Source organism: Panthera pardus, unplaced genomic scaffold (genome assembly GCF_024362965.1).
Source record: "Panthera pardus isolate Hobbes unplaced genomic scaffold, ASM2436296v1 HiC_scaffold_13, whole genome shotgun sequence".
In the NCBI taxonomy this organism is placed as follows: domain Eukaryota; kingdom Metazoa; phylum Chordata; class Mammalia; order Carnivora; family Felidae; genus Panthera; species Panthera pardus.
In genome coordinates this window covers 104,860,506-104,974,084 of record NW_026526688.1, presented here as the reverse complement: position 1 = coordinate 104,974,084, position 113,579 = coordinate 104,860,506, and the positions used below count along the sequence as shown (strand labels likewise).

The 113,579-nt window shown below is 37.7% G+C and overlaps 1 protein-coding gene and 1 long non-coding RNA gene across 5 annotated transcripts; one reads left to right on the top strand and one right to left on the bottom strand.

The window, feature by feature from the left end:
- Positions 1–3,264: 3,264 nt before the first annotated feature.
- On the bottom strand, positions 3,265–109,210 carry SEC24D (SEC24 homolog D, COPII coat complex component). 4 transcript variants are annotated; one of them, XM_019418468.2, is made up of 23 exons: positions 109,102–109,210; positions 106,782–106,940; positions 95,349–95,478; positions 89,157–89,305; positions 87,644–87,919; positions 87,272–87,402; positions 78,397–78,508; positions 72,166–72,293; positions 48,619–48,757; positions 45,191–45,306; positions 37,868–37,992; positions 33,006–33,197; positions 32,329–32,422; positions 24,777–24,893; positions 23,801–23,971; positions 22,447–22,543; positions 22,172–22,317; positions 21,066–21,204; positions 20,128–20,246; positions 15,440–15,619; positions 12,936–13,127; positions 10,102–10,191; positions 3,265–4,102 (listed from the first exon to the last, which is right to left on the bottom strand). In XM_019418468.2, exons 2-23 carry the CDS (start codon positions 106,897–106,899, stop codon positions 3,962–3,964), a joined length of 3,102 nt encoding a protein of 1,033 aa, XP_019274013.2. In that variant the 5' UTR covers positions 106,900–106,940; positions 109,102–109,210; the 3' UTR covers positions 3,265–3,961. The 4 variants fall into 4 exon arrangements, with proteins under 4 accessions (XP_019274013.2, XP_019274005.2, XP_019274022.2 ...); XM_019418460.2 differs by having other exon boundaries at positions 87,272–87,399; XM_019418477.2 differs by lacking the exon at positions 109,102–109,210 and adding an exon at positions 108,354–108,459.
- Positions 4,037–9,576, top strand: LOC128776556 (uncharacterized). The gene is made up of 3 exons (XR_008421712.1): positions 4,037–4,119; positions 5,184–5,368; positions 8,932–9,576. It is a non-coding gene; the product is annotated as an uncharacterized LOC128776556 (long non-coding RNA).
- Positions 109,211–113,579: the final 4,369 nt, after the last annotated feature.

The window sequence follows — 113,579 nt, the reverse complement described above, 5'->3', positions numbered from 1 at the left end:
CCTGTTATCCGGTTACTTCCAGGAACTGAAGGTAATGCCATTTAGTAACTTCCTCAAAGATATGCTTTCTTGAGGGAGTAAACTCTTATTTTTCATAATAGTTCCTCAAAACACAAAATACAAATTCTTGTCTTTGGTTTATATTTTACAAGTTTGGGTTTTTAACACTTAAAGCAGCTTAAGTAGTTTTCTCATTGATAAATTTATTTTAACTTCTGAAACCGTCATTTAATTGGACATTTCTACAGCATTTAAAGATAGCTTGATTTCGAGGATACCAGTTAATATACTCATGGCATCAAGAGCAAATACAATTAGGAATCAGAGTAGTCCTAGTTTTCGTGATCCTTAGCAGGTTTAACAAAAATAAAAAATACTAATAAAATAACAGCAATGAACACTTAAATAGCATTGTGTATCAGGGACTATTCTAAACCTTTAACACTTATTAACAAATGAGTAGGAAACCAAGGCAGAAAGGTTTCTAACATGCCCTGACGTTCAATTTCAGGGTGGGGTTGGTATGGAAACCTATGTCATTGGTTCCAGAAACCATGATGCTCTATTGCAGAACACCTTAGAACAGCACTCAACATTTTTGGCAAGTTGTCCTTCAGGATTTATTGGAGCACCTCCATTATGTATTGGGTTTCTCTTCCCATTGAAAGCTAATCTGTTTGTACTCTGCATTATATTTTCTTCTGCCTTCTAAGAATCTTGTTCTTTTAAACCTTTTTTTGTCTTTAGTCTTCAACATTTTTCGAACTGTTGATGAAACAGTACTGCCGCTATTCACTTTTCCAACATAATACTGGCTTCTTTCCACCAGCATTTAAATGTCAAATCCCTGTCTTAAAATAAAAAAATCCTGTCCTTCCTCTGTGACTCTCTCATCTCTTTCTTGAGTTGCCTCCACTCTGACTCCCATTGTTCAACATATTCCAATGTAGCATTCAAGTTCACTGACCCTGTAAAACTGCTCTCACCAAACTCAGCCATGACCTTTTTTTTTTTTTTTTTTTTTTTTTTTACTAATTCCAACAACCGTTTTAGTCTTTAAGTTCCCTCTAGGAAGGCTGTTAATTTGGCTGCCCCACTCTCTGCATGCACCCCTCTTACCTTAGCTTTGTAACATCCTCTTGCCAAGTTTTCCTTTTTACCTCTCTGGCCCTTCTCCCAGTCTTGTCAGAGGTTTTTTCATCTTGTGCCATTTCTTTTCCTCTGTACGTAGATGATTTGCAAATTTCCAGCCCAGAGTTTTTGCTTGAGCTTCAGGCCTTTACTTTTAGGTATAGTTTATCCCACCTGCATAGGTTGCAAGCTACCTCAGCATAGACAGCTGTAAACTACTGCCTCTTGTACAAACAGAGACTCACACATACATACAGTCCGCATCTACTCCGGTGTTTCCTTTCTGAGGGAAACACTTCTCCTTCACTAACTTCATCTCCTTATCTCCCTCTGTCAAAACCCTCTGTTATTTTAGTGCAGGCCGCCATATACTCCAGTAGACTACTCAACCTCCTAAGTGGTGTTTCTGCTTCTAGTTCTACCACTTTACAACCCCAGAGTGATCTTCCTAAAGAGAGTCCTGTCACTTACTGAAATCAGTTTGAATGTCTTCATTTTGCCTTTAGGATTAAATCTAAACTCCCCCTTGAATAGGACTCACTCTTACTATCCCTTGGGCTTTATCTTTTGCCACTTTGTCTCTCCCTAGTAAGTTCCAGCTAAGTTTAAGTTCTGCAAGTTTCTTGAAAGGGTGATACGTGCTCTCTCCCGCTCTGAGCCTTCATACATATTTACCAATACTCTCATTTACCTGGCTAATGTCTACTAATTCTTTCAGGTCCCAGCTTTAATATAACTAATGGGAAATCTTTACTGACTATACGTGCCCGCTAGCTAGACTAGGTCATATCACATATACCTGATTTTATTTCTATGTTACATATGTAAATATATATTATAAATATATATATATATATATATATACACATAAAATGTATAATATAAAATTTATATATGAAATAACAAAATACTATGGCATGTCACAGCATTTATGAAAACTACTGTAATTATAGAGATGGAGAGGATTTTGTTTGTGCTGCTCACTGTTGTCTGTCTCTCCAGTAGAGGGCATAGCATCTGGCACATAGAAGATGTGCAAAAATAAATATGTAGAACACACTACCTCCCAGAATGGCACACTCTTTGAGCATCTAATTACTTAGTAGGTTCTTCTTTCAACTGAGTGGCACCTTGTCACTTCTACATATTGTTTCTGGTCTTCTACCCTAGGGAACATACAGAGCAATAAGAGACTTATCTTCGAGTGAATCAAAGAATGTGCTCTGGGCTTCTAGTTCACATGGAGCACGGTGCCTAGAACTGAACACGCATCTCAATGTGGTTTCACCTCAGAGTAGCTCTACTCATCTGAGAGGTTATTCTGGTAATAGAGTAACTTGAGATCACATTTGCTTTCATCTCACTACAGATTCATGCTGACAAACTCCCTCGGTTCTGTTTTAAATACCGTTGTTTCCAAGGAGCATCTGCATGTTCATTTTTCTGGACACAAGTTCAGGATCATACATTTCTTCTTGTTAAACTCATCCAAGTCAGTCTGAAACATCATGCCGGTTAACATGGGAAGAGATTTTAATTCTGTCAGTGTATTTGTTATCCTACTCAATTTCATGACATCTACTGATTTATAAATAAACCTTACTAGCCATGCAATCGTAGACAAGGTCCTGATTTATTCACTTCAAGTCTATGTCTTCATCTGTGAATGGGGCTGGTAATAAGATTAGGGTTGCTGTGAGGAATAAATGTTCTCAAAACATATAGTGCACTTCTTACAACATTATATGTACTCAGTATACTTAACTCATTATTTATTCATATCACTAGTATCAGAGTTGAATTAGGGCGGATACAGGACAGATGCCTGTGTCATACCACTCAAAACCACTCTCCTAGGTTTATATTTATTTATTAATAATGATCTCATATAACCCATTTCTATTATTTGCCCATAAGGACATAATGGAGAATTTTTAAAAATGCAATTCTCAAGTACATGGTCTCTGATATTTCCTAGACTGATTTATTCACTTAACACTTCCCAACCCTCAAAAAAAAAAAAAATAGTTTTCCCCATTTTTTCTTAGTGAGCCTTGTAAACAACTTTTATCCAAGACACAGTATGACCCTTATTTTAAAATCTCAAAATACCTAAAAAATGATCTCTACCTGTTAAGAGCATATGAAGTGATTTATTGGTACTGGTTAAGATCCATTATATACAGGTAGAAACCCTCAAAATTGTACAGAGAACCATTAAGAATATAGATAAAGACAGTTTTATAGACAAAACAACAACTGGAAAATAGTTTTAACATACACAACATATAATTATGAAAAAAAAATGTAGAACACAAATTGTTCTACCAAATAGATTCCAAGGTTATTAAAAGTCTGCTATGCAAACCTTAAGTTGAAAAACATGTTCAAGGGGTGTTACATGGTTTTAAAAAATTAGGTATAATGTAAAAATTGTTTTTTTTTCCCTCACTGCAAATGGGAGAGCCAAGACAACTTTTTACCCCAAATCTATACATTTTGAAAAATAATTTATATGTCTAGCACAAAGAAAGAAAATTAAGAATGTTTACAGTTCTGTAAACTATGCCTTTCATGAAATGCAAACTGTATCGATTTTAACAGTTAAAAATTGTGCAATCAGAAATAGACTGTTCCCTTTAAAAGGTACCACTGTACCTTCATTGACTTTATACCTGAGCACCAAAGCTGAAGTCCTAAATGTCCTCTTGGAAAGCTATTTTGAAAATGAGCAAGAAATCAAAACTAGCCTGTTATCATCTGAAGAATTAGGCACCAAGAAGGAGATGATCTCCTTAAAAATGCAACATCAACAACAGAGAAGATTCAATTAATTAAGCAGCTGGCAGATCTCTTTGTGAACACAACAAAGGAAATCCACATAAGATGATCCTCCATAAAGTCCTTTGTCTTCTACCAGGTACTGTCGGAAAACCATTTCTGGCTGCTCTCGCTGCTTTACTATTGTCAGCTAGGAAAAATAACAAGGTAGGTGATTTATAAACATTCCCTGAATGTGGCTCAATTATACATGCTTCAATTTCACCCAAATTACATAATGTCCACTGTGTGTAAGGCCTTATAAAATGATGGGACAGTGCTTATTATCTAGAGTGGAGGGAGGCACTGACCCCAAAACCATAAAAACCCAAGACATACAACTGTAAGTTCCAACAATGAAACATGAAAAACCATTATGTGAAAGGCTTCACAGTGGTAGTTAACTATCGCTTGAGCCTTAAAGAATAAGGTAGGATTTCCTTAAGGATGGGGGTGGGGTAGGGTTTAAAGAGCATTCCATAACGGGGTGCCATGTACCATGTGCCAAAGACAGACATGGCTAGATGTGAGTTAACAGTCTTACAGTCAGTGGAAGGTTAGGGACAAACTACCTTAATGAGTCTAAGCTTTTGTAGGGGTTGTGATCCAGTGAAAGTGCTGCAGAACAAAATGAGACAGTGAACTGGTAGCATATAGAATGCATTAGGAGATGAGGGAAGCTAGGTAGGAAGCAGTTGGGAGGTGTCTAGGTGGGAGATGGTCAGGATCTGAATTACAGAGCAGTGATGGTGGAAAGGGAGGAGATCTGAGAGGCACCACCGAGGTGGATCGCACAGGGGACTCTTGTTCCCTGCTTATAGAAATTATCTAGGGCCATGCTGTCCAGTACTGTAGACACCAGCTATGTGTGATTATTGAACACTTGAAACATGGCTAGTCTGAACTGGGTTGTACTATAAATGTAAAATACACGATGGATTTCTAAGACATAGTAGGAAAAAGAAAATGCAAAACTCAGTAACTGCTTATACACGTGGAAATGATATTTTGGATATACTGGATTAATAATATATTATTAAAATGACTTTTTTTTTTTTTACATTTTTAACATGGCTTCTAGAAAATTTAGAATTACATCTGCAGCTTGCATTATTTGGACAGTGCTGCTCTAGGGGAAGAAGCGCAGGGGAAAGAAGCCCAGAAGGGGGTAGCTTTGTCATGAACACTTGGAGCCCTTCTATCAAGCTGGTCCCTACTCACTCCTGTTTCAGGAAGTCAGAGATGATGGTCTGATGATCTGATTGAGCTATGAGTGGAGTTAATGGAGCCACACATGCAAAACAATGTCCCCCTGCCTGCTTCCTGTATAATTTGGAGGAGCCATGGTATCCCCTCACTTCCTCTCACCAGGTGAAACCACCAGAAAGGTCTGCAGTTACCAGCTGCAGCAAGGAAGGTATCTGCCATTTTGACTAGGAGGGCCTGACCCTTCCCACTTTTGCTTTAGTTATCAAGCAGGATAATTTTGTCAACACAGTTTGCTTTTTTCCTTTATGTTATTTTGGCCTGGGCCCTAGGCTGATAAGCTTTAAACCACCCTGACCTGATTAAAATACAAAACTGCTGCTGCTGCTACCACACAACTCAGCTAATTCTATGTGGATATGGACACGTGTGATGTCTTGGCTTTCAGGTGTCAGTGCCTGGCACGGGGAGGCAGCACGGGAACAGCTATGTTGGACAGGTGTGCTCCACCCCAACATGGGGGAGCAAAACTAACCTTCGAGGGAAACTTCTCCAAAGGAGTTTAAGACTTGCATCCTGGTGAGCCTGAAGCCAAGGCCCTTTTCTTTTTCACTGGTGGTATCCACTTTTTCCCACATGCCACTTGGATTCTACTATTGGCCGTGATGGGCAACAGCAATGTGTTTGGCCTCAGTGAAACAGCCCAGGCTGAGGCTGGGCAGAATGAGACATTATGAAGAGAAGAATTTGAGGATCCAATTTCTTTAGAATTTAATTTCTCTATGGAAATTAATGGGAAGAAGTTCATACTACACATCTGAGGGGTATTCTCTGTTGCTGCCATTTTCCCATGATGCTCACTGTAAAACCTCCTTTGATGAAGTGTGTTTGGCTATGATCTGAGGTGGGAAATAGAATAGGAAATGCATTTCAGCCTTGGGAGAAACTGAGCTTTAAGTAACAAATATCCTGCTGTACCATTTGAGTCTCTACGAAGTTGAGCCAGCCACCACTCATTCCTTCATGGCACAGAAACTATAGTGGATGGTCTCAGGAAGCAGATTCATGGAAGTATGGCAAACTGTCTTAGCTGTCTTGACATGTTGGCGGTCTTAGATCACACAAAGATGAGGAAAAAAATACTGGGGTGGGTTGGGGAATCCATATTTTATAATCCTTCTCCCTTTACATTTCCAAAGGGAGGGACATAGCTTTGTAGAATAGGAAGAGAATATCAAAATGATCATTGCTGGTGTCCCTCCCAACCTCTTAGGTACCCTCTTCATGGAAGTACTATTTCAAGTGGTCCCAGTTTATATTTTCCAGGTCACAGTACCAGTGGCCTTAAGGAATCATTGTCCTTCAGGGGCACTTGGGTGGCTCAGTCAGTTAAGCGTCTGACTTCGGCTCAGGTCATGATCTCACAGTCCGTGAGTTCGAGCCCCGTGTCGGACTCTGTGCTGACAGCTCAGAGCCTGCAGCCTGCTTCAGATTCTGTGTCTCCCTCTCTCTCTGACCCTCCCCCATTTATGCTGTGTCTCTCTCTGTCTCAAAAATAATCATTAAAAAATTTTTTTTTAAAAATTAAAAAATTTTTAAAAAAGGAATCATTGTCCTTCAAAGCCATTCTCATTTCTCATTGCCTGCCTCATAAGAAATAGATAAATGATGAGAGTGATTAGGGTGGCCCCCAAAGAATGAACTGAATGGGAAGAGAGCCACAAACACAACTAAGGGGAACACCAGCTCTTCTTAAGGGGCAGATAAATGAAAGGAAGCCAAAGAAAAAGTTCAGTGAGAAAGGAGCATCATAAGAATATGATGTTCTAAAAGCTGACAGAAGAGAACATTTGAGAAAACAGGTAGCATTTGATTTTGTAAATGCTGTAAAGGGACTGAGAATCAATTTCTTGGCAGTTTGGCCATTTTCAGATAACTGGAGACATGGGAATAAGGAAATAGAAGCAGTTAACAGATGACTTTTTCAAGAAACATGCAATGCCTGGTACATTGCTAGCATTTGATACAAATTTGTAGAATGAAATAAAAGGAAAGGGAAACAGAATCTTGGAGAAAGAAGATTCAATGAAAGTAGATTTGAATAGCTTATAAACTAGAAAGAAGCCAGTGGGAGGGGAGTTATGTAGAAAACACACGAAGAAGAGAATGGCAAACACTTGGAGCACAGAGAACTTTGAGCAGGGCAGGACTAGACTTTATCAGTGAGACGTTTGATTGAGGTAATATTCCCAGATATACTGTGAGAGAAATCTTTTTTTGCTCCTCCACAAAGTAAGACTATGCAGACAATGATGAGGTCTAAAAGAGTCGATGGTCTGAAAAGCTAATTAGCATAGCCTAGAAGGTAGCAGTGGCTTCTGGATTTGATTTTGTGTTCTTGACCCTTCCAGTCCTATTCAACCTTGACTCTTTAGAAGAGATTTAAAGATTCTATAAATATGTTTTTATTTCCTTTATGTAGTCTACTTTCAAATGTCAGAGACAAAGGTATCAATGCTGAGTGCATTGGAGTTAGGCCTTCATCTGCCCTGATCTAGCTCTGAGAGAGTAACCAAGTGAGTGAGCTCCTCTGAGTCTCACTTTACTATCTGTTAGATGGTGTTAGAGGGAGCTGAAAGGCAGCAGGTGAATGAGGTATCTTCTAGCTTCCTTTCAACTCTAACATCTGTAGATCAAATTTGTTACACAGATAATAAACCTCTTGAAGAAGCTAAAGAAATCTTATAAACAACAGATACATTTGCAAGTGGCACATAAAAAAATCTGATTTAAGTATTCAAGCCAAAATTATTTAACATGCAACTGCTTTTATCTTATTCACATATATTCAGAGCTTATCCCAGATTGATTGATTGACTGATTGATTAAGTAGGCTTCATGCCCAGTACAGAGCCCAATGCAGGGCTTGAAATCATGACCCGGAGATAAAACACCTGAGCTGAGATCAGGAGTAGGAAGCTTAACCCACTGAGCAATCCAGGTGCCCCCCAGGTATTTTTATAATTAAAGCTAACATGACCTCCCACTATTGGAGCAGGTGGGAGAAAGCAGAGAGACAAGTTTTATCTTTCCTAGACGGAGAGGCTCTTGGGCACATGATCTCTATGTTTAGTCTAGACTCTTCTCTGCAAATGAGGCAGGTTGTGGGGATGTAGCTGCTGCAGCTAGGATAAAGGTATACGGATCATCACTGCTATGTATTCAATACCAGTGCTTTTCAATGTTTGTTTCATGAGACCTTAGGTTTCATTACATGCCTCGAGGGTGTTCAGTGTCATGTGAAGAATGTGTTTAGTTTGAGCCTTCTCTGCCATCTCTAGGTCTTTCCCTAAAACTGAACCCAAGTAGGGGCACCTGGGTGGCTCAGTTGGTTAAGCGTCCGACTTCACCCAGGTCATGACCTCACAGTTCATGGTTTCGAGCCCCACATCAGGCTCTCTGTTGTTAGTGCAGAGCCTGCTTGGGATCCTCTGTGCCTCTCTCTCTCTCTCTTTCTCTGCCCCTCCTGCAAACATTCTCTCCTCCCCACCCCCTCCTCTCTCCCTCAAAAATAAACATGAAAAAAATTTAAAACTGTGTGTGGTGTGAAAATAGTTCTGGAAAGGTTCTGTGCTCACCGAGGCACCCTAGAAGTTATAAAGCTCTTCATTAGTTCAATTTACCTAAGCTCTGCCTAAAGTTGATGTTTGCATGCATGAGTATCTTTCACAGTCAAGGATACTGACTTAGATTACTATCATATTTATGTTTCAGGGGAAAATGGCCCATAATATCCTGAATGTTGTAAAGGCCTGCATCTAGGTGAATGTCTTACACTTCAGGGAATAGCACCATAATAAACCACCATCATCTGTACATTTCAAATTCTAGGAGACTTTAATATTGAATCTTCTCAATATTAACTTGAGAAGGAAGATGGGTGAGTAGCTGGGACTTGGTAATAAGGCATAATTTTCCTGAATTATAGATATTTTATATTCTTTTACCCAAACTTGAGGCCTTGAAGGGCTTAGAAGGGCTAGGATAACAAAACTCAGAGATCACAATTCTGAAGTTATAAAAAAATTTTAAAAATGTTCTGAATGATACTTCTGTAATTAAGTAGTTTTAAGCACTGAAGCAGTCATTCCACAGTCTGTTAATGAAATCAGTTGCTATTAAGCCATGAAGATCTGCATGATTACTAAGTTAGTACTTACTAAAATAATCCATGGTTAACCTGTGGTGATATCTATTTTTTTTTATGTTTGTATCTGTTAAGTAGGTAGATTTTTAAGGTCAGTGTGAGTTTTCTATCAAAGATCATGTTATAAAAATATAGGACATGCATTTTAAAAGACTGTAATGAAATTAAAAAAAAAAAAAACATGAATAGCCAAATTATGGAAACAGCCCAAATGTCCATTGACTGATGAATGGATAAAGAAGATGTGGTATATATACACGATGGAATATTACTTGGTGATCAAAAAGAATGAAATCTTGCCATTTGCAATAACATGGATGGAACTAGAGTGTATTATGCTAAGCAAAATAAGGTAGTCAGAAAAAGAAAAATATAATATGATTTCACTCAGATGTGGCATTTAAGAAACAAAACAGATGAACACAGGGAAGGGAAGGAAAAAGAAGATAAAAACAGAGGAGGCAAACCATAAGAGACTCTTAAATATAGAGAACAAAGTGTTGTGTTGCTGGAGGGGAGGTGGGGGGATGGGCTAAATGGGTGATGGGCATCAAGGAGGGCACTTGTTAGGATGAGCATTGGGTGTTATATGTAAGCAATGAATTACTGGGTTCTATTCCTGAAATCAGTATTACACTGTATGTTAACTAACTTGAATATAAATAAATTAATTAAAAAATAATAGTAAAATCTTTTTAAAAATTTGAATAAAGGAAAAAATAAAATCTCATTCTTACCTTCATTGAATATGGCCTCTTTTGTTGGATAATACTCATTATCATTCTGAGTGTTTGAGAGTACGGGTTTCCAATCTCAGGCAGTAATGTCTAAATTTGAGAAAATCAAAGTTTAAGCTTCAGTGTAATTGGCAATGAGATTATTAGAATGTTAAAGTTAAAAAAAAATCCTTCTAGACCATATATTTGATTTTTGGCTTAGTCTGTTTACCTAAAAACCAAAAATTGTGAAAAAATGCACTGAAAATTATTCATTCTTATTGGCATACATTTCCACCAATTTACTCTCCATCATTTGAAAATAAATATTGTCTGAAATTTGACACATGTACATCACTTAAATGACACAACGGGTATATGTTTTATGCAAAGGATATCTTTGGATCATACACCATGACGTTTAATCCCTCTGTAAGATGTCTCTTTCAAGGCTTTGTCACAGGAGAAAAGGATGTACTTTATTCCTTCAGTGGATCAGTTGCAGGACCGTGAATCATGACCATGTTTAGAAAACACCATCCAAATTCTACTGTTCCAAGATTAAAACAAACCACCAAATGCTGATTTCTCAAGGGGAATGTGCCCCCTGAGATGTTTCTGAAATCTGGCTAATAGTTTATAAAAGATAACTACTGCACATGGCCTTCAGGGGACATGAAGAATCTGAATTTCATTTCTTCCAGTAAGACAGTAAAATTCAGGGCACCTGGGTGGCTCAGTTAGTTAAGTGACTTCGGCTCAGATCATGATCTTGCAACTCGTGAGTTTGAGCCCTGTGTCGGGCTCTGTGCTGACAGCTCAGAGCCTGAAGCCTGCTTCAGATTCTGTCTCCCTCTTTCTCTGACCCTCCCTCGCTCATGTTCTCCCTCTCTCAAAAATAAATAAACATTAAAAAAAATTGTTTTAATAAAATAAATGGGGAAAACTTAAAAAAAAATGTAGAACATTTTACCACAAAGTCTCAAGCCTCAGGAAAAGATCATGGACGGTATTTTTCACAGGAATTGTAAAAAAAAGAAAGAAAGAAAAAGGCAGAAAATTCATTATTTATATTTACATTCCATCCCCTATGTGTATTTTTTGACATTAAGGTAGATCTTTTTATGTAACAAACAACATAAGTATACGTCACATACATATTTCGAAGTGCCAACTGTCTCTAAAATCAAAGTGACATTTGCTTTTTCTTTTATTTTTTTGAAGAAGGTCGAAGGAGGCACACTGGTATAAGCACAAACCTACTAATCTGCTGCTCTGTGGTAAACAGACTGGTGATTTCATATGTACATTCAGCAAATTCAGCAAATACGCATTTAACACTTACTCTAACAATACATTGTGACAGATGAGGAGGCTTCCTTAAATTTTATATAAACATTCTTCAGATTCACAGTCCTTTGTCTATTGAACTTGAACTTTTTTATTTTTTAAAAATTGCATTTCTAATCATTCCTTAATTTTAACCACATGCAAAGATCTTACTATTTCTAAGTCTTTAGAAATAGTCTCTTAATGGGATATGGACACCTTTAATTCTTTTAAAATATAAATATATATATGTACACACACACATACACATATATATATACATGTACACACACACACACACACACACACACACACACACACATATATATATATTTTTTTTTTTTTTTTTGAGAGGGAGCGAATGAGAGTGTGTGTGGGGGGAGAAGGGCAGAGGGAGAAGTAAAGAGAGAATCTTAAGCAGGCTCCACATCCAGTACGGAACCCAACTCGAGACTCAAGATCACAACGGTGAGATCATGACCTGACCTGAAGTCACGAGTCAGATGCTTAACCAACTAAGCCACCCAGGCGTCCCCAAAATATATTTTTGACATTCATAACAGATATGCAGCTCCCTAAACGGACCACCTACAGAGGTGGAATTTTGATCCTGCTCGTTCCTCCAGGATATTATGTATTTACCTTCATAACAGAAATTGGGGAATTAACTAGACTTAATTCATCTTGCCATCATACAAGTGAGGCCTCAGGGAACAAACTATCTGCTGAGTTCTACATGTGAATTCGTAAGAAATGCACCATGAAGTACAATAAGACAATAACCTTCATAGCAATGGTGCTCATGCAACAATGGTCTACAAATAAGATTTACAATAAATACTCTCAAACAAATTACAACTGCTGGTTTTTCCTAGGATACTTTAAAAATAAAGTCATTTGTATTCATTTTACAACAAATCCACAATCTCTTTTGTAATGAGTGGAGTATATAACTTATTTAAAACAAAGGGGAATAAAACCTGTTTTTGTGAGATTGTTATTCTGCAACTCATTAATCTGACACAGTTTTAGTCTGTAGCTAAATATGGATGCAAGATTTCTGCTTTCTTTTGAATATTGAGTTCAACACCAGAGAAGAGTACTGAGTGTAAGAACTGAATTCGCTTTCTACCTCTGTTACTTGCTACCTGAAAGAACTTGTCTCCAAAGCTCAATCGATTCATGCACAAAATGTTGATGATGATGTCTGTCTCACTGATTTGTGAAAGAATTAAATGCAATGGTGTATTTAAAGTATTTAGAGCACAGTGACTAACACATAGCAAATGATCTGGAAGTTCTGGCAATCCCTATTTCAAGTCATATATTTTGGTTATTTGATAATACTTTATACAAATAACTTTATACCAGCTCATTGTTATTCATTAAAACATGAAATTCTCTTTCTTATAAAGAACTGCATGCCATTATCGTTTCCTCTACTTTGTATTATATGGTTGCACATGAGCACAAAACATTCAAGAGTTTGTGTGTTACCACAAAAATAATGAAAAAAAAATACTCACCATATCTGTGTTGACATGTGCAAAAGATGGCACGTTAAATATTCCTTGGATCAGTTCTGGTGGGCTACTAACTCCTAACCATAAGAACATGTTTAGACCATTAGCCAATAAGAATATCCCTTCTTCTGAAAGACGGGCCTCAGAGCAACGAATAGCAGCAGGTAGTGTAGTACTCTTGATATCTAACGTGTGCTGTGCAGGCAAAGGCAAGAGAGTTAGTAAGTGTGTTCTCCTTCCCTTCCTTTCTTCCCCTCTCCCCCCTTTTCCTTTCACCTCCCTCCTCCCTTCTTTCCATCCAGGGCATATTTAAGAAATGCCCACCATGTGCCAGGCATTATTCTAGCTATTAGACAGTCACTGTTTAAGCTGCCTTGAACAGTTAATAATTTTTTTTTGGAAGAAATAAGAAGCAACAAATAAGAGAAGTAAAATACATCGAATTTTAAGTGGTTTTAAGTGCTGTGAAAAAAAGAAGCAGCAAAGTGGGATAGGGCATGTCAGTGCTAGTGCTGGTGGTTACAATTTTAAATAGGGTAATCCAAGAAGGCTTGTTGGGAAGGTAACTTTTTTGAGTAGACCTAAAGAGGTGAGAGAAGGAGCCATAGGGATAACTGAGGAAGAGCATTCCAGATGGAGGGGACAGGTGGTGCAAAGGTCCAAAGCAAGAGTCTGTCTCCGATGTTTCAGGATCAAAAGATGAGGTCAGATAGAAAGGAGGGGAAGATAGTATAGATGACACTTGGCAAAGGCAGTAGGAGATTTGGTGTTTACTGAAATGGGAAATCCAGAGTGTTCTGAGTAGTGGAGGGATGGCCAGTTATTTTAAGAGAATCACTCTAACTTTTACGCCAAACACAGACTGAAGAAGCAAAGGTGCACACATGAAGGCTTGTTAGGAGAGTACTGCAGCAGTCCATGGGAGAGATGATTGTGCTTGAACCTGGATATGACAGACGAGGTGGAGAGAAAGTGGTCAGAATCTGAATATTCTTGGAAAGGAGAACTGACATGTTTGCTGGTAAATGAGATGTGATGGATGCGGGAATGAAAGCAGTCAAGAGTGACCGCAAGTTTTGGCCTAAAGAATTGGCATGAGAGAGTAGTGGTAAATGGGGATGGAGAAGACTGCCGGAGAGCAGGCTTAGAGAGGTAATCAGGGCTTGGTTTAAGGTGCCCATTGCACACCCAGAGAGAGATGCTCAATAGGCTGCAGGATAGACACATCTAGAGTTCAGGACCCATATGGTATGGATGGACATATAAACATGGGTATCATTAGTATATAAACAGCATTGAAAGGTCAGATGAGGCCTACACGGGATTGAGTGTAGATAGACAAGAGAAGCTTCCCAAGGACTGAACCCCAGGGTAGCCTGACAGAAAGAAGAGGACAAGCTAGCAAAGGCAGAAAGGAGAAGTGGCTGGGTAAGCAGAGAAGCTAGGTGAAGAAAGTGTTTCTGGAGGGAGAAATAAACTGTGTCAGATGCTGCTGACAATAAGAAGAGAGAAGGACTGAGAACTGCCCTTTGGATTTAGCAACATGTCAGCCACTGGTGACCTTGGTAAGAGGATTTTAGTGGAGTGGTGATGTTCTTATCCCTCAGAGTTCTAGTTTCTCTGGCATACAGATTGTTGCCAATCCAACTTTATCTGAAAATCAATCATTTTGTAATAATTTATACCTAACATTCATATTGATTGAAAGAATTATAGCTTTCAATTCCCAACCTAATTTAAGTCTTTCTAATACTGACTGCATTGTTACTGAGAGCCTGAATATGAGTTTCAATATAAGAATTTGAAATAAGCCATCAGTCTTCCTCTCTTTTATCTCTCAATTATAAGTTGAACTTGTTAGGTCTCGAGGGGGAAGGGCTTAGTCTAGATTACAGGGGCATTCAAGACATTAACGACTGACTTCAAATAAGTAGAATACATTGCAAAGTAAATTCTCTGAGGGCAAGTGAAGTTGGTCCCTTATACAATGCAGGTGCCCTCAAATATATGCTGATTTGTAAATCCTTAATTGTATTTGGTCAAGGCTAATCACAGCCATTCTAATGAAATGTTGTGACTCTTAGACATTCATACATTGTATAGAAACAAATACATGTGTGCACATGAGATCCCATACACAGATACAAATCAGTTGCCTTTAATGCTGTAAGGTAGATTTCTTGAACAATTGAAGCTTGGCCTGCTCCAACTTGTTACTGACTTTTCAATCTGCCAATGTGGGAATGAGGAAAATAAAAGCAATCATCTGAGCAATTCACTGAAGTAGGAACACCTCAAATCCCCCACCGTCACCATCACCATCACCATACTGAGCACATGTTGACGCATGTACACAACTTGCTCAAAGAGCCCACATATACATTCTGAAGGCATTTGTGACTTTAAACTTCTTCTTAAGAAAATATTCCAGACATAACATATGGAAAGGACAAAATACGATTCCCTTCCAGACTCCTCTAGGAAATGCACCACCACAGTGTACTTACGATTGGCAAAAGCTGTGGGTAGAAGAAAAGCTGAGAGTCGGCCACATCCATGGTCATGACCAGCTGCCTCTGGTACGCCCGCTCATCTGTTGAGATCTCTGGTCTGCTAAGCAGCACACAGTTTTTTAACAAACAGTTCATGTACACTGGTAATACTTTCATGGAATCTGGTAAAATAAGCTGAAAAAGAAAGTCATTTGTTTCATGTGCTTGACCTTTATGAGAAAGAACCCCTGAGCTTGTATCCTTAAGACGGAAACATCAATTGTTTTTGAGGTGATTTTGAGGATTAAATGATAGATCATACAAAGCACCTGGACCATATAAACTGGCACACAGTAGGTACTCACAGAACGGCACTTAGTTTTATCTAGCACTTTGGCAGCTTGGCATGGTGGCTGTCAGCACACTCTGCCTAGAATGCAATCTCAACTCTGCCTTTTACCAGATGTGTGACCCTGGGCAAATCATTCTCTTTTCCTAGGTTTTCTCATCTAAAAATGGAATAGCCATGATCAACAGCATGATCATGGGATTAAATGATTATTAATTTGTGAAGCACATGTAATGGTACTTAGCATATAGTAAGTATCACACACGTTTATTAGATAAAGTTAAATAAATGATTCCTAATCAATTTTACCACCTTCTACCTCTTCAGTTCAAAAACAGTGTTTTTTTCGACTGCCTGTGAGATATCTCTTCCTTTATGCTCTTCATGCATCTTAAACTCACACAGTCATAAACTCATCAAACACTTATTGAATGCCACTGTGTCACGTGTTCTATAGAGCAAAGTGTCAACGATATTCAGAGGAACGAGGGATAGTCTACATGACAAGATGCCTGAAATCAAATAAAGATGACAGACATATAAATAGATAAAACCTAACAAGAAGATTGCAATACTACAGATACAAACTAAAATAGGAAATGCTTCCTGGATTTAGGTATGTCACTACTGAATGGTAACAAGCAAAATCAAACTCCCACAATTCCACAAATATGTTCTTCCTCTTACGTTTCCTATTTGAGATATTTAACTACCAGATGAACCCTAATTTCATTTTTTCTTTACCTTCAATTAGTAAATGAATTATTTTAATTTTATCTTTATAATCCACCTGTACCCTCCTCTCCATCCCCACTTTAGCTTATGTGACCTCATTCTACTTCAAAATACATATTGTAATGTGATGCTGCAAATAACAACACAATGCACCACTTGTAGAAACATAACTTGGGTAAAAAAATTACAAATAATCTGTCTGTGTTGTTTAACCTTCTCTCAACTCAATTTTATAAAAATAGGTAAGAATCAAGATTGATCTGAGTGTCACTTCCTTCTATTTAACAGTAGGTCAATGGAAAGGATATACTCAAAAGAAAAGGAATACATAGGGAGATAATGACAATTTACAAATAGAAACATCTGGTCTATAAATTCACGATTTATTTTTTAGTGTTCTATCTTAATGATGAAAAAGAATATACACTTATCAGAATCCACCCTGAAAAGAAAATTTCCTTTGGGGCTCTGTTAGGATTTACTCCTCAACTTAAACCTTTACATCCTAAGTTTCTTCTCATGATCTACTAAGTAAGGAATGTGCAAGACAGTTTTCCAACTGGTTTAGTAAAACATTTCAGGACAATTCTACTTTGCAGTTTGTTCCTCCTCTTCTAATCTCTTCAGAGAATCAAAGACAGTTAAATGCATGTTTCCTCATACTCTTCTTCTAATTTTTTTTTCTCTAGTATAAAAGATTTTTATTTGACAACACTTGCTACCACTTTTTCAACCAAGGAAAAATATGATCAAATATGTAGGAACCAGATCATAATCATATCCCAGAGCCATCCAGCCTTACATATTATGGATTAAGAATATTCTTAGAAAAACACATGGTTTTTCAAATTTTATCTTGTAATTTCACTGGTTGCTTCTCATTAATCAGGCCATATTAAGACAGTTTAGAAATCTGTTGACCTAAATGCCACCGAGGGATGAGCCTGGCTCATGATGACCCTACAGGACTAAAAGTCTGATCAGAGGAGCCTGGATGAGAAGGGGTAGAAAGAAGAAAACTGAGGAGGTAAAAAAGGAGGAAAATTGATATAGAAGAATGGAATTAGGGTGAAAGAAAACAAGGAGATAGCGGGAAGGAAATGTGGCAACAGATGGACACTATTCTTGGGGAAAAAAGGTACCGGTGAGGAAGGAGTAAAAATGAGGAGTGCGTGGGTGGATCAGTTGGTTGAACGTCTGACTCTTGATTTTGGCTCAAGTCATGATCTCACAGTTTGTGAATTCGAGCCCCACATGGGGCTCTGAGCTGAGAGGTCAGAGCCTGCTTGGGATTCATTCTCTCTCCCTCATTCTCTCTCTGCCCCACCCCCACACTCTCTCTCTCAAAATAAACAAATAAACTTAAAAAAAAAATTCACGTAAGTCCAGTTTGCTTGAATTGGGAGAATTCTTCTGTAGTTTTGAAATGACAGAAGTAGTAGTGAATTAAAAAAAAACTATTACATTGCAGTTAAGTCCATTTGACTTTCCTTTTGAAGTCACTGTACTCCCATATGATGTAACATACTTAAGTTCAGAACAGTGAGTTATTAGATTTAAGAATCTACCTTGCTTATGTAAGCTTAACAAATTGCTTTAATGTTGTTTGTAGTTATAGGTGTTAAACCAGCATCTATAATATGACCTCCAGAGTAGGGGCCTCCTTAAACTTTGCACACTAAGTGCCTCTCTTGCCTCAAGCTAGTCCTGGCCCTGGAGATTCAGTAAAAGCAGATCTTCCGAGATCCAGTGTCATATAATCCAAGTATCCAGATCCCTAATAGTCCTGCTTGGATCAAAGAAACTTTGGACTCTACAGTAAAGGAGTGGAATTCCTTAGGAATGTCTCCCCAGATATTATTTCTTACAAAGGAACTCTGGAAGGGCAGCACATTTGAAGTTACATTCTCTGAAGAGAACCCCAAGTCCAGCCATTTCATGTATTTAAAATAATGCTATATTTTAATATACTATTGTTACTAAGTTTTATAAGCCCTACATTTTCCCCACTCCAAGCTGGATAATCATATCTAAATTATGTCATTTCTTAAAGCACATCATTGGTTGAAATGTACCTTTTACATATGCTCATGGAGAAAGTAAAATCTCATCATAAGAAAAATAATCTCTATCAACTTTTTCAGAGAAAATTTGGCATCATAGTATTTTTCCTGCAGAAATAACTAAACTGCATGAACAGATGATCTAGTAGTAGAGACAAAGCTTTTAACTTTTAAATCAGAAGGAACGGACAGATTTCATTTCTTTTCTTAAATAGGCAACAGATTTGTTTTTAACTTAAGGTCTTTGAATCCAATTGCTTTAACGTTAGCAAATAAACTTTCTGAGGACACTAACCGTACCTGTTCTTCTTCAACTAATCCTTCTGAAGCGTGAGACACTCCAGAGACAGACTAATGTTTCCAGAGCCATAAAACAAATAGTAAAACCGGGGGTGTAAAGTGCTCATGATTGGACTGTATCCAGGTACATCTGATGGGCTCTGTATAAATTGAACAAGTACACTGTGAAATAGTACTGGTATTGAAGTTTAGTTACTAAAGTTCCAAATCTCCTGGATAATAAACAAGATCGACACTCACATATAGATCAAGAGTTGCTTATGCGACTGTCAACACCAGGAGACAGAAGAAGAGATGGCTAATTTAATCACTCAGAACAGCACAGAAAGGAATTTTTGTGAAAGGTCCAAGATAATAACTGTGTTTTATTTTCCTTCTTTACTAAGATTATGAAAGTTGGCCCCCAATTTTATCTACATGATCTCTGTTGCTAAGGGCTTACTTTTGAGTGGGGTTTCAGATGTCCTCTCAGCACCCACTTTTGACAATGAGCTAACCAGAAAGTTTCCCCATCTGTTGCTCCCTGTCTTCTCTTTCAATCCAAATTCTATATTCGGATATTCAACATAAAATTATGAAAAGTGGCATCTAGCTTTGACTGACATAGGGAAAAATGTGAATAAGAGAACAGATGCAAAAATAAATGGGAACATGAGGTTCTGCTTTTTCTTTTACAGGAAAGAGTCTAAATGAGATTTATGTAAAGGATCTTCTAAAATTTTCATATTAGTAGATGGTACCCAGAGACATTTCCTTTAAAACTCTTCATACCTATTATTAACCTTTAAATATAAAAAATTCTAATATTTATAACTTATATTCATGTTTATAAAATATAAAGAGGTCCTTCCTGCCATTTGCTCATGTCAACTATGATTGTTAATATGCCAAAATATATTTATGCATACACATTTCTCAACTAAATATCCCTCTTTATAAGCAAAAGAGAATCCCATTTATATTATGACATTTCTTACATATAACATTCTGTTATTTATATATAATGTAGTGACTGTCAACCCAAAATGCACACATATTTTTTGGTTCATGCATCTTGTAAAGCCACCGAGTTTTTTAATGTTGGCTATGAAAAGACGATAGCCTCTCCAAATAGCAGACTCAGTCTTCTTAGTTGTGCAGTTTACTACGTATAGCATCCAAGTGCCTGGAACAGCATAAGCCTTCGGGAGCTAAATGCTGAAAGAACACCTAATCACTTGTAACGCTTTAGAATCTAAGTACAACAGGTGGCTTACCTGGCTTGCTGCAGATGGACTTGCACAATTCTTCCGGTAACATGCCAACATGTGGGCAGTCTGATTAACCAGAATTTCCCGGATGACCTTCAAGGGCTGGTATAGAACTGCTTTGAATGCTAGTTGCATAAAACAATGAAAAGAGCATGAAAGCTCTGGCTCAGAAATCAGTCCCTTCAAATGGTAATAATAATAACAATAAAAAAAATGCTCTTATCTTCAGACCATCCAGCAAGGAATAACAGTGTTTAAAAGGTTAAAGTCATCTGCTAATGTTCTCCATTTTACTAAGTATGACAACATACCCAATGGAGAACAACGGCCAACCTCTAACAGAAGGTAGGTCATTAGTTCAGACTTTTTCCACAGAATATTATAAACAGAACTCTACACACAGAGAAAAGAAAGACCAACGTGCCATCTTCTGATGTCCTGAATTCCTACGGACTGGACTGCTGTTTCTTCTAAACCTTGGTGTAGAATCTCAAACGGGGGTTATGAAGGGGAGAAAGAACCAAAGAGGGGTCAACTCAGACCCGTGGAATTTCATAATTATCATGGTGTGGATAAGCAAGTTCAGCCTAACATTAGGGACAGTCTCCTTCCATTAGCCCCAGGTGCCAGAGGGCATACTCATATACCATAACAAGAGTCTAAGTATCACCTTCCTAAATTTCAACTCAGAATGCCCCCATGCCCCCAAGAAGGAAACTTTGAATAGAACTGTATAGTGTGGGCCTGACGGAGATCTCTCATTATTAATCTAGAATTGGAGATGCTGAGTATTCTCCTTAACACTCTGTTTTTATAAATTCTGGATTTGCCCACCGAAAGGCTGTGCTTCCACAATAGTTGCCAGTTACTAATTCAATTAACCAACAAGTCTGACTGAATTCTTAGGCAAGATACACAGCAGCACAGGATTAGTGGAGTGTTACCTGACTTGGCGAAGAAGTTGATAAGGGCATCTGTCTCACAGCTCTTATAGAGATCAGCCAACTGGGAGCTGCAGTTCAAGCCAAGATTGTGAATCCGCAGTCTTCTCTGACCTCCGACGGTTGTGTAAAGCACAGCACACTGCAGAGGCGACATCAAGGACACATGCTTTTATGCTCAGCCATGTCCACCCACGCTAGTCTGATCTTACATTTACAGAGCACTATATATGGGTCAAAGACCTCTAAACCCCTCCACAGACTTTTTTTTGTATATTGTTGCTAATGACTGAATAACAACAAATAAGGGAGGAATAATGACAATTCATACATTGAGCGTCTATGTAGCATTTCACTGGTTTAAACTTAAATTTTAACTGGGCTTTCACGCATATTAGTGTACTTTCACATATCTCAGATTTTATTACCAGGGGTTCAGGTCCAAAAATAATACTTTTCATGTTCAAAAACAAACATCTAACTTTGATGATGTACTTAAGTCTTATGCTGATGACATATATATTTCAAGAATGCAAACGAGTATCTACTTCTTCAAATGTCTGTGATCAAAAATAAATATTAGAGTTCTTCCTCAACTTAATGACAAACCTCTCTATTATTTAAGGGTGATGACAGTATCTGAAAACTATAACCATTCAATATAATTGTTCTTAATTCAAAATCTCCATGGCTTCGACTTAATTTTATTTACTACAAAACCAAATTCTATTTATAGCTGCATATAACATAATAATGTACTTAACATGGTGTCTAACATTTGGTAGGAATGCAACAAATGAATGAATGGGTTCTAAAGCCTTAAAGAATTGAACTCTGCTGGCAGTCAGTTTGCTAATGCTTACAATACTGACCACAGTTTGCTGGGCTCTCATGTGAGGACTTACAATTATTACTTCATACAAGCAGCACATATAAATCAGGCTCTGGAGAATACACAATGGAGTGCTATAATCTAATGACTTTTGTCTTTGGAGAAATAGAGTTCAACTTCTTTACAAAAAGACTGACATAGTTGATGGTATTTTAGTCTGCCCAGTGATCGCTGTAACAAACTAAAACACAAAAGATGGGAATAAGCTTTAAATCACCTGGATTAAGGCTCCACTGTCTTCACCAAGTTTGTCATCATGCTTGAACTCCACAGTCACTGCCTTATCACAATCAATGGCTGCCATTTCTACATCAGTGGTGTTGTTCATAAAAATTCCACCAAAGAAATCAGTGGCTCTGAAACCTAATGATGAGGAAAAAGGGAATTTTTCTTCTATTTAATTTATTGTTATTTTCTCTGTTGGCCTATTATTAATTTGAATAGGAAACAATTACCAATGGAGACCTGAAAAACAGTATAATTGAAAATTACCTGTGCTGGTACGAACCCTCATAATAGCATCGAATCCTATTTTCTTTTCAATATCATTTCTGAGGTCATTCAAAAATTGTTGGCTATCCATATGCATCTAAAAAATAAAGTAGCATCAATCCCCACCAGATGGCAGCAAAACATTTAAAATAACAATCCTTATTTTTTAAAATCTTGATTAATACTCTTATCCAGAAGTCTTAAAAAGGGTTCTTAAAACTTTTTCAATTTTATTTCATTTGCAATCTTTGGCCTTAACAAATCCCTTAATTAGTTTACCGTATAAATCTGTAACTAGGTGATTAAAAATAATTTTATTGATGATAAATAAAAACAGATGATGATTAACATTTATCATTTATGTTGGGGGAACACTTATTCTCACTCCATGTTTCCATGTATAGGTACGTAAGTTAGAGACATTCCCCTGACCCCTTCCTCTCAGGTGAGGGCAGGTGATTTATCTGATTAGTAAGTTTGAGTAAAGGAACTGGGTGGACATAGCTCAGTCTACTCTGTATCTTCTTTCTGAGGAGACAGCCTGCCTGCAGGAGGCACACATTTATTACCTTTCAATTTGCTAAGTTTTGAAGGTACAGTTGTCCACAGGAGAAGCTTGTAATATGCCCACCTTGTGCCTGGGTATACAGGTTTGTCACATTGAAAGGTAAAGAATTAGCAAGCCCACTTGCCCTCAGACATATGTCTGTACAGTGCTGACATTTTTCCTATCTCATGACTCTCTCAATCCAGGGTTGGAAGAGAAAGGTATAATGAACTGACCCCAAAACTGTAACAATTTAAAACAAATACACAGTCACTTTTAAAAACAATTATCTCAGAGGCGCCTGGGTGGCTCTGTCAGTTGAGTGACCGACTTCAGCTCAGGTCATGATCTCACAGTCCGTGAGCTCAAGCCCCACATCGGGATTTGTGCTGACAGCTCGGAGCCTGCAGCCTGTTTCTGTTTCTGTGTCTCCCTCTCTCTCTGCCCCTCCCCCATTCACGCTCTCTCTCTCTCTCTCTCTCTGCCTTTCAAAAATGAATGTTAAAAAAAAATTAAAAACAATTATCTTAAATATATTTAAAACACTAAACTTTTTATATAGAATATATGTTTCCTCATCATGGAAGCTTACGCTGAAATTCACCTCTGAGACTAAATGAGCTCAATCTGTTCCCAAACACTTAGGGAGTAAGAAAGCAATTGCCTAATCACATATACATGGTCTCCACTGGCTCTAGATTTACATTTGTCAGTTACCCACAAGGGGGCACAGCGTTCTTATGATTTAAGCACCAAAAGTTAAATGGCAGTACAAAAACCTGAGGTGAACGCGTTGCTGGCTTTTACCTGGAAATTGTTGTATTTGTAAAGGGTTCCTCCAGTGAGGTGAGGCACAAGACCCAAAGAGGCTACATCCACATACTGACTGGGAAAGAGGAAGAGGGTCACACAGCAGCCGTGAGCCACACAGTCCTTGGCCAGTGCGTCATAGACATTTGTTTGGGGCTGGAAAAGTATCTGAAGAAAAAGATGCACAAAGGGAAAAAGAAAACCACAAAATGTTTTTGGTTTCAATTTTTTATTTCTGTTGAATTCTTTTAAAATGAAAGAAAATTTTTTTCCAGTCAAGTGAACTGGGCTGAAGGAATGAATTACGGTAATCATCAGTGCAGCAGCCATTTATTGAGCACCCAGTGTGTGCCAGGCTCATGTTGTGTGAAGTGTGTGTGTGTGTGTGTGCACGTGCGCGCAATTTTATTTGATCCTCCGACAATGCTAATGAAACGGACATTGCTGTCTTACCTTTACAGACCTAGATGAAACAACCTGTCTGGTGTTATGTGGCCAGTAGCTGGATGCCTATATCCTGGTCTTATCCTTCCCACTGATTTGTCTACTCCCCACCCCATGGTGATTGTGTCAGAGGGTTTGAGCAAAGCACACTGTGAGCATCAGGCACCTCTATTTCCTGTCTCAGGAGTGCTATTATATGGTCCCAGCTACATTCTCCTTCTACCTTTATCTTCTTCCTGCATTTCCCCCCATTTCTCCCATTTGTATTATCCCAGTCTCATACACAGTTTATACATGAAAAGTTTGAGGCCTTATTTTAAGTTTATTTCAGACATTGGTTTCTCTGGGAATATAAAATTTCTTAAATTATTTGCAATTCAAAATACTCTCGTTAATATACAATGTCCCAGATTTATACATTACATTTAGCTTCTCTCCCTTTCTTACTCAAAGGACACATTCCCTCTTTCTTTACTCCCCTTTACAAACTGACATATGGATACTTCAAAGAGCCATTGTTTACAAATACCTTCTCTTTGTCCGTATTAATCAGTTTTTTGTCATCTCTGTTTTTGAGCTTCCCTGGTGCCTCTGCAGTGGGTAAGGAGGAATGGAAGATGAACAGCTTCCCAGGACAATCTGCTGCCTAAAAGAAAAAAAAAATTACAGAAAATGTTTTGGGTGGGAAAGTTCTACTTTAAGGGACTCAGAAAATAAATTAAAATACGGGTATTTTCTATGAGCCAAGCACTATAGATATCTCATTTAATCCTCTAAGTAACCGTTGTGTCCTTAGGTAGGTACTATTCTCTCCATTTTATAGACTAGGAAACTGAGGCTTAGATAGGGACTTGCCTAAAGTCATATAAGTTGTAAATGAAACAGCCAATATTTGATTGTAGGTCCATACACATGATGCTTTGATAAACTAAAAAGGATGTACTACAGGGAAAATACTTTCTTGTTTAGCCTAGACTTTCAGGGTCAAGTGAATCCCATGATGCAAAAGTAAAAGAATTCCTAGGATGATGATGCAACAGAAGCTCCTCTTTGAAACCTTTAGTAAACATAGATTAAACCTAAAGTGGTATTTCAAGGAAGAATGCACATGAACGTAGCAACAGTAGATATAAGGAACCAGCTATCAGACAAAATGACAAAAGGGAAAATATGTGATCAAGATTATGTATCTGTAGTCCCTGGGAAGCAATAAAAAGATGAACTTAGGTTCCACAAAAGTCAATTCCATATTAAGAATATTTAAAATCTTAAGGACCTAAGAAGTAATCTACTAAGCAAAATTTACTGAGATTAAATGATTCATTATATTGACCCCTCCAATCTTGCCTTTCTCCAAACTATCCTGACATATTGCTGCCAGGGCACTCTCTGAAATAAAGCTAAATGTTCTGATCATGTATGGGGCAGTTCTCCCTAAAAATCGTGGAGACTTTCTACTATGTGATAAAGTCCACATTCCTTTATCTGTGTGGGAACAGGAAGGGTAAAAAAAAGTGAGATGGGTTGCTGCAAGCAATTGCTGTGTGCAGCTAGCTCTGTGCCAGGCCCTTCACACACATTTCTTATTTAATACAACCTTGTGGAGAAGAAACTGTTTTCTGCATTCTAAGGCTAAAAAAACTGAGGCTCATCCACTATGCCCCAGGTCACACAGCCAGTGACCCTCTTGCCCTTCCAGGCCCTCTGGAGTTTAGCCTGAATATACCTTTCAAGTCTAATCTCTACATTTCCTCACCCCTGCCACCCCTTTCAGGGGAAGTTTCCGCCACACAAGCTTCTTGCTTTCCTGGAATATACCACGTGCTTTATACACCTCCACATCTTTGCACATTTTGTTCCATTAGCCTGGAATCCATTTCTCCCTCTTCTTGGCCTAGAGCTGTTGTGTGCAAAAGACGGGTTTAGCAGCACACAGTGGTATGTCTGGGTCAGCGGTAAGATGTGTTGTAAATTATTTGCTATTACTAATAAGACATGTGAGTTTGTGCCTACTTCCCTAAAATACAAATGGATAAAATTCAAGGTTAGCCCTGTCCTAATGTGTCTCACTAAGTGACATTCAACATGTGTGGTGAGTGGGTCACAGAGGTGGGGGTCACGGCTGACACATGGGGAAGGGTGCATAACCCATGCCCCGTCTTGTGTTCGTCATGGCCAGCAGTGAGCAGTGATTTTATCGCTGCACTAGTCTTCTACTTCTACAAATTATCGATACAGGTAAATGAGAACAAAGGCATGGATGAATGAAGAAGCAAAGATAGTGACCCTACCTGCGTACATAGGAAAAAGATGCTAACAACACTGTGGCCAATTAAGACACATTAGTTCCTATGACCTGGGTAAAATTTATGGCAATAATGAAAAAAACATGCTAAAGTTTTTAAATTCTATGACTAATTTTTTCATTTATATCACTTTCATTGTTATGAAAGTATTGTTATGAATTTCATTGTTATGAAAGTTATTTTAATTGAAGTAGCAGAAAAGGTATAAAATGTTTAAGTTCATTTATTTATTTTAAGAGAGAGAGAGAATGAGCAGAAGAGAGGCAGAGGATCCAAAAAAAGCTCTGTGCTGATAGCAGAGAGCCTGATGTGGGGCTCGAACTCAGGAACCGTGAGATCATGACCTGAGCCAGAGTCAGGTGCTCAATTGACTAAGCCACCCAGGTGCCCCTAGAACATTTTTTAAAAGTCCATCTTCTCCCCAGCTTTTCTTGGCTGGCCCACCCAGTTCCTCTAAGGAGTTCACTGTCAATCCATCTAGATATTCCCTCACTTCTATCCATCTAGTCTCTGCTCATACAAGTGTTGTAATTGTATACCACAGTACTTAAGAGCATGAGTCCTGGTTCCTATCTGCATGGATAAGAGTCCCAACCATTTTATTAGCCGAGTGATACTGGGAAAATTACTTAACTTCTCTAAACCTCAGTTACCTAATATGCAACATAGAAAAAATAGTAACTATATAAAATATTGTTGAGAGAATTCAATGACCCAGTACATGGCGTTAATCATAACTAACTATATATAATTGCCTTGCTAAGATTACTCATCGAGAAAAATCAGGCTCATTAACAAAACAAAGTCAAATACTGAGAAAAATAAAGTAACCGTATTTATTTCTAATTCATTAGCCAATTATAATGGCTTAATTTAAGATTTATAATTTCATTAATCGCATACTTACAAAATCTTCTGTAAGTAGCAATAAAAGAAAAAGTTCCTAGGGCATTAATGCCTTACATCCCTATAAAATGTTATGTTTTTACCAAAATCTTATTGTGCCCACACAAGTGTATCATATAGAATTGATAAATGACAATGACATATGACATTTTTATTACAACAGAAAACAGTTTGAGAAAGGCTGGCCTGGAGAACCCATTGTTCAAAATTTAACTCCAACGTCCATTCCTCTGACAGATGTGTTAATATCACGCTCAACAGAGTTGGCTGTCTCTACCTCCATGTCCTCCCTCTACTTTGCAGATAAGACTTAATAACACCATATCACAATTTATGTGTCTGACTATCTTCTATAAGTCACAGGCTCATGAGAAAGAAAGGACCTTAATTTTTCTACAGCGAGTTTCTCCAAGCCCTACAGGGTCTAGAGCTTTCACTCTATAGGTGCTCCATAAATTTTAGAAGGAATGGAAGAAATGCTGTGATGCATCAACTGGAAATCAAATTTAGATATACATGAAGATACGTTAAAGATAAATTTCCCAATTAGTGATATATTTGAAGCATAACCATTAAAGGCCACTTCCTTCCCATTTTTTGCCTAATACTACTTATTTAGTTTTCTGGTAGAAGTAATAAGAAACTCAGAAAACTATTGTTTGACCAAGTTAAAAGACAATGCCAGAAATTCACACATAATTGAGTTATAAGTGTCAAATTTTGAGAAGAGATGCAGATTTTGAAACACTGTGGAAAAAAGACACTGGAGAACAAGATGCTGTGATCACAGAAGCATGTGCAACATTAAAAAGTGTATCAAACCCTGCAGTTGAATAGTTCAGGGACTTTTGAGAAAGTATGTATAAGAATTTTCCAAATCTTCCCTCTTTATCTTTGTGACAAATCAGCACATGTTTTTTGTTAATTTTTGTCTACTTTCTGTGCTTCAAGAAGTTTATTACAGCTAATTATATATGGATTTTACTTGGCATCTATCTAGTAGAAAATAAAGCTCTAATTCAAATGGGGGAGTCCAGTTCTAAAATGTCTTCACTTGGACACATAAAAACGCCTACATTTGGATGTTCTTTCAGTTTCTACTCCCTGTCCACAGAGGGTGAGACTCTCACCTCTGGCCTCTTGTGCATAATACCCTGAGCAATTCAGCTGAACACCCACAGCCCTGGGCTTTCCAAAATTATTCTCTGCTCTCCCCCCACCTTTTGAGGAATACAAGCAATAAATACCATGTCTTGTGTTACAGAGTTACATCTCTTCTAGCACACTGTAAGCAACTTAGAAGTAGAAACAGTAGTCCTGACATGCCTCACAAAACATTTAATAAATCTTTCTTGATTGAAAGAACAAGTAAATAAATGATGAGGTCTCCTTAATATTTAGATAATACCCTGCAAATTGTCAAAAATGTTAGCTCTTTGCCTAATACTGACTTCAGGCAAGCATTTTAGTGCCCTTGTATACAAGGTACCCAAATTTAAGTCTGACTGCTTGTTGCCATAGAGGACCTAAAAAGATGATGAGATAGTATCACTGTCAGAGGTAGATAATCACACATACACCAGGTACACGTGTGCACACACACACGCATACACATTTTGACCTTATTTTGAAAAATTTGTCTTCATCCAAACCTATAAAGCTGCTACAAGGCAGAAAACACAAACTGCAGACACACTCCAATTATATTACAGCAGTTTCTGCTCTTGTACAATGAATTATAATGACCCAGAATCTTTCTGGCAGATGCAGGGGAAACTTTTTCATTAATCTTTTTTTTTTTTTTTTAATCAACTATCTATTATTTATAGAAAAGTTTTGAGGAAACAGGGGCACCTAGGTGGCTCAGTCAGTTAAGTGAAGGACTCTTGATTTTGGCTCAGGTCATAATCTCACAGTCGTGGGATTGAGCCCCACGTCAGGCTCCACGTTGCATGGACCTGCTTAAGATTCATTCTCCCTCTCTCTCTCTCTGCCACTCCCATGCTCTCTCTCTCTCTCTTTCTCAAAAAAAGTGTTGAAGAAACAGATTAAAGATACATATACAATGGAATCACCAAAGCAAATGTAAAGAACTAGAAATCAGGAAGGTAGTCATGGAAAGAAAAGAATTAAATTTAGAAAATTTACCCTAAGTATCATTGGTATCTTTTTTGGTAGTTGAGGCTAGAAGAAACATTAAGAGTTAGAATGCTTATAAAATCTGACTCTAGGAAACCAGCCAGTGAATCTTTCTACATGTAAGAAATTGATTCATATGCAATAATATCTTCATTTAATGTTCTACACAAGGAAGAAACTGTCTTCTTAGTGTTTGCTCTTAATTTAACCATTAATGAAAAGCTTAGGGCAAGATGTTAAATCATGGTTAAGTGAAAGCATTCCTAGTACAAAAGTAACATACAAAGTTGTACGGGGCAGGTATGGGTCAGGCAATTTGCTGGTGAGTTAACATAATGCGAGGATGTCCTCAGAGACTGCAGAAGGAATCATTCCTTGTGCTGGTAGTCCTCAAATACGGATGATCAGTAGAACAAATTGAGGAGTTAATGAATTAGAATCTCTAGGAGTGGGGCCAGAAATCTGCATTTTAAAAATGTAGCCGCCCTTTAACACATGACTCTGTGACTCCTTAGTTGAGGAGTTACTGTGTCCCTTACCCTTGCACAGGGCGGAGCACCATTCTGCTCTGCATGAAGACATGTGCTGGTGGAACAAGGTCTGCTCTGCCAGCAGGCACACGACAGCAACTGCCACCAACATGATGTCCAACAGTGTCACTTTATAGGCAGTTCCCTATCTTTTTAATAAGACAATTCTTTACCTTTTATAAAGATAGTTCTTCTACTTTGTAAGAAGAATGCTACTTACTAACTTTGATATTTGTGAAGTTATTCTGAGTTGCTACATTTAGATATGAATTCTTCTCATTTTTAAACTTCACTGTAAAAGTATACGTTACTCTAACAAAAGAATTGCAAATACAACAAAAAATAACATGCAAAAGATACAAAAATCCACCGGATGAAAGGAACTGGCCTCTGCTGCATGAGCACTGAGACTGCTGACTGCTCCAGCTGTGGTGAACGAGCAGTCTCAAAGAACATTACAGTTATTACCAACACAGTGGGTTTGCAGTAATGCATCATAAGGAACATCACATTTTGGACACATGCAATGCATGTAGGCAAATTTGCTTTACCTATATTTTTCTTTCAAAGCTGCCTCTAGACCTCTTGTGTACTGCCAGTGTGAACCCATTGTTACAAGACAGTATTATTCCCTTTCAGAAAAAAAGGGGGTTGAGCTGGGATTCTGAACTTTGGTGCTCTAGAAGACATGCCCATATTCTCCTTTCCACTCTACTGTCTTAACTGATACACTGGCTTATGGATATCCATTCATCTTTCCTCTCAGGCACTAGCACATGAATACAATTCCCTGTACTAATATCTGAGAGTAGAAAAACTCATTGGGCCATGTACAATGATCATAAATCAGGAAATTTACATGGCAGTTCTAGACACCTTACTGGAAGAGAGAACAACAACAAAACACTTTCAAACTGAAATAGAAAATATTTGCTTTTTGTAATGTGGAATAAAATAGGAATTCTCAAGTCTTTCTGTAGTTCAACCAAGATCACTGTTGGTTTCGACTACATGGACCTAACATGTCCAAATCACTTTATGATGTAAAATTTATTTTTAATTTTATGTTAAATTGACATGTATTCTGAGGCTTTTTGAGGGACATCTGCAAGAGTAAATACTCTGAAGATCAGAAAATCCAGGTAAGAATCAGCGTACTAAAACCAAACCACAATGTTTAGACACAAAATTTATGTGGAAGGGTTTCATAAATTCAGTTTTATGGCATTACTATTGCTGTTATTATTGCTATTGTTATTACCAATAGCCATTATATTTTAGAAGTTAATTTCAATTTAACTTTAATAATAAAATTAAAAAATAAGTTTTTAGGAACTAGCTATGCAGGCTAAAGTGATCTGACTCTTGTGCTAAGGTAATAATGATGAACAGTCAGTACCTGTCAATCATTTTGCCTTCTTCAGATTGCTGTTTTTATTACTATGAAAATGGCCAGAGTCATTAGGGCCCAGCTCCCCAAGTGAAGACATGGCCAACCTCGCATCTGCTTTTGGCATTCAGCAATGCCCTGTGTGGCATTCACATCTGTCACTGTCAGAAGCCTTGCCCTTGCATGTTTGAAAACCCTAAGGAAGGAGAGGATAATAGGGGTATTTTCCCCTTCATATCTGGTAGTTCTGATACTGCTGAAGTATTTTTAAAATAGATCATATAGGGCACCTGGGTGGCTCAGTCAGTTAAGCATCCAACTTCAGCTCAGGTCATGATCTCACAGCTCATGAGTTCAAGCCCTGCGTAGGGCTCTGTGCTGACAGCTCAGAGCCTGGAGCCTGCTTCCAATTCTGTCTCCCTCTCTCTCTGCCCCTCCCCTGCTTGCGCTCTTTCTCTCAAAAATAAACGCTAAAAAAAAATTAAAAAATAAAAATAGATCATATAAAGTTCATATAAAAGCCAAAGGGAGGAGCTAAACTGGAAATACTGACAAAATCAGTTACTCAGATGATAACAGTTCTGGAATGTAAACGCTGGGAGCAATCCATGATTTTGGCCATTTTCCTCCTGAGATTTGTAGGGAAGTTTGGAATGCGCCTCTAGCAAACTACATGCTCTAATGAAGGCTGTAATTTCTTTCATAGATGAAACTTCCTGTGTGTGTGTGTGTGTGTGTGTGTGTGTGTGTGTGTGTGTGTGTTCCTGGTTTTAAAAATTTATTTATTAGCAATTAAAAAAGACTTCTCACCTTTAGCGCTTCCATGCCAGCCTGGATGACAGGAGCAAAGACAGTCTCATTCTCATTAGAGTCTGCAAACATCTCTGGAATCTGGTCCAATAAACTGTAATAAGTGAATGAGTAAAAGGTTTTAAGTGTTAAGCATATTTGTAATAAACTTCAAGAAATAAGGCATTAACATTTCAAGTCTGAACACATACGGTTTTATTTTATGCGGAACACCTATGGGTGACCTTCACAGGTCATCCCTAAGGGAATGATATCTTGATATGTTCTGGAACCAAAATTTATGACTTATTTGTAACATTTACAAAAGCACAATCTTTGTAAATATTTTTTCACTATTTACATATTTGACCTCTTTGACCATTAATTCTTGGAACAGTAGCTATATCTTTAGCTATTACCATCATCATTGAATAGACTCATCAATATGCAGAAAATATTTCCTTTGCATAACTTTTTTAGCAAAGAGAAGGGACTGGTTGAGTGTATGAAAAAAAAAAAAAAAACTCTTCCTTCTAGATACTGGTGTACATTTAAAATAGAACTAACATAAACGACAGAGTTTTACAATCCATACATTAAAACTCCCTTGCTAATGCCAAAACAACATGTGATTGAATCAAAATAATTCAGAACAGATACCTGATTTTTATCTAAATTATAAAATACTTGATATTTACTTGTGAATCACAGATTGGGATTCTTGATAGTTGACAAGGAAACCATCCAACAGAGGAACAAAGACCTCTCCAACATCAGTCACCACCATCATCTGAGGCTGGGCCAAATTACTCTTTACATTAAAGAAATGCAGCACTTTGTTATATGTGATAAAACCAACTCGGATTGCAGAAGTTTCTTCTTGCTCTTCCCTATGAGAAAAACACAGTGTTTGAAGTTCTTTCATATATTTATGAGACATGTTTCTATCCGAAATTCAGTAAGTATACCTTCTATAAAATAAATGGAAGACATGTTTAAAGTTTTGCTGTTAATGAATGTTTACTGTATATAAACAATACTGAGTCACAGTAGGGGGTGGGGGATATTACAAAAATAAGTAAGCTGATAAAGGAAAAAATTCTCAAAATTCTAGGCAAAAAAAAAAAATCAAACAGATATGAAAATACTTATTCTTTAAAATATTTCTTTAAAATATTTATTTCTTTAATATATGTATGCTCAATCCATAGCAATTACAAGATGTGCTTTTTTTTTTTTAATAAACAAGCTAGGCTTATTACATTCTTTATAAACAAAGTTCTCTCAGAAGTCACAACAAGGTCAGAAGAACAAATGGAACATCTGAAGCAAGAGAAAGGCACATTCAGATTACAAACAGGATAGCTATTTTTATCAAGAAAGGACTTGCTCCTTCTGTGTGATTCTTTTCTTACAGATTCTAGAGAATCGCAATAGAAATTGGACTAGATTTTGAGAGCTATATGCCATATAAACATATAATGTAAATATATTTAAAAAGTCACATATATGAATTCATGATATAATTCTAATTAAGTAAACATTTGTGATGTCATGGCAAGACAATAAAAATAATAAAAACTCTAAAACTGTATTCATTTTGAGAGAGGGAGACAGTGCACATGCAAGCACGGGGGTGGGGGGGCGTGGGGGGGGTGGGGGGAGAGCAAATCCCAAGCAGGTTCAGTGCTGTCACCGCAGAGCCCAATGCTGCTCCATCTCAGGAACTGTGATGTCATGACCTGAGCTGAAATCAATAGTCAGTCGCTTAACAGACTGAGTCACCCAGGCACCTCAAAAAGTAAATTTTTTAAAGAAATTCAAGATAAGGCCTTAATCTTCCTGAAAAGAGTATAAGGCATGAATGTTTATTTAAGTCTACACTTGAATTGAGTGGTCTAAACTCTCTTTAATGTTTACCCAGGTTTCTCTTTGTCTCCCTTCCCCTCCCCCTTCCAACAACACTTCCTGATTTTCATTGGTGTATACAGCAGTGCTCAATGACATGACGGCCACAAAAGATACATGCCGTTTTCTTCGATCCTTAGATATCAGTAAAACTTATTTTGCTTAGGGACAATTTTTTTTTTAAAAAAGAACCTAGTATGCTCAGCTCCTAAACTTTGTACATGGCATAGTTACTCGAGTATGAGAGAAAGGAAAATAAAGTACACAAATGAAAGTATCTGAAGTTCAAATTGTTGATCCCACTGCAGACTTCCCAATTTCAGCAGAGTACATGATGACAAACTATTGACTTTAAACTCTTTATTTCTTCTCTACTTCCTTTGCTAATTGAAGGTATTTGTTCTTCATTGTGGCCTTCACGAATGGGTGGGCAGTTTAAACAGATCCTCATAATCCGTTCCAAAAGTACTTGGTAAATGTTTATATTATGGACTCTTAGAACATTTTCAGAAATAGTACCTAATCCTTTGTAACTGCACATACACAGACTTATACACACACACACACACACACACACACACACACCCTTGAATATCCTAAACTGGATGATTTCATGCAACTAACCATTATATGATACTGTACTCATGTTCTCCCTGCCCCCCTATTCATTAGAATTTTACTCTTTAAGACCAAGCACAGATACTCTTCCTCTCTCAAACCTCCCCTGATGCTACCAACCAGAAGTTATTTCCTCTTCTAAATTTCTACAAATCATTCTCACTGGGTTCTTAGTATATAGTACCTGTTAGTTAACATAGCATGAATCCTTGACTATAAATCAATGAAGTCTCAAAGTTTATGCTCCCTGCTCCTGAAGGGTCTAGTATAACGCAAAGAATTAGAGGTTTGCTCAGGATGATTATCGTGAAGGTGAAATGCTGTATTTATTTAGGATGGCAAGTTAGAGCCCAGATTGATAAACTGATTGTATGCATCTTTTCCCAACTCCTGTTTAGTGATGTCGCCTTGCTAGTTTAAAATCAGCATGGCTGGACATATTTTACACCACAGGAATGAGCAAACATTATAGTAAAGGCTTTATTTATTTGAGATCCAGTTTACCAGAGCACCACTGGTTAAGCTCCCATTTCCGAGTAAACCTTTTATTACATAAGGTGATAAATGTCCGGCAAATCCCAAGGGCATTTATTCTCTTTTAATAGTTAAGTTAGAGTCAATTAGGGCAAAAGACACAAAAGAAAAATTACAGAGAAGAGTCTGGATTGCTATTTCCCATTGGATTTGAACATTTTCAAGTGATGGGAAAGGAGTATCCTGGGATTCACAGGGTTCACTTAAAATCTAAATTAACATTTTTAAAAACATCCAATCAGAACATTTCACATTATTGCAAAATATTATAACATGTTTTCATGGGAACATATTTGTTTCAATTTGAGAAACAAAGAACTATCTTAAAATTTTCTTTTCAGCAGTATAACTGCCTTGTTAAATCATGACCAGAAGAAAATGAAATCTCAGCCTCTCCTTCATATTAATTCTATGCAAATTTTATAAAGGTATATAAGGGATATCACAGAAAACAACATGTGTTTCTTCTTCTGTTTTTCAATTACCACTCCCCTCAACACTTGTCCTTATTATTTTAATGGAATGAATCCGACAGCAAAACTGAAGATGTTAGTAACTGGATGAACTAGAATATTCCAAAGTCAAGCATTTTGAACATTTTTGCTACAGGAGCATTAAAAACAACAAGAAAAAACCCGATTGCTTGATCTGAACAACAGATAAGATATTTCAAATCTTTTCTTTCCTATTTCAGAGAAGTCAGACAGAAATGACATCTGGCAAAATCAAAGATGTAAATTCAAAGTTTAATAGTAAAGAATGGGGCCTTTACTTTTCAAAAGATCAGCTAAGAGATGAACATACCTTACACAATAATCAAGACTTATACTGTGCTTTAAAAACACTATTTGGCATATTACCTGGTTCAAAGAAGTAAATCAAACTGATGGCTATCTTACAATAAAAAGTATAAAATTATGTATCTACAGATCCCAAAATAAACTTTGGGGAAGAAAAAAAGCAACCAGATTTGTTTTAAAATCGTTTTATTGTTTTCTCCTATCTTTTTGCTGAAGCCACAATCTGCTCTCCAATGAGATATAAGTCATAATGACATCTCAGGAAGGAGTGTGATTTCATTAACTCATATCAATAGGTTATACACTTCATATCTGTGTTGAAAAGCACTGTGTTGAAAAGGAGCTAGGGGTTGGCAAGGTAACCATGAGAATAGCATAGTCTAATTTAACCAGTTTGAGAGAAGGGAAAGAGAGAGACACCATTTCCAGAAATGATAGTTTTCTTTCATATGAATCAAGCTCCAACTTCAGATTTAGAATTAGAACAGCCCTGTGAGAGAAGTCTATTATAAAGTAAGTCCTATTCAGCAGAAAGTCCACAGTTCTCAAGTATCCGGGAGAATGAAGTAACAGAAACTAGAGTCACAAAGTGTCAGCAGGCATCACATGCCTTTCTTATGCCCCATCTTCAACTTGCTCCCAGCTCATTCTTCATTTTAGAATTCAGTTTGAAATCACCTCAATGTTTTTTAAACATCCCCAACTGCTTTTCCAAACCATCCTTGAGAATATTATGACTTTAGCTTCACAGATACAAACAAAACTACTCCTGGGAGGTCCAGAGTTCATTCATCTGAGCCTCACATGCACCAGTGCAGCAGCCACATGTGGAATGAATATAGAGGAATGGACACCCAAGGACTCAGGGAGCCCTAAGGGCTATGGATAGCCCATCCCTCAAAGCATCCCTTTTCAGAACAGAGATCATTCAGGAGATACGGAGTGGGGGGGGAAGATGCTGAGACTGGTATAGACACTAGGTTTCAGATGATATTTCTTAGACTCTTTTATTTTCTTAAGCATGTCTCCTCTCATAAAGGAAGACTTTCTCCACTCCCAGGTCTCCTTACTGGATGGCAGCTCCCATCTTAAATAACTAGTTTGTATATTATGAAAAATAGCCATGTTTGCTGAAATACCTTTCCACCTTTCCTTTTGTGTACTGCTCCCTGTTGTGGCAAGGAAAGTGATCTACCTTATGCTTTAAGTCATAGGACCTAGAGGCAGTAAAGTGACAAAGGGGTTTGACGGTGTATAATACAGGAAAACAGGAAATTTGCCTAAAAAGCTACCACGTCTGCCATATGACAATGGTACAGTTTCCTGGCACCCCTTAGAACTCTACCTACCACATGTCACAACTAGCAGTTTCCACTGAAAAACCAGCCCCTTTGAAAGTGGACAGCAGACTTCCAAAGTCTTTCCCAGCACACTGTTGGGATTCTCCTTATAATTAAAATGTACTCAGAATGTTGTTTACCATAGCATTAATTTTTATCAGTTTGTTTCTTTTGCTTTGCACAAAAGATAACTCTGACTTTTTAAGGACTCAACGAGCTGGTGGCTGTTTAATTTAGAAATACTTAACCAATGTCCTCATTAGCAAAAGATATCCACGGGGCATTCAGCACTTGCTTTCTGGCCAATAAATTAATTCAGTAATATTGTGCAAATTAGAAAAATAATGGCAGTTCCCTTACTTTGGAAGTTTTTCCAGCACAGTCTTCAGTTCTTCACATATGAGCTTCACAAGTCCATTCTTGATGTTACTATATGAAACATCAATCATGAAGATAAAGGCTGGTGGGTTGGGAGGCTTATTTTTCTATAGGAAAGCAAACAAATCACATAAATGTAATTAAAAAGTATATACATTGCATAATCAAATTAAAACACTCAAACCCTTGAAGATATCATCAAACTTTTCATTTAATATTTTAGGATATAACATCTGGGGAATTAAATCATTTTTTAGAACACAGTCTCTGATGCTATAAAAAAAGATAAAAGCTGTTTGTTTTCCAGGGTACGACCTGCGACACTGTATTGAATTTGGCAGGATTATGATATCTAACAGTGAAGCTTCATTTTTGTAGCACCCTGAAGACTTTCTCACTACAATTACCCAAGGGTGAGTACAGTCTAGTGACCAGCCTTGCTTACAACCCTCTCCTTCTAAGAAGAGGTGTGTCTGGAAACTTGACAAATTGTGCCCCCAAAGAATACATACAATAATTGGTATTTGTCTTGAAACTAGTAGAATTTCATTAACTGGATCATGCCATTTTCAAATCTCTTCCTTTGTAAGCTCTCTCAGTTTTAAGGATATGAAATTGTATACTAAAATATAATTGTATACTTTAAAATTGTACTATATTACCAAATATTTACCTATCCTTTACATATTTATGTTAAAAATAGAATATTGGGCCTTTTCTCTATCTGTTTCAAACAATCACTACAACATAAAGCAGCTGCTATATAAATGTTTGATAGTTGTTGGTCCCTTTACTGGCTGGTGTTCAAAGAGCTCTTAGGAAGCGATTATTCAGTTAGGTCTTACAAAATATTTAGAAAACAGCCTCAGGCAAATTTAGTGACTAAAAAAAAAAGAGTTAAGGTTAATTCAATTTTTAACTTTATGATAAATGACAAAAAATGTTCCAAAGTAAAATTCTTTTAACTATTATAATTATAAAATTAGATGATGATGTCTCCAATTCATCTACTGGTTCATTCTCTAGCCACTACAAGCTTAGAGGTAACAGCCTTCTAATAAAAGTCTACCATTTAAAATAAGAAAAGAAGTGCAGGACTTAAAAATCATCAACACAGAAGCTTCATTGTTTTGCCACATTCAAAATCAGGCCAACAAAGAAATGAAAGAACTCTACTGCTGTCTATCTGAGCAACTTTTTTGCAAATCATTCCTGATTCCCACCTAATCTAACTTATAACACAGAGTTACATTAATTTAAATCAAATAAAAATCACTCTCATTTCCATTAATTAAACCAAAGCCTCTTTGTGACCAACCCAAATGTGTGTTACCATTCTGTGATCTCTTAAGTTCAGCATTACTAGTTCCCCACTGAACAGTTTCCATAAATCTATGGAGTCCTTCACTGTAACTTGTTTTCTACATATGTGAAACTAATTCATCATTCCTCTAAATGATATTCTCTTCCAACATCTCTATCAATAACATCACTACACATCAATTCAAAGGCTTAAAAACATAAAATTAGATTTAACTATTCCTTTTCTTTCAACCACTGAGTCCCTTTGACTATTCTTTCAAAATGCTTCTTTTACATGTTTTACCCAGTCCTTACTCTTAACCATCCAGAAGCTTGTCATCTCATGCCTAGAAAACTCTAATGACTTCATTATTGGTTGTCTTTTTAATCAATTACTCCTTTTAATCCAGCTTGCTTTGTACAGTCAAGCCTAACAGGTATGGACTTTATAAAACCCTGGTTTTCCATGATACTTTACCAAAACCGCTCTGTTAAGGGTCACAGACCTCTTGACTGCAAACGAATGACTTTAAGTAAAATCCAGCTCTCATCCCTAACTCTCTTTTATCTATCCAATTTTAGGCATCATGGACCATTTTCACTTTTTTAGCTATCACAGCGCTGTGGTGTCATTTCCTCTCCCACTTTTCTGACTGCTTTTTCATTTTCTTATCTTCCTCAAATGATATCTTCTCTTTTGTTACCACCTGCTTTATCACAGAAATCTCTGTGCACCTCTTTTAACTAGCACCTCTATATAGGCAACTCCTCAAATTCTTTCTTATCATGGTCTCCTTTCTGAGCTCCAGACCAGCACTCCATTTAACTATAGCACACCTCCACATAAAGATCCTGTCAGCATCTTCATTCAGAATTTTGTAAGTAAGACAACATTTATCCCATCATATTCTTTACAGAAAGCATGATCCTCAAAAGTAATCTGTGTTTCAAATCTCATTTTCTCTGTGGAATTGTCCACCTTCCTTACCATCCATAACCAGTTAATTGTGAAGCTTTTCTGGTTCCAGTACCCAAATTTAGACCCTCATTTACTGTTTTTAAGATTATTTCTCTTTTTTATAGGAAGCTTTTTAAAAGATCTTATGTATGTATGTATGTATGTATGTATGTATGTATGTATGTATCTTTGAGAGAGATAAGAGTGAGCATGCGCATGTGAGCTCAAGCGAGTGGGGAAGGAGCAGAGGGGGAGGGAGGGAGGGAGGGAGAGAGGGAGAGAGAGAGAGAGAGAGAGAGAGAGAGAGAGAGAGAGAGAGATCTTGAGCAGGCTCCACCTCTAGCATGGACCCTGACTTAGGACTCAATCTCACCACCATGGGATCCTGACCTGAGCCAAAATCAAGAGTCAGATGCTCAACTGACTGAGCCGCCCTGGTGCCCCCCCAGTTGGATTCTTATTGTGGTAAAATATACATAAAATTTTCCACCTTTACTATTTTTAAGTGTACAGTTCAGTGGTATTAAGTAAATTTACACTGCTGTGCAACCTTCACCACCATCCATCCCCAGAACTTTTTTATGTTGTAAGACTAAAACTCTATGATCATTAAACAATGACTTACATTCCCTGGTCTCTCCAGACCCTAGCAACCACCATTCTACACTTCTACATTCTTGTCTCTATGAATCTGACTACTCTAGATGCTTCATATAAGTAACAAGTAAAATCATAGTATTTGTCTTTCATGTGACTGGCTTATTTCATTTAGCATAATGTCCTTAAAAGTTCATCCATGTTTTTAGCATGTGTCTACATTTCTTTCCTTTAAAGGCTGAATAATATTCCACATATGTATATACCACATTTTGTTTATCCATTTATCCGTGTATAGACTCATGGACTCCTACTCCTTTTGGCTATTATGAATAATGCCACTATGAACATGGGTGTGGAAATATCTCTTTGAGACTCTGTTTTCAATTATTTTGGGTATATTCTATTTTTAACTTTTTGAGGAACTGCTATACTCCTTTTATTTTCTCCTGCATGGACCACTGCATTAATTTTCCAATATCCTTCTGTCTCCAATCTCTTTCCTCTCATTATACAAACTGCTGTCAGAATAAATGGTCCAAAAGACAATACAGATCACAGTACCACTGCCTCTGAGGACAGGATGTTTACTGAGTCCTCAGAGTCAAGCACAGAGCATGGCACAGAAGAGTGCTCAATACTGCCAAATGAATGAATAAATGTATGGATGAAAGGATTAAGGAAACAACTTCCTCTTTACCTTTAAGGATCCTCATGACTTACTGAATTAACATAAATTTCTCTATGGCCTGGCATTTAAGACTCCCTATAATACCCATTTAACCAACATGTATAAAAACCAGAAGATCACAGCTATGATGCCAAACCCAGTGGAATATAAAAAGTTAGTCTGTATCTCAAAACAACTTCCCAGCTTTACTTCCCATTATTTCTCAATACACATTCCTTCAACTAATTTAAGTGTTTGCCATTTTCAAAACATTTCCTATCCAGAAGTCACAGTCTAATGGGTCTGGGCCAAGAATTTGGCCAGAAAAGTATTTTATTTGGCATAGTGTTTTAAAAAATATTTGAATATGAATGTGTTTTGGGGGAAAGGGAACATACTCTCCAATTATCCTAGTCCCCATACTAACTCCACGTCACTCATTTACAATACCGGCCTTGCCCCTGAAGAAAGTGGAGTAAATGGCAAGTCCTCTGCTTCTACTGACTATTTAGTTTTCTCTTTCATTCCCACATGTCCAGACTCTGCTCCTGGTATAACCAGCTCCAATATCACTTATCCCTGATCCTCCAAATCATACATTATCGCTTGTCTGTTTTGTTATGGCACTGTAATTATTTGACTCTTACAGCATTTATCATATTTGGATTTATATCATAATTATACACTTACCAGGTCTATATATGGGAAATATCTTGAAATCAGGTTCATTATCTTGCTAGCTTTGGTATCCCTCATAGCACATAACCAAGTGTTTTGGACATGTTAGGTATTCGTTAAATGTCACAATGAATTAAAATTAAGTGGAGGGGTACCTGGACGGCTCAGTCCATTAAGCATCCAACTCTTGATGATTTAGGCTCAGGTCATGATCTTGCAGCTCATGAGTTTGGGCTCCATGCTGATAGCATGCTATCAGCCTGCTTGGGATTCTCTCTCTCCCTCTTTCTCTACCCCTCTCCCTCCTTCCCTCCCCTCCCCCTTTCTCATTCTCTCTCAAAATAAATAAACTTTTAAAAATAAAATAAAATAATAAAATTAGGTGGAGAGATGATATCTTTATTTAGAAAAGAAAAAGGCTGGCTTGGAATGGGGTTTTATATTTCAGGTACACTTTGTATGTAGATATATTCTGTAAAATTTTATATGAAAAACTTAAGCAACAGAGCTGGGATCTTTTCTTCCAGGGGAGCACCATGGTGATTTTCTAAATAATTGCTTACAGATCCACCCTATACTGATAAAGAATAAGGACATGCCAACACAGTTTTCAGTCTGGCTCCAGCACTTTCTATGTGTGTGATTTGAGTATGGCACGTAAGAGCTCTAGGCCTCAGGTTCCCCATGTAATGGTGGTACTTGCCACATGGGGTCACTTGAGAACTAAACGAAACAACACATAAAAAGCACTTAGCACAAAGCATCACAAATAGTAAATATTCAATCAATGCTAATTTTATTATATAAAATTGGTATCAAGATAAAATAAAATTAATACGGAAAAAATGTAATTTTGTAATTCTCCTTTAAGTTTGTAGTTAAAAATTAGATGGCAAAATTAAATAAAACCTTTTTCATTGTCCAAATCCCTAAAGCAACTAATTATTATACATTATTTACATTTTTAATTATAATTAAATTTGAAGATACTTACACCATCTTTTATTTTAAACCTTATTTGGAATAATAAAAGGTAAATTAAGCTTACAAAAAAATTCTTCAAAATGTATATAGATATTTTTTATTTGGTTCCTTGCCTGCTGGGTGAAATTTCCCATCAATTAGACATCTGGAACGTTTCCAGATAACAGAGTTTGAAGATACTGAGACTTTTGTTCCCAGAAATAGATTTGACTCTCTGCCTGAGTTTCTACTAAAAAAGCATAAAATCAAGATAATATAGCCTTTTTGGCAGAGAACTAGTAACTGAGAGCATAGTTATTTTTATACCATGGTTGCAAAGATCAATCAATAAATTTTCCATATCACTAGTTATAATGGTTTTATTACATTTAATTAGAATGCAAGTATTTATGGTCTACTTAATCATTCACCTTCAGTCAATAGCAGTAAAGAACAACAGTAGTTGGTACTTTAGGATTTTTTTGGTCTGTTATAAAGCATGTATACCAATAATGTTCTTGTGTTTCTCAAAATATGTTCAAAGGTTACATTTTGAATTAATAAAGTATTAACTCTTCTTTAATAACTCGTTATAGGTAATGTAGTGAAAAAATCATACAAAACACTAAAATACATGCAAAGTTATATGAACTGAAAAACATGTAAATCCAATCAGTTCAAAACACTTCTATTTAGGAAAAATGTTCTTTGCAACTTATACTCAATATGTGGACTAGGCGTGTAGTAAACACCTGATAGAATCCTGTGGGTCGGAGGCTGTTTTCTGAGAACTGGGCATCAGTAAACATTGATATTTGGAAGGGAAGTAAGAAAAAAAGTCAGGATGACTCTTTCTTCAGGTCTACCTACATATGGTACTTCAGATATAAGCCGAAATCTGAACTGATTGATACCCAAGAAAATATTTCCAAATCACTGAAGAATTTTAAAGGCCTGCAAGTTACCCATAATGATGTCACTTTCACTGTGACATTGGAAAAGGGAAATAGCCAGTCCTAGGAATAGTAACAGACCTGCAAATTCATTCGTTCGTTCATTCATTCACTCCACATAATCTGATCAACTGTCTTTCCTGCACTAGACACTGTGGTAGATGCCATAAAGACAAGATTCTTGTCACCAAGGATATTGAAATCTATGAAGAGGGAAAACATTTAAGAAGATTTAAATTTCATGGAGATAACTGCAAAAACAAACATATGAACCAAATTCTATGGGGAAGAAAAAAAATAGAAGACTTAGTAAATAACTACCATAGTGAAATCAAATAAAGTTGTACATGTGCACACATGCACACACACTCACATAAAATAAAATTTCACCTGGGTATTACACAAAGAGTAGGAGTTTGCTACGTGGAGTATATATAGATGTAATAGGAGTATGCAAAGATAGTCTGGTCAAAACAATCTTGTCTAAAAGCATGGGGATGTAAAAAGGAGTAATGAGTTCAGAGTACGTGGTGAGTGTTTTATACAACTGAAGAGATAGCTGAGGTGGGAGTATGGAGTCCAACAGTTAATGTTTTCTTATAAGGAAAGCTAAATTTTTGAATTTAATTTTTTAGATTAAGGACGTGAGGAGGAGTCTCATGCATACATCATAAAGGAAAGAAACCAGAAGCCAGAATCCCAGGCTCTCAGATAGTCCAAGGAAGATTCTAAGAGCCTTAAATCATTGTGGTGACAACTAGCGTGCAGAAAGGCAGTAAAGAAACCTGTCATTGTCCTATTGGCCATATTGATTGAGCTTCTGCCCTGAAAGGGAGAATTTTCTGAGAGTACTGACAAAACAAAAAAAGCAGAGGCACTATATGGAACTGTTGCTTTAAGAACCCAGATTACATTATCTGATAGGGATACAACAATTAAATTACTGTTTTCTATTTCTGACACCACTTTTTAGTTTTTAAAAATAATCACTGCACTGAGCAGTTTGGCAATTTAATCATGTCAACAGCCTAGAAGCCTTGATCTGCATCTGAGGCATTTCTACATCCCCATGACACCACCAAAATGCTTTGGTTGTGAATCAAGAGTCAGTTCTTTACATATGAAAGTTATTCACTTGAATTTGACATCAACATATAAACACTTGAAGTCCTGGGAACACTTACTCTGCAGTAATCCAAAGTAGCAACATATTCATAAGATCCTAGAGATAGTTCCGGCTTCTCATAGTGGTCCAGTCTTCTCCCGATGTGGTCCAGATGTTGGAAATAAAATGGTGGAACTAATAAAAACAAAATAAGAGAGGAAATCTTTTGTTTTCATAACACAGACAACTTAATAAGTTCTTAAAATTTATTATGGGAGGAAAAGAATTAGTTGAGGAAAAAAGAGTATTTTAAAGCTAGAATGTAGTATATTCTAAATATCCACTATTTAAAAAGCATGTGTTGGAAAGTACAAAGGTTTTCTAAAAAATCCTCTTGCAAGTTACTGATGACACATAACATTTATGATCTGGACCACTGTGAAGAAACAGGGGGTGTTTTTTAGTTGTCACAAAGAAAATTTAACTACCCCTATTTAATTACCTCTTTTAAAAGGAATTCTAGCTTTTCTAACTATTTAAATTTTCAATACACCTAACAGAAATATACATTGGTTATTTGGACTGTACTATTAACTACAATATTTATTATCCTTTAATTAATAGACGTCTTCAGCCATGGAAAGTTTGCATGGTAATCTTTTAATGTTTGGGCTTCAGGGTAGAGAGGATTACTGTATTAGGGAAAGACTATACCACTAAGACCTCAGCTGAGGAACTCTTAATTTGATTCAAATGTCTAAGAAGGTTAGTTCTGGCAAAGACCTGGAAGTCATCCAACAGCACAGGAACACTTATGAGTCACACACTGAACACTTGGACAAATATGGCCTGGTATCTCTGTGAAAACAAACTCCTGTTGCCTTGAGATTAATAGGGCTGGCTATTAAACCACTGACAATAGAAGTATTTAGAATAACCAGCAATACTCTGGCTTTAAGCGTTTCATAAAGAACAACATTTTCATTTGCAAAACCACAGAAGTAATATGTTTTCTGTTAAAATGAACAACTCAGTCTACTTTATTTTTAGTTGTGAACTAACACTTACAAGACCATTTTCGCAGTTTGGACTTAAAAATAATCACCAAGATTTTTCTATTTTCTTACTATATCGTGGCCATTTCTTTTAAGCAAGTTTTATAACATTCTTATGTACATATGGATCTCTGAATTTGGAAAATTCAATGTTTTGAAAAGATGAGGGAAGTGGGAAACTAACAGTCTCAGCTGAGATAAGTAAACTATGAGGGCCTAATCCTGCTATTTTGTTACTTTTAGTTGAGGTAGATGATGTTGGCTATTTACAATTATGGTGTGATAAATTCTACATAGTGTAACCTATAGTTAAGTTTCATTCACACATCTACATGTAACGCATGAAATTTTTCCTTTTAAAATGAATTTCACATTCATTAGCATTTAATATTATCTGTTGTGTTTATAAGACAAAATTCAAGTCACACTGTAAATTATGCACTACAGTTGTCTCCTGCATGCCTTTTGACCCTACATGCTTCCCACTGTGTCATCTCTGGACACTTTGAAGAGAAATAGAGTGAAACCATGTGATCAAGCTTGCCGGGTTCTTTCTAACTTCCATAAACCTCTGTCTTCTTTAGACCTAAATGAAGAATGCAGGTGTCAGTGTAAATCTATGGGAGTCTGGCTCCTCTTAGGGACAAATGTTTGAGCCTAGTATGAATAACCCTATAGGAAAATGAACATAGCAGCCTCCTAGGAGTGAATACCCAAGGGAAGAGAATTCATTACGGGGAGATACAAGAATTCTGAGTGGTTTTTCTACCAGGAAGTGGCTGTGCTCTGAGCTGACACTTTGGGTGTGAGGCCAGGGTGTTACACCAAACTGAGGATCTTGGATCTAGAAGCCACATAGATTTCTGATCACCTTTCTAAGAAAGTTGAGGGCTTGGATAAAGACACAGAGGTGTGGGTGATTTTGGTGGAGGCATTTATACAAATGCTGCAGGAGAGGTCTCTGCCTTCTCATCACTCTTCCCCAAAAAACTAAAGTATAGGGAAATGAATTGTCACAGGGCTCCTGAAATCCAGGTCCCAACATTAAGTAGTAGCCAATGACTTGGTTGCAGATTTCATCCAAGATGAAACAAGGAATAAATTCTTCCCAAGAAAGAGAAGTAAGGGTGGAGAACCAAAAGAATCTGGCCTCACAGGGAGACCCAACTTGCACTGAGTGGATGCCACAGTTATAGCAAGGAGAGAGACATCCCAAGAGGATGGCAGTTTTTGAGATGAGGCTAGAAACCAATGCTTCCACTCCATAGCAAGGCATTTAAGAACTGACCAAAGGTTTTGTGAGACTCACAATGCCACTTTCTAGCCCTGTAAGTAGGACAAAACCATGGGCTGTAATAAGGGGGCAGGGAAACAAGGAACTCTCCCACCAGAAAACACTCATGGAGCTGAGGTGCCATGAATGCAATGACATAGGCAGAAAGTTGTGCCTTAGCTCACTCATCAGTAGGGAGTAGCCAGCAGCCACAGGACTCATGGCTCCTGGGCAGATAGGGTACTATACATTCTTCAGATTTAATGATCTGCAGGGAAGCATGTCTACAAAGACAAGGAACAAAGGAAAACATGTAGAAAGTTCATGCTCTCATAATCATTACATGGTTCTAGAAAAACTCTAGAAACGTAAATGAATGTGGGAATGTTTCAGGCTGAGTATGTGCTTTACTTAACACAAAAAAACTAAAAAAAAAATAGACACATTATGAATATAATAAATGTTAAGTTGCTTTTACCAAGTTTGTGGGTTTTTTTTTCCAACATCAGTTAGTTCATACTGGAATGAAACTGAAAATACAAAGAATCTGGAAAAGCCCTTCATAATAATGTTTTTTTTTCCTTGTTAAACAATGCAACATTCATACTGAAGGGGAAAAAAAAATCTATACACATATTAAAGCCCTTAGTTATACCAGAGTTTTCCTAAATACTGATGAGCTCACATTCAGGAATAATTCAGAGGAATAAAGAGAAAAAAAATCTCTCCAACTTATCATCCATAAACACAGATAAAATAAAAGTTCTTTATAATTTCCATGGAAGGAAACCAATCAGAACGTGCTCTACGCCCCTCCCAGCCTCATATAAGTGCATTCATTTGCACCTGCAGTTTCCCACATAAAGTTTCTGTGTTTCTCATTTTTATAAGAAACATTTCAGAAGTGGGTAAGTCCTTTTATTTCCTAATCCCCTTCCACAAAGGCTCAGTTAGAGGCAAAATAAAATTTTACCTCTCATGCTTATAGATGATAAAACTGAGAGACTTTTTCTTTCACAATGCCTCTGAGTTATTCTTGAATGTGAGCTCACCAGTAGTTAGGAAAAGCTCAGGTGTAATTAAAAGCTTTAATATATATATTTTCCCCTAAACTAAGAAGTATAATATATTTCAATTAATGAAGAGCTTTTACTAAGAGCATTTATTGGCATCACTTACCATCATTCACACAGTTGCAAAATCCACACTGATACCTCCTTCCTCCTTCAATGAACTGCATAAAGGGGCACATGTAGGCTTTGCACCTGTTGCATCTGACTGGTCCATTCTCTCCATGATTTACCAAGTAAAGGGGAGTCTAGAAGAAGTGAAATGAAGAGACAGGTGGGTATAGGACTTCAAGGTACTTCAGAATGCTATGCAATAACTGTAATTCGAAAAGTCTTCCAAGGGATTCATTAAGGAACTCTTAACTCTTAGTGTTTGCCAGGAAGGTAAAGATGCCTCTCTTGATACCTTCTGAATTCAAGGCCATACCCAAACAAAAATTAATTTGTATTTTTATCTCACTAATAAGGACACATGTATGTTTGTGTATTTATGTATATGTGTGTATATATATTTATCTGTAAGTGTGTGAAGACAGAGAAAAAATACAATGATGGCAATAATATTTAATAAAGCATATGTTAAAAATGTCCTGGACACCTTGTATCACACATTTTGCAAGGTTTGTTCATTGATTATAAATAAGGCAGCGAATTGGGTCTGATTTTAAAAGCATTCGTTTGTATACAGGTCTAGTTTGTCTAGATAGTTCCATCAAAGAATACAAAATGTTTCTTCAAAAATGCAACTATCTGAATAAATATGCAATAATATTCACTTATTTAGGCAAGGACGCTGATTCTGCCTTTTCTGCTTCTTTATCCCATGACAAAATTACTTTCAGTGTCATTGGTCATGCGTTGCCAGAACTGAAAAAATAAATATTTCCACTGCTCTTCCTATAAACATGCATAAAAACCATTACACAGCTTGAACGTGGAAAAACTCAGCATTAGAGTCTTCCTTGTTTTTCAGCCCTCTGGCTTTCAGAATAAAACCACAAAGATTCTTCTTGTTTTTATAAATCTCCTTTAAAGATAACATTTCTAGAAAAGCTTGAAAATTACAGGGTTTGGCATGTTAACTATGTTTTTCTTTAAAGAAAAAGATGTAGCAGACTGCTTTTTAATGGAGACCTGAGGAGGAGGAAGAAGGTGGCGGATGAGGCTGGGTCATAAGGCCATTTTCTACTCAACTTACAAAACTGAGATTTATTGTTTGTCCCTGTCCAGATGTTCAGTGTGAAAACTAATCTACTGCTGAGGTTTGAGAAATGAGTTGTGAGGTTTCATAGCAGAAAACAATAACACAACACATAGCAGAAAACAATAACAACAACCACAGGTTTAGTATAATACATGAAAGAATCAGGGAAAGGATAAAAAAAAAAAAAAAAAATTCAGGATCACTTCCCATTACCTCTGCATTGGCCTCTGCCCCTCCTCTTGCCTCAAGGAAGCCAGAAAATGGATTGGATTTTCTTATATGGGGTCTCTTCTGATCCACACCATGGGCATAGCTCTCGTGCCCCACTGGTAGGATTGTGACAAGGATTAAATGATGGATACATGTGCAGTACAGAGCATTGTGCCTGGCACAAAATTGTTGGACAAAAGGTAACTGGTGTTGTCGTATCTATACAGAACAACCTTTCCTCTGTCAAAATCACTCAGCTCAGAAGAGACTGTGTTTAATGAGAGAATTATAGTTTGATAAGTTTAAGATAGGTTTGAGTTTCTAAAGGCATTTGTTTATATAAACATGTTAATTAGCTAACTTGTTACTGTAAACTGCCACTGTTAAAATGATCTAGAAGAGAGGGAACCTACCTTCCAGGATATTCTGATACAGGCTAATGGCTAAAGTTGAGAGCCATGGAAGATTTTAAAAACCCTCCCCAGGAATTTGACTTAAATGCATACATATTCAAATATTGACACATACAATACTTTTTAATATACACTGTGTTTGTGAGGCAAAAACTGACAAATGTTTGTCCTCTTTAGCTGGCAATAATAACTAATCTGAGGGAACAAAAGGAAAGCAAGCAGAAAGATACAGGACCCAACCAGAAATTGTCAGGACAGTGAATGGAGGATTAGAATAAGAAGTGAAAGATAACAAAAATGCAATAACAACATAGCTATTTCTGGATCAAAACTATCAAGCATGATTTTGTTGCTGTTCTCTACAGCTGCAACCTCTGAGATCAGAAGATGTTTTCAAGAATTAAACCAGGGAGAAAGTCTGCAATTTGCCTGCACTCCAGCCAACTTTACTTCTCTCATCCTTTTATTTTGAGAGTTCAAAGACTATAATCAATTCCCTGAGAGACTTTAGAAATATGATGCCATTATTTGCCAGACAAAGCAGAGGTAACAAGAGGAAAATTAACCATATTTTTACTGATATGATTTACCCAAAGACAGGCCCAGCCTAAAATTACTGTGAAACTGTCGGCAGCTAACACCTTAGCATTCCAGTCCTGGCAGATTCAAACTTGCAGAACCAAAAAGTAATGTCTAGTAATAAACTGGAGTCGAGTAGTGACTGTATCTAGGCTGTTAAATACATTTACATTTTTTTTTCTATTTTCACTCTTTGGAAACTGGATGATGGATAGGTAAGTAAGGTCTTCAGACAATTGAGGTGACAGTAAAGAATGTTAAAAGCTTTTTAACTGTTTACATTTTCATTGGGGGCAACAGAACAAAGTTTCTAAGTTACACTGCCTTGTTTCATCTCTCTCAGGCCATGTTGAAAACTATCAGAGATTTTCTTTGCTCTCTCCAGATGTCCGCTTATCTGTTGTACAGTAGTCTGTGTGAGCTCATAAATAGCTAATCTCACTTTTCTTCTCAGTTCAACTTTAGTGTATATGGCTTAAAAAAAAAAAATCTAATTAGTTTCCCAAAAAACTCTTAAGTGTTTTTTCCTTATCAAGAACATTATATCATATTTACTTTAAACTTATTTCCAGATTTTATAATTTTGTTTATAAATGGGCTTTAATCTTTTGGCTTCTAGTATATTTCTGCCTGCTCTTTCTTTTCTGTTCTCCTCTTTAATAGAAAAAGTATTGTTGGTTCTGATCCTGTGTGGGATGAACTTATACAACATGAAAGTGATGGGGAAGCTGAGTTAGAAGAGGAAGAATAACATTTGAATCTTTTGCTTGTAGTTTTGGATTACCAGGGCTATGCCAAATATTTTACTGATACTAATTTTAATTAGGATGCTTTAATTGAATAAAATGTCTCTCTTTTTTTTTTGTGCATGTATAATAGCATGCTCAATTCTGGGCCACAAGAAAGTATATAACTCACTGAGAAATAAGGTTGAGTGTTAAAATGATGTGACTTAAAAGCAAAGCAAACAAAAAACCTTGGGGTTATTTTTCCAAGTAAAAGGAATAGATAATAAGATGTATCAATCAATAACGCCTTGGTACTACTACTACAATTTAAAATGTTTTCTCATATTAATATATTATCAGTTTTCCCAATATTCCTGTCATTCTCTCAGGTAACTGTAACATTTGTACAGTAGGGGCTGGGTATATGATGTGCCTTGGTGGGGTAGTCAGTCGATCAGGATAGAAAATACACGAAACAAACAAGCATGTAAATATGCAATTAAAAGAGCAAAGTAGGATTAGAATAGTTGAGAAATAGTCATTAGTAAGAATTGTCTTTAGCTTAAAAAGCAATGTTAAACTATTTGAATCGCATCCCCATAGAAAGATCCCACATGAAGAATTCTTATAATTTGTAGCCTATGTCCTTTGTTTTGGTATCTCTATAACTAAGAAAAGTCTGAATACACAAGTCCTGCTGTGTAGTCTCTCTTTTAGGCAAGTAATGAATACCAGAAAGCACCTAAATATTAAAAGCTTATAACCAAACCTGGAAAGCTAAGGAAAATATGAAGGTGTTTTTATAGCACAGATCCAGTAGATGGCACTGTGCAACTAAAAATTAAAACAAAACTACATAATTTACCCGGTAGGTAATAAAATACTCAAGATAATTATGCTACATTCATTTAATGTAGCTCTAATAACATTAAACTTCTGCCAGCTATTACTGTCACAAAATTAAGAAACTTATACTTCTCTTGAAAGAAAAATTAATGGTTAAAAATATTGAGGGAAACAAAATTAAACAACATGAAATACAGGTTACTTTAAATATAAATTATATAGAAATTATAGAATCTGCCTAAATTACTGAAGATAATAGTCCAGAAAAATTTACGTTACGTTTCTAATCCCCTGCCAACTTTTCCTTGACTCCATGTGGGGAAACAGGCAGCCCCAAAGCACAACGAGCAACCTGAAGACAGCCCAGCCCGGGAAGAGAAGGGCATGAGGAAGCTGATGCTCCTGCTGCCAGCGTCTACCTCCTGCTTGCCACATTAGCATTCCAAGCACAAAATAACAAAGCAAAGTCAGAGAAGCTTGCATCACGGTGCTCAGGAGCACACTGTGATGAAGAAATTATTTTCTAAAGCAAACATCTATCTTCCTGCTGGAACATCAAACCATAGGCAGTGGTGTGCATGAAGGGAGGGGTAGGGCAGAGAGGCCAAATCGGAGATTTCAGGAACACCCTGCTGTAGGAAGGTTACACTTGCCCATATCCAGGATATGGCTGGGCAAAAACTGTCTCACATTGCCCCACTACCTGCCTCCTTATTTTTCAGCACCAGAGTTCTAAATAAGAGTCCTAGAAGTTCTAATCACGCACACACAAATTTTGTAACAACCTACCCTCCCTCTGTCTTTTAATATTTGTTTACTAACTGTGAAAAAATACATATTTTCCATTTTCAACATACATTTCTCTTTCCTTTTTTCTCCCTTTATTTCCTTCAGTAGAAGTATCAAAAGAGGGGCGCCTGGGTGGAGCTATTGATTAAGCATCTGACTCTTGATCTCAGCTCAGGTCATGATCTCACAATTCGTGAGTTTGAGCCCTTCATCAGGCTCTGTGCTGATGGTACAGAGCCTGCTTGGGATTCTGTCTCACTTCTCTGCCCCTCTCCCACTTGTTCTATCCCCTCTCTCTCTCTCTCTCTCTCAAAATAAATAAATAAGCTTAAAAACATTTTTTAAAGTATCAAAGAAAGTAATCAGTCTCCTTCCTGGACTATACCGTTGTCTTCACATGACCAATAGTCTACTTTACTTAGTGCCTGAAAGAAATACCTTAACAGAGAACAGAAGAGAACAGAAAAGAAAGAGCAGGCAGAAATATACTAGAAGCTAAAAGATTAAAGCCCATTTATAAACAAAATTATAAAATCTGGTAATGGGAGATAATTTTTTTTGCTTATAGTGGGCCCTAAATCAGATCAAAAGTTTTATTTTTTTTTTTTATTATTTTTTTTTATTATTTTTTTTTTAACGTTTATTTATTTTTGAGACAGAGAGAGACAGAGCATGAACGGGGGAGGGTCAGAGAGAGAGGGAGACACAGAATCTGAAACAGGCTCCAGGCTCTGAGCAGTCAGCACAGAGCCCGACGCGGGGCTCGAACTCACATACCGTGAGATCGTGACCTGAGCCAAAGTCGGACGCCTAACTGACTGAGCCACCCAGGCGCCCCAAAAGTTTTATTTTTTTTAAGTGTATTTATTCTGAGAGAGAGAGAGATGGTGAGCAAGAGAGGGGCAGAGAGAAAGAGAGAGAGAGAGAGACAGAGAAACAGAGAGATTGAGAGAGAGAGAATCCTAAACAGGCTCTGCACTGTCAGTGCAGTCTAATGCGGGGCTCACATTCATGAGCCATGAGATCCAGACCCAAGCTGAAACCAAGAGTCAGACGCTTAACCACTTAACCGACTGAGCCATCCAGGCGCCCCTCAGATCAAAAGTTTTAAAGATAACCTGCTGAAATGTAACACAGTCCTCCAGCTTGATAAAGGGTCGTATTTAACATCAATTATATTCCCCAGTAAACCACTATAAATAGATATCTCTAGCAGCAATAGTTTCATACTATCAAATGTATTTTGGCATGTAGCTACTTCTTGGGATTGGAGTACTGCTTATTTTTTGGATCTATATCAAGAAGAGGTCAGCTGATAACTTAGATTAATCAGGGGGATGTAAGGAGAAGCATGGAAATGGTATGTGAAAAGATAATCCAGAACCTGTGATGAACAACTACCCTTGAAAAATGTTAAACATTCAGACTATTAGACATGCTGGAAGACGAGCAGGGTTAGATTCCAGAGGATTATGCCCAGAAGCTAAAATGAAAAGAGAACCTGTATCAAGTGCACTTAGTAAAGACATTTCCATAGGACAGAGAAATAGGAAGCAGCTTGTACGTGTTTTCTATTTCTAGCCTTGCCATATAGGATATTCAGTCAGCTTACATGGAAAGAAAGGGTACAGAGCAATAGGTACTTACTGTACACATATTTCCTAAACAGCAGTACTGTTTTGTTTGACTTTTTTAAAATAACAAATATAGCATGAAAGAATATTTTCTGAATGCCTTTTAAAAATGTTATGCATCTTCTGAAAAGAAACAGAGCCTGATAATAAAAACATTCAGTGCACTGTACTAATTCTAAACATACACTTTCTTTTTTTTTTTAGAGAAGTATGTTTTATTTATCATACACACAATGCACCATAAGAAAGCACGCAGATTATAATTGTCTCTGATTTCAGTCCAGGGTTGTCAAACTGTATTTTGGAATGAAGCAATCTTAACATCTCTTGGGAGTCATAAAACTTCTTCTCATTTTGTGAAAATCTTTATCCACCTTTTTGCCCAAAAGTTATTGCCTATACACAAATGTAGCCAAACTCTATTACACCACACAATGAGATGTTAAAAATGCCATGACGATGTTCCATATTTACTTTCATAGATTTCCTATATCAGCATTTTTATTTATTTTTTTAATATGGAATTTATTGGCACACTTTCTAAGGATGTTTGTAGTTGGCCTTTTTAACCTAAAGCTTTGTGTTTTCATATTTCCAGAAAAGTATCCTCTTGTTAAATGCACTTTAAAGATGTTTTCAGCTTTTTTCTCTTCAACATCACTGTAAGCCTATTTATTCCTATAGCTATATCTAGAGCTTGTGTTGGATTTGAACATCTTTTTAATTTGGGAATGGATCCTTTGCATTGAGGGGATGTGTTTCGTCTTGTCTATCCAGCATTGAAAAATTCTGAGAAATTTTACCGATTAAAACCTACAATACATGTAAGATCATAACTATTATGTATTATCTATAGATTAAAATGCTTTCAAATATTTGAAAATATCAATTTGATATTGAGATACTCCACCTTGGGAGTTGGAATTGCCATCCATGGGTTCAGAAGGGAATGGAGGGTCCGTGACGAAAAGTGACTTGTCCAATAAATTGCAGGACCACAGCTTGAATTCTCACTCATTTATTCCATCTATTTGCCTTCTCTGTGATACATATACAGAAACTGCTTTGCAGACTGTTTCTATAGAAAAGCCTATAGTTTCAGAGAAAGGCTCCATTATTCATGATCTTTGATTTGAATCAAGCACTCAGTGATCCCTGGTAACCATTAAATTTCTCTTGTCATTTTTCTCTTCCTCTACAGCAGCTACTTTATACCTTTCCAATCTCCAAATAAGCTCTCTTTCCACATCCCTTAGCAGATAATTTTGCTTCCTTGTTCAAAAAGAAAATAGAAGACCTCAGACAGGAACTTCCTTGGCTTTCCTCCACCAATTTGCCAGCTTCTACCTAATATTTTCCTTTCTCTCCCTCTCGTTACAAGGGAAGGGGTGTCCTCCTCCTGACTTCACGGAGACCTTGTCTCGACCTGGCCCCTGAGGACTGGCTTAGACATTTGAGCTGTACGTTCCCATATTATCTTGTGCCTGACAGCACTCATCACACTGCTTTACTTTTCAGTATCACTACTAAATTCTCAGGTCCTTGACTTGCAAGTCTCATTTGTTTATCATTGTATTTCCAAGAGCACAATACCTGCAAGAGTGGGCAGTCAACAGTTTTTGAATGAACAAACAAATCATCTATCAGGTACTCACAAACACACTGTTGTAAACCCAGGGAAGCTCATGATAGGCACGTAAGCAAAAGGTGCAAATAAGAGAAGAAACCACTTGTGCTGAGGGTCAACAAAAGCGTCTTTCAAAAAGAGATAAGCAGTTATGAGGAGTTATAGTTTCAGTGATTGACAGAAAAAGACAATTTCAATCAGGAAGAATAGTGTAACACAGGAGGAAAAGCTTGGGTATGTTGGTACTTAGTAAGCAAGTAGCCTAATTCAGCTGAGATGGAGGGCGATAAATAGGAAAGCTGGACTGATTTTGAGGAGAGCTTTCAAAACCAGGTATGTCCCAAATGGCCGTGCTTACAACACAGGCCACAAAACAGACTATATGGTAACGATTCAGAAGATAACTGAGATTTCACCATTCAGTAAATTAAATGATGCCTTTAGAAAATTGGTTCATTCGGTACAGGTCTTAAAACCTTCTTATAAATTAGTGAATTCTATCATGTTTTACAATCAACACGAGAGACTTGTAAAATTTGTTTCATCATCTCCTATATTTTATTCAATTCATAAAACTCTTTAAAAAATAAACTCAAAAGATATTTGAATATTAGTTCTAATTTTTATTTTTATTTCTTTAAAGTTTACTTATTCATTTTGAGAGAGAGAGCACAAAGGGCAGAGAGAGAGGGAGAGAGAGGGAGAGAGAGGGAGAGAGAGGGAGGGAGAGGGAGACAGAGGATCCCAAGCAGGCTCTGAGCCTCCAGTACAGAGCCATGCATGGGGCTTGAACCCATGAACCGTGAGATCATGACCTGAACCAAAATCAAGAGTCCGATGCTTAACCGAATGAGCATTTTTAAAGTAAGTATTTTTTAAGTAAAGTAAGAATTTTTAAAGTAAGTTTCTAACTTAAAGAATTCACTCCTTAATACTATATGTAAGTTTCAAGTTCACCACTGATCCCTAGGGCCTTAATTACAAAGTAAATTCTCAAAAAATACTTGTTGAATGATAAGGAGGGAAAGATAGAAGAAGAGAAAAACAGGTTTAAAAGAAGTCTGAACAGGGGTGCCTGGGTGGCTCAGTTAAGCATCCGACTTTGGCTCAGGTCATGATCTCATGGTTCGTGAGATCAAGCCCCATGTCAGGCTGCAGCGCGAAGCCTGCTTGGGATTCTTAGTCTCTCTTCTCTTTCTGCCCCTCCCCCACTTGCAGTTTCTCTCTATCAAAATAAATAAACTTAAAAAAAGGTTTTTAAATAAATAAGTAAAAAATAAAAGAAGTCTGAACAACAAGAAAACTAAAAAATGAAGGAAGAAGGAAAATACAGAAGTCATGTGTAAACCTGAGGATAATCACAGAAGATTAGGTTTGGATGAAATAAATCCTAATATGCTAAGTTCACCCTAAAATATGCACAAACAGGAGACTCTTTTCCTACAATGGCCAAAAGTATCTCAAAGCAATATAGCTGTAATCTTTCTATTTGGGGCCTCTAATGCCAGGAAGGCTCTTTAGTGGAAAGGCCAAATTGGACCATATGCTAAAGTTTAAGGAAGGGGTGCTTTTCTAAGAAGGTATCCATGGTTTCAAAAGAGAAAATAAATACAGTGAAGAGAGCATTATATCAGTTTTCCTGACTGGCAGTCCTACTTCATGACTAGATTATAAATGGTAGATAATGATCCTAAAGCAAAAAAAAATGGTCAGTTTAGATTGGTTTTGCTGACCCAGGTTTTCAAGTTACAGGTATATTTGCAAAGATCAGCACCACTTTTCTTGCTGGAACAGATGTTGGAAACTTCTGAGTAAGACACTCCTGCTTAAGGAGCTATGATATTTAGGAATTCTACAGTTGAGAGATATTTTCCCACAATGCATTTAAACCTTGACCTATTATAATTTATCTTTTATCCCTAAGGAAGAATTCTATTTTGTTGTCTAATTATAGACCAATTGCAGAAGATATATTTGCTATAAGAATGCGTGGATGAAGAAAATATATTTTAGACTTAAAAACTCTATGAATCAAGTTTGTTTCTTCCATAAAAAAATAAGTGGCAGTTTTCTGTTCCTCAAAGGAAAGTTATAAAATACTACACTTTAAAGGTGAAAGTGTTAAAAATAATAAGCCTAGGAGCACACTCCCTTTGTCTCTCAGCAGAATTGTAAGTTAACCAAAGTCTTCCCTCATTTATATCACTTCTTCATATGGCCATGAAAACACCTTCAAATCACTGTCCTCTGTGCATGAGTCAAGTCTCTATTTAAATGGCAGCTTCTCAATCAGGCCTATCCAACCACCCAACTTAATCTGAAACCTGCCAACTGACCTTTTCCCAGGCAGCCCTCATCTTCCTAACCCTGCTCCGTTTTTTCCTTTCTCCATATGTTACATCATTTTCTCATTTTCAGGTTCATAGTCTTGTCTTCTCTCAGTTAAAATGTAAGCTCCATGAGGGTAGACAGAGATCTTTATCCGTTTTGTTCACTGACATGTCTCGAGTAACAAGAACAGGAAGTGGCACATATTGGGTGAACAATAAATGTTTGTTGAATTAAATCTTCATTTAATAAGGCAGACTAAGTAAATTACTGGTTCTTCATGCAATCCAATCTGCTGTCAATGTAAATACTGCTCAGTTACCATCCCTGGTGGGCAGCCACATCTACTGGCTAGACCACTTCCCAGTGACACAGGATATCATCCTTTATGAGCTAATTTCATCTGGGCAAATAACCACAAGCCATTTGGAGGAAAGACTTAAAAACAGGGTTAAAAAAAGTTGAGAAAAAAGTTTTCACTTAAAAAATGCATGTGACCAATTCAAAAGCATCTGGAGGAATAAGTACATCTATATATTTATTATATACCATTAATGAGCTGAGAGGGAAGATGGCTGCATAATTTATCAAATAAATAAAATTGATAAATATGATCTAATATACATTTTATATCATTTTCCTTTAAGGAGAAATGTGGGGGAAAAAGGAGAAGTATAGTCAAAATTATATATTTGAAGTATTTAAATAAAAGATTGGTTCAAAACTTGTAAAACTGTAGCAGCAAGAGAGTATGGAACAAAGTAAGCCAGAAGAAGTTTAGATCTCATCCCATGTTCAAGACTATGATACGCTACTTCAGTTTACCTCCGTAGTTCAGTTTAGGTCTAATAAAAGTGATTTCTGGTGGAGGAGTTCTATGATATCTACCTACACTAGATTTTATAATTATGGCTCTTCTATTTTACCTGCTTTTGCAGAAATATTGTCCCAGGATGCTCTTATTTTCCCAAACAATGAATAACATTTTAAAGACTCTACTCTTCTTTTTTTTTTACATGTCTCATATATACCACCTTTTTTCTCACTCTTCATAAATATACACACATATACACAGTATATATTTTCACATTTATAGTGAAATAATACTGAAAGAAACAACCATCGGAGGGATAAAATTGAAACCTAAGCTAAACTTAGGAAGAATTTAACTGTCCAGGAAATTCTTTAAGCAACTGTTACCCAGTCAGCACAGGTGGTTTTGTCTGCCAGCAACACTAAAAGCAAGGATAATTTGCAGTGAGTCTCCAAATGGTGATTTTTCTTAAGAACATATGTGTGGGAAATAAAACATTTTCTTTGATATAGAACACAGAGATGCAAGTAAATGTCAGATGCCTGGATAGAGATGACTCCAAAATGCAAGTCCTAGCCTTAGCTTGGTTCCTAGATAGTTCAATTTTATTTACTTTTAACTCATTTGGTTAGAAATATAGCATTTACACATGAAGTGGATGTTCAATAAATGTTTACGCAAAGATCTCTATTCTGCAAATCTCATCGTTACTTGGCTTCAAAATTCTAATTTTACTCCCAAGTATAAATGATATTGTGTAATGAAAATGTATTAAATATTTATTTAGCGCAAAAATGTTCCAGGAACTATTTCAGGCCTTGGGAAAGCAATAGTGAGGAAAATTCACATGTGGTCCCTTCCTTCAGTCAAATACACAAGCATAAAACCACAAACTGTGACGTGCTATAAGGGGAGCTACAAGGAGTATAAATGTGGGGTATCCTGGAAAGCTCTCCTGAGAATGTGACTTTGAACCAAAATCTGAAAGTTGAATAAAAACTAATTAGGCTAAAAATACAAGACAGGGTGTGAGAGATTGAGGGGAAATTATTCCAGCAAATGTCCATGAAGCATCTTATGGAAAATCAAAAGTTACATAAATGTTTATGTAATGGTGAGTGTTTATCATTTGAATAAAAAGAAAATTATGATATACTATCCAATGACAGGTCCTATGCAACACTTCTTTTTAAAAATATAAATGAGCAGCCAACTCTTTCCACTTATAAATGAATATAAATGTGGCATATCTAACAGTTTCCTCCTTCTTATGTAAGATGTATAACTGGAATCACTGAAGGGGTGTGATAACATCTCTCTTAAATGTCCATTTCCAGTAAACCTAAATTACTGTAGTTTTTGTTTCTCTTCCTTGTATATAGTAGACTCCCAAAATCAGTGATTGCTGAGTTAAAATTTTCCATGGAGGAATTTAATATCATATAAAAAATAACCACGACAATAATGTAAAGATGATAATAAGAACAGCTATCGTTCCTTGTAACAGCTTATTTTATTTTTAAGTAACTGTCATGTAAGGAGGTTATCATAATTTCATTTATGAGAGAAATGAGACCCAAAAAGTTAAGTAAATTTTTCAAGGTTGCACTACTAGAAGTGGTAGAGTGAATTTGCAGACCCAGCTTCGTGTGATTCCTACACTCCTGCCCTTGTTACCTTACTTGTAGTTATGCTAAACTCCTGACAAAGAACTGCTTCAAAACTCACTTGTGGTTCAGAAAAACTTCGGAGTCATTTTCAGATATGAAAGGTCTGCATAAGGTTTTCTTTCTTCTCTCCTTTCCTAACTACTCTCCTGCCCTCTTTCCTTCCTTCTCAAAATAGGATTTAATTTAAGTTTTTTGGTTTTAATCAGTGGGATGCCTAGTAAACTTTCAAATATGAAACTTTGAAATATTTGCTTTTCTCGTACTTGAGCACTACAAGGACATCAACTGTATACATTTTAAGCCCTTGTATTATCAAGTCCACAAAATTTGAGCAAAGTTAGTAAAGCAAGGCATAATTAGTGCATTTCACTAATTCTAAAATCTCATCAGTTATAAGAGACAGAGAAGCTTCCAGTTGAACAGGACACAATGCTAAGAAGTCATTGTTAATAGGAGATATTCCTGTTTTAGAAATGTTAAAATGTGAGGAAATGTGGACCTTAGAATTGATGAAGGGGCTCTTGGGTGGCTCAGTCGGTTAAGCATCCGACTTCAGCTCAGGTCATGATCTCACAGTGTGGGTTCCAGCCCTGCATCAGGCTCTGTGCTGACAGTTCAGAGCCTGGAGCCTGCTTCGGATTCTGTGTCTCCCTCTCTCTCTGCCCTTCCCCCACTCACACTGTTTCTCTCTGTCTCTCAAAAATAAATACTGAAAAAAAATTAAAAAAAAAAAAGAATTGATGAAAACGGTAGCAAGAGGCACTAAAATATTTCCTCTCCAGTGTAGCCCCTCATGAGTGCCCAGCGCTCTATGTCTAATGAGACTGGTCTTGGCTCCTACGTTATGGATGTTGCACACTAAATCACCAGGCATGGAAAGTCATAAAACCCACAGCCACTGAAAATTAAATCAAGGCATGATATTCTCTTTTTTATTCTTATTTCTCCTGAAGGTATTCTCCATTTACTAAAAAAGATTCATGTGAATAATTTAGTGACTAAGAAAATAAGCTTGGTGCAGTTAGCTTCTAAACTATAACTTAAAATAGAATTCTAACAACCTTTGCCCTGACAAATGTGACTCTTTCTGTACGTCTGCTATAACACCATTCTAAAAAGGGACAAGATTCTGTTCTTCAGCTGCCAAACTTTTTCATAGCACTATATCAACAGTGACCACAATCATCAAGGGATAAAATTCAGTTTCTAAAGTAACTTTATACATTAAAGTATTTTAAATGTTATATTCATAATTCTACTTCTATTTGAGTATATGCATTTTATTTTTCCAAGTTTTTATGTTAATACCTTTTTAAATACTGCATTAAAGCAGACAACTTCAGATTATAATGCTCATATTAAAAATAGATTCAGACTCTTGAAGCTTTCCTGTCAGAATGAAGTGAAATAACTTCTAATTTAAGTTATAAGCATTCTTTAAGTTTTTTAAAGGACACAGTATTATGTTGTAATCAATTTCATTTCAGAGCATGTTTTTCAGTAAAGCTAGTTAAATTTGGGCTCTATGTAAAAATGTGTAGTCTCACAATCTTCATGTGTTTTTTAAGCAAATAATACACTTCAGATTTCTTTTATTAAAAGTATAATATAAATGAAACCACTTTGGGTTGGATTGTGTTAGATTGTTCACAAGAATTTCTAACAATATATAGGATGTGTGATAAGTTCATGATAATCCACACTGAATGCACCATAGAGTGGAAAAGTAGACACTAGCAGTCTTCTAGATCTATAGGACATCACAGCCAGACTTCTCCCTCTTGGGAATAAACACCCAAGATCATAATATAAGGCACAGCAGAGACCTAAGTCATTTCCTGGATCCTAACCCTGTGTCCCACCATTTGGTTACCATCTATTGTACTTTGGAGAAGATAGTCGATTTTTATTGGTTCTGGACATATCTTTATTATGATCAAGATTTCTTCCTACTTGTTTCCCTGTTCTGCTCTTTATAATGAAATATAACCCCTCATTAATATGTGATGGAATATACTGATATGTGTATTCATTAGTATGTGCTAAAATACATCTAAAATCTCTCAAATGATTTTTTTTCCTTGACCCACAAAGTCTGATCAGACTGTAGTCATTCAAAAGTACAAAATAAAATCAGATAGCCAAAGTAAGATAAAACCCTTACTTCATTAAGTGACATGTTTGTCAAGAGACTCAAAGTGCTACCAAGGAACTTAATAATTAAGACTTACTGTACAAAAAATATTATTAATTTAGAGGCTTAAAATATCTAGATATCAACCACCACTCTATAGTTTGGTTTATCTTTGTCTTTTAAATATCTATCTAACCCTGAGAGTGCGTTTATTCAACTAGTAACTTTACTGAATTCCCAGCCTATGGATTTTGGATAGCCTTTGCCTTCAAGGAGTATGAAGCAGTAGCTTAAAGTCACAAGGCTGCAAGAAAAGAGGTTAAGACAGACATTTCACGGTAACTCACAAGTTTACAGGAGGAGCAAGAAATCCACTGCTAAACTGACTGCCAGCAAGAAAAAGGAATGCTATTTTATATGTTTAATTAAATAAAACCTCAACAAGCTCATTTATAGCCAGATGTAGTAAAAGAACTTGGAATCTGAAATCTCGAATTCCAGCAGCATTGCTCATTAGCTCTGACTTTAATAGCCTCAGAACCTGTACAGCTTCTACATCTATAAACTTGAATAACACCTATTTCACAAGTTGCTATCTTCCTGAAAGAAGGGTAACACACAGACATAATACTATAGTGAGACAGAACTGTTTTTCCTCTGATGCTTAAATTGCAGTGTAAACTCTGCCAAAATGTTAATTCATGCCGGCAAGACTGAAAAGTCAAATGCATGACCAAGCAATCCCTCCCGCAAATGATGCATAGGAAGTCCAGCCCTGATGTAATGTGTTAGTGTTGGGTCTAATCTGACAGTCTTTTCCTTTTTTGTTAACCCCATTTGTCAGTTTTTTGACATCCATTCCTTTTTCTTTGCAATCACTTCTTCATATCTACAGAATCTATGAGAATATGAATAATCGTTAAAGAAAAAGAATTTAGGGGCACCTTGGTGGCTCAGGTGGTTGAGCATCCGACTCTTGATTTCAGCTCAGGTCATGATCCCAGGCTCATGGGATCAAGCCCCACATCAGGCTCCATGCTCAGCATGCTTAAGATTCATTCTCTCTCTCCCTCTCCCTCTCTCTCTACCTCTCTCCCTCTCTCTCTCTCTCTCCTTCTGCCCTTCTCCTCCACTCGCACTGTTTCTAAAATTAAAAAAAAAAAGAAAAAAGAATTTAAATAGCATTTAATAACAGAACAAGCTTCTTCATTAAGTCATAACTAAGGTAAAACTTCCTGAAACCTAAACTCCACAGAACAAAGTTGTACCCATCAGAGTTTTTTCCACACTGCACCAAAATTAGCTGGGTACTTGGAAATTTTCTGTAAGTCCTAGACAAGAGTAATTGTCTTGTCTTCCCTCATATCCCTAAAGTTCACCTCAGTTCCTAGCACAGAGTATTAGGGGATTATAAATCAAGTGAAATTTAAAGACTTGGATAAAAGCTTATCTGCACTATATTAATTCAGCAAGAAAAGAAATTACTTTGACTATTATATCCATTTACAATTTTAAAAATATACACATATTTCAGATTTCTAGTCACAGATGTAGTAAAAGCTTCTGTCATCTGGTTTATAGGTGAAATTACTAAATGCAATGTATAATTAAATCTACACACTTGTCTAAAATGTAAAGATTTCCTATTTTGAAGAAAATGCAAAATTAAGTATAATCTTCAATCCTTTTGCACTGAAACCTGTGTCTACCTCCATTTTTAAAATACAGCATCAAAAATAAAATCACAAGTTACTAAACAAAAGATAACCAATTACTTTCATAGTTAATTACACTGAATGTGGCAATGGGTTTCACTTGAAAAACATACAAAAATTAAAATTTATGGTAAGGAACATGAAATCTTAAACAACAATGATATATATGCTCTTGGAAATAGCATACATCTCCAAAGCAAATGCTCACAGGGAACATTCTCTGATCATAACTGCTTGGATTAGGTTTATTTTTATCGGCCGTTGCTAACACAGTGGCATGCTTTAAAAGGTTCTGTCAAATAGAAGCAACTAAAAAAAAAAAAAACTGTATTATATCCTTTTGATAGATGCCAAATCAAGATATCTTTAGAGATATCCTTTTTTTAAATTGCAGCAATGATGGCAATTGTTACTCAGATAAGGAGTAAAACCTTAAAGTTTACTATACCTAAAAATAGTAAATAAAATATTGTTCATAGGGAGAATAAAAGTATTCATATAACCCACTTACCTTTAAGAAAGATACTTTAAATTTTATTTACTTGATTATAGATTATAAATATCAAATTTCAGCATGTTCCTCATTTTCTATTATTAACTATAATTGCTTATTTAGTTTTTGGTTTCTGGCTCAAGCAGTTAAATATATAATAGTATCACTTATAGATACATGGAACAATGAACTGGTTTAGGGTTAGAGATCAGAAATCCACCATTGAACATATTAAGCTTGAGGTTTCTATGAGGTACCTAAGGAGAGATTTCAGAAAAGTATTTGGGTATGTGAATAAGTAGGAATGACTGAGTGAGACAGTAACAGCACAGTGACTGGAGTTAAGGACCTGGCTGTCTGACTGCCTGGGTTGGAATCCTACCTCTGTGACTTAGTAGCCATTGGCCTTAATGAGTTACCTGACTGTGCCTCATTTTCCTTGTATCTAAAGTGGGATAATAAATAGGTTGATGTGAAGAACAAATAAATGAACATACATTAAAAAAAAAAACAAAACCCTTAGAGGAGTGCCTGCATGGCTCAGTCAGTTGAGTGTCAGATTTTGCCTCAGGTCATGATCTCAGGGTTCATGAGTTTAAGCCCCGCATCAGGCTTCGTGCGGACAGCTTGGCGCCTGGAGCCTGCTTCAGATTCTGTGTCTCCTTATTTCTCTGCCCCTCCCCTGCTCACACTCTGTCTCTCTCTCTCTCTCTCTCAAAAATAAATAAACATTAAAAAGTTAAAAAAAAAAAAACCTTATAGGGGCACCTGGGTGGCTCAGTCACTTAAGCCTCTGACTTTGGCTCAGGTCAGGATCTGACAATTCGTGTGTTCAAGCCCCACATCAGGCTCTGTGCTGACAGCTCAGAGCCTGCAGCCTGCTTCAGATTCTGTGTATCCCCCTCTCTCTGCCTCTTCTCTGCTCACATTCTGTCTCTGTAAAAAATGAATGTTAAAAAATTTAAAAATTAATATAAATTTTTTAAAAACCCCTATAATTTTACTCATTAGTACTCTGTAAGATTGACTACTATTATTCCCTTAAGTAATATAGAGCAGCTGTTACAGATGATATTTGGTCTTTGGAAGGAAAAGAAGCCTAAAGAGAGAAGAGAAGATCCCAAGTCCATGCCTTGGTGAACCGCAATATTACATCAGGAAAAAAAAACACAGGGAACTAAAATGTTTCCTGCCTGTGAGGTAGAAAAAAATACACCAGTAAGGTGTCATGGAAACCACAAAGTGAGAGTCTGTCAAGGAGCCCTAAATCCTACTTCACCCAGCTCATCACTAGTGGAGCAGGGATGGTTCCTTAATGCTAGTGGCTCGCCTCATTCAGGTGAAGTTAATCCCCAAAGAGGAAGACAATTTTTTTGAGAACACAACCTTTAGGAACTTCTTCCTGGTGTTTTAATATCCCTTTAATATTTCTTATTTTTTTTTTTAACTCTAAGCCTATTTCAACATATAAAAGTAAGTGTAGTTCTTTAAATGGAGAATGTCTTCATTCAACCCAGGAGACACTGCTATGTAAGAGACAGTAATCCTTTCTAAATATAGTATATTCATTAAATATCTTACAATTTTATTTGTCAATACGTATATACATATATATATATATATATATATATGTCAGTACATATATATATGTATACACACACACACAGTGTATTCAGAGTAATCCTGTTTTTAAAGGTCTAAAGAAAAGGAAGAGCTTCTGTAGAGAGAACTGCAATAGAAAACACAGTACTGTCAAAATACATTTACTTAGTGTGCAGAGTCTCTAGCAACATGAAAAGAATAAAGTGTGTTATTTTCTCAAGCAGAGCTTCTCCCTAAGTCAGATTCCAAAAATAAGCCACCACTCTAAACTCATCCATTTATTACTTTGGGAAGCACAAGACTAAAATGCAGCATAAATTTTCACCAAAGGAAGGAAAACCTCATGCTGGTGAGGAAATAGTATTTGGTCAGATCAAACAATTTTGGAAAATAGAAAGCACACACATTTGGTCTGTGTGAGAAATGTGTATATGATGGGACGCCTGGGTGGCTCAATCAGTTAAGTATCCGACTTCAGCTCAGGTCACAATCTCACGGTTCATGAGTTTAAGCCCCACATCAGGCTCTCTGTTGGCAACGCAGAGCCTTCTTTGGATCCCCCGTCTCCCTCTCTCTCTGCCCCTCCCCTGCTTTTGCTTTCTCTCTTCCAAAATAAAATAAAAACTTTTAAAAAAAGAAAAAGAAATGTGTATACGTATTGGGGGTGGGGCTTGAACTAAGATTTGAAAGCTTTTCTCAACTAAATACTACATTTCATTTTCAGGAACCTCTTACTGAATAATTTCATTGTTAATACTAAATGGTGATAAGAAGGTGGTTACAGATTCTGGTGTTGGGTATGAATAGCTGTTGAGTTTTGTTCTGTTTCGTGGGAGTTTGGCCTGGGGCACCTGGGTCATGGGGAGGAGCAAGGAGGAGAGGTTTTTACTAGTGTGTAGCTGAAAACTGTGCAAATTCATTGCTGTGGACAAAGTGCACAGAAGCTAATACTGCCCAGGGGCAGAAATCCCACGTAGCACACACACTGATACATTACAAAACTGCTGCACAAGTCTCTTTCAAGGTCCAAGTGTTACCTTCTTATTATGAACAGATTACTGCAAAATGATTCAGGTGGCATAGGAATGAGTGAGGTAGAGAGTGTACATCCAGAGCAATCCTTCCTCCCCTGCTCCCCGGCCGCTCCCTGCCGGGAGATGTGTCAAGGGTTTGATCTGACATTCTTTAAAGCACACTCATGTTACTATATTTCCCTCAATTTTAGGATTCACATTTAAAAATTGTAAATCCCTGGGATCTTACATATTTTAAAATTGATACATACAGTTGACAACAGTGGTTATCTTGCTAATATATCATGCCACACAGCTGTTGGAAAGAATAAGGCAGCAGCTCTGTAGGTAGCAACATGGTAGGAGTGCCAGATATTTTGTTAATGTTTATTTTATTTATTTTGAGAGAGAGAGAGAAGGGCAGAGAGGGAGGGAGAGAGAGAAAATCCCAAGCAGTCTTTGCATTGTAAGTACAAAACTGGATGCGGGGCTCAAACACACAAACCGTGAGATCATGACTTGAGCTGAAATCAAGAGTCGAACATTTAACAGACTAAGCCAACCAGGTGCCCCCCAGACACTTTAATTGAAAAAAGAAATGTGAAAAAGAGTCTCTATGCTATACGACCATTTATATATTTATTTTTTTAAAGGATGTGTACTTACATGCTGGTATATGCATTTTTCATTTCTAGAAGGAATCATAAAGAATAGGTAAAGGTCATCTGTAAGGGGGAGGATAGAATGGTAGGAAGAGACCTTTTTTCACTGTAGACCCCTTTCATATAAGTTTATATTTTACTTATTTAAAATTAATTGATTCATTAAAAAGCAAAACAATACTATGTATTACCATGGACCCATGAGCATGAAGTCTATATATAAAGTCACATATAGGAAGGATACAAATTCATTATAGCATCTGCCCCTAAAGGGGAGGGAGGAGAGGAATGGCCTGATAAAGGAAATACCCTTTATAGCTAGGAAGATTTAATTCCCATAAAATTATTTTAAGAAAATATCACAAAATATTAATATTTGTTAATGATGGGAAGTAGGTATGTGAGTGTGATATTATTCACTAGTCCTCTTTTAATTTAAATTTGTTCAAAGTATAAAAAGTGAAATTAAAAATACATCTCACAGTTACTACTACAGAGCCATCAGAACTTCCTAAAATTAAAAAGACGACTACGGCAAACAGAGAGGCTCTCTGATACAATGTTAGAAAGACTGTAGAGCGGTACACCCATTTTGGAAAATGGTTTGGTGGTTTCTTTTTCCTTTTTTTTTTTTTTTTAAGTTTATTTATTTATTTTGAGAGAGAGAGAGAGAGAGAGGAAGAGAGAATGCACAAGGGAGGAGCGAAGAGAGAGGGAGAGAGAATCCCAAGCAGGCTCCGTGCCATCAGTGTGGAGCCTGACTTGGGGATTGAACTCACAAACTGTGAAATCATGACCTGAGCCGAAACCAAGAGTCAGATGCTCAACTGACTGAGCCACCCAGGTGCCCCTGGCAGTTTCTTATAAAATAAATAAACATGTACCTCATGAGCCAGCAAACTACTCATAGGTATTAATCCAAGAGAAATGAATATATGTCCACAGAAAGACTTGTACAAGAATATTCATGGAATCTTTATTCACAACAGCCAAACACTGGAAACAGCCCAGATGTTCATCATAAAAGACTAGCTAAACAAACCGGTATGCCCATACAGTAAAATACTATTCAGCACTAAAAAAAAGAACACAATACTAACACAGGCAATAGCATGTTTATGGTGCTCTAAAACATTAAGCTGCTGGCAGAAGCCTAACACAGAAGAGTGCATACCCTAGAAGTCTGTTCACATGAGCACCTAGAAGAGACAAAACAAATCTATGGTGGAAAAAAAATCAGAACGATGCTTGCCAAGGAAGAAAGGTTGTTAGGGGAGGCTGGTGGAAAGGGCAGGAGACACTTCTAAGAATGACAGTAATGTTTTTCATCTTCAGAGGAGTTTGAGTTGCACAGATATATCCATTTGTCAAAATTCAGTTAATCGTATTTAAGATATGTGCATTTTACTGTAAATCAATTTTACCTCAAAAGGAAAAACAATCTGTAAGAAAATATTGAACTCTTATTAATGCCATGAATGCTGGAGTATTTAGGGGGAAGTGTACTAATTAATGTCTGCAATTTACTCTGAAATGCATTTAAAAAAGGCAGATTGATGGACAGATGACTCAAACAGTGACAAAGCAAGAATAGTTAAATATTAATGGTGGAATCTAGGTGGCAGATATATAGGTGTTCACCATAAAGTTCTTTCAAATTTTCTGTATGCTTGAAAATTTCCATAATGAAATGTGAAAATAGCTAAAAAATTATTTCTAGCTATTATTTGAAACACATATCATATTTAAACATGGATCTCTTTGTCATTATATATTGGTCTACCTTATCCTTATTAAGCATAGAGATTCAAAGAGAACTTTATAGCCATTATATTAAATTTCTGGGTCCATCATATAAGAGGCCACACTTAAAATAAGTATAGTAAATACTGAATGTACTTCTTGATTTACAAATATGAGACCATAGTGCATGTAATATTGGCTTCCAGGAATAGCCCCTTCTATGCTCCACTCTAAACCAGTTCACTCCACTCCCAAAGAGAGGGCAGCCTTCTGCCATACTACAAGGAGAATGAGTGGACATCTCAAAGGGCATGAAAGCCAGTGTCCACACGGACGCGTTCTCTCTTCTGTTTCCTCCATCCCTGAGGTGATGTAAAGCAGACCCCTCTTCCCCTTCCCACCATGCTGCCCATACCAGCTGGCATGGCCAGACCACAAAAGGGGACAAATCTGTTCTCCTGTGCAGATGGTCTGCCTTTTGCTCAGATGCTGTTAGGTGTTCACTAGATCAGCCAAGCTCAAAGAACCATTAAAGGGAAGCTGAGGGTTCAGTTGGGAAGAGAATCTGGGTGCAGCAAAAGGAATCCAGGGTTCAATGTAGCTGACTGGACTAGTGCAATAGGGTTATGGCCAAAGCTCCAGCCAGAATTAAAGCTTTTCCTAACCTATTTTACTAGCTCTACTATAGTACCTTATGTCTCTGTGTATATGTGGGTATCCACCATTCAGGACATGAAAAGAAAGAATCACAGCAGTGTGGGGGGATGTCTTAATCACAACATCCATTAACTCCATCCTAATATCAGAAATTTAAAATAAACACCCAAATGAATTATATATTGGCTACATCTTTCCAACTCAAGACATACGCTTTCTAATCATACCGACTTTTTAAGTAGGAGTTTATGAACAGCTTGGCCCCATGACTATTAAAGCAGCTTAATAAGACCATGAACCTTGGGCTCTGTTAACTTCCTTCACCAGAACACCTAGATGCTGGGGCTTCGAACTAGGCTATAAGGGCCACATGAGAAGTCTGAGTATATGACATTCCATATTTTCTGAGTATTCACATTGTTACAACAGAGCCAAAAGTGATCCAGTCCATTAGTGTTTGGTACACAGGTTGCCAAAAAAGATAGCTTGTCAGATTTTTGTCTTCCTAGTGAATTGAATAGTTATTCTATTGAATATTCATCTATTTAGATGTTTTTGCATTATATAAATATTCTCCAATTTTCTGTTTATAATACAGAATAAGAAAACAATGATGAAAGAAGGATTTTGAATTGGTAAATTGTTGAATTGCTTTTTTTTTTTTTAAGATTTTATTTTAAGGAATCTCTATACCCAACATGGGGCTTGAACTCACAATCCCAGGATCAAGAGTCACATGTTCCACCGACTGAGCCAGCCAGGCATTCCTTGAATTACTATTTTCATCATTCTTACCTCATTTGAAGGAACTGTGGCAAAAGGTTTGATGACAGCAGCTAATGGAATCTGAGCTTGTTTGGCCATATCTGACGTGCATGGGAAACAGTAAGTTGTGCAACGAATGTATCGAGGACTAGCATTGCCTGAAAAGGTCAAAGGAACACACTTAAAATTTGCAGAGAAAAAAAATCTGCCCTATAATGTTTAAATATTTATCAAGGTAATTCTAGATAACACATTGCCTTATTTATATAACTTTCTTCATGATTTCTAAAAAAAAGTAGTATTATGCAATTCTACAATCTATGCTCATATTTATATTTATTGAATGTCTACTAAGTTTTAGACATTGTCTAATTGCTCCCTTGTAGAGCTTATGTTCTTACAGAAGATACAGACAATAACTATAAAACCCAGTAAATGAGTAAATTACATAGGTCATTAGAAAATGATAAATGCTATGAAAAAAGCATATCTGGTTAAGGTGAACTTTGGTGGGAGGCAGACTGCAACTTTAAATAGTTATAGAGTAGGCCTTATTTAAAAGGTAACATTTGAGTAAAGACTCCAAGGAAGCAAGGGATTTACCCAAGGAGGTGCCTGGGGGCAGGGCTTGTCTGGCCTGATGGAAGATGAGTATCAGGGAGGCCCGTGTGGCCGGCATGGAGCATGTGTTGGGCACAGCAGCTGTTAAGGAGTTCAGAGAAGTAACAAAATTTGTACAGAAACCAGGGGAGGAATGGTGGTGGTAGGGACCAGCCTGATAGCAGTAGAGGTACTAACAAATGGCCAGAATCTGCACACATTTTAAAAGTCCACTGATTGTTGATAGGAGTGATGTCTGAGGTGTGTGTGAAGATGGGAGGTGAGATAGAAAGAGATCAGGAATGACTCCAAAGTTTTTGGGTTGAGGAACCAGAAGCATGAAGTTGCACCAACTGACAGAAGAAAAGCAGGAAGGGAAGGAGTGTGTTAATGGGTATGTAGGTGGAGATCAGGGATCTGGCTTTGGACATGTCCACTTTGGGAACTCTATTAAGCAATCCCACAGTGAAGGTGAGTAAACAACTAGATATGTGAGTCTGGGCACTGGGATGAAGATATACACTTGGGAGTTTTCAGCATATAGATGGTATTTGAAGCCATGAAACTAGGTTAAACCACCAAGGGAATAAGTGTGGCCAGAGAAGAGAGGATGGCCAAGAACTAAGCCCTGGGTCCTCTAACATAAAGAAGCCAGAGAAAAAGGAGAAACCAGCTAAAGGATTGAGAAGGATAAAAACAAGCACTAACCGGATGTCCCAGAGGTGAAAAAAGCACATCAAGGAAAAGCATGATTATCTGTTCATGGTGGTGCTGCTGGATCAATAAAACCACTGGATTTACTTGTCATTTGAAATGACGTGGATGGAGCTACAGAGTATTATGCCAAGCAAAATAAGTCAGAAAGAGAAAGACAAATACCATACGATTTCACCCAAATGTGGAATTTTTTTTTAATGTTTATTTACTTTTGAGGCAGAGAGAGACAGGGTGCAAACAGGGGAGGGAGGGGGAGAGAGGGAGACACAGAATCTGAAGCAGGCTCCAGGCTCTGAGCTGTCAGCACAGAGCCCGACACGGGGCTCAAACCCATGAACAGCACAGAGCCCAACACAGGGCTCAAACCCATGAACGCAAGATCATGACTTGAGCCGAAGTCAGATGCTCAACCGACTAAGCCACCCAGGAGCCCCCCCAAATGTGGAATTTAAGAAACAAAACAAATGAGCAAAGGGAAAAAAAAAGAGAGAGAGGAAAACCCAGAAACAGACTCTTAACTACAGAGAACAAGCTGATGGTTACCAGAGGGGAGGTAGTTGTGGGGATGGGTGAAATAGGTGATGGGCATTCAAGGAGGGCACTCGTTGTGATGAGCACTAAGTAACCCATAGAATTGTTGAATCACTATATTGTACACCTGAAACTAATATAACACTGTATGTTAACTAACTGGAATTTAAATATAAACTTAAAAAAAAAAAAAGACCACTGGATTTAACAACATGGAAGTTGCTAGAGATCCAGAAGAGAGTTTTGGCAGAATGAGGGTGGGGTGGGAAACCTGCCTATAGTGAGCTTGAGAGACTCCTAACTTTTAAGGAGAGGAATTGGCAATAATCCTTCCAAGTTTTGTTGTGTAGGGTAGGAAAGAAAAGAAGGGTAGCTATAAGGGAAACAGGTCATGAAAACATTTTTATTATTTAAGAGGGGAGAGTGTAACACAATGGGATAATCGTGTAAAAAGAGAGATACTGATGGCATAAGAGAAAGAAGGGAGACTTATTGCAGCAATATACTGGAGTACTGCACAACAAGAGAGGCTGGCTTCTGACTGGAGCACAGATCATTCCTTTTCAGCCAAAACCAGAAAGGCAGAGCACAGGTGCACATTTCAGCAGGGGCTGATATGATGGTGAAAATTCATGGAAGGGTACTCATGATTGTGCAGTTCTCTCACAAAGGAGGTCATATGAGCAGGTAAAAGGTTGGGAGAGGAGTTGCAGGTTTCAGGAAGGAGTGTGAAACAGGAGAGTGGAAAAGTGAAAGGACTTGGCAAGTACAGTGTGCTGGGAAGCGCATGGTCCTGAGTTTGCATGGTTGACTGGGTACTGTGGCAGGGCTGGGAGCCTTTCCCTGGCCAGGTTTTGTGGCACAGGTAGGCCTGGAATGAGTGGAATGTTGGACATAAAAAAGCTGAGTTTCTTCTATTTAGCTTTAAACTATTATTGCCAAATTTTACTTTTTAGGACTCGCTAGAAATCTGGATTTTACATAAAATATTCTGACTTTACATAATGGCAATGACTTCAAATAGAAATAAGACAAAATACTGTGCATGACAAATTAACATGACTGCAGGCTGAATCCAGCTGTTGTTGGTACCATGTTTCTGTTGTCTCTCAGATTCTCTGCAGGAGAGCCCAAAACGGGACTCATAATTATGACAGTAATCACCAGTATATTAAGCATCATTCTAGGATGGTTACATGTGAACCATTTTAGTCTCACAACTGCCCTATGAGATTGATACCTGTAGGACCCCATTTTACAGAGGAGAAAACTAAGGCATCAGGATGTTAAGTAACTTGCCAAAGATTAAGGAGTCAGTAAATGACAAAAGTGGTATTAGAACCTATCACAACTCTTTACTATATCCCAAGTAGGTTGGGATATAGTTATGAAGGCCTTGAATTCTGGATGAAGAATTAAGATCAATCCTTCTGCCCACAGGCAAAGATGGGACCTTTTCTTTTTTTTTTTTTTTTTTAGCGCGGGTAAGGTAATACTTGAAAAAAAAAAACTAAACTAGCCAGGCAGCTTCTGGAGGCAGGAAACCATTGGAGACAGGTGGGCTGGTCATTACTGTTAAGAGTCCAGATAAATACCAACATGGAGTAAAACAAGAGTTTCGGCAACAGAAATAAAATAAAAAGAAATATTAGCAATAAATGTAAATATGCTCGAGCCCAAACCCTATTATTTTACACATTTCACATAACTCAAACCAAAAAAAAAAAAAAACCAACTTAGAGAAGATCTTCCTCATCACATGATTTTACAGACTGTGAAATAAAGATTTTTGAAAATTTTCAAGTATATTTTAATTTTTCATTGTACTCAATTTTTACTAGCCAAAATTACCACTAACATATTGAAATTGAGTATTTGTTCTTTGAAAGGTTTAGTTCTTGAAGGTGCAATATGCACACAAACGAGCTCCTAACAGTGACTAAACAAACTTTTGTTTCAGGAAGATAATGTGCACAAAGATAATTTTGAAAAAAGCCACTGAGCATTTGTGTTCATAAATTGGTATGCAAAAGTGGGGCATGAAAGATATGGCTAGAGTAGATAATTTTGCAAGTTCAGTAATTAAGATTCAAAACTCTTTGAGATGCTTAATAAAGAGCATTATGGGATAATCTGACTGGAAAACATTCAACAGATTAATCATTCAATAAATATTTATGAAGCTAAGCCCCCTGCTACAGGCTTAGGGACAGAGCTAATGAAGCCTTTGGTTTCAAAGTCTGGTAGGAGACAGCTTTCTGCAGTGGCAGTATTGTAGCCAAAGAGGTTTATCCGTGATGCAATTATTGCTAATTCAAAGTCTGGTAGGAGAGAGTGATAACAAAAACAGGTAACTGTAATACAGCATAGTAAGTATCATAGAAGAGCAAATTCATTAAGAAGTGGCCCAGGGAGGCAACGAGCCACCATGTGGATCAGAGGTGACTATACAAAGTATGTGGTACCTGAACAGGGTCTCATAGGATAGGCAGAAGCACAGAATCAAGGGACAAGTTGGGTCTTACATTCGATACTGTAGCCAAAGAAACATTATCTACATTTTTTGTAGGCAAACAGTGTTTTTTAAGTAGATGCTTTTCTTTATAGGTGCCACTCCTAAACAGTTGTGGAGTTTTGGCAAGTCGCTTAAGCTCCTTGGCCCTTAGTGCCCTCACACCTGTAAAGTGGAAGAGCTGAGCAAATGGAGGCCAAGGTTCCTTCTGCCTCTATATCCTACGTGTGTCTGTGACTTTCTGCACATGTCTGAGATTTGGGCTCCATCCCGAAAAATGCACGAGTAAGTATCGGCTAATAAACCAGGCCGGACAAAGGGTCGTCACAGCAAAGGGATGTGGCTGGGCCAACTTCAGGGCTCCAAGGCAGGCAGCTGTGTCTCCCCACCATGGGCGGGGCTACAAGAGACATGATGAAGACCTGCACCTTGCCACCTCACCAGTCCTTGCTTCTCTTCCTAGCCTTCCTCGTACTCTTCCTTACGTCTTCCTTATGTCTGTATGATCTCAATTCCATGTCTCGAGATACACCCCAAATAATTGAAAACAGGGACTCAAACACATACATGTACACCAATGTTCACAGCAGACATATGGCTGCTATGGCTATTCACAATAGCAAAATGTCCAACAACAGGTGAACGGATAAACATAATGTATTTACATAAAAGTGAATATTATTCAACCTTAAAAAAGAATGAAATTCTGATACATTCTATACCATGGATGAAAATATTATGCCAAGTGAAATTAGCCAGACACAAAAGGATAAACATTGTATGATTCCACTTACACGAGGTACCTAGAAGAGGCAAACTCATAGAGACAGTAAATAAAATAAAGGAGACCAGGGGCTGCAGGGAATATAGGAACGGGGAGTTATTGTTTAACGGGTATAGAGTTTCAGTGTAGGATGATAAAAACATGTTCTGGAAATAAATAAATAATGATGTCATCAGGCTGTGTTTTAACTTGCCACAAGCGGTAGAAAAATAATATATTCCTGGAAAGAACAAACCTGTACAAGGGCAGATATATTAAACTGGCGGTACACACAGAGGACATCTAGGTAGGGATAGAGCTCAGCCTTTACTCATCCCAATTCAAAATTGGAAAAACAGAGCACCCATGTTAAAGAACCTGCTGAAAAAAAAAATATCACTGGGGCTAGAATCAGGTATGCTGATTTCTCATGTTCAATCCCCTACTGCTCTACTCATGCTATCTTTGCCATGTTTCTAAGGTAGTAAACAAATTAAGCCAAGGTACAGCATGTATTATTTTAAGCTCATAACTTAAAATAATTTTCTTAAATTAGTACATTGAACTATATCTCACCAGACACTCTTTAGACTTCTGTAAGCAGAAAATAGAATTAAGTTGATAATACATTCTCAGAACTTGAGCAATTGATGGCAAAATTGGTCCCCATTATCAGCTATAAAGAGGTTCCCTGTCAATGATAGGATTACTGAAGGGTGTCAGTGTATCTGCTTTTTTAAAATGGTGAAAAATTTTGGGGCACCTGGCTGGCTCAATTGGTTAAACGTCTGGCTTCGGCTCAGGTCACAGTCTCATGGTCAGTGAGTTCGAGCCCCACATCCAGTTTTTTAAAATGGTGAAAACTTCTGGGGCGCCTGGCTGGCTCAGTTGGTTGAGCATCCAACTTTGGCTCAGGTCAAGATCTCATGGTCAATGAGCTTGAGCCCCGCATGGGGCTCTGTGCTGACAGCTCAGAGCCTGAAGCCTGCTTCAGATTCTGGGTCTCCCCCTCTCTCTGCCCCTCCCCAGCTCATGCTCTGTTTCTGTCTCTCAAAAAATAAACAAACGCTAAAAACTTTTTTTTTTAATGGTGAAAAATTTTTAAACCTCAATGAAAAACATTTTTGAAAATAAATACCTTGGTCTTGTATCACACAATCTGTAGTGACCAGGGGAGGGACTTGGCCTCTGGTATTGGTGGCATAAACTTGTCCTCCTCTGGTGGCTCTGTCATTCTCGATCACTTGAATCTGATATAAGATATCAAGAGCAAGTTAGTTAAGACTCTTCCAAACATTCCCTCTCTCTCCCTCCTTTCCATTAGTCACACACATACAAATAAGTATTTTCTAAATCCTTTCAGTTCATTTCAGATCAAATTCTCACTGAGAGCCTACCAGGCCTTCAGATCCACCTTTGTTTACTTTCATAATTTTAGAGCAGTAGCTGCTAAATTCTGTTCTGTGATACTCTGAGCTCTGACTTTTCAGAGAACTTTTACTCAATTTGGTCACTGGGACCTTAGATAAGCATTAATATATATAAATACATATATTCTGGTAGAAAAGGAAATTGAAAATAGTTTATAAAGAAAATAACTTTTGTAGTTAAAGGAAATATACAAGGCTAAAATCATTAAAGGCAGAATAAATGATTTACAATATAACCTAAAACACCTTTTTACTTTAAGTTCCTCTTGATCCTCAATTTGCCATTCAAGTTCTTCCACCCCCACCTTGAGACTGTAAAAAACGAACAACATAGTGTTTCCACATGGAAGTTGCCTATTGTACAGATATGAGAAGACACGAAAGTCCTTAGGTTTTGTCATCTAATTTGGACACATATGTCTCTAAAATATATATTGATGAATAATGTAGAGATAAAAATTTGTCTTTCTGTTGTAGTTGTCTAGGGATGAAAATAATAAGCAAAATCTAGTAATTGGAGTTAAGAAGAAAACAAGAAGGCATCCTAATAATTACCTTCCTCTACCTCTTTATCTTCTCCCTGCCCTCACTTCTTTTGTGACAAGAGACAAGGGGTTAAAAAGTAAAAAGAGGGAAAAAACAGAAAAATGTGACAAATGCCCAGACTGTACTACACAGCTTTGGAGGATATATAGTTTTTCATATTCCTAAAGAAACTATTAATATGAAAATTGTCTTCCCCAAACTCTGAAATGTTACCTTCTCCATTTTCCCCTCCCATCTCATCCAATCCAGGCCCTAGCTGGCACTGACATCATTGGTTTTATGGCATATCAGAAATAAATTTAAACTGCCTTAAATCCACACATTTCTGTTTTTCTAATTTCATAGGATTTGAGTTCTTATTAATGATATAGAAAGAATATGCTCCAAACAGAACTACCATAAGATACAGAAGAGACCAAAAGCTACCATGGACAGAGACAAGAAGCAAACAGAAAAATCAAAACACTATTACATCCTATATTTCCACCCTAAGGTTAACCTGGTTCCTTCAAAATTGGAGTACTTTTTATATAATCAAAATTTATGGTAATCAATTCAACCAATGAAGTGTCAAATATGAAAGCAAATTAAAAGGCATAATAATCTACATACTGAACAGTTTCCAACCTTAAAATAGACTATATTTCCAAAAAAAATTTGTTTTTAAATTTTTTTTTTTTTTCAACGTTTTTTATTTATTTTTGGGACAGAGAGAGACAGAGCATGAACGGGGGAGGGGCAGAGAGAGAGGGAGACACAGAATCGGAAACAGGCTCCAGGCTCCGAGCCATCAGCCCGGAGCCTGACGCGGGGCTCGAACTCACGGACTGCGAGATCGTGACCTGGCTGAAGTCGGACGCTTAACCGACTGCGCCACCCAGGCGCCCCAAAAATTTGTTTTTAAATTAATTGTCTGCAACTTATAAAGCACAGGCTCCAAAGAAACAATGTCATATGTGGTAATTATATTTCTAAACTAATTCACATCTTGGCTAGAATATTATAAAGGGAGTAAGAAATACTAAAACACTTCTAGTAATTTTGGGGGTGCCTGGGTGGCTAAGTTGGTTAAGCATCCGACTTTGGCTCGGGTCATGATCTCACAGTTTGTGAGTTTGAGCCCTGTCAGACTTTGTGCTGACAGCTCAGAGCCTGAAGCCTGCTTTGGATTCTGTGTCTTCATCTCTCTCTGACCCTCTCCTGCTCACGCTGTCTCTCTCTCTCCTTCAAAAATAAATAAACGTTAAAAAATTTTTTTTAAAAAACCACTTCCAGTAATTTTTAAAAATATACTATAGGTTTTTAATTTTACCTCAAATGCATGTTCTCGAAAAACAGGCCTGGAGATTTAACAATGCATGGAAATTTCAATAGAGATATTTTACTATGACTTGGTACTTAAAGGATTTTGATTTGATGACAGTGACTTTTGATAATGTCAAAGATACCTCAAAATGTATAGATTTCCTTTTCCTTCAGAAGATCTGCCACTAGAGTTACTTTTATACTTCCCTGCTATGAATAGAGTATTCTGGGATCACAGAATTGGGAAAGAAAAAAAGAGTGGTTCTCTTGAGATAAATGAACAATAAGGGAGAAGCCAGGTAGGAGATGTGTGCACACTTAAGGCAGGTTGCTCAAAGCAGAATTATGTAAGCTTCAGGGTGGTGAGAAAGAGGGGAATAGGAAGAGCCCCACTTCTCAGTGGTCCTCCTGCAGATACAGAAAGGGAGTGAGGAAGAGTTTCAATGGTGATACCAGTGATCTCACTCTCAAAAGGTGGATAATAGCACTACCTAAAAGGATTAGAGTGAGCACTTAGCTCAGGACTAGCATGTAACAGGAATTTAGTAAACATGATTTTACATTTTCTTCCCAGAAGGAAGAGATTATTTAGTCAGTTAAAGCAGGTAACTTTGGGAATAGGAAAATAAACAGGCTCTATCTGGTATTGTTATTTCATTACCTTAATGATAAAAATTATACTGGACTGACCTGTATGTATATATTTTAAGGGTCTCAGATGAATCACAGCACTACTGGTTATTATTGCTTTTGTTGTTAACACTCATTCATTCATTCATTCAACAACTGTATGAATGTATATACTATGTACCAGCCTGTGTTCTAGCTGTTGGAGACACAGTAGAGAACAAAACCAAATTCTTGACCTCAGGGAACTAACACTGTATGGAAGACAGACAATAAATAAATATATAAATAAGATGGATCTATGTCAAGTAATAATAAGTACTGTGGATATGGAGTGATATGTACAACAGTATAAGGGACACTGGTGATGAGTAATGAGGACAGGAAGGAATTGAGGAAATGAACCATGTCCTGTATATATCTAGGCAGAGGAAATATCAAGTGCAAAGATCTTGAGGCAGGAGTACACTTGGTATGTTTAAGGAATAATAAGGAGGCTGGTGTGGTTGAAGCAAAGTGATGGAGAAGAGGGGTAAGAGACTAAGTCAGAGGGGTGGTGTGTATGTGTGTGTGTGAGAGAGAGATGAGAGGCATGAGGGAGTCAGAGGTGGCAAATAATGTAGGGTCTTTCGGGTCATTGTAAGAACTTTGGTTTTTAACTGGAGGAGTACTGGAGAGTTTTGTTCTGAGTCACAGCATGATCTGATTCAAAATATGAATGGATAAACCTGGATGCTGTGTGCAGGCTGGAAGATCAGGGAGATGAGTTATAATAATTGATATGGAAAGATGATAGTGGCTTGAACGAGGATAGGCACATAAGGCAGGGCCAGGACCAGGACCAACAGAATTAGGTAAAGGACAATGTGCAAGAAAGAAAGTACAAAGGATGACTCCCGGATCTGGGGCCTGAGGAACTGGAAGAATGGGATTGGAATCTGGATTTCAAGGAAATACCTTGACTAGGAATATCTGAATCCTCATTTAAAGCCATGTGAATAGATGAGATCACCTACATCAGTGCTTCTTAGTATAACTAAGAATCATCTGGAGAACTTGTTTAAACACAGATTCCAAGGCCCCACCCCTAAAGATTCTGACTCAGTAGGTCTGGGGTAGAGCCTAGGAACAGGAATTTCTAGTGGGCTCCCAGCTGATGCTGATGGTGCCATCCTGGGAGCAGCATGCTTTTGAGTGGCAATCTATAGAGTAAATGTCGACAGAGAAAGGGACAGGTCCAATGACGAAGCCTTGGGACACTTCTAATAGTAAGAGGTCAGAGAGACAGGGTGAGACCACAAAGGAAATAAGAAAGAGCCATCAGTGAGATAAGCAGAGATTGAGTGGTGGTATCCCAGAAACCAAATGAAAAAAAGTGTTTCAAGGAGGATGGAATGAGCAGATGTGTCAAATTTCTGCTGATATGTTGAGAAAGATGCGATCTGAGAATGGACCATTAGATTTGGTAATGGAAGTCACTGGTGACCTCGACAAGCACCAAGTGTTGGTGGGGCTGTGGTAAAGAGATCTACACTGGTGTAGGTTCAGGACAAGAAGGGAGGAGATGAACTGAATACAGCAGAATCAATTCTTCTGGAGATTTCTTGCTATAAAAGAACCAATAAATGAGTAGAAACTAGATAGAGAATTTGAGAAAATCCAAGGGAGTCTTCTTTTATTAATGATGAAGGTATTACAGGATGTTTATATTCTGCTGAAAATGATGTAGACAGTGAAAAATTAAAGTTTACCTTCAAACAAGTATAGATGATGCAGGAAAGAGGAATGTGATGGTTAATTTTATATGTCAGCTTGGCTAGGCACAGGTTTTGGTCAAACACCAATCTAGATTTTGGTTATTTTTCTGATCTACCCACTTATTCTATATTTATTTGAATATAAACTTGAAGTTTTGTGATCAAGTAGCTGATCCTATAACATGTTAGAAATTTAGGTTTAATGACTCTTAGTGCCTTAGAAAAAAAATGTTTTAATATATTTAACATTTAATCAGTGGACTCTGAGTAAAGCAAATTAGTCTCCATAATGTGAGGACTTCCAATCATTTGAAGTCCTTAAGAGAAAAAGACTGAGGAATCCCAAGGAAGAGGAAATTCTGTCTCTAGATGTCTTTGGACTTGAGCTGCAAAACCAACTCTTTTCTGTGTCTCCAGTCTACTGGCCTGCCCTTCAGATTTCAGACTTGCTAGTTCCCACAGCTGAGTGGGTAACTTCCTTAAGATAACTCTCTCAGTAGAAAGATAAATGGATAGATGGATAGACGGATGGATGGATAGACAGATAAAGATATACATACACATCCTGTTGGTAGATAGATAGATAAACAGACAGACACATATATCCTGTTGATTGACTGATTGATTGATTGAGTGATAGCTAGACAAATAGATAGACAGACACATACATCCTGTTGATGATAGATAGATAGATAGATAGATAGATATATAGATAGATAGATACACACACATACATCCTCTTGGTAAGTAGGTAGGTAGATAGAGATACATACAAATATATCCTGTTGGTTCTGGTTTTTTGCAGAACTCTAATACAGGAGATACTTGCTGAAGAGTTATCCTTGAGAGGCCATAAGGAATCTAGGAGGTGATAGCCTTGGTTGGGAGGAGAAGCTCAGTCACAGTAATGGGAGAGGGGGATAAATGGGCACAGATGCGGGGAGACGTGGCAGCGGAGCATGCAGAGGTTCTTTTTGGATTGCTACTATTTTCTCACTAAAATAACAAACAAGATTATCAGTAAAGAGTCAGAGAGGGGAAGAAAGTGTTAGGAGTTTGAAGAGAGAAGAAATGATAGTCACCAGGAAAATGAGTGATGGTCTTCAAACTTGCTACACATTAGAATCAGCAAGAGAGCTTCAAAAAAAAAAATCTCCATGTCCAGTCCATATCCCAGTCTAATTAAATCAAGTTAGCAGGGGGCAGCAAGGCACCAGCACTTTTTTTTTTAATGTTTACTTATTTATTTTTGAGAGATACAGCAGGGGAGGGGCAGAGAAAAAGAGAGACAGAGAAAGAATCCCAAGCAGGCTCTGCACTGTCAGTGCAAAGCCCAATGTGGGGCTTGACCCCACAAACTGTGAGACCATAACCTGAGCCAAAATCAAGAGTCAGACACTTAACCAACTTGAGCCACTTAGGTGCCCCAAGGCATCAATATTTTTATGGCTCCACCATCAATTCTTTTGTGCAGCCAGGTTTTAGAATCACACAACTATAGGTTCACCTTAGTTTAGTGGTCAGAAATTAAAAGTACGGTGTGATTTTTCTCAAGTACCAGGAAGCATCTGGGGTGCAGGCATGGAGTAGGTGGAGAGTTGGTTTACTAACAAATGGGATTTTTCTAGATGAATGCAGTGGAGAGAGAGGGGCAAAGGAGTTGAGAGTAGAGGATATAAGGGACAGACCAATAATCATGGATCAAATAATCTAAGTTGCAAAAGATAAGAGAGAAGATGAAGGCGATATAAGAGAAAAGGTGGTGAGTTATGTCCTGATGGGTGAATCATTATTCAGGTTTGAGTAGTCCTAAAGGGAATGAGCCAAAAATATATGAGGCAGTGTTGGAAAATAAGATGGTTTCAACTGAGATGTTGAAGTTTCCTGTAATTGGTTATGATAAGATTAACGGTAAGACTATGGATAACTGAGGTGGGGTGGATGAAAAGAACACTGGGAGCAAAGAAGATCAAGAAAAGAAAGTTTCTAAAGATGGATAGTAAAATTGCCAATAATTGTGACAAAAACTAGTACTGGAGAGATTAACAGTGAACCTGGAGCTAAAAACTTCAGAGAACAAAGTGGAATGAGCCAGAGGGTCTATAGATGTTATATAGAAGCAGAGAAACAAGAAGTTAAGATAAAATGATGAATTCAATGTAAATATAGGATATTCCTTTAACTAGAATAATGAAATAATATTAAGCCATAAAAGTAATGGCTGGTAACATAATTATGTATAAAGGCACTAAGAGTCATTAACCCTTAATTTCTAACATGTTATAGGATCAGACACTATCACAAATCTTCAAGTTTATATTCAAATAAACATAGAATAAGTGGGTAGACCACAAAAATAACCAAAATCCTCTACCCTCTGTGTGCCTTTTTCAAGGACTTTTCAGGTCCTCCCATCAAAAGGCAGAGTCTTATCTTTCTACTCCTTGACTCTGGGGTGATCCTATGACTTGCTCTGGCTAAGAGAATGCCACAGAAGTGCAATGTTCTAGTTCCAAGTCAAGGAAGGCCTCAAGAGGCCTTGTATATTCCTACTTTCCCTCTCAGATCTCTCCCACAGTCACATGAACAAACCCAGGCTAGCCTGCTTGGTAACACAGCCCAAGAATTCCCAACTAACAAATGGGTCCAAGTACCAGGCACATGAATAACACCATCAGTGGTGGCCCTCCCAAAAGATATGTCCATGTTCTAATCCTTGAAACCTTTGACTATTACCTGTGATATGGTAAAAGAACTGATTAGATTAAGAGTCTTCAAAACAAGCACTTCTCCTGAATTACCTGGGTGGGCCATGAAAGGATCATGCATAACTTCCTCATGGAGAGGAAGAAAGAGTTTTGAGATGGCAAGAGGAGAAGACACAAAGAAGAGGAGGAGGCGACAAGATGACACAGGCAGAAATAAAAGTAATGTGGCCATAAGCCAAGAAATGCCTGCAGCCACCAGAAGCTAGATGAGACAAGGAATGCGTTTTCCTATAGAGCCTTTCAAGGGAGCACAGCGCTGCCAACACATTGATTTCAGACTTCTGGCCGCCAGAACCACAAAAGAATAAACTTCTATTGTTTTAAGTCATCCAGTTTGTGTAATTTGACACAGCAGCCACAGAGAGTTAATATACCATCCTGGGCCATTCAGGTTCCAGCCAACCCTCCAGCTGACCCCAGGTGCACAAGCAAGCCCAGACCAAATCCATTGAACTTGGCCCAGACTAGCAGAACTGCCCAGAGGACCCATGACTCATGAGTATTAATAAATAGTGGCTGTAGGGTACTAAGATTGGTGATGGTTTATCACATAGCAAAAGTTGGCTAATACGGTAGCTCTTTGTACTCTTTGGGCTATCTCTAACTTTTTCTACTCATGTTTATAGAACCACTTCAAAGACCCAAGTTAACTGTATCAATTTCATTATTCTTCCAAAAGGACTATACATATGGGCTCATTGATACAGACTTGCAGTTTCTCCTGAAGCAGGAGTATACATCCTTGCCCCATTGACCCAGGGCTTTGTCATGACTTGCTTTGGCCGAAGGCATGTGAGTGGTTGTGACATGTACCACGTCTGAGCAAAAATTTTAAGAATTCTTGCACCTTTTGGCCAGTTCTCTTTCTTTTCTCCCTTTCTCGTGATAATAACATGTCCCAAACACAGGATTCCCCTTCATGCTGGTTTCTGGAATGATAAGGACACACAGAGCAGCACCTAAAGCCAAACTGCAGCTGCTACAGCCTACAGGTCACCTAAGCAATCAATAAATCTTCATGTTTGGAAGTAAAACTGGGGATTGTGTGTTATGGAGAATAACCTAATAAAAGCTGACTGATACAGTTACGAAAGAGTAATCTTCCAAAGAAAATCACTTGGATGGAGAAGAATGAAGTTATAGCTCTAATTTTATATAGAACAATTTTCAATAGGCAAAATGTAAAATACCTTGTGCTTCCACTTCCTATGGGTATCTTACCCTTATTGAAAAGGGTCCTTTATTTATTTAAACTAGTATGTTTATATACTCTACTAATTATTCATTAAACAATCAATAAGCACTGCTAATATATGCCAACATAAACATCAATAGTATTGTTAAGTTTATGTGATAACAACAACAACAAAAATCTACACAGGCTTTCTGTGATGGAGATCCCTGATATGCCAGAACCCAGTTTCCCCACCCCCATACATAAAGAAAGCCTCTATGTGATGGGTATTGTGCTTCAACAATAAAGGACAGGATAAATGCTAACAAACTGAAGAGTTTCCGAGACAGTGAATAAAGAATGGTCCTTTGTGAGGGAGATGGTGGGAGTGAGAGAGAGCACTTACTGGGCTGGGGATGGAGTCAGGATCCAGCTTCTTCTGGAGTTGTGGTGGACCAGCCATCTGTGCAGGACCTCCAGGGAAGCCTCCTGGGTAGGAGAGCTGCCCACCTGCCATCTGGGGACCATAGTTGGCTGCTTGGAAAAAATTTAAAAAAGAAATGACTAGAACCCAAAGTCCCAGATGCAGTGTTCACTGACCATATTACACTATTCAGTCAAGCATGCTGCATTTTTTCATCTTATTATATAAAGGCAGAGAGTTAAGTGTGAATATCTATGGTTCCCCTTTTCTCTGCATTTGCCACACTAATCGAAAACTAGCTTTCCTTAAAAGTTAAGTGATGGATGCCTAGTAACACAGAGCAAAGCTGCTTACCCTGCTGCGGTGGATATCCAGTGCCCAGGCTCTGTCCTGGAAGAGGCGGGGGCTGGTACTGGGTATTCAGAGGAGCAGGCCCGGGGAACCCGTCCTGCCTGTGAGTTGACGGAGGCAAGGGTGAGGCTCCAGGGCCATTCAGTGTGGTGGGTGGTGGTGGGAGAACCTGAGATCCAGGCTGCATAATAGATGGCTGCAGAGGTCGTGGAGGACCCTGGAAGGAAGGCGCTGGTGGAGGGCCGGGGGGCCCCTGACCAGGGGGAGCCATGCCTGAACCTGTGTGAGAAAGAAGACCAGACCACTGAACACTGTATTTCTCAACTCTCCAACTTCTACAAAGTATGTAACAGGGACACCTCTTTTCCTGACATAAAACAAGAAGGCACACTTATACACCAATTTCTTTTTTTTTTTTTTTTTTTTTTTGCCACAAGATGAATTTTCATTCAGAAAGCTATACAAATGCTATTTGGGGCATTTTACACAACTGGAGAATTTTTAAAGAGTAAAAGCATTTGATGAGAAAATTAATGGGATGAATTTTAACTATGTTGCATTAACTTTACAGGATACATGTCACTAATTAAGGAATTGTATTTTGGTACAAAATCTAGAAAATCATATAGAAGAAAATTTTATCATGTAACAAGCATGATCCAGGTAACTCATACATTCAATAAATTATTTGTGGCCTGTGCTTGACTTGGTCAAATAGATTTCAGAATTAGGTAGAAATAACAAGGGAGAAGGGATGGGCCACTAACATGTTTTCTAATCATATTGGAAATAGATGTGACACCAGATTATTTTTTCTATTTCTGATTATGTGAAATTTAGTTGCTTCACTGGAGACTTATCCATCTTGAAATCAATAAAAGATAGGAAATAGAGGGGTTTTTTAACAGATACTTCCAGAAAACTAACTTTAAGTAATGGAAACATTCTTCATCAAGATCAATGGCTGACTATGCTCCTATTACAGTGAAGATTCCTATGACACTTGGAATATACAGCATTTCTATTGATACAAATCTCAGTACTGTAACTGTTTTCTCTCCTATTATTCTCCTTTCTGCCTCACAACATCTGAGCTTCCATTCTTTTCATGATTTAAATACAGAATCAAAACACACTGTGAAACAAGGAGTATTATATTTTTCATTTTAGGGCCCCGTTATAAACAACACAAGGTTAAACCTAGCCTCACATTTCTTAAAATAACTTCACTGTTCTATGTTTATTTGTAAAGTCAGAAATTTTTTTTTTTTATTACTCTAATATTGAACATAAGGTTTTCTGAGGGTCTTCAAACTATTTTGAAATAAATGGCAGCATCATCAGGAAAAAAATTAATTATAGCCATACGTAATAGATGATTTATATAAAAATGTCAAAAAAATTACTTCAGTATGGTGTGCCAGAGTTATGTATGTTTTAAAGATGGAGAAAACCTTCCTCATTAAAAATGCTAATGAAATAGACAGTCAGTGAACACTAATAATGAAACTGTTACCATAGCTGTTGATGTGCATAGCATTGAGCTGACTGCCCAGCTGGGTGATGGATGAAGTGGATGCAGGACTTGGATAAGATGATTGTGTAGAGGGTGAGTATGGTGCATAGGAGGATGCTGCACTGTTGACAGGTGGAGGACCTGGAAATCTATGAGAGAAAAAAGAATGTTAAACAGTATCATAGTTTCACACGAAATGATAAACAACAAATGTCAAAAACTTGTAAAATTAAATAAGCCCATCTTGTGGGCACTAGGGCAATGACTGATATTTTAGGCTAAGTCTTTAATTAATCTGAGTGTAAACTTAAAATGAATCATGTAACATCATCTCATATCTATGCTCACAGGCTCAACATGTCAAGATACTTAGCAAAAAATTCCTAATGTAAACAGAGAACCAGCTTTGGAAATGCAGTTGGAAGCTGAGTCCACCACAGCCTTATCTATACCAGGGTTAATGATCAACAGAACGGAAACTAGAAAAATAAAATGCTTTGTAGTTGTATCTTTATGATCATTATCCTTATACCCTACCCAGCTTTTTAAAATAAAATGTCAACTGCACACTAATTTCAGCAATCAGGACATTCCCTGCAAAACAGGACCTGAAAGTGAACAACTCAGTAAAAACTTTTGAAGTCATTCATTCTTTTTCATCTAAAAATTTCACCATGCTTTAACCTTTAATTTAGTTTGGACTTACTGTATGTTTATTCCATCTGAACAGTGTTCCTATTGTAGTTCATCTGCTGAATAAAGTTAAAGCTTTCCCTTCAAATTACATTATAACTTCCTTTTAATTTAGAGTGTTAAATAAAAATGTTAAATGAAAATTTCCCAGATAGTATACTCTGATTTCAATTTCTCCATAAACTGGAAACTATATCCAGAGTGGCCCACGCTCTTGCCTTCCATCCTTCACTGCCACTGAGGGAGGCCAGTGGCTTGCCTGAAGTCCCACAATTTGTGTGTGACAAAACCAGGACTAACCTCTCGCTAGGTCTTAAGCAAGCACACTTTCCAAAACATCACACTAATTCTCTTCTGTCATTTTCCTCCATATATCTTAAACTGAATAATTACTATAACAAAACTTACAATTAACCTTCAGACCATTATGCTGTATGGTGTTAAGTATATTACAGAATGATGATATCCCACACTTTGAGTTAAATGGATGATGATCAAAATGCTATTTCTATGTAAAAGTACAAGCTATCGTATAGCAAATACTTGGTTATAAAGGGTTATAAAGTTACAATGATTAACACTTTAGTCCAAACAATATTGCTTAGCAAAGCTGTCAATTTCCTCTCCTGCCAAAAACTGAAACCAGACCAACGCAGTTACATTAAGCATCTTTTGATTTAAATAATTTGTGTAACAAAACTGAATAAAGATAGAAAATACAAAAGTTAACTTCTCACATAAAAGTTTCCTTTATCTCTCTAATTTATTAATGACACTAGGAGTAAAAAAGGCAGGGCAAAACATAACTCTAGTGTTGACACATTTAAAATATTGTTGGTCACTTAGAAATGATTTCAAGAATTGTCTTAATAATATGTTTTATAAATTCACTGATTAAAAATCTTTTTTTGAAGAAATGGTATTGTCTTTTTACAAAAGTTATGAGAGATACATACATGAAATACTTGCACACAGGCAGAATGTACATTCTATATAAGAATATATTAGTAGATGTAGAATGAGGTATTGTTATAGGAGTTGGATCTAATAAGCAGGAACTGAGAACTGGCAGTTAAATTGGGTGCAGGGGGACATTATTCAATTGCTTAAGAAAAAAATTATCTAAAATATATTCACAAATATTTCACAAATGTTAATCATATTTTTAAAATATAAAATTATATGAATAATTTATTATATAGATAGTACAAACAGGATGAAGTATGTTTCAAATGGAAGTTACAACACAAGCAACCTTCAGTATTTTTTAACTTAACAAAAGGCTGATGATTTAAAATAAAGAATGAGAGAATACACAACCATTAGGCCATGCTTTTAACCCATAAATGCCACTTATCCTTCATTGCTTAATATATGTCCTGGGAATGAGGCTTTAGAAATAAATTGTTTTTCTAACCAACTTAAATGTTATAAATCTTAAACATATTTGAATTTTAAAAGCAATTTTAATACTACTTAAGAGTAAAGTAGTATTAAAGGGCTAAATAAATAAGGGAAAAGAAATTAACAGAACATTTTAAACATACAAATATATATTTTTTAACGTTTATTTATTTTTGAGAGATAGAGACATGGCACGAGTGGGGGAGTGGCAGAGAGAGAGGGAGACACAGAATCCGAAGCAGGCTCCAGGCTCTGAGCTGTCAGCACAGAGCCTGACGTGGGGCTCGAACTCATGAGCTGTGAGATCATAACCTGAGCCGAAGTAGGACGCTCAGCCGACTGAGCCACCCAGGAGCCCCTAAACATACAAATACTAAACATGGTTTAATATTTTTCAATTTCATTTCTTTACTAACTTAGTTAATCCAAGGTCACACAGCAGGGAGGTATCAGAGTTTTAAGTGTGAATCCAGGTCTTAAGGCTCCCAGCCTGGAGACCCTGATGTGTGACTACAGGCAAGCCACTTAATCTCCATAGCTCACAGCTTTCAAACTGAAAAAATGAGCAGATAGAATTCAAAGATCCCCTTCTGTGCTATAAATATAATGTGGTTAAAATTAAGAATCCTATGATTTAAATATTTCTCCTGTTGATTCCTTCATTTAATAGGTTTCTGGCCTAAGAAAACATTCAATTCTATATTTTAATTTACTGTTTCAATGAATGTCAGAAAAGGGCAGATTCACCATAAAAAACAAACAAAAGTCAAAAAAAAATTTTTTAAACGTTTATTCATTTTTGAGAGACAGAGAGAAACACAGTGTGAGTGGGGGAGGGCAGAAAGAGGGAGGCAGAATCTGAAGCAGGCTCCAGGCTCTGAGCTGTCAGCACAGAGCCTGACATGGGGCTCGAACCCACAAACCGTGAGATCATGACCTGAGCTGAAGTTGGACACAACCGACTGAGCCACTCAGGTGCCCCCCAAAACAGCAGTCAATAAAGAGTTACTATCAGAGGGTTAATAAAACATAAATATTTAGGCTCAGTTTAGTCCTAACCCTCTGGAGAGTTGACTCCATTGTCTGTGGCCTGTTCAACTTCAAATACTTCTTATTTTTAAGTTTGCAATGAATTGTTCAAGTAGTGAGTTTTGTGCTGAAGTTTGTTAGAATGTGGAGATAACAAATTTTTCAAGATTGGCCTGAAGTAAAATGGCCTGGGTTTTAAATACTCAGTCCACAGAGTAAACAAAACCTGTACCAAACATCACTGCTTTACACACACACACACACACACACACACACAAAGAAGAAAGAAAAGAAAACAAAAAAGAAATAAAGAGAAAACAACTATTTCTTTTATTTTTCCTGATACCTCCTTTTCACTGCAACCAAGTTCTTAGCAGATTTCACCCTATCAGCTTTAACTGGGGAAGATGAGTCTCCTCTTCATACCCTCTCCACCCCAATCTATCATTTTTTGATCAAAATAGATAACTTAAAATTGACTTTTCCTTTTCTAATTAAAAAATGGATTTTTAGTTATAGATTTTATTCATTAGGTTAATCCCACCCAGCAGTAACAGTTTGAAGATAACTTTGGTACCATTTACACGTTTAAGACATTTATTCTGCCTCAGCCAAGATCAATAAAACAAATGACTAAGTATGATTTTTAAATTTTATGAAGCATTGCCTATGAAGGAGCAATATTTAAAACTAAAAATTATAAATTTTTAAATTTTAATCAACATAATAACTGATTTATATCTTGTTTTTAGTAGACAGTTTAGATATGGTAAAAATTAAGAGATTTTTTTGATGGGTTCTCTAAGTACAAACAACACCTATGAAGTGCTATAATCATCAAAGAAATTGTGATGTCACACGAAGATGTCATGAGCCATCTATACTCTCTGACCATCCCTGTGTGATTCACCTGCATAATCATTGTGTCCTTTGCCCTTTCATTTAACTATATACACATAAATATGTCCCATGAGGGCAAATTAACATGGAAAACATGGACGCTGAGTCTGAATACTTGACTTTTCCATGACTTTTTCATTTTTAAACCCATTTCCAATCTTTAATTCAAGTTCAAGTTGAAGTAAGCAAATAGTAGAGAGAGCGGGGAAAAATCTGTCAAGGTTTCCCTGGGAATCACAATAAAACCAAATTCCTAAGTTAAGTTGTCATGAGTAGCTAGAATGAATGAGTAGGAAGGACAAGCTACAGACAGTAGACTTTCTATATCCACTGAAAATGGTACTGATAACTGCTAACACATATTGAGTCTTTCCTGGGCATTGCACACTATGCAAGATTCTCTGCAAGCATTAATCATCAAAATCCTTACAACCACATTATTACTGTTAAAATTGTGATGAGGGAACTCAGGAACAGCTGCCTCAGCCAAGAGTAGCAAACATGTCCTGACTCTACATAGTCTACACTCTTCACTGTGCCAGACTCTGTGCTGAGCTCAGAACCACACAGCAAAGGTCTGTCTTGATGGCAAAATCCACAGTTTACTTATTTCTAAGGAACATAATTCAAGTGAAACAAATGGAAAGAACCAAAAAGATCAATATAATGAAGGCTAATATCAGTGACCAAAAGCTTTCTTAGCTTCAAACCAGATGTTTAATTTCTGCATTTCTTCTTAAAAAAAAAAAATCTGAAATGCTGGCAGTTCACAATAAACTTTTCCAGATCTTCTCCTCTGTATTCTGGACTAGGAGTTCTATTTCTACATTTTACAAGTGAAGAAAATGAGGAGGCCTAGAGGCCCAGGAACTTCACCAGCATCACACAACTAGTTTGTTTTTGTTTTTTGTTTTTTGTTTTTTTTGAGCCGGAAAAGGCATCTTGGTTCTTAGCCTTTCTACTCTGATCCTTGTGCCCCACCACCACTGCTAAGGAGACTACTCAGGTCCTGAGTCAGGTCCATTGACTTTGTGTTCCTTGTTAAACCACATGTAAACCAAATTACTTAGACTCATTCATCCTGTTTTCTGCATTAACCTTCACTCTGTATCTCACAGCAACCGTTCCAATGGTAGAAGTTATCATGACAAACGAGCCAGGAAGTACGAACCTCACCAACGGCCTGGCCTCTAAGAGAATTAACTTGCCGATTTTTAAAATTCCAGAGAGTTTTCCCACTAACAGGGACTACTCTCAGGCTCCTTGAAAGGATAACTAAATGGCTTCAGCAGCAGCAGGGTCCAGATTCACACTGAGGGGTTACTCCTCCCACCCAACCCTACAGGCTAACAGCCTGGGAAAGGAACCTGGGAAATGAAGCCTCCAGGTAACCCTTGGAGAAATTCCAAAGTGAACACTACATACAGCTTGGCACTAGGAGTCTCAACAGTGGCAGCTCACAGGACAAACAATAATGGGACTTCCAGCAGGGAAGGTGTGATGTTGGCTCCCCTCCCAGGTGACAGTCCCCAGTGGGGTGCACATCTCTACATATCTCCTACATCTCCTATCGTGGCTTCTTCAGGCCTGCCTCCAACTTTCAACTTTTTCCTTCCTGAATTCATTATAAAAACACAAACAGAAGATTTATTTCCTCTGTTGTTTTTACTATGGTCCTGCAAAAATCCTTCATCGGCATCTGTGTACCTTCCACATCAAATCCAGTTTTTACCGTTGGCCACAATCTGATTTAATTTTTAAAATATTTATGAAGCACCTACTGGCACTGAGATCTGTTCTATGAAGGATTCAAGAGGATAGAGAATTTAAAATTTATTGGGGAATACAGGCCATAGACATCTGAAGGAATTAGAGATTAATACAGAACTCTAAAACAAGAGGAATATAATCCAAAATTAAAATGTGGTATTGATACAAGTAATTTTTTATATATTTTTTAGTATGTACTAGCATTGTTTTTTTCTTCCCCCTCCTACCTTTTCTAAATGCTTTGTCTCCTAGGGCAGTCTTCTAGCAAGTCCTTTCAAGGGTGTGGGCAGAATCAAGAGGTCAAATTTTCAATCAATAAACATGCAAGTTTAGAAGGGACTTGTGAGACCATTTTAGTAGAATATACAAATGAGGGTTGAAATCTACCTAGCTCACCTTTGGGGAGGATGCCCTTGGGCATGAGCTCCATTCTGGCCAAACTGATGGGGTCCAGGATGTGAAGGGCCCTGAGGCAACATCCCCCCAGGGACAGCAGCCCCCAAAGGCCCTGCTGGCTTCATCATACCTGCAACAGAAGGGCATGAATTTAGAAGAGTATGAATGTGCAAAGAGAGAGGATGCCATGCCATTAGGTTAAAAATGAAAACTAGGAGGGGAAGGAGGGGAAAAAATGGATTAAGACAAGTTCTCCTTTAAATTTGCATTAACTGGGGCGCCTGGGTGGCGCAGTTGGTTAAGCGTCCGACTTCAGCCAGGTCACGATCTCGCGGTCCGTGAGTTCGAGCCCCGCGTCAGGCTCTGGGTTGATGGCTCCGAGCCTGGAGCCTGTTTCCGATTCTGTGTCTCCCTCTCTCTCTGCCCCTCCCCCGTTCATGCTCTGTCTCTCTCTGTCCCAAAAATAAATAAAAAACGTTGAAAAAAAAATTTAAAAAAAAAAAAATAAATTTGCATTAACCATCACAGACCTATCAACACCAGGTTCTCCCATAGTTATTTGACCATCATAATGATAGGAGAGCAGAAAGAAGAGAATTATCTCAATACTAAACAGAAACTAAGGGACGCCTGGGTGGCTCAGTTGGTTAAGCGTCCGACTTCGGCTCAGGTCATGATTTCACAGTTCGTGAGTTCGAGCCCCGCGTCGGGCTCTATGCTGACAGCTCAGAGCCTGGAGCCTGCTTCAGCTTCTGTGCCTCCCTCTCTCTCTGCCCCTCCCCTGCTCATGCTCTGTCTCTCTCTGTCTCAAAAATAAATAAACATTAAAAAAAATTAAAATAAAATAAACAGAAACTAAAACAGAAGAAATAAACTTGCGTTTGGTAGAAAAACCTTGATAGAACACACAATCACACAAAGAATGCTAGAATATGCAATGAAAAATGCCATTCTGGATTTCAGAAAATAACTCCAAAAACAACAACAACAACAACAACAACAACAACAACAACAACAACAACAACAAAATAATATGAGGTATCATAAAGAGCCTAACTCTAACTATGGGAAAAAAATTCTATGAAAATGCCTTTGTGTTTTATTATTTTTATTTTTTTTATTTTTGAGAGAGAGAGAGTGTGCACGTACACAGGAGGTGTAGAGAGGGGCAGAGAGAGAGAGAGAGAGAGAGAGAGAATCTTAAGCAGACTCCACATTCCGCAGAGCCGGACACAGGGCTCAATCCCATGACCCTGGGATCATGACCTGAGCCAAAATCAAAAGTTAGAAAATGTCTTTGAATTACAGCATGAGGAAAACAAAAGGAAAGTAGCATCTGTTTTTCCAACAAAGGCAAAGCAAGCCTTCAGAGTTAATAATTCTTCTAAGATTCCAAATAGCTGGGTGCTAAACTGCTGAAGTTATCACACTCAGTCATACACAAGGTGGGATCCCTTGTGATGATGAAATGCTCCTGGCAGTAACTGTTTTCATTTACAAGCAGCTCTTGTCAAATAGATCTTTAAAGGTCTCTCTTTAGAACCATTTGCAGACATTTTTCTCTTCTAGAGTAATTGCAGTACAGAAGAAAAATCACTGAGTGTGGGTCAGAGGAGTTCAAGGCCCCACCTGGCCATTTATTAACACATGCACGGTGTGGGTAAGAATTTTATCTTTAAAGACCTCAGTTTCCCTCACTGCAAAATGAAAGGCTTCGATTAGATCATCTGTGACAACATATGTCTTTATTTGTTCTCTCCACTTCCAACCTGCTTGGTTTGTACCAGCTCATTCAAATTACTTTTTCTTTTTAAGTTGATTTATTTACTTTGAGAGAGAGAGAGGCAAAGAGAGGGAGAGAGAAATCTCAAGCAGGCTTCAGCACTGACAGCGCAGTGTAGGGCAGGAACCCATGAACCTCAAGACCATGACCTGAGCCACAACCAAGAGTTGAATGCTTAATCGACTGAGCCACCCAGGCACCTCTTGTTCAACTTACTTTTGACTCTACCCTTCTCTCTGGCACCATTATCAGTGACCTCCTAGATGGCTTCTATGCACTCCTCCACTTGATTTCATGATGGTATTTCATATCCAACATCTCCTTTCTTCTTTTATCTTCCTCTAGAGAGCTTATTCTCTCAGATAGTAAGAGAATTACCTGGATGACCATGTAGTTGCCCAATTAAAGTTTCTTATATTATCATCATAATACTTTTGACAGCAAGCTTTCAGATGCTTGGGTAATACAGAATGTAATACAACCAGTGAAATGGTTGTATTCATGAATATTATCAAAACTTTCAAAAAGGTTTTATTTTCTTAAAACAGGATTCCTCAAACTTAAGAAAAATGTTTTATTAATTTTACAGTCACAGTCTTACTTAGCAATTTTTTATATACTAAGAAGAAAAACAATATTTTTTTAATGCTTATTTATTTTGAGAGAGAATGAGCTAGTGCAAGCATGGGGATGGTCAGAGAGAGAGGGAAAGAGAGAATCCCCAGCTGACAGAGCAGAGCCTGACTCAGAGCTCAAATTCACGAACCATGAGATCAGAACCTAAGCAGAAATCAAGAGTCGGACACTTAACTGACTAAGCCACTCAGGCACCCCAATAGTCTTATAACACCACATTTTTATACAAAGTTCTAAACTCCAAAGCCAGCAAAGTTAGAAAAACATGAGATTTGCAGTTACACAGACTTGGGTTTGAATTCCTGCCCCCATCAGTTAACAGCTGTGACCCTGATAAGATACCTCTGTCTTTTGAAACCTCAACTTTTAACACTGTGTCATGGCAGTAATGTTCCCTGCCTCCAAGGACTGTTCTGAGAATTGAATAAGACAATAGGTATAATAGCACCCAGAAATGCCTGATAAATAAGGTAATCGATCAACAAATGTTGGTTTCCTCTCCTCTGACCATATGCCCCTGTCCTCCTTTTTTCAAGGATTTATATTCTAACAGAACATATACACCATAATTATATGTACACTTGCATTTTCATTTTTGAAACATTATTTTGGACAAAAGTAGAAAATCCACAACACTAGTGCCAAAATAATAATTATATGTACTACAAGAAACCAGAAATATTCGAATTCCTTAAGTAATAGCTAAATACCACTTTCATCAACAATCCTCATATATAGTTCCAGAAAATAAAAAAACAGTTTTCAGCATTACTTATGGCTGAGTATTCCCATATGTATCCATGAGACACACACATTAATAAATTGCTGGTTACAAAAACAAAATTAAAAAAAAAACAGCTTAATATATTCAAGCAGTATTGTTATATACCAATTTCACTAAAATGTTCTTTCCTTTTTGTTTTTGAAAATCAACTCTATGGCAACGTTTCAAACTCATTCTTGTTCAATATACATTCAATGTGCCTTTGAGACACTGAGAGCTCTTATGGAATTCACAACCATGTAAACAAATAATGGCAGTGTCATGTGATGAATGTTACAACATGCAGAAAGACAAGCTAACTCTTCCTAAAGAAATCAAGGAAAAGTTCAAAGAGAAAGGACTGGTTGAGCTGAATCTTGCAAGTCAAGCAAGAGTTTTCTTAGTGTAGAGACAGGAGAGAGGGTTTCAGGCAGAAGGGAAAACTTGAGCAAAGGTATGAGAGAGCATGGCATGATCAGGGACAGGCAGAAGGTTCAGTGCAGAGAGATTATGAAGGAAAGTGGCTGGAACAGAGGTTGTCCAGGTTGGTCGGGTCAGGCTGCAAAGTCCTGTGTGCCATTTGGACTCTATCCTCAGGGCAAAGGGAAACCAGTATCACTTTTATCTGCAAAGTCACAGTCTTCTCCTGATCACGTTACAGGTATTTTCAAAAGTGGTCAGAGATAAAGAGAAATTGAATTCTTTATAGAGCAGTACGAGAATTTTAATAAGAAAAACCATACCAGAAGAAAGAACTAATAACTATGCTTATGCCAAAAGAAAAATATCTAAAATCACAAACTGGTCTTTAATATCATGGCAGATATAGACTGGCTTACTCAATACCAATTCCATTTTCCTTTCTGGCTTGCCCTTCTGTATGGTCCTGAGCTAGAAAGACGGAACATCCATTGCATAAACCTCTTACAAATGTAGTTGCCATGTATTCTAAATTCAGCAAAGCAACACATCACTGGGAGACCCTGGCCAGGAAGCGGAAATGGTGGTTCTGGGGTAGAAAGGCAGTGGCTGCTAATGGTCCTGTGTGGAGTGTGCATTTCTATGGACCACGGACTCCCAAGCTGGTTCTGGCTTTCTCTATATTCTCTTAGCTTCCTGATACCTTTAACAAATCACTTTCTACTAGAATAGTCTCTGCTACCAACAAAAAAAACTCCTGACCAAAAACAACATCACAGAAAAGTGTATCTTGGACTTGGCCCTGGATCTGATAAACTAAAACCAAAATTAAAAACCACTTGTGAAAAAAAAAGTTTATCCCTTTTATTGTTTTCTGTTGTCTAATTGCTGTGGCTAGGACTTCTAGTACTGTATTGAATAAAAGTGGTTAAGAATGGACATTCCTGTGTTGTTCCTGACCTTAGGGGAAAAGCTCTCAGTTCTTCGTCGTTGAGTATGATATAACCTGTGCATTTTTCTTATGAGGCCTTTATTACATTAAGGTATGTTCCCTCTAGACCCACTTTGCAAAGAGTTTGTATCATGAATGGATGTTGTACTTTGTCAAATGCTTGTTCTGCATCTATTGAAATGATCATATGGTTTTTATCCTTTCTCTCGTTGACGTGATGTATCATGTTGATTGTTTTGCAAAAAGTGAACCACACTCGCATCTTGGGAGTAAATCTCAATTGTGATATATGATTTTTTTGCACTTTATTTTTTTATTTTTTTAATATAATTTATTGTTAAACTGGCTTACATACAACACCCAGTGCTCATCCCAACAAGTGCCCTCCTCAATGCCCATCACCCACTTTCCCCTCTCTTCCATCCTCCATCAACCTTCAGTTTGTTCTCTATATTTAAGAGTTTCTTATGGTTTACTTCCCTCCCTCTCTGTAACTATTTTTTTCTACTTCCCTTCCCGCATGGTCTTCTGTTACGTTTCTCAGGATACACATATGAGTGAAAACATGATATCTGTCTTTCTCTGACAGACATTTCACTTAGCATAATACCCTCTAGTTCCATCCACATTGCTGCAAATGGCATGATTTTATTCTTTCTCATTGCCAAGTAGTATTCCATTGTATATATAAACCACATCTTCTTATCCATTCATCAGCTGATGGACATTTAGGCTGTTTCCATAATTTGGCTATCATTGAAAGCGCTGCTATAAACATTGGGGTACATGTGCCCCTATGCATTAGCACTCTTATATCCCTTGGGTAAATTCTTAGCAGTGCTATTGTTGGGTCATAGGGTAGTTCTATTTTTAATTTTTTGAGGAACCTCCACACTGTTTTCCAGAGAGGCTGGACCAGTTTGTATTCCCACCAACAGAGCAAGAGGGTTCCCATTAGTGTATGATTTTTTTAACATATTGATGGATTTGGTTTGCTAATATTTTGTTGAGGATTTTTGCATCTACATTCATGAGAGATATTGGCCTGTAGCTCTCTCTTTTTTTTTTTTTTTTTTTGTGGTGCCTTTATCTGGTTTTAGTATCAAGGTGATACTAGCCTCATAAAATGAATTTGGAAGTTTTCCTTCCTCTTTTATTTTTTGGAATGGTTTGAGAAGAATAGGTATTAACTCTAGCAAAATTAGAGAAAGAAAAATGCCATATGATATCACTCATATGTGGAATTTAAGAAACAAAACAAATGAGCAAATGGGGAAAAAGAGAATGATAGAGAGACCAATCAAGAAATAGACTCTTAACTATAGAGAACAAACTGATGGTTACTAGAGAGATAAGTGTGGGAGGACAGGTGAAATAGATGATGGTGATTAAGGAATGCACTTATCATGCTTAAATATATATATGTGTCTGTATGTGTATATATATGTGTACCTACACACACACACATATAAAATTTTAAATAAATAAAACAAAGATAAATTCCCTACTGCATGGACATGTAATGACTACTTTTCCCAAGGCACTGTGCCCGGTAGTGTATGTATATAAGTTTGCTATTTATTATAAGCCTCACCACTTCCATCTCCCTACCTTAGTTCCAGGACATCAATATTAGTTCTTGCCTCTCAGCTTCCAGACCAGTGGTCCTCGATCAGGGATGATTTTTCCTCTGAAGACACATTTGGGCAATGTCTAAGATTTTTGGTTGCCAAGGCCTGGGGATGGGGATGGGTCAGGTGGGGATAGGAGGGGGAGTACTGGTATCTACTGAGTAGAGGCCAAGAATGCTATTAAACATCCTACACTGCACAGCACAACCTCCCACGACAAAGAATTAACTGGCCCCAAGTGTCAACAGTGCTGAGGATGAGAAACCCTATTCCAGAAAGCAGTGTGTCCAGGTCTTATGCCTTCTCCATCCTTTCTAATGTAGAATATAACTCTTTTTAAAATATACATGGGATTATGACCCTTCCTAGCTTAAAATGCCTCAGTGGCATCCTACTGACCTTAAAATAAAGCCTAAATAAAGTCTTAAGATGGCCCTGCTTTCCACTCCAGGCATACCCCTCACTGCTGGCACTCTACATCTCAGCCATGCTGAACCTCTTGCAAATGGCTCAAAAGTGCCACCTCCTGACCCCACTAAGCTGCCTCACTATCTGGCCAACTCTTACTCATCTTCCAGGTCATTTCTTCCAGGAGGATTCCCTTTATCCATAAGTCTTGGTTATGTGCCCCTGACATGTACTTCCATACCACCTTCCATCTCCTTTATCATACTACTACACCCCCGTATTGCCACTATCAAGGTACTTGACACATGTCCCACTAGGTAAGTAAGTACTCTAAAGGCTGAGATTAGGTTTATTTTATTCATTGTTATATTGCCGCAAGTATTTTTCTCACTCAATAAATGTGTTAAATTTTACTACATAGCCCTAGCATCACACAATAGGCACAAATGGAGGTATGATCTGTGAGAAACACAAAACAAGAGTCAGCACTGCTCATATCTATGGTAGAACAGATACTTCAAAGAACCACAACTAGATTGCCTGTATCTGCCAGAAAACCAATAAAAGGGTCACCAAAAGACTAGAAAAGAAGGCACCTGATGACTGAAGATTAGGAGATCTAGGGTCACTCAGCCCAGAGAAATAAAGGCTAGGGTAATGTAGTAACAGCCTCAAATAATTCAACAAAAACACCATATTTTATAAAAAGGTATATTTATAGAGTCTGATAGGCTGGTATCCATCTGAGAATTGAATAAGCAGAAAAAGGCTTAAACTAAAGTGTGAAGGTTTTAATCCAACAGAGGAAGTTTCCTTGTTATTATTGTTTTAATACTGGTAAACACCAGAGAGTTGCTGATGAATGGAGCAGCTTATCATTCACACACTCATTTAATGGGTACCTTCCCTGCTCCAGGCACATCTATTAAACTGCAGTGTGGCAAATGGTATAGAGGCCTGCACAGATGTTAGAAGAACACAAAAGGAAAAAAGGACTTATAGACAAGCCTGAGAAAGAACAGTGGTCAGAAACATCTGTAGGCACAGCGCTTGAAGTGAGTCTAAAGCAGGAGTGTGGAGGACAACATGAAGGCATGGATCCACCTTCTGGTAGTGTGGAGTGCAAATGAGAGCACCAGTACAAACGAGACTCTAAATGACTAATGGCTTAGTACCACTGCAATAACAGGCATGATAATTTGGCAGATGAAAAAAAGAAAATGGGTAAATTAATGAAAGTCTATGGAGCCTAAAATTCAATCAGAGGCAATGGGAAGCTATAAAAGGTTTTAAGAAAAAGAAAGGCAAAATCCCTCCAGGGGCACCTGGGTGGCTCAGTGGGTTGAGTTTCCAACTCTTGATTTTGGCTCAGGACACGGCCTCACAGCCCCACTTTGGGCTCTGTGCTGGCAGTGCGGAGACTGCTTGGGGTTCACTCTCTCTTTCTCTGCCCCTCCCCTGCTCACATTTGCATGTTCTCTCTCTCTCTCTCTCTCTCTCAAAACAAATAAGTAAGCTTAAAAAAAAAAAATAAATAAATATCCCTCTAGCACAGGACTGGATGGTCTGGAGAAAGGCAGTACTGAAGATAGAGAATGGTTAAGAGACTATTTTAGTAATCCAGATGAGAAATGGATGGCTTGAACAAGACGAGTGACAAGATAGAGAGGAGGAAGCAGGTAGGAAAGAGGTTTACAATTTCCCCAAAAGAAATAGGGAGGGGGGCGCCTGGGTGGCTCAGTCAGTTAAGCATCCAACTTTGGTTCATGATCTCACAGCTCGTGGATTCGAGCCCTGCATCAGGCTCTGTGCCGACAGCACTCTCTCTCTCTCCCTCTTTCTTTCTCTCTCTCTCTCAAAAATAAATAAACATTTAAAAAATTGTTTTTAAAAAAGAAATTGGGAGGACAGTTGGATTGAAGAAGGTAAAAGGGAGAGAATGTTTTTAATAGTGAAAATTTCTAATTTGGATAACTGAGTGAATGATGATGATGCTGGGTGAGATATGGAATGCCAGGGAAAAGTAGGTTTTATGAAAAACATTCTGAATTATTTTGGATATGATGAGTTCAATGTGCCCACGTACACAGGTGGGCAATTGAAAATAAGAGTCTGTAGCTTAAGAGAGACATATGGGCTGGAGAAATAGATATGAGAGATTAGTACTTCATATGGAAGGTTACAGCCTAGGGAAATACCTATAGAGTGAGAGAAGAGGGGTGATGACAGAACAAAGAAGGAGAGGGGTACCTCGCTGGCTCAGTTGGTAGAGCATGTGACTCTTGACCTCAGGGTAATGAGTTCAAGCCCCAAATTGGGCATGGAGATTACTTAAAATTAAAAAAAAAAAACAAGAAGAACAAAGAAGGAGAAACAGCAATACTTATGGTCATATTGAAGGGGTAGGGGACTCCTTAGAAAAAGATGTCCAAAAAGCCACCAAGAAAAATAATAAAATATGGTGTCACTGGAACCAAAGGAGAAGAGAGTTTTGTACAAAGAAGAGCCATAAGCAGTGTCAAATTCAAAAGATGACAGGAGAGTGTCTACTGCATCTGGTGTAGGGCCACTGATGACCTTGGTGGGAGAAGGGGAAGAGTGGATGGGGCCCAAGCTATGGAGCAGACTACATTGAGCCATGGAGGGACTGAGAGGCAAGGATGGAGAGTCACTGAGGAAAGCAAGTAATTTCTTAAAAACATGGCTGTCTTGAAGAGAGGAAGGAAGAGTGAATGATACTGAATGTTCTACTTAGGTGTGTACTAGGGTTTGTTGTTTGTTTTCTTGAGATACTTGGGTATGCATCCTCGCTACCCCACCAGCTCTGTGACCTTGGATAAATCATAGTATACCAGCCATTCAGTTTCCTTAGCTGCAAAACAGGGCTAATCTGTTGCATAGCACTGTGTGAGGATTAAATAAAATAATGCACGTAAAGCTTTTAGGACCAGTTTTTGATACATGGTAAGCACTCGAAAAGAGCAGTTTATAATCTTCATCATATACAAATGCAGAGGGGCAATGAACCACCAGATAGAGAGAAACAAGAAAAAGTTCCTACAGGATCCAGATCTATAAATATTATGGGGAAGATTGGTTCTGGACAAGAGGGGGATGCCTCATCTGAAGGTTTTTTTTTTTTTTTTTAATTTTTTTTTTTTAACGTTTATTTATTTTTGAGACAGAGAGAGACAGAGCATGAACGGGGGAGGGTCAGAGAGAGGGAGACACAGAATCTGAAACAGGCTCCAGGCTCTGAGCTGTCAGCACAGAGCCCGACGCGGGGCTCGAACTCACGGACCGTGAGATCATGGCCTGAGCCGAAGTCGGACGCTTAACCGACCAAGCCACCCAGGCGCCCCTTTTTAAATTTTTTTTTTAAATTTTTTTTTTTTTAACGTCATCTGAAGGTTTTTAAAAATTAGGGGCAGACTAAATCACAAGAGTCACTTTCCACAGGAAATTCAGTCTTTAGAGCATCTTCTGAAATAAACTTTGTGTGGCTGCTGCAGTCAAGCCTCCCTACAGGGCATTCCCCAGCCCTCAGTGATTTGCACTCCATACATGCTATCCAGCAGAGCCCAGATTCTACATATCCGAGTCAGTCCTAGTGATCCCCAAGAGACACTCACTGATTTACACAACGATTTGAGATGAATTCCTCAGCATTCTGTCGGAATTCCTAATAACTGTCTTAAACAAATATTTTTAGGAAATTTGGGGCCATTAGACCTGAAACAAGCTCTTATTAGCCTCACCCCTGACCCTCAAACTTGGGTCCCTCAGAGCAGCCTCTTGATAAAGGGAGGTGGCTTCATGGTGCCAACTTCCATCAGAGCAATGGTAATCCCACTCCATTAATGATTTCAATCACTAATTATTTCAAGGTAAGGCCATGTTTTTGTTATTATCACTTTGTAATCTTTGACATACGAATCTAATCATATTTTTCCAATATCAAGCCTGATTTTTTATGATTGCCAAAAGCACTTTAGTGTATGTATATATATATATAATATATATAGTATGTATGATATATATGTACATATTTAATTCGGTTTTTTATTAAATGTTTAAATAACCCCACACAACTGATTAATAGCAAGAACAAGTCTAACAGTAAAAACAAAACATTCAGGAGCTTCTTTGTTTTAATCTATTTTTTTTTTTAATAATCAAAGGTCATATTTATTTTTTTAATTTTTTTTTTTTTAAATATGAAATTTATTGTCAAATTGGTTTCCATACAACACCCAGTGCTCATCCCAACAGGTGCCCTCCTCAATGCCCATCACCCCCTTTCCCCTCCCTCCCACCCCCATCAACCCTCAGTTTATTCTGTTTTTAAGAGTCTCTTATGGTTTGGCTCCCTCCCTCTCTAACCTTTTTTTTTTTTTTCTTCCCCTCCCCCATGGTCTTCTGTTAAGTTTCTCAGGATCCGCTTAAGACTGAAAACATATGGTATGTGTCTTTCTCTGTATGATTTATTTCACTTAGCATCACACTCTCCAGTTCCATCCACGTTGCTACAAAAGTCCATATTTCATTCTTTCTCATTGCCACGTAGTATTCCATTGTGTATATAAACCACAATTTCTTTATCCATTCGTCAGTTGTTTTAATCTATATTTTAAAACCAAACTCATTGTATTCCAAGCAATAACCAAACTGATGATGCAGGCTTCTTCTATAATATACTTTTCCAAATAAGCCTATACTCTCAAACCACTGCATTATATAATGACCATTCAACACTCCCAAAGCTGCTCTTTCAGAATGTCTTAAGTCTCCGAGTACTGAGAATCAATAATCACATACAAGCCAAAATAATGCACTTTACCTGGTGGAGAACCTGCATGAGATGGGTCCACATAGTGTCCATAATGTGGTGGAGAAAGACCTATTCCAGGCTGGGACTGAGAATAGGGGGGTGTAGCCACATATCCTTGTTGACTCATTATGAAAATATCATTCCAAGGGATAGCTCTACAAAAGAAGCCTGCAACAGAAGAAAAAAAAACGTCAACAAGAGAGTTTTGAGTTACTTAATGCTATTAAAAATAAGAATGCCGTTAGTAAATATTTACAGTGGTTTGAGGAAAATATCAGGTGCACGAGACGTCTTCATATCACACAATATATCATACCATTATCCCCTAAACAGGCTCTAATCATAGCTCTATGGAATTCAGTAACTCACTTCTATAGGCAAATTCTCAGGCACAAAATATGAATAAGAACTTGCCAATCACTTTTTCTTTGGAAGAATGAACTATTTCACAGATAGTCTCCTATGTTTGTGCCTTTGGTTTCCATGGCCCTGTTTCAGCGCAAAGCATGCCACTGGCAATAATCACAGTCATTCAATTCACTGACCAGCACAACTGCCAGTGGTCTGCAACCAAATGTTTTTTGGCTCGTGTCATTTCAGTGCTATCCTAATTAGTAATTTTCGTTAGGCAGTTAGGACGAAGAGAGATCAATAGTCCAACAAATATAGCAGAAGATAAAGGAGCGGATAATGGACTCACTCTGTGAGTCATGAAATGACTAAGGCAGGTTGCAGCCTACAACAATTTGGGAGTTGTCAGTGGTTTCTCATTCAGAGATGACAGACTCTCTTTCTAATTTAAATATCACACTTCTGAAAACATATGCACATATATTTAAGGAACAAAGAAAAAAAGCAATTTCATATATGTTCAGGCAACACACACACACACACACACGTAACATACCCACCTTGATTCTACTCAGAAGCTAAACATCAATTTGTTTTAAATTTTCCATTTTTTCCAGGTTTCACAAGACAAGAGACATTTCACACAGAACTACTGTCAAAAAATCTTTTGTAACAAAAAAGGCTGTGAATCCTAGCAAAGGAAGTAGGCTTTCACTATAAATATACTAATACTTAGCTGTGTGACATGGGATAAGGTGAAGAACCTCTCTGGGCCTCAGGTCCCTCTTACAAAATAAAGTTTCTAAAGATTTGGCAGATATAAAACACTGATACTACGATTTCTCTCCGGTTTCTTTTACCTGGCATAGAAATACCCTTCCTGTTGTTATTTTACGATACTACCTTTTAAGGTAAATTTCGGTGATACCTGCTAAGCCTTGAAATAGACCTACATTCAGGAAATGTCATTCTTTATTCGGTTTCATTTTCCTATTAAACTACGCGTTTCCAAAATTAAAAGCACCAAGCGAAAATATCGTAAGATCGCTTTCCTCTCCTTGGAAGGAAAGAACTGCAGAGAGGAGAGACAGGAAGAAGCCTGCTGGTCCACTTTGTTACTGACAACACTTTTTTCCCTCCTCCCACTTCAGCAGAGAGAGACGTGGCAGCCTGAGCTTTGGTCAAGCTCATCCAACCAAGCACATTTCGGAAGTCAGCAGGAGCACACACCTACGTAGCAGCCTGTTGCTGAGTGACGGAGAGGCAAGGCCGGGATGTTCACTCCGAACAGCAGGAAGCAAGCAGTCGGGTCCCTCTCTACTGGTCCTGACAGGAATTTGCTTCCTCACGCAGCCCGGTTTGCCACGTCAAACTTCCTCACACAGCACCAAGTTACAGAAACCTGACTCAGCTTCAAGCGGCGACATGGCAGAAAGCCACTTGGCAACAGCAGGCCTAGGATCAAAATCTGGGGAGCCCCAGGCCATTGTCACTGGTCGATTATCGCTGAGGTGTGCCTCTCACCCTGGACCAGGTTCGGATTTGGACAAATTGGTTGCACTCTCAGGATGTCCCGAAGCTTGAAGATACAGTTGCCATTTTTACTATCAATATTTCCGATATTGCCTTCCTCCAAAAAGGAAATTAAGTTGATACGGAGACAAGAAAACCGCTGGCAGTGTCCCTGGAATCTTGGGGCTGGTGAGGACCCTAAGCACGCAGTCCCAGCATCCCAAGACAAAAAGATGGGGGCGGGGGCGGGTAAAAAAATGCCCACGCCCACCCACCCCACCCCCATTATTAAACTGCACGAAAGGGCTGTACGAGCTAAGTATGAGGTCTCCTCCGCTGCCCTGCCACAGCTTAGCATCCAGTCTCCCGCCAACCCCCATCCCGGGCCCCGCACCGCACCCCGCTCCAGCTGTGCCTGGGGAGGGGCTGTCCCGCCAGAGCGTAGCTAGGCAGGGCGAGGCATTACCTGTTCTGCTGCCGCACGCCTCTGAACTTCCGAGAGCCTGCGCTCTGCTCCTAGCGCCAGCTGCCCCCGGTGACCCTGCTCCCGCTGCGGCCGCTGCTCCCGCGGCGCCTTTCCCCCGGCCCTGTGTCCCCACAGGCTGGTCTCGCGCACAGAGTTGCAGCTGGGCTGGGAACTGCCACGTCAAACACTCTCCCGGCTGCGCGCCCCCAGCGCCGGGGCTCAGACCAGCTGCCGCGCACCCGCCGGCGCACGCGCACAGACGCGACGGAGCGGGGCGGGGCCGGAGGCGGGGCCTGGCCGAGAGAACTGCCGGAGTTTGGGCAGCCCGTCCTTCCTTTTTTTTTTTGTCTATTCTCCTCTTTCTGTGTGTTTTGTTTGTTTGTTTGTTTGTTTGTTCCCCTATAACAGGTCAAAATGTTAACGCTGTTGATAAATCAGTGTTTTCACAGCGGAGCCGTGTAGGAAGGCGGGAGTGCGTAATGAGGGTTCATTCATTCTTTCATTCAACAGGTTGCAGCTTCAGCTATTCATTACGTATTACTTGAGTAACTGATATTACAGGTATTGCTTGCTAATACTGGAAGGTACACGATTCAAGACTCCGAAGAGATGAGAGTTTAAAGGCGAATCTGGCACGTGTACACGGACAATTTGATGACGCATTTGTGCAATGCACTACAGAAGAAGGAACGTCCGAAGCAGCTTGGCAACGCGTAAAATAGGTAGACAAAGATGTCCTAACTGAAAAGTGTGGTAAGAGGTGCCTTCATTGAAGCTGAAATTGCTAGACTTCTGTGTATTCCTTCAAGGAATGTCTACAGATTCATTGTGAAGGAGAATGATTGAACCCACCCCAAACAGGAATCAATTCATACATAAGGACCCAGTGTTTAGCTCACTGTGTTGTTAAGAAACAGCTGAGAAAGACAACCTATGTGAGACCTGGGACTTGACTTCTCTATCCAGCCTTAAAAACTAGGACCATCTCGCTGGTTTCTCACAACGCCCCACTGCTAGATAGAAAGGCCTTCAGCCAACCCTAGGTTTGGTATAGCTACCAAACTTACACAAAGCAAACCAAATCAGTGTTTTGTTTTCAAATATGCTTTTCTCTGGACTACAAGAAGATAAAGACTGACAAATCCCTTTACTGATGAAATCCTTGGGCAAACACTTGCATGGGTATAATGCTACTGCTGAAATGCTACATGAGTTTTTGCAGGCATTTTAAGTTATTCCAGCATGGTGAAGTCTAATGGTCTCTTTCCCACTTCTCCTTTTTCTACAGCTTTAAAGTGTGATGCCCTGCCCATTGGTTAGATTTGAAAATCTACAATAAAAATTTTGTTTTAAATTTGTTTCCTGTATTCTCAGTATAATGAAAATGTTTGATGAAGTTTAGGAAGCTTTGATCTGTGTTGAAGCAACACAGCTTGTAAGAGCAATAAAAAAAGTTGTCATATCACAGTTATGTCACAATGTAAGAAACAGTAGTCTCTCAGAGATAGGAGAGCTGATTCCTATCAGCTGGTTGGCTTGTTGCCTCTATAAAACCACTAAATTTGAATTTGTAAATTCTTTCTAACTCTTTGTCCAGGGATATCAGACAAACAACTTGTGATTTCAGTACTAAGTGTTGAATTCCTAAATATTTAAAGCTGGAAGGGATTAGATATATGGATAAGTCAGTATTCAGTGAGAAGTGAATTCAACTTAATCACTTATAGATTAATAAACCAAATTTCAGAAAATGAAAATAACCTCCTAGTCTTTTAGTTGGAAGTCATGCCTTCTAATTGTATTTCAAAGTAATTTTTACCTCATTTTTCTTTCTCTTAATATTACTCTGATTTGCTCTTCTCTATTAAATGGTTTTGCCTTTCTCTCCTGTAACTGCCTTATAGTTAAGCTTTCAAATAACTAAGATATTAATAGACCATACAGTTCCACCAGTTACTGGAGTTACCAATCACAAATTTCTTTTTCTTATGAAATAGACTTCTGGTTTCAGGCCAGTTTCCCTTCTCGTGACCTTATATACCACCCCTTTAGTGACTAACTTCTGACATTACACTTTTTGTAGGATTGTTGGCCTTTACCAGACAGGAGGATCAGCCTGGATTCCCAGCCTTCCTTGGTCCAAACTACCCCACTGTCACCTGATGTCAGCCTCTGATGTTCCATGTATAATTAATGTGGTCACCCTGGTAACCAAATCCTAATTGAAAGGTGAGGTCACAGGGAGTGTCCATGTGCTGGAGTTCTGTGTTCTTTAGGGTCTTTCTGTTCTAAATTTATTCTTATTTATTTACTTTTTAGTAATCTCTTCACCCAACGTGGAGCTGGAACTCATAACCCTGAGATCAAGAGTCACATGCTCCACCGACTGAGCCAGAGCCAGGAACCCCTCTGTTCTAACTGTAAAAGGAAAATAAAGAAGATAATCGATGGTGCAAAAGATTGTATAGAAAGAGAATGAATTACCTGACAATACTCAGGGTTCTTTCTGTTATATATATCCTTTGGAAAAAAACTATGGTGCTCTAAGCATTTATGTAACTTAAGAAATTTGGAGTCTCTGGTTGAAAAGCTACAGTTTGAAGAGGATTTATATTTTTTAAAAATGAAATAGCCAAGACTTGGACTGTATTAAACATCTGAAAACACAGTAAATAAGGCCAAATTAAATGGTGGTGGGGAGAAGGGTACATGGTAGGCTAACTTGAGCAGCAACCAATAACAGTAACAATACAGTTTAAATGATCATCAAGAGCCAGACGCAAAGGTACTTCTGGAAATTACTTCTTTCTCTGTTTTTTTAATACCAGTTTTATTGAAATATAATTAACAATTCGCCCATTTAAAGTATACAGTCCTATGGGTTTCAGTATGTTTACAGAGTTGTATAGCCATCACCACAATCAATTTTAGAATATTTTCATCCCTCCCCAATAAACCCTGCCCATTAGTAGTCACTGCCTTTTCCCCACTACCCTCCCATTCTACAACCCTAGGCAACCACTGGTCTACTTTTTATCTGTAAAGATTTCCTATCCTAGACACTTCATATAAATGGAATCATATAATACATAGCCCTTTGTGACTACCCTTTCACTTAGCATAATGTTTCCTTTTTTTTTTTTTAAGTTTATTTATTTAAAGAGAGACAGAGACAGCACACGTGGGGAAGGGCAGAGATAGAGGGAGAGAGAGAGAATCCAAAGCAGGCTCCATGCTGCCAGCACAGAGACCAATGCATGGCTCAAATCCATGAAACTGTGAGATCATAACCCGAGCTGAAACCAAGAGGTAGACACTTAACGGACGGAGCCACCCAGGTGCCCCTAGCATAATGTTTTCAAGGTTCATCCATGAAGTAGTATGTATTAGTACTTATTTCCTTATTGCCAAATAATATTCCATTGTATGGATATAACACATTTCACTATCCATTCATCAGTTGATGGGCAGTTAGGTTGCTTCCCCCTTTTGGCTATTATGAATAATTTCATGAACATTCATGTACAAATTTTTGTTTAGATATACATTTTTAATATTCTTGGGAACTTCAAATAAACAATGTAGTTTCAACGTAGTTTTTGGAGCAGTCTGGCTTCAAAGGCTGTGCTCTTAGCAATTAGGCAATGTTGCCACTCTGTATGAGATTTTATTTTTAAAATAAAAGAGGCAATATCACCCCCCATACAAAAAGACAATAAAAAAATAATTAAAATTGAAATCTCTGGTGACAATGTAACTTACCAAAGCTGATTCTAGAAGAAATATTTTTTTAGAGTTAAAATATAGAGTTACCATATGGCCCAGCAGTTTCACTCCTAGCTAGAATTACTTTGCTAATATCTTGAATATCTTGCTCTGAGTATGCTGCATTACTTATGTCATCAGCCATAGATTGGGCAGTGTGACATCACACTGCCAGGTCAAGTTGACTCAGGTTTGAATCCTGAAACTATCACTCACTACTAGCTATATGAGTTTTACTTATTTAACATTTATTAAGCACTCACTATAAGCTGGATACTGTACTAAACACTGTGGATATGAAGTTGGATGAGACACTGCTCTAGCTATTAAAAGTTCATGGAAGAGTACAGGGATTGGCAAACTACAAAATCTGGCCCACCTGCTTATTTTTGTACAGCCTGCAAGCTGAAAATGGTTTTTATATTTTTAGATAGTTGAAAAAAATCAAAAGAAGAATAATATTTCGTGACACATAAAAATTATATGAAATTCAAATTTCAATGTCCATAAATAAGGTTTTATTGGAACACAGCCATGCTTTTCATTATTATACTCTCTGTGGTTGCTTTTGCACTACAGCAGCAGAGTTGAGTAGTTGTGACATTTCCCACAAAACTCAAAAAACCTAAAATATATACTACCTGGCCCTTTAAAGAAAAAGCTTGCCGACACTTGGTCTGGTGGGACCTATAAGTATGGTACAGTGGATTAGA

Excerpts from the sequence above, each read along its gene's own strand:
- SEC24D (XM_019418468.2), bottom strand. The coding sequence starts at position 106,899 with ATGAGTCAACAAGGATATGTGGCTACACCCCCCTATTCTCAGTCCCAG. Across the intron at positions 78,509-87,271 it reads CTGACTCCATCCCCAGCCCA|ATTCAAGTGATCGAGAATGA; the intron begins GTAAGTGCTCTC and ends ATCTTATATCAG. Across the intron at positions 22,318-22,446 it reads GAGGGTTCGTACCAGCACAG|GTTTCAGAGCCACTGATTTC; the intron begins GTAATTTTCAAT and ends CCTCATCATTAG.